Raw genomic sequence first — 121,896 nt, forward strand, 5'->3', positions numbered from 1 at the left:
GGATGAGCCGACGCTGGGTGATTGGACCTTTAAGGCCCCCCGGCAGAGGCAACACACCCCTTTGGCCCCGGCTTCACGTAGACGGCACCCCTGGGCTGACCCACCCAGGGGAACTGGGCAGTCGCCTTTTCCTATCTCTCTCTCCCTACATCTCCGTCTTTCTTACTTTTTCAGCGTTCCTGTCTACTTCTCTCTTCTGCTTACTTCCAATTTTCTCGGCGGCAAGGGTTAACCCTGTGCAAATAGCCTACCTTGGCCTAGGCGCATTGGGTTAAAGCAGGGTTGTACGGCTGACGTCTGCAAGCTTTCAGCATCCGCAAACTTGCAGCGTCCCCTCGTTGGGCTCCGTGGTGGGTGGCCGCCAACGCTGCTGAACAACTTACAATTAGCACGCAGAAAGCATTCCCTTTACTTAGTGATCGTGCCTCCTCAAAGCGGGTATGAACCGAAGATATCAATTTTTTCATCCTGCCAAGACAAATGTTTCCTCATTTCCACGTTATACACTGCGAAAAAACTAACAAGCAAGCCAGAACTGTATCCCCCTTCGTAGTGGCTAGATGCTTAACCGAAACTCTCGGGGCTGGTTACAAGGTTACCAAAATGGCCAGCGGAAATCTACTCCTTGAGTTACGTGACAAAGACCAATTCGATAAACTGAACACCCTCACAATGTATGGAGACACACCCATCAGTATTACGCCACACAGGTCCATGAACTCATCTCGCGGGGTCGTATCGGACGCAGATTTGCTTGACCTGACCGAAGCTGAACTTCTGGAAGGATGGAAGAGCCAGAACGTGACAAACGTACAGCGTATTAAGATAAGAAGAGATCAAAAGAAATATCAACCAAACGCTTAGTACTGACCTTTGCTTCGAGCGATTTGCCGGAAACCATTCAGACTGGGTATACAAAGACATCCGTGAGGCCATATATTCCCAACCCCCGCCGTTGCTTCCAATGTCAGAGATATGGCCACGGCTCGCAAAGCTGTCGTGGCCGGAAAACTTGTGCTCTGTGTGGAGTCGTGGGCCATGCCTCCGACAACTGCGAAGCACCTGCACACTGTGTGAACTGTGGTGGTAATCATGCCGCGTACTCGCGTTTCTGTTCTTTCTGGAAAAAAGAAAAAGAGATCATCACTTTAAAGATAAAAAAACATTACATTTAAAGAAGCAAGAAAAAGAGTCTCGCCATTTTATGGCCCCACATATGCTGATGCGGCGCGCCAGGGGGCAGTGTCGCACCAGCCCTCGCCACTCCTTCGGCCTGCGCAGAGCGAGCCATTGGCTGTGGCACCTGCCCCCAAGGCGGCAGTAGCTGAGTCTACTCCGCCTACTATTGAAGAGAGACCAGAGACTCCAGGGTCCTCGGGTCTCAAGGCCTCATCTCGTCAGGCGAGGCCCAAGCTTCGAAAAACCAGCTCGCATGAGCGGGCATCCAGTGCCTCCGAGGAGGCAATGGATACGGCGGCACCCCTTGTGCCAAAAGAATGGCGGGGCTCTCTGGAGCGCGCGAAGAGAACTAAAAAGCTCATAACAGGGCCTGATAATAGCCCTGTTATTTGAGCTCGACCTTTCAGCTTAAACAAGTCACTCCCTTAACGTACACTCATCACTACTTTACTTCCAATATGGAAACACAAATTATACATTGGAACGCAGAGGACTGCTTAAGAACCTCGACGACGTCCAAGAGCTTTTATACAGTCACCTCAAGTGCTGTGTGTACAGGAAACACACCTAAAATCCTCCAATACAAATTTTTTACGTGCTTACGTCATATACCGAAAGGACCGAGATGATGCTGTTGCGTCATCCGGTGGCGTAGCCATTATTATTACCAAGGAGTAGCTTGTACACATTTACCACTCCAGACATCCCTTGAGGCGGTGGCTGTTCGAGCGGTACTTTTAAACAAACTCGTCACCATCTGCTCTTTGTATGTACCTCCCCACCACCGTCTTGAAAGACGTGAATTTCAGTCTTTAATAGACGAACTGCCTGAACCCTATTTGCTGCTTGGAGACCTAAATGCACATAGTGTACTGTGGGGCGATTCTCGCTGTGATGCACGAGGTCGTCTCATTGAACAATTTCTCTTCTCTTCCGGTGCCTGTTTGTTGAATAGGAAAGAGCCAACCTACTATAACGTTGCCAACAAAACTTACTCGTCTATAGACCTCAGCATCGTATCACCTTCACTTCTACCCCTACTGAAATGGAAAATCATAAATAATTCATATGGAAGTGACCATTTTCCTGTAGTGTTGAGTTCACAAACAACATATGAATGCCCTCTACATGTTCCCAAATGGCTGATAAACAAAGCAGACTGGGAACAGTTCCACAACACTACACGTTTGAGTTGGACAGACATATGTAGGTTAAACATAGATGAAGCTGTGCAGTACTTCACAGCTTTTCTAACTGACGCAGCAGCCAGGTGCATACCGCAAACATCTGGAATGCCCAGCAAACAACACGTCCCATGGTGGAACACAGAGTGTCGTAATGCGCGAAAGGAACAGAACAGGGCATGGAGATTGCTTCGTAACTCACCAACAGCCAAAAATCTTGACACCTTCAAGAAAACAATGTCTCAAGGAAGGAGAACGCGTCGGCAGGCCAGAAGAGAAAGTTGGCACAAGTTTTTATCAGAGATAAATTCATATACACAAGAGGCCAAAGTCTGAAACATGGTTCGAAGGGTAGCAGGAAGAAAAGTACACTCACTCCCACTCGTAAACACTCAAGGTGATACCTTGGAAGACCAGGCAAACTTCCTCGGGGCACATTTTGAACGGGTATCCAGCTCGTCCCACTATACTGATACTTTCCAAAAAATACAGAACAAGAATAGAAAAACAGAAACTCGAACACAAATCCACTAGATACGAGGCATATAACCAAGCTTTCAGTCTAGCGGAGCTCCGAACATCTCTAAACTCCTGCAGCACTTCTGCGCCAGGTTCTGACCGGGTGGTGTATGAAATGTTAAAAAACCTACCAGCCGAAACACGAAAAACCTTACTTTGCTTGTACAATGCTATCTGGTTTTCTGGCACTATCCCTACCTCCTGGAAAGAGGCTATTATTATTCCCATTTTGAAAGAGGGCAAGGACCCTTCTTTAGCTTCGAGTTATAGGCCTATTGCACTTACAAGCTGCTTGTGCAAGGTCTTCGAAAAAATGATAAACTGCCGACTTGAACATTTCCTTGAAACAAACAATTTTCTCGACCCATTTCAGTGCGGGTTCCGAGAGAGTAGATCCACCACAGACCACCTTGTTCGTATTGAGGCACAGATCAGAGACGCCTTCGTTCATAAACAATATTTTCTCTCTGTGTTCCTCCATATTGAAAAGGCGTATGATACAACATGGTGTTTCGGAATTCTAAGAGACCTGTCCCCCCTTGGTGTGCGCGGAAGAATGTTTCATATAATCGAAAGTTACCTGTCAAACCGGACATTCCGTGTCCGTCTGGGCAGTGTGCTCTCCCAAACATTTGTCCAGGAAACCGACGTGCCACAAGGTGGTGTGCTTAGTTGCACACTTTTTATTATCAAAATGAATTCTTTGCACTTGTCCATTCCCAGCAATATGTTCTATTGTACATATGTCGACGACGTTCAGCTTGGCTTCAAGTCATGCAACTTGGCCATGTGTGAGCGGCAGGTTCAGCTGGGTTTAAATAAGGTCTCCAAGTGGGCAGATGAAAACGGATTTCGACTTAACTCACAAAAAAGCACGCGTGTCTTGTTCTCTCGAAAGAGAGGCATGCACTTGGAACCTGACATTCGACTGAACGGGCAACGTCTGTCCGTCAAAGCCGAGCATAAATTCTTAGGCTTAATCTTGGACAACAAGTTGACCTTCGTGCCGCACATTAAGTATTTAAAAACAAAATGTTTAAAAGCCATGAATGTTATAAAAGTGTTGTCACGTACTACGTGGGGTAGTGATAGGCAATGCCTCATGAACCTCTATAGAAGCCTCATTCGCACCCGCTTAGATTATGGGGCCGTTGTCTATCAGTCTGCTAATCAAAGTGCCTTGAAGATGCTGGATCTCGTGCGCCATTTGGGCATCCGCCTTTCTACGGGTGCTTTTCGCACCAGCCCCGTAGAAAGCCTTTATGTTGAGTCAAATGAGTGGTCGCTTCATCTGCAGAGAACTTACATGTCCTTTGTTTATTTCCTTAAGGTGAAAGCAGACAAGAAGCACCCCTCATACTCTACAATTAAGGATTTGTCGAGCTCAATTTTGTTTCAAAACAGGCCTTCGATGAGGCAGTCCTTCTCAGTTCGCCTGAAGTCTCTAGCTGAAGAAACTGAAGTGTCACTTGAACACAGTTTAATGGCTCCTGTAGCATATCCGCCACTGCGGCAGTGGCAGACTATAGACTGCGATGTGTCTTTCCTAGAAGTTACAAAACATGCACCCATTGCCCATATCCGAACATACTTTCTGTAACTTCAACACAAATACACACGTCCTGAGTTCTTCACAGATGCCTCCAAGACTAACTCCTCTGTGTCTTACACTGCTGTCGGCCCATCCTTTTCGGATGCTGGCCCTCTACATCCACGCACAAGTATGTTCACAGCGGAAGCTTACGCGACACTGGTGGCAGCTAAACACATCAAACAATTACAAATACAAAAAGCAGTAATTTATACAGACTCCCTCAGTGTGGTAACGGCTCAGCACAGTCTTAAAAAACACAAAAACCGAGTCCTTGTCCCACTTTACTCCAGTTTGTGCACACTACACACTCAAACAACATGTTGTAGTGTGCTGGGTGCCAGGGCACCGTGAGATCCAAGGCAACGTGAACCGGATAAGCTCGCTGCATCCGTCCATGAGAGCACCGCCATTACATCCATATCAATCCCAGCTCTTGATCTTAAGCCGTCTCTCAAACGAAACCTCATGGACCACTGGCAGAGCAAGTCGGATATACACACACAAAACAAACTACACGTTATCAAGCCACACCTTGGCCATTGGCCACCAGTATTAAAATCACATCTAACAGAGGTAACACTAACAAGACTCAGGATAGGACACATACACGACACACACACATCTTTTGTCCGGTGGTGATCCACCATTGTTCGATAAATGTGGTGAGGCATTAACAGTTCTTCACGTTTTAATTCAATGTAAACAGTTAGACACTCTAAGAAGACAACACTTTCCATTATCCTACCGACAACATATACCTCTACACCCTGCAATGTTCGTTGGCAGGGAACCGCTTTTTAGTAATAAATCATTGTTAGCGTTTTTAAAAGAAATTCATAATTTTCATTACATATACCCGGGCATTTCGTAGCACAACCTCTCCAGAGAGGTTTTGCTGCGGTGGCTACACTGAAAAGCACTTGCCTCACTGCTCTTGGACGCAAGGGTATGAACGTGTGAGGTACTTGTGCTAATGCCATACATGTCCACCATCGTTTTTCATTATCACCAACTTTTGTCACCTATTCACACCACACACACCTTTCATGACATGGTCATGATTTTATTACTTGTATGTTTTTACCCGCCTTGCTGCGAGGAATTTTATGGCCCTTATACAGCCGCTAATCACAATCATTGTCCACATTCCTTGTCCCTTGAACTGGCGCTCTTTGGCCATCAAATGGCCCTTGCGCCAAAAAACATCATATATCATCAACAACACAATTGTGGCAGGCACAATGACCGCAAGTTGACACGTTAGACAAATCGCGAGACACCTTTGAAGCAGGGAAGTGTGGAGGCACAGAATGCCATAATGTTATAATATATTCGCGCACTGTAGCACCAGTTCCTCCACACAAGTAATCGAGGTGCCGCGACGCCAACAGCCACTCTCATCGCTCACGAAAGAACACCATTGGGTGCGAGGTCATCTCTTAGTTATTTCGCACAAACCGAGTTGTAACGGACATATAAAACACTGAGACGTTCGTTACCACATCAAAAACATTGTCATTGAAGGGCTAGCGGTGTAGTGTATTCATGGCTAACGATCACACTTGTGGTAAGCACGCAAAATAGAATATAAGCAAACAATAACCCTGAACAACTAAACGGAATCGACTCGACGACAGAGTCCAAGTCTGGCCTGCAGGCAGCGCCCTCTCCAAGTAACAAGTGGAAGAATAAAAAAAGACGTGGCCTGCGAAATGGCAAGCGCGCGGCAAGCGTTTGCCTTCTCGGAGGCTTAAAGAAACAATATCTGTGGCAGTGATCAAGAGATGGCGCAGCCTTTGGAATGCCATTGGCATTTTTGCATGGCTTGGGGTCATCGTTTTCGCGAAATCCTCATAAGCTGTAGTAATTATTCTTTCATCATTGTGCAACTGTTGGAAAACTTCCGATTGTCTAAGAATCAGACACAATATATTTATGTGTGTGGAATGTTGTGGTACGGCCACGAAACATAAAAAAAGAGTAGACCAAGGCTTACTTGTCACTTTTTCCGCTATGGTCCGTCGAAATGCATTGCTATATAAGCTTGTGCGTTTTCGTTGGGGGATGTGAGTAAACGCGTCAAAATGTGTGCTTCTGTGGCAAAAATTTATTGTACTCTTGTTCATTCAGTTCTCTTTATGTATATGTCTGGCACTACGTGTCCTTATGTGAATGTGTAGCTATATGCATTGCATCAGCATATATTAGGCGTCCAGTGTCAGTGAGTAATCCATGAATGGTCTGACTCGCCAACTATTCGCTAGGGAGCCGTGCGGGTGTGTCAACGTACGTAGCCGCAGCAGGCAGCTTCTTTTGTTTTTAGTATTGTTCAGTTCCTCCAGATGGCGCCAGCTACCGCCTACCTCATGGCTGTGACGTTCTCACACATCGAGCTACTTATTTAACGTTGAACATCTATCTATCGAGACTGCAGTGTTGAGCCGGAATGCTTTCGCTGCCATCGAGTCTGTGGTTTGGAGGCACATGTCGTGGCCTGCGGCCCCGTAAAAGCGTGGATAACGTCGCCACACTATATGAATTAGGGATAAATGAATACAGCAAGCCTAGCATCCACTGTCCGGGTGAGAACTCCGCAGTATACGTGTCTTTCAAAGTGAACGTCGTCTCGCTAGCCGAACGAAACCTACTAGCTCCGCCGTTCTGTTTCGTAATGTTTTCATCACCGCAGGTTCGTCTGCTTGTTTTTATCAAAATTTTGTTCAATATCAATCTCAGCGAGACCGTTTTTTGTAATTTTCAGTGCCGTGTACTGCTTATCAGAAGCGAATCAATACATTGGCTTACCCGGGGTCAGCCATCTTTATTCTGAGGGAGAAACAGTTTCTCCGTGGCAAAAGGGAGCAGCGTTTCTCCATTTAAATATGAACATTGGCGACATCGCTGTTTCCTTCTAAATGGACAGAACGTCCCTCCATTTTTGAAGAGTTGAGTTCGGGATAGCGAACCGGGTGCCACATTTGTTGTTTACCTCCCTGCCATTCTCTCAATGTACTTTTGTCTCTACGCCTCTTATATTTCATTCAATATTAGTGAAAACATGTGCTTCTCGACGGCAGCCATCTGTCCGCCTTAGTTCAGAGAGTGGTCGTGATGCGACGCTACATGGTGGATGCACTGCTTGCGTCACACTTTTACCCGAGTCCCTATGCGAGTTCGTTCCAATCGAGGTTCTATAAACGTGTTTCGAACCCCAATATAATAAGTTTGCCAGATTTGTTTCAGCAGTGACATCACTACCTCAGAGCACTCGTAATGCACCAGAATCGCAGTGACACATCTCCATTGGATGCCCACATAGCATAACGAACGGAGTAGCGCTATCTGAAAACACCGTATCTTTTACATTGTATTCTACACACGAGGAATGCAAGACGCCAGCCCGCGATCTCTATACAACCGAAGAAAAAAATGACTTGATATGACTTCTGTTGTGAGGCACTGCATTATGAGTTCTCTCTCCCATGACCACGAAGCGCACGTGAAGGCTAGTCGATAGGCGATAGCAGGTAAGGGCTGAACAACTCAATCTGGCGCATCTAGCTTGGATTGATTAAATAGAGGAAGCTTTGTCGAAATATGTGCAGGAGTGCTGGCATATAAAACTGATGTCAGTATATATACTGGGTAAATCAATAAATAAGTTTGTTGACAATATTTGTTAAGTATTGTTGGTCATGATCGCGTAGAAATGTTTACATCAGCCACACAGGCTGATGACTGCTCAGACAGAAGAGGTCTTTAGAGGAAAATAATCCTTCTCACAATAAAAGACATTGTCCTCACAAATGCTGCTTCCTACTATTCATCGATACCACTGTGGTTTTTCCGCAATGGGAACCAACCAACCGAAAAAAATGTAGAGAGATTTCTTATTAAAGAAAAAAAGGATGCATTAGTCAATCATTGGTACAGTATAGTTATCGAAAAACTAGCTGTCTTTAAGGACAATAATTGAGGTGTTTTACGCTCTCCTTCATGTTACAGAATTCCGTTTGAAGCACTTGTAACATTCTTTTAAAACAACTTGCGGTTACCCTCAACCATGTATTGCTTCTTTTTTTTTGTGTATAAGCTGCACATGCCTCAATTTTATTGCACAACTGTGAGCAGGGTTCATCTCTTAAGTAAGAGTAGATATATTTTAATTCATGTTTCACGGATACTTGGACCGTCATATAGGTTAATGGTGCACAAAATGTTTATTTGATAAGCTTGTGTTCATTGTTCATTTGTTTCTGTGACATTCTGTAGCGCGTGTCATTTTTTTCTTGCCACCTTTATCTCCGTTGAAATTGCTCTACTTCACTGTACTTAGAAGCGTGGCGGTTAGGGATAGTGGGTATGACATGATGATTGCTACAGAGAGACATCAGATTGACGACAAAAGGAAATGAGAGCTTGTCATGTTCTTGTCGCTTTATAGTCATTCAGATCTCGCTTTTTAACATCTTCACTGTAAGGTATAATGATGAACTACTGCAGCTCCTGCAGAAGACATTGAGGAACCCACTCCTTTTTGTTCACGTTGTAGTGGTGTTCCTTTAAATGCTCGTCGACGCACCATACACTTTGGTTTACACATTTCTTGCGACGTGATAATGAAAGATTGTACACTAAGTAGGTCAAAATTTCGTTGGTGCCCAGAAGCTCGGGTCGTCCTGCATAGCTCCGAGGGTCAGGTGCATCTGATATTGAATACAGTTTAGGGGCAGAAAGCTATCGAAGAGCAGGTTCTGTTCATCGACTGAACAAAATTGAAGATGGTCTTCTGGGATCTTAAATGAACGCTTGCGGGTCAGTATTTCTCAATTCCATATGGTTTGAGACAACACATGTTTAAGCCATGCTTAACCGTTATCCACACATTCAATACGTGCAAACATTAACACTAACCCTTGATTCATTCTGCGATCGAGTCCGATATAGGTGAAAATTTTTTTCGCAGAGATAAAGAACTTTCTGCACCGCAACCAGGATTCAAGGATACAACCTCGAGCTCGAAGTCAAGGTTTGTATCGCAATGCAGTTTCGTAATGACCAATTAAAATATAAATAAAGAATAGTGTATTGTATTTTTTGTCTACAGTGGACAAAGAAGTGCAGTGGCTGCAGCTTCTCAACAAGAGAAGGCCTCAAATTTCAAATCAGGGTAAGTATAAGCACGTTTTCAGTGTACGTACAAATACAAAATTGCAATTTTGTGTTAGGTCTTTTTTTCTGATTCAAAACTGTTGTTTTATAAGCTAAACAATGACGAATTACGATAGATAGAACAACGCCGCAGGTTACACAACAGTCGGCTGCCTTGTAGCGGTGCGTGTATTGCCCTGTGAACTATGAATAGTACTTCCCAACTTAACTGAGTTGCGCAAAAAATTGAAATGCAAAACGAAGACACCTGGACACAGCGCACACTAACAACAGAAACTTTATTAGGAAAAAGCAGACATATATATGTGGTTACGAGAACACGTGCGGTGAAAAGAATTGATTAGATGAGCAGACAAATTGTATTAATTATGTGCTTCTAGAAACACTACCTCAGCGGCAAGTAACAAAACCGAAGATTGCGTGACACATGAATCACCAGCTTTGTTGATGAGATCCGCCTATTTAGTTTCTCATGCTACCTTGTCCCTGAATCTAGATCTAACTACCATATCATCAAACAAGGGCGCGTAGCTGCACCCTCTACAATGCTGTAATAGGTTAGAGCATGATTGTCTCTCTAGTGCAGCTTTGTGATTTATATTTTTTTTTAATAATAGAACGCTCGTCTGTACAAATATTATTTCCCACATGACAGTGAAGTGCCGTTCTCCACAGCGACGGCGCGATCGACCTTTTTGTCGACGGTGCAGTCGACTCTGTGGTTGACCTAACAAGTACACCCTTGCCATGCCACTCATCCTCGATGCTCCTCGCAACAGCCGCTCAAACGATGCCTAAACGGTTGTCGGCCAAAAAGACGTTGCAATGGTGCCTTGCTCGCACTTTCTTTAAACGGTGTGAGACACCATGTAGGTACGGGATGCTGGCAACCGGCAGTTCCTTCGAGCACCAACCATGCACTGAGCCTCTTGCCTGCACCTCAACACCCTGCAGAACCCTTTCAGTCAGCCTAGCCAAATGGTCCTCAGGAAACATAGACAGCCTGAGCTTGTCAATTTGCTTCCCAAGGCTTTCCCCCAACCTGTGCGGGCAAGACTTCTCGAGCGCCGCCTTCACAAAACTGTACAGAGTGCCTGGACCGAAAATCAGGGAGTGGTTTTTCACTTCTAGGAGCCTACATCCAACAGGTACGGCACCCATTGAAAAATACGTTCAAATCTGAAAATTGGAGGCACTTTTCCTGAAGAAGCTCAAAGGTGAACTGTAGCCCGGCTCCAACGTCCTTGAAAATCTTGGGCACATTAACGTGCGATCGCACTGTACAGAGTGCCTGGACCTAAAATCAGGGAGTGGTTTTTCACTTCTAGGAGCCGACATCCAACAGGTACGGCACCCATTCAAAAAAAAAAACGTTCAAATCTGAAAATTGGAGGCACTTTTCCTGAAGAAGCTCAAAGGTAAACTGTAGCCCGACTCCAACGACCTTGAAAATCTTGGGCACCTTAACGTGCGATCGCACACACCCATTGGAATTTACCAACACAAGATAGTAGTTATCTAAACATTTTAACAAATACTCCTTTCAGGGCGTTATTCAGGTCACGATCGACAGAGCTTAAGAACTTAAAAATTCAGCGGCAAGTCTGCCATTGTAAGTCGGATTGGCGTTGCTAGGAAGCAGGCTGCAAGCTTAAGAACCACGTGTTTTAGTTTTGCGGCAATGACCGAATCTGTTTCGTCTGAGAGTGAATGAGGCGAGTGTTTTTCTGGTGGTTTTGGTGGTGGTGGCATAAGCGCGCTGCATAAGCATTGGAGTCGAGAGTATGCACGAGGATTCCGCGAGCGTAGCTGCTGTGTGCATGCGATGCCTCCGCTGCTGCGCCGGATTAAACTAATCACGCCACTGTTCGGTCCGCGGAGCAGCAAGGTTTCGCTCTCGCAATGTAGTTTAAGGCTCACTCGATCAGATAAAATTTCACACGGAAGCGCCTCACCAGGTCTGTTTGCGTGTTTAGCGCTGAGTGCACTCACAAACGCAGGTTGCGAAAAAACGAAAAGTTTTGCATGTTGACTACGATGGTCTCGTTTTGTGTGTGAGTCTCTATGTGTGCGGCGATAGACTGTGATATTCTCTATCTAAATAGCGTTTTATGGTGGACGCATGAGCTCAGTACTTGTGGCTCACTGCAGCGCGTCCGTGTCTCAGGCTCTTTGCCCTCTGGTGTGAACCGCATTAAGTTGGTTTCAAAATGAACACGCGCTGCGATGCACGCAAAAGTCAGTGCCACCAGCTCGTGCTCAACTAATGCTTTGCGTCACTTGTCGAAGAACATCATGCAGCGCGATTTACATGAAACCCTTTCTTTAGGTAAATGTTGAAATTAGTGCGCGTAGAAATCCTAATTTGAAAGAGCAAGCCCCCTAGTTTCGGCGCCTAATATTATTAACGAAACCCTATAAAGTCCTAGCTTGTGTGAAAATACTGTTTCCTGCGCCCGGTGCATAAATAGATAATAATGCACTTTGAGCTGTATTATAGCTGCGTTGCCCGAGTACACTCTATTACGGTAGGCAATGAGCTCTGCAAAAAGATAATCACCAACTTGCGTATTACCGACAGTTTCTCCGTAAAAAGTGATGAAGATAACACTCACACATTTCATTTATTCAGGCGAATTACAGCAGGACAAAAATTACCATATCTCTCAAAAGAGAATTATGAGGGAACGCGAAGCATCATTGTGGCTGCACACCGAGTTTCTGTTTTCGTTCACTCAACGTTTCACTTGGTGTATGCTGTTCATCTCGAAAGCCTTGCTACCCTCGCCGCAGACTCGCATTTTCTCTCAGTAGCGGAAGGAATAGCTCGACGCCGAGGCTTGGCTTTGATGTCAGCCTTTATGACTTCGGTGTTTGCATATAGACGCTTGCCTTGCGCTTCGCCGGCCCGGAGTTCGGAATCACCTAGCTTGCGTAGGCGTTTGCTTTCTGCATCGCGAGCCCTGCGCTGCTGCTGCTCCGCGGCGATCTCTATGTAGGAAGAGGTTGTAGTGTTTCTGGAAATGGCACCGATATACAACTCATCTGAACGGGAGTGAAGTAATAATGATAGAATTCGACCTAACGCACGCGCTTTATCAATTTGTAGAGAGAGAGAAGGGAGTGGGTTTACAGACTTCTGCGTGGGCAGGCGAAAGAAAAGAAGGCGACAGCATTACTGCGTAAAAAAAGAGCGTGGAAGCGAAAGTAGGCGCATGTGCAATAGAGCGCGGCCGCCCCAAGATCAAGCTTGTTCATGAAATGCTTCGCATCTTAAACGCTCGAGTGGATTAAGGGGAAGTGCATCCCTGGGCAATGTGAAGAGCCTTTGACCATCTGGTGCCACACGAAAAATATGTCTGGCGAAAAATGCTCCACTGCCTTTTAAAAGGACGCTAAATACAACTACGAACTCAATGTTGATTGCTGCAATAGTGGTCCAGAAACTTGAAAGGGTTACTTTTATGCCAAGGAAAGGCCTATTTTGAGATAAAATCACGTTTTAGTGGTCCGCATCAGATTAACGCACTTCAAGTTACTCGCCTCAAGAAGTGGACCGAGCGGACCAACTCAAAACACTGTTGCCGGGCACAACGTTGCCCAGGTTTATTGTGCGTGTAGCAGTACACTAAAAGTAGTGGAAGCCACAGCAGCAACAGCGGCCATTAATAAATTTCTCAACATTGGCTCCAAAATTGCAGACGTGTTTTGATTCAGCTGCACGCTGCTAGATGGCACCACCTGTCCAGTGTAACTACGCAAAATTGAAAATTTTGAAGTATTTGCGCCATTACCCTTAGCAACGTCTGGCGGTTCTTTTTTTCATGAATCAAACAGAGACGAACAGGCAGCATTTTATTGCCTCTCTTGATACAAGGAAGGTTGTTTATTTAGTGCAGCTAGATCGATTACTAATTAATTGTACGTGCTTTGTCTGATATAATCGGGATCATTTTGAAAAGGCCCTACGGCGGCGCGTGTGTTCTCGTGCACTTACCTTAATTGCTCGGTAAGTAGGGCATTGTTGTTGATAATATTGTCGTTTTAGATGTTGTCGTGCATTGAGCTTTCACTCTGACGTAAATTGTTATTGGACTTTAGTGTCCTTTTGGGTGAGCGTAATGTGAGTGTGGTCGCTGGTGGCGCAAGAGATAGTTAAGTTTGCGCAGTAAGGCTCTGAGGGGTATAACAGCTCGTTTACGTTGGGTCAATTGATGCACCATTAGAGAAAAAGCCTCGCGCCAGGTGAAAAACAGGAAGAACTAAGATGGAAAGAACGCCAACTGAAAATCTCGTCTGCCATTTTGCAAATAAGTGGTAATCTCAAGTTAGATGCAGATTCCCTCTTCTGCTTCTTTCGCTAGTGTAGGTGAGCAAGCCCCACGGGTCCAGAAAGAAAGAACTTGAACTTGCGCATGAACGTGATCCTTCCCAGAGATAAACTCATGGGAGCCTGTTATTTGGGCCAATGGGTCAGGTGACCACTTTAGGCTGGATGAGCGGGCCTGCCTACGAATGTCTGTTTGAAAGCTCCCAAATGTCTAGTGTCCAAACCACATTCACTTGGCCTCTTTATAAAATAAAGTTGTACCCATTTATTCATCCTCACTACTAAGTTTATTTTCCTCGCACATTGGCAATATAAAGGCTCCTGTAGGACATGCACAACTGCATGAAAGAACAGACAGTGCATGAAAGGTAGGTGTGTGTTGTGTGTTGCTGTTCTTACCCTGTTTTTTTTCATTCTTTTCGTTTTTTGACCTTGAGACATGTCACATGTCTTTCAAGTACCAAAAAGGCGATGTTGCCGTAAAAAGTGCGCAAGTGGCGCCGTACACAACAATAAAAGCCAACAGATGACAGGATGTATTAGAGAACAGAGTTTGCAGACAATATAAGAAGGTTAGACAACCGGCAAAATTGATACGAGGGGTTGGGGTGAAAAAAAGAGCCTACAAGGATCAGTTTTATTTTTCGCTCCCTGTTGTTCTTGCGTTTTAATTGTTGATTCTAGAACAAACTAAAAGAATAAAAGCATAAAGCCTGTTATCAATTTTTCTGATGTCTTTATACGTTTGGTGACATGCATTTTGACGGGCTTTGTTAAATGCGCAGAATTTATATCACTTGCTGCCAAGCTTCGCTAGACCAACTTGAAAAAATTCAAACGTTTCACACTACTCAACAAAATTAATGGTAATTAGAACATCGACCATGGTCTATTTATAGCAAATGCAGTCACGCTTTATTTTTTTTTAAACTCAATGACCCACACATGCAACAGTCGCTAGGTATCTGCCAGCAGCCATATTCTTCAAAGGGTAAAAAAAAAATTAAATTTCCACCGACACGTTCCTCATCTATGGTCTCCATAAACACGGTACTGCCTACGAGAAAGCATACATGGGTAGCCTAATAATTCAACTAGATTTAATAAAAAAGAAGTTTAGGCCACAAGAACGTCCAAATTATAACTATTACAGTGTTCAATGGTTACCTTCACTAATGATATACTATTGTAAATTGCTACGATGATGCACCAGTATAATGCTGCACTTGCACGCTTCGCCTGTCGTCTTGTCTTTGACAGCAGTGCCCATAAATGGCAAATCTAAGTAGCCTCTCCGAACAAAGTCAGGGTTTCGCAAATAGTTACCGTAGGCAGAGCAAGAAAGAAACTAAAAAAGTCATCTTATACAGAGCACAGGGCGGCATAGGAGAGTAGGCAATGAGTCAATACAGAAAATTCTCGCACGAGAAATGAAGTTCCTTAAGGTCTTTGCCAGCTTACAGGTACAACAAATCATTAGAAATAAGAAACATCAAGAGCTCAGTAATCGAGCTTTTGTACAAACTTCACGACTACAGAAACGCTGAAAAACCAAGGTAAAACTGCACTCAAGAAGGCAAATTTAATAGGCGTTTGTACGAAAGGAACACCAATTATATTAAAAAAACAACCTTGTAGATCTTCTCCGTGTTTCAATATATAAAGCTAGTCAAAGTAGGTGCAGTGGGCCATCAGGTGACATGATGGCATGTTCAATCGTGGAAGTGTGGCTTTGTTGGACCCTGACACCTGGCTTGGGGTAGGAGAGACCTGTAGAAAACAATGCGCCACGTCCATAAAACTGTCATCTAAGCCTGAACCATGCCGACGCTGTAATCCGTAATCCTGGACTCGCAAACGAAAACTCGAGGCACAGGGGTAGTGGGAAGGCTTTATGTTAGTCCTAGGAGTAAGGCATACAGGTATCTCTCGCTGGTGCGATCAGCCGTATGAGAAAGACGCGACATTGCAAAAAATATTTTTACTGCTACTTCGTTTCACTGATTACGCATCTGGCTTACGTTATTGGTTGAAGTGATTCGTGAATTGAAGTGTCAGCACCTTCTGAAATCTGTCTGAATGTTCGAACCCAATTTCCGGTAGGCCCTGATTAGACGAGTGCTGCGTCAAATGCCAGAGAGCAACTGCAGTAATAATGTAATCTACCGCCATAAAGCCCACAATTGACGATCAACTAGAAGTTTAGTATCGTTATCAATAAAACCGCTAAGCGGAATGCGCTGTGAATTCATGTGTAACTATAAGGTTGGAGCGGGATTATGTTACTCTAGGGAGATGGTGTGTTCAAAAAACAGAGCTGCAGCACCGCCGCTAAAGATTGTACAGAAAGTGGCACTCTAGGTCCATATCGCCGGAGTGTGAAATGATTCCAGTTGACTCTCCTTCCAATACTGAAACGTAGCCCGGATGCACTCTTCACGCAGTGGGGACTCTGCCGCTGGTGAAAGTGATAGCGGTGCACAGGAAGCGTCGGCGCCTGCATCGGACGAAAGACCACGTCTTGTGCCTCCACTCGCTTCAGAGCCACCGATGTTTGCCGAACATGAACTTGTGGGGCAGGCTGCTCCAGATGCGCAGTAAGTCAGCCTTTCGTGCTACTCTCTAGGCACTTTATGAATTAAACGCCAGCGTTTACGTCTCGTTTGTACGAATTGATTCAAGTTTACCGAATAAGCATACGACCTACCTTGCACGTCATTGCACAAATATATCCGGAAAAGTGATCACAGAGACGCACTATCTTCGTTCACTGTTCCACGCATTGACAGAAGAAAAATAACATAAGAGATCTCTTACATGTTCAGGTAGACACAAAAGTCAACTGCTTGTTACAGCAATTTCTAGTGGAATTTCAGTCGAGCTTCACAAAGCGTATTACGAATGAGAACTGCCGCAGTTTTATGATCGCCTTGAACGAATAGAAGGTTCATGTGTGCCTAGACTTGCCATAAGCACACGTGCAAGTGATCCATGGATAACTTGCGATGTTAACACGTGCATTCAAAGGAAGGGCGTATTGAAAAGCGAGTCAGTCAAACAAACCAAAAGTCAGGAAAAATAAAAAAATGGAAACAAGCTGAAAACCTACCATTAAAACAAATTAAAATATCTATGTCAATTGCACTGTGCAGAGTTAGATGATGATGATGAGTGGTTTTTAATGGCGCCAGGGTTAATTGATGGCCAAAGAGCGCTATTTCAATAGACTAGAGATAAGAAACAATGATATGATGCGTGGCTGTTAAGGGGCCTCAAAATTCTTCGCACTAACGCGGGTTAAAACATGGAAGTAATTCATGACAGTGGCGAGAGATAAGTGCAGTGAAAGTGGATGGCGAAATGTCGTGATAATAAAACCATGATGGAGATGTCACCGCATCCACGACCACGGTACAGAGCTCGTGTTACGGATCACCTCGAAATATCGGTTTAAAGCTATGAACATCTTTTGAAAGCGTGAACAGGGATTGAACTTTAAAAAGCGGATCCCTGCCGATGAGCATCCTAAGGAGTAGTTGGAGCTGCTGTCAGTAGGGCAGTAAAAAGTACTTTTTTTCTTAGAGCATCTAGCTCATTGCACTAGAAGAGAATGTGGAGAACCGTAGGTGGTTCCCCACATCTCTCACCTAATGGTGGATTGCCGGTGGACAGAAGATAAGAATGTGTAGAGTGTGTATGTCCTGTTCTAATCTTTCTCAGTGTTACTTCTGTGTGTCGTGATTTTGATAGTGGTGGCCAATTACCTAGTTGCGGCTTGATAGCACGGAGTTTATTGTCTGTGTGCCTGTCCCACGTACTCTGCCAATAGGCCCCAAGCTTTTGTTTCAGAAATAGTTTCAAGTCAAGTGTAGGGATTGGTATTGATGCATTGAAAGTAGTGTCGTTGGCGGAAGTAGCCAGCTTGTCGGCCAAAACGTTTCCTTGTATCTCACAGTGTTCTGGCAGCCAGCAGACAACGACATGCTGTTTTTATGTTTACTATGTGCACAGAAGTGAGTAAAGGGACACCAGCACGGGGTTCTTATGTTTTTAGGCGTTTTCAGGGCTTTGACCACATTTAGGGAACCTGTGTATACTACCGCCTTTTGTACTTTTATCTGTTTGATGTGTTTTACGACCGCCAGTATTGCGTCAGCTGACGAACGCCGGCCTCTGAAAAGGATTGGCCTACCGTTGCATATGACACATAAGTGTTGGACTTTGAGGCATCGTTAAAGAACTCGGGGCATGCGTATTTATGTTGTAATTCTAGTATGTATGTATGTATGTGTGCAAGTGGTGCGTGCTTTGTGACTTCGGCAAAAGAGACACCGCACTTTATAAGCTGCCACTACCGCGGTGGAAGATATGCTGCAGGAGTTATGAAACTGTGTTCGAGAAGAGGCACAACTGTTTCTTCGGCCAGGCCCCTTACATGGAGCGAGTAGGGCTCCGTAAATGAAGGATGGTTCTCGAACAAGCCAGAACAAGGCAGATAATTAATTGTGAAATGAGAGGGGTGTTTCTTTTCTGCCTCCACCTTTAAAAAGATCAAAAAGGACAGGTAACATCTTTGTAGGTGGAGCGACCATTCATTCGAATCCACGTACAGGCTCTCCACAGGGCTTGTTCGGAAGGCACCCGTAGAGAGGCGAATGCCTAGATGGTGGACAGGGTCGAAAATCTTGAAGGCTGATAGTGTTGCCGACTTATAGATTATAGCAGCGTAATCTAGGCGTGTGCGTTCAAGGCTTTTATGTAAATTTATTAGACATTTCTTGTCACTGCACCACGTTGTGCGTGACAAGTTGCCACACTTTCAAAATATCCATTTTTTTAAGCACCTGTCTTCTAAATACTTGATGTGCGGGATGAAGGTTAGTTTCGTGTCTAATATTAGTCCAAGAAGCTTGTGCTCGGTCTTTAGTGGCGGAGGTTGACCATGCAGGTCTTTGTCGGGGTCAGGATGGATGCCCCTCTTTCTGCAGAAGAAGACGCATGTGCTCTTTCACACGTTCAGCATAAAACCATTCTCCTCTGCCCATCGTGATACCTTGTTCAACCCTTGTTGAACCTTACGTTGGCACATTGAGATGTTGCATGATTCGAAACCAATCTGTACATTATCTACATACATGCAGTAAAATATTTTGTGGGAGAGACAGTTGCAAGGAATTCATTTTAACTATGAAAAGTGTGCAGCTCAATACACCAGCTTGTGGCACTCCTGTTTCTTGGACAAATACTCCAGATAAGACAGTGCCAACTCGAATGTACGGTTGGACAGGTAGCTTTCGATGATTGTCAGCATTCTACCCCGCACACCTAAATGTGACAGGTTTCGTGATATGCCAAAGCGTCATGCAGTGTCATATGGCTTTTCCATATTGAGGAACACCGAAAGAAAAATTGCTTGTAAACAAAAGCGTCGCGAATTTGTGCCTCGATGCGGACAAATAGGTCAGTGATGGACCGAGCATATTGAAATCCACATTGGTATGGGTCAAGTAGGCCATTAATTTCAAGAAAGTGCATCAGGCGCCTGTTAATCATTTTTTTCAAAGACATTGCAAAGGCAGCTGGTTAACGCTATTGGCCTGTACCTGGAAACTAAGGCCGGGTCTTTGCCTTGTTTTAGAATCGGGATAACGATAGCTTCCGTCCCGGCTGAGGGTAGCTCGCCGGAAGAGCATGTCGCATTATACAGGGAGATGAGAGATTTGTCGGGTTCAGTGGGTAGGTGTTTTAACATTTAATATGCCACACGGTCCGGACCTGGGGTAAATTTATTGCAGCAGGTAAGTGAGGCTTGCCGTTCAGCCAAACAGAAAGGTTCATTGTATGCCTCATGTGTTGTGGGTTTGCGCTCCAATCTCTATTTTTCATTTCTTGGTTTGTATCGTTAGAAGGCTTCACTATAGTGTGATGAACTGGAGACCTGTTCGAAGTGCGCTGCGAGAGTGTCAGCCTGGTCTTGTGAACTCTTCCCTTGTGTGTTCACTAAAGGAAGTGAATGTGCTTTTCGTCCTGCCACCTTGCCAACCATGTTCCAGACTCTCGCCTCATCTGTGTAGGAATTAATGACTCATAAACATTTGTGCCAACTTTCCCTTCTCGCCTGTCGGCACGTCCTTCTTCCTTGCGACATGATGTTCATAAAGTTTACAATATTCTCGGCTGTAGGTGAGTCTCTAAACAACTTCCAAGGCTCATTTTGTTTTTTTCGCGCATCGTGGCACTCATTATTCCATTGTGGGACTCGTCGTTTGCCTGACAATTCACATGTTTGGGGAATATATTTCGTTGATGCATCAACCAAGAAAGCTGTAAAGTAGCGCACAGCATCCTCTATGCTTAACGCTGCCATATCAGTCCAAGTTAATGAAGTCATTTTTTAAAACTTTTCCCAATCGGCTTTGTGGGTGAGCCATTCGGGAACCTGTCCAAGACTTGTATTTGTAACTGATGTGCGTATAACGATAGGAGAATGGTCACTACCGAATGGAATAATAATGACTTACCATTTAAGTAGAGGCAGGAGTGATGGGGATGTTATGCTGAGGTCTATTGTTGAGTAGGTATTGTTAGCGATGTTGTAATATGTTGACTGTTTACGATTCAGGAGGCACGCACCGGAAGAAAAAAACGAACTGTTCAATCAATCGACCTCGCGCATCGCAGTGAGAATCACCCCAGAGGCTACTATGCCATTAAAATTCTCTAGGACAAGGTAGGGTTCTGGAAAATCGTCTGTGAGGGACTGGAAATCATGCTTTTCAAGAAGGTGTTGCGGAGGTATGTAGAAAGAGCAGATGGTGACAAGCTTAATCAAAAGAACTGCTCGAACAGCCACCAGCTCAAGGGACTTTTGTAGTGGTAGGTGTGTGCACGCAATCCCTTGATTGACTATAATGGCAGCACCACCGGATGGCACATGGCATCATTCCGGTCCTTCCAAAAAATAACATAACGACGTAAAAAGTTGATGTGTTTAGGTTTCGGGTGAGTCTCTTGTACGCACAGTACATTAGATGTATGTTTGTGTAAAAATTCCTGGATATCGTCGAGGTTTCTCAGCAGTCCTCTGACGTTCCATTGTAGTATTTGTGTCATAATGATGTTGTGTGGTGCTGTGTGTACAAAGGAGTTGCGTTAGGTTACAGAGCCTTTTCGGGGCCCTGTGATTCGAGGTTTTTTTTGGCTTGCTCCAAGGAGTTGCGCCTATCCTTCGGCGTCTGAGGTGCCGGAGGAGTGGGACTTGTAAGCATCACCTCTTGTGAGGTGGTGGACGGTGCCTGCTCGCCAAGCACGTTCACAGAACTTTCGGAACTAACTGCGCTTGCAGTGGTCCGAAGTTCAGCAGACACGGGGGTCTGCCGGCCCTGTTTGTCAGGTGGTGGAGCAGTACAGACTGTTCCAGCCGGGGGCACTGATGGCACGACCGTGGCCACACACTGTGTGACATTCGCGGGTGCAGAAACATGTGGCGTGGAGCCCCGGTGCGCAGCCCTGGCGCGTCACATCTGTGAAAGAGGGATAAGATGAGTTGTGTAGTGCGAAACGTTGGCGTGCTTCTTGGAATGAGAGATTGAATTTGACCTTAAGTTATACTATTTGTTTCTCTTTTTTCCATGCGGGGTATGATCGTGAATAGGCAGTGTGGTCTCCTTCACAGTTCGAACAATGAGTTGTTTCTGAGGTGCAGCTGTCGAATATGTGTTGAATCGATGCACATTTTGCGCAACTGGCACGCCCTCTGCAACTCTGTGATGCATGACCTGAACGTTGACACTTGAAACATCGACAAGGGTTGGGAATGTATAGTCTGACATGGAGCTTACAATAGCCGGTTTTGATTCATTCTGGTAGGTCAGTTGTTCCGAAGGTAATTAATACGTGTTTCGTAGGAGTCACTTTGTTGTTGCGCATTATTCTTATTCGTTGGACTTTGACTACGTTCTGGTCCGGCGAGCCTTCGAGCAGCTCACTTTCAGAAAGCTCAGTAAGATCATCATCGCAAATTACGCCACGGACAGAGTTGATGGGCCCGTGTGGGCCCCCCGAAACAGGGGTTTCCTCAAACGCTACAGTTTTAGACAGCTTCTCATACTGAGCTTTGTCACAAACCTCCAGAAGAATATTGCCAGTTCCCATCTTTGTCACTTTATAACCTGGGCCTATTGCTTCTGTGAGAGTTTCGGAAACGACGAAAGGTGAAATGGCTCGGACTGTCTTTTTTTCGTTTTGACTGTGGATAACATGGTACTTTGGGAATTTCGGTTTTGGAGTGTCAGGCAGGAAAGTGTACTCGGTGTGCCACCTATCCAGGGAGCAATCAAGAAGGGTGGTGTGGAAGCTTTTGCCATAAAATACGATAAAGTTCGGCGGCGATGGTGGCCACCTACCACCGAGCCCAACATGGAGACGCTACAAGGGTAAAAGCAAACACTTGGAAACACCAGCCATACATCGCCACTATAACCTGTTATAATTATCCTAGGTTGGATAGCTACACCAGGTTAACCCTCGCCGCCAGGAAATTCGGAAGTAAACGGAAGAGAGAAGATGACAGGACAGATAAAAAGTGAAAGATAAAGACGAAGTTTAGGGGGAGAGAGATGGGAAAAGGCGACTGCCGATTTCCCCTGGGCGAGTCAGCCCAGGGGTGCCGTCTACGTGAAGTTGGGGCCAAAGGGGTGTGTTGCCTCTGCCGGAAGGCCCTAAAGGTCCAGTCACCCAGCGTCAGCTCAACTCCCAGGATCCCATTTTCCCAGACACGGCAAAGCCACGCACGCCTGGGCGTGGGAAGAAGTCAACCCCCCCCCCTCCCCTCCCCGTTAGGTTGTGTCCGTTGTGTAACTACACACCAAACGCCTGCTTGCGCAAATGCCCCTGCGGGGTGTCAATTTTGCTAAAAACAGATCCCCTAAGGTTTTGAATTGTAGTAAATCAACATAAATTATTGCCACCTATGCTATAAGTGCCAATGGCAGCATGCTAACATTAGATGGGTGTACCGAGCCATTTATCAAGCACTTTGACGAAGTCTACACAGATGAAGACGCTATGAATGTTTTCTTATGTTCCCACAACAATTCTGTTTACCTTCCTATCGATCATCCTAACCACTGACGGTGTAATACGCGCTTTGACCACTTGCTATTCAAAACCAACCCAGGCTCAGATGGTATCAGCACAAAACATTTAGATTAACCAATCACTTCTCGACAGCTTAGCTTTCTTTATTATTCCAACATTCACTTGACTTTGAATGTGTACCGTAAGAGAGTGCAAAATAGCTCATGTCGTGCCCTACCTAAGACGGGTGATAACAATGGCTTCAATACGTATCGCCCTATATTACTAACCTCCATCAGTTGCAAACTGCTTAAACGCACATTCTACACACATAATGGCGCATCTAAATTGAAATAATTTGCTCATAAACAATTAGCATGGTTTTCGACCAAAATTTCCTCGCCAAACGCAGCTTTACGAGCTGTTAACAGACATTCACACCGCCCCGCAGCGGTGGTCTAGTGGCTAAGGTACTCGGCTGCTTATCCGCAGATCGCGGGATTGTATCCCGGCTGCGGCGGCTGCATTTCCGATGGAGGCGGAAATGTTGTGGGCCCGTGTGCTCAGATTCGGGTGCACGTCAAAGAACCCCAGGTGGTAGGAATTTCCGCAGCCCTCCACTACGGCGTCTCTCATAATCACATGGTTGTTTATGGACGTTAAACCCCACATATCAACAGACATTCACACCTCACTGTACTTGTTAGATTTTGCTGAACAAATGTTTCTTGATTTTTTGAAGGCATTTCCTCACTAACCTGACAAGAGACTAACAGTAACAATACTTATTCTTGAAGTTCACGGCAAAACAACAGGATGGCTAGAGAAATTTTTGAGGGATTGTTCTCAGACTGTTAAAGTAAATTACGTTCTAGTCAAACACTTTGAAGGTGTCCCTCAAGATCTGGTGTCCCTCGAGGTACAGTATTAGGTCCGCTTTTATTTTTGATACATATTAGTGACATAACCATAAATGTTAGTTAACCTTTCGCCTTTTCGCAGATGATTGCGGTTTATACAGAGAAATAGCTGGTACCAACAACTTCATAGCGCGACAATCTGACCTTCTGAACTAACAAAACGGTGCGATTCAAAATGATCTAGAAAAGACCAAAACACTTGACGTTCAATTCTATCTTTAAGTCGCGATCTCATAGCAGTCATGTTGATCTAGTGGCTAAGACACTGGGATGCTGACCAGCAGGCCGCGGGAACAAATCCCGGCCGCAGCGACCGCATTCTCGATGAAGGCGAAAATGCTTGAGGCCTATGCGCTTAGATTTAGGTGCACGTTAAAGAAGCACAAGTAGTCAAAGTTTCCGGAGCCCTCCACTACAGCATCGCTCAATATTTTACAGCGGGTTTGGGACGACAATCTATATAAATTATTATGAATATATTCAGTCACAGTATAATACTTATATGCAAATTTAAAACAAAAATAGTAGACTCAGTTACAACAGTTAAATACCTCAGCGTCCTTATCAACTCGAATCTAACACTGACGGACCACACAAAACATATTACTTGTAAAGTGCACATAAATTTTGTTTTGTGAAGCGATGCTTATATGTGGCTCCCAGGAACACCAGGCTTCGATCATACATTTTCTTCTGCATACTTCATTAAAATATCCATTATTATTTTGGCATTCCCACCAGGGCAGCATTACTAATTTACTGAAAGCCATTGAGAATAAAGCAGCACAATTCATCTTATCTTTTCACTCGTGATTTCAAAGTGCTTTGTCTTTGAAAGCAGAGCTGAATATGTCGCCGCCCAGTGCCATGCGCAGGCAACTTTACAGATTACATCTTGTATCCTTCTAACACGTCGGTTGCCCAGACGCATATTTTACTGCTATATCACATCTAGTTGCACCGATCATGGTTTCTAAGTTAACCCGATCTTCGCCCTTGCAGAAAATTAATAAAATCGCTTTTGAGAATATCAATAAAAGAATGAAATGAATTACCTTCCGAAATTGCTACAGTAACTGAGCCTTCTTTGGTTAGTTCAGAATAGCCCACGTATATAACAACTTTAGTTAGCATTATGCTTCATTACATGTTCACTCAAGTTGTATTCCTTGCCTTGTTGCTATGTTTTACGAACCTATCACTATAGGATTGTATTAGCCTGCAGTTATAATATTCACTCTCCGTTAAATATGTATATTGTTTATGTGCCCCCTTTATAAAACGTCCCAGTGAGTCCTTAGGGTACGTGAGCAAATAAACGAATAAAAATAAGCGGATATACAGGGTGTCTTTTATTCACTGCAGACTTTTTATAAAAAAAATTCTTGACAGCAACGGTCCTGTAAGTGGCGCACATGAACTCCGCGTCGAGGGGGAATTACTTTGTCACGACATAACATTGCAGTAAACAATATTGAAAATTCGCTAATTCTTTATCACACGGCAAGTGCTTATATCACAGAGTCATAGTGCCTCCAACTTTATGATCTATCTCTTTTTTAAAAAAACTGCTAAAGTTGCATGTATTCACCACCGAACTTCACGGGAGGCCCGTCGTGATGGTTTAGTGTTTTTCTCACTCGACCGCTAAGTCGAAAGCCCCGAGATTCAATTCCGGTTGTGGCGGCTGAACATTTGATGAAGGCAAAATTGTGTGAGTCCTATGCACTTAGATTTAGGTGCACGCGAATTACTTCCACGCAGTCGATACATTGGAGCCCTCAACTGCAGTGGGTATCGTAATCGTGACAAGGTCCTGGGACATTAGACCACTCATGGTATAAGTTACCATGACGGGCGAAATCAGAACTGATCGCGCCCGGCGCATGCCAAGAGCGGCAGACACATGAGGGGAAAGGGGCGAAATTTGGATGCGAGTCCACCAAAGAGGAATTACGTCACAATTATTGGCAAGCACTCTGAAATAAATGAGCAGACAGCCGAATGTTTGGTGCGAAAGGTGGTCCGTTTCAGTTTTTCTCTTAAACTGTAAAGAGGCGTGAAAAACTGTTTCGGCTGTCTGGAAGAGGAAGTGCCGGTGTGGCGATTGCTGAAAAATACATGTGCTTCAAATTTGCACGCACTACAACTGTGTAATATAGTTACTTGCCCGCAGTCAATTAATAAAATAGTTAAAACAAAGGCTGCTGGTAGACACTAGGTTGAACATGAAATTATTTAGTCGAAATTGTAGCAGGTGAAAAGAAAGTCAGATTACAGCAACACACTGGCACTGACAGTGGCGAAGAGAGTGTCGGTCGTCGATCAACCGACAAGCGGGGACGCGCGTCGCAATTCATACATGTGCTGTCGAATGTTACAGCGTGGTCGCTAGCCGTCACGTAAGTTTCAGAAGTATCTGTGTAGTTCCCGTTGTGCGCATAATCTTGGCTAAGTGATCTACTACAATGATGAAGCCTTTGATCACTGAGCCGCGGTTTTTGCTGACAGTTTATAGGAGCAAACGGAATACAGCAAGAACGAAAATAAGCACACGTGGTATTCATATCGTAAGACAGTAGCAGCGTTGGAGTCTTAACGGCGTTTATTAGGCCGAATCGCCTGATCAACTCCTCGAACAAAGACTACGCTTTTTCGTGATGATGATTATATACAGATGAAGAAGATGAATGTCAAACGTTGTCAATATTGTGCTTACACTAATTTCCCCCTGCGCGGAAGCGGCCAATCAGGCCGCTGTTTATGACGGTGGTGTACGGCACACGAATGGTTTTAAGCGTGAAACGTGAACAACCTCCGTACCACGAAAAGGGCCGTCGGAAGGCATGACAACAGGGGTTACTCGATAGTTAACAGGGGACGTCTGCTCGACTATCCTGAAGGAAGTGCAGCTGTTTCGGCGTACCTTGTTAAGTGGTCAACTGCTGTGACAATCCAGCGCTTGCCGCTAGCTGATATTGGTAGCGGTCCGTAGAGGTCAATGCCAAAGACATCGAAGGGAGAGTCAGGACACGGAAGAGGTTGTAGAAGACCGGCCGGGGAGGAAGTGGGTCGCTTGCGGCGTTGGCATAGCGAGCATGATGCAACATATCACGCTACGCAGTTGGAAAGGCCAGGCCAGGCAAAACGACTGCGGATGCGTTCATAGGTTTTTTGAAAACCGAGATGACCAGCCTTGGGGTCATCGTTAAACGCCTCCAAAATCTGCGTCCCTAGGGAACGAGGAGCAACAGGAACCCAGCGCTGTCCTTCGGGGTGGAACACAAAGCGGTAAAGGATTGAGTTTTCAGTCTTGAAGTTCCGCAGCTGTTGATGGGCGCGAGAGTTGAGAGGACGAGAGGAGCCATGAAGGCGCTGCATTATAGAGCGACAGTAAATGTCGCTGCGTTGGTGGGATGCAAACGTATCGTTGTTGAAGGTAGAAAGAAAATCGACAGCGGCGAGTGAATGAACTGACGGAGACACCTTGATGGGTTCACTCACAGTTGGTGACCAGGCCAGGAGTGCCTGATGAGGAATTTAAAGGACAGCGGCTAAGGGCATCGGAATCGTTGTGTTTTTTGCCGGATTTGTAGATAACGTCAAACTCATATTCTTGGAGACGAAGTATCCAGCGACCGAGACGTCCAGAGAAATTCTTCAACGTCGACAGCCAGCCCAAAGCGTGGTGGTCAGTGACGACGGTAAAGTGGTGGCCGTGAAGATATGGTCGAAACTTCTGGGTGGCCCAGACAACGGCGAGACACTCCTGCTCGGTGATGGTGTAGTTTTTCTCTGCTGATGTAAGGGTGCGGCTTGCGTACGCGATCACATGTTCGTCATAACGCTCTGTTCGTTGCAGAAGTACAGCTCTGAGTCTGTGTCCGCTGGCATCAGTATAGAGGAGAGTGCGTGCGGCGTTATCGAAATGACAAAGCACTGGCTCAAACGTAAAGGCACGTTTCAAGGTGTCAAAAGCCATTTGGCATTCGTCCGACCATACGTATGACGCTCCCGAAGAAAGGAGTTGGTGAAGTGGCGCAGCAATGGTGGCGAAGTCTTGTATAAAGCGCCGGAAGTACGACGCAAGGCCAAGAAAGCTTTGGAGCTCTTTGACGCCTTGAGGCACCGGGAAGTGAAGAACGGCGGTAATCTTGTCGGGATCAGGCCGGATTCCATCTTTGGTGGCGAGATGTTCGAGTACTTTAATACTTTTCCTAGCAAAGTGGCACTTCTTGGTGTTGAGCTGAAGACCAGCAGCTGCGAGACACGTCAGAACTTCATCCAGGCTCTGCAAGTGCTGTTAGAATGTTGAAGAAAATATGACGATGTCGTCAATGTAACATAAGCATGTTTTCCACTTAAGGCCCCGCAATACAGTGTCTATCAGCCGTTCAAACGTTGCTGGCGCATTGCAGAGGCCGAAAGGCATGACGTTAAATTCGTGAAGCCCATCGGGTGTGGCAAAGGCAGTTTTTTCCTTGTCATCCTCGTGCATTGGAATTTTCCAATAACCGGAGCTCAGGTCAAGGCTCAAAAAATATTCTCCTCCTTGTAAGGAATCTAAGGCATCATCAATGCGAGGCAAGGCATATACGTCTTTTCTGGTTACTTTGTTTAATGCGCGGTAGTCAACGCAGAATCGCACCGAACCGTCTTTTTTTCTTACGAGAACGACAGGTGACGACCAAGGGCTTGAGGAGGGGCGGATGATGTTTTGCCTGAGCATATCAGCAACGTGCTTGTCGATGATCTCGCGTTCGCTGGAAGAAACACGGTATGGTCGACGACGGACAATAGAAGTTCAGTCGGTGCGTATGCGATGAGCCACCGCAGAAGTCTGGCTTAGATCAGTGGAATGTACGTCGAAAGAAAATTTATGCTCAGACAACAATGCCAGTAGTTCGTCTGCTTGCGGGGGAGTGAGATCCGTGCTGATAGTATTGACGAGAGCCGTAGTGGGTGTAGCATCTGTTGGTATTGAACGTGATTCCACCAGACTGGTATCCGAAGCCACTACAGAGATAGGTTGCGTGTCCACGCTGGAAACTACAACTGTGCCCTTGGTCAGCAGAATCGGCTCATTGGCTCATTCAGTACTGCGGCTCATTCAGTACTGCGAGAAATGCGGTGCCGTTGGAGAAGCGGACAAGACTCGATGAAAGTGCAATCCTTCTGGATAGACAACGGGCTGATGGACTGACTAAGACGTCACCGTGGTCAATGTAGTCAGACATAACCGTGATAACGTGCTCGTGGTTAGGTGGCACAAGGAAGTCATTGGCTGTTCATAGCCGGTCACGTGATAATTTCGGGGAATATCATCCGTCTTTCGCATATGTATGAGTCGTTGTCGACAAGAGATGGAAGCAGCAGCATCAGAAAGTCCCATCCTAAAATAGGCATAAAAGCACAAGACTCCAGCACGGCAAACAGAATATGAAGCCGGATTCCATCAATGAAAACTCTAACGGTGCACTGTGCTGATGGCCGTATCTGCGAGTCATTTGCGCTACGTAAGAGAGTGCCAGTATAAGGTGTGGTAACCTTACGTAGACGAGTACACAAATCCGCATGAACAACAGAGATAGCGGCCCCCGTTTCCACCAATGCCTGAACTGGTACCCCTCCCGCGTACACTAATAACAAGTTGGCTGGGCCCTCTGGAGGTCTTGGTGTTTGTTCGAGCGATGCAGCTTTCCCTCCAAAAACTGCACCAGCTTGGTTTCCGAGGGGTAGTCAGAAGTAGGTACAGCCGGTCTCAGAGGAGATGTTGAGCATCGTAGAGGTGAAGGGGACCAGCGGCGTCCGGGATAGCAGGGGCGATGTGCGGCGAGTGGAGAAGTCGGAGAGAAGGAACGTGTTGTAGGGCGTCGCTGGTACTGGCTCGGGGATGGCTCCGAATCCCTTTCGTAAACAATGTAGCCACGGCGTTCGTCCTGTTGGCGCTTGCAGCAAAATCGTGAAATATGGCCCCGAATGCCACAATAGTAACATATTGGGCGAGGCGAGTGCCAGGGGGCGTAGTGTGCTGGAGCTGTCACAGGCGCTGGTACTGGCGCTGGGACAGGCGAGTGTGGCGCAAGTGCTGCTACGTTGGACGGCGCAGGAACAGGATGCGCATGCTGAACCAAGGCAGGTGGCATGGCAGCGACTTGCGCAAACGTCATGGGTGGTGTTGGTGGCGTTGTAGTGTTCGATGGGAGAGCGCCAGCCATGGGTGAGAGCTCCTCTTTGATGATGTCGCACAGACCAGCAGATTGAGAGTGAGGCCGAGGGGCGGGTGCACATGACAACCCTTGCGCTTGAAGTTCCTCGCGAATCAGAGTTCGAATTAGCGCGCGCAAATACTCATCCGTGGAAGGCCGGCTGTCACTGGCGTCTGTGTAGTCTGGGTGCAATCTAATGGCTTGGAGTTCATCAAGATGCAGACATGTCGTGATGACGTCCTCAACGGTGGTGGGGTTTTTAACATCCAGAGCGTTAAACGCGACATGGCCTATCCCTTTGATGATGTGGTGAACACGATCAGCCTCTGTGATCGCCGAGTTCACGCGGTGGCAAAGGGCAAGGACGTCTTCAATGTACGAAGTGTACGTCTCCCCGGGAAGTTGGGCACGCCCATAGAGCTTTCGTTTCGACACTTGGGAATGGATGTTCAGTTTTCCAAAAATCCTACGGACTTGTTGAGCAAAAGTACGCCAATCCGGAAAGGTGCTCTCGTAATTAAAAAACCACGTTTTCGCGACATCAGACAGGTAGAAGGTGACGTGACGAAGTTTTTGAGGCTCATCCCATTGGTTATAAACACTGGTCATGTCGTATATTTTTAGCCATACCTCGACGTCGTCGCGTGGAAGACCACAGAAGATGGGTGGGTCGCGCTGCCGGGCGTTGAGGATACCCGCAGGAATGGTTTGTTGGACAGGGATGCTGGATGTTCCGGGCAGCGGTTCTTGAGCCATGACAGCGGACGGGGGAAGCAAGCGGCGACCCGAACGAAGCTCCAGGGGAATGTGACGTCGGAGAGGACTTGGGGATCAAAGCACTTCCACCACTCTGTAAGACAGTAGCAGCGTTGGAGTCTCGACGGCGTTTATTAGGCCGAATCGCCTGATCAACCCTTCGAACGAAGACGACGTTTTTTCGTGATGATGATTATATACAGATGAAGAAGATGAAGGTCAAACGTTGTCAATATTGTGTTTACAATATATTTTCACTGAAAAGCGAGATGACCTGTAACGGCTGCGGAGAGCCCTTCACATATTGCGGTAATATGATCTTTGGTTGAACAAAAAAATGCACGTTCCGGCTAGGCAAGCTCACGTTTATCGGCCATCGTACCGACGCTGAGAGATTTTAACAAAAAAAAAACGAGAGCATCGAGGCCATCTTTAAAGCACTGGAGCCTTCGATATGCTGGATGTAACTCCAAAAATAACCATATGATCTCGAGAGACGCCGTACTGGAGGGGTCGGGAAATTTCGACCACCTGGAGTTCTTTAACGTGCCCTCATATCTCAGCCCACGCGCTGACAGCGTTCTCGCCTCCATCGAAAATCGACCAGGTGCAACCGGAATTCGATTCCACGACCTGCGGGTCAGCAGCCTGGTACCTTAGCCACTAGACCACCCCAGTAAAGCCACTGGAGTCTTCTTCGGTGAGTGAGTTAAAATCATTCATTGCTGTTGTGAATTATATTAAACTACTGCTTAACCTGGCGACTGTGCTTGCTCCGCTATACGCCCTCCTCACTGAACGTGCCCATTGACAGTGCAACCAAGAACACAAAGAATATTTTAGGAAACTTAAGGCTTGTTTACACTGAAGGTAGGGTAGAAAAAGTGGGAACACGAGCTTTTCAAAAGAGTGAGGAGGCGAGTGCGTGCACTTGTCAAGGGCACACGCCTTGTTTTGCTCGCCGCGCGGCCGAGGAAGTGCATGTGTCGCTATCACGTGACATAGCTTTTCCCAATCTTCCAGCAGCGCCACATTCCTGTCACTGGTGTGCCAACGCTGCGTCGCGGTATGACTCGCCGCGGTAAAGCGGCGAGCATCTGCGGGCGGCCGAACAAATTGCTTTGAAAGCAACGGCACTTCGGGTGCGTTCACACTTGGCCTCAAAGAGAGCGAAAATGGCGAAACTCTGCGGCGACTGGCTCGTTTCGCCGCCCAAGCAGCCGGAAAATGATGCTGAGCGGCCGGCGGGCATAAACCGGTCCAAGACAAATTTTTTCGCTACGCGAAACCGAATCCGGTTTTCGCTTCACAGCCTTGGCTGCACTAGATCAAATCACGTGACCCAACCAGCCAGCCGCAGATTCAACATGGCAGCAATGGCGCTGGCGGTGGCTTTTATCGGCTGAAATGGCAAGGCTACCCGTGCAGCATGACCAAGCTTGACGGCCGCAACGAGGACACGCTTATTGAGAGCATGGTTTCGATTACGAACGCCGTGAGCTCTGCAATCAGACGGTGCAGCAACAGCGAGCCGGCATGCCTCAACGTGTCTCGCATTTTTGAACAGCCAGCTGAATCTGCCGCCGTTGCTGTCGGTGCTTTCGCCCGTCTTGTTTTTGCTGACTTATCTTCCAAAACACGTTTGAAAAAATGCGACCTCTTTCTTTTCACTACTTTGCGTGAATAACTAAAATTCAGTGCAAACTCTAGTTCTCAGAAAACAGGCAAGGTTGAATAAATTGTCAGGGTATCGACGGCAGTGCGGCGGCATAGGGTAAAGCGAATGTAAACATCTTCGACGCACGCAGTCATGGTTTTCCGGCTGCTCTGCCGTTTTGTTTTCATTGCGCAGCATTTCCTATCGAACTTCGGCGACTTTGAGCGTATCTATCTATCTATCTATCTATCTATCTATCTATCTATCTATCTATCTATCTATCTATCTATCTATCTATCTATCTATCTATCTATCTATCTATCTATCTATCTATCTATCTATCTATCTATCTATCTATCTATCTATCTATCTATCTATCTATCTATCTATCTATCTATCTATCTATCTATCTATCTATCTATCTATCTATCTATCTATCTATCTATCTATCTATCTATCTATCTATCTATCTATCTATCTATCTATATGTCACGAATGTCATGATATACATTTCATGATCCTGCAGCTCTTGCGGTGATTTCGTTCACATGGCATGTTGTAAACTGGTATGGTAGAGCATGATTGCATGGCAAACACAAGTGACAGACCCTAACATGAAAATCACGACATGCGCGTCATGTGACAACATGACTACATGCCACGCTCATGATGCACTGGTGACCGTTTAGCTAGCGTTACATATACCAAATTTGGTGTTACAACACGTGAATGGATAACGAAAGTATGTGAGTGGTACAAACATGATAATCATGAGATGCATGTCATGTAATGGTATCAATATCAAACTTGGTATGACATAGCATGACTGTATGAAGAACACAATCGACTAGTCATAACATAAAAATCATGGTATGTATGACATGAATGTTATGCTTTACATTTTACGATCCTGCACCTCTAGCGGTGGTTTCGTTCACATGGCATGTTGAAAAACTGTTATGGTATGACATGACTGCTTGTCCAACACAAGCGACCAACCCTAACACGAAAATAATGGCATGCGTGTCATGTAACAACATGACTACATGCCACGATCATGATGCGCTCGCGGCCATTTCGCTAGTGTCAATTATACCAAATTTGGTAATACGGTACGTGAATTCATGACGAAGGTATGATACTGGTGCAAACGTATTAAACATGAGATGCGTCTCATGTAACAACATGATTACATGCTGTGCTCATAATGCGCTCGCGGCCGTTTCACTAGCTTCACAGGTACCAAACTTTGTATTATGTGACGCGAACGAACGACATAGGTAAATGACACATTCAAACATGATAACCATGACAAACGTGTCTTGTGATAACGTGACTGCATGCCATGCTCATGATGCGCTCGCGGCCGTTTCGCTAGCTTCACATATGCCAAATTTTGTATTACGAGACGTGAATGAATGACAAAGGTATGTTACTGGTGCATACATGATAATCATGAGATGTGTGTCATGTGAGAACAAGACTACATACCACAATCAAGAAGCCAATACATTTCGACGTGACACGGTGAGCGTGCTCGGCGGCGTTCATTTTGTCGCGTCACGCCTGCGTTGCCACGCCAGTCGCCGGTTTTGCCATATACTCGCAGGTGCGCGCCGCGCTGCGCCGCTTTGACGCATGCACGTTTCATTGCGTTTGGCGGCGTCCCTTCGTCACGAAAAGAGAGAGACGCAGTGTTGTCTGGGTATTGCATCGGCGCGAAATGCAGCATGTCACATTTCGCGCTGGTTGCCGTCAGGCCGCGCCGACGGACGCTGGTCGCGCCGGTCGCACCTGGCATCAGACTATAGAGTGCTCACGTTTTGCTAACATAGCGTCACTGTGCACAGCCTGCACGTGCGTCAACGCTACATTTGAGTATGTGTGGCCCTTCATGATGTGATCGCGGCCTTTCTGCTAACTCCACGTATACCAAACTTGGTGTTACGTGACGTCAATGAATGACGAAAGTACATGACTGGTGCAAACATGATAATACTAAGAAGCGTGTCATTGAAGAAAATGACAACCTACCACGATCATAGCGTGCTCGCGGACGTTTCGCTAGCTCCACATATACTAAATTTACATCAAGTGTCGCGAATAGCTGAGGAAGGTGAACGACACAATAAAACATGATAATAATGACACGTGAGCCATGTATGGCATCATTTACCTCAACCTCCTGAGTTTGTACTGATTTTAGAGTGACCCCTCAACCTTCCTCACTTTTACTTCGCATATCATGGATTTCCACTGTACGTAGGATCAGCCATTTTTTTGCGAGTGAATAACGGGACGTTTTCGAAACGCCGGCATTGCCACCTGCCTCACCAGTTGCTATAGCAATGACGCGTGAAGTTGTTTTTCTAATTTTAAGTTGCGCTGGCTTGCCGTTAGGTGCGCTGCCAGCAGCGGTCCAACGGACGCGCCTCTCTGTTACTTCATCTGGTCTATCACGTCCCATTAGAAAGCCGAGAAGTGTCCCCACCTAAAGTGTTTGTATCTTACACCGGGCTATAAACGCAGCTTTCAAGTATTTTTTGCGAGCGAAACACAAACAAATGAAGGTTTGCTTGGCGACCGGGATGACACAAAGATGACAATAGAATTGGCGTCTTCGAAACAACGTCACGACTCGGACGACGGCGCTCAAGTAGACGAAGCCGAAGTGAAATTGGAAGTGCACTGGAAGGTGGTTCGTGTAGTCAAGAAACGAAACGTTGCCCGACAACGGACGTTGTCTCTCAAACGCGACGATGGCTGAGCAAACTAAAAGGGCACAACATGGATCCACCCTTGACGACGAGACACAGATAGACAGGCAGATAAAAAGTTTTATTAGCAAGTGTGTTTGGACTATCTCGGCTCCCTGCACCACCAGAAGATCCCGCACCACGTCTATTTTATCATGCTTTTCGCCGCAATGACATCGACTACCCTAGTCACTGCAGCAAGCTGCAATGCTCGGTCCCCAGACGAGAGCAGGTCTTCCCAGTCCTCCCAGCTTAAGATGGCAGGCTGTCCTTCTGGTTGATAATCAGCAGGGCAGCTGAATAGGATATGGGAAAGGGTGGGTTGAGGTTCGCCGCAGAGGGAACATACTGGGAAAGTGCCACAGTAGTGGGACAGCAGCTGAAGGGAAGAAAGAGTGCAATTCTGGAGACGTCTCCATAAGATTTGTTGGGAGTGTGTAAGAGAGGGACTCGGAGGAGGGTATATCCGACGGTTCTAACGGTGTACTTGTGTGAGCACTGCGAAAGTGTGCGGCCGCTCCTTCGGGAAGCCCGAATCGAGTCTGTACTGAGCCGGGCAAGTCAACTCTCGGGCCAATTTATGGACAGCCTCATTTCCGCGGTTACCTGAATGAGCCAGTACACACTGGAGCTCTACCATTCACGTAAATATTGTGTGGAGGTGTTCAACAACTGCCAGGCAGAGGCGTGTATGCTGCCCCTGGCATAGTTGTACAGAGCAGTTTTTGAATCGGTGAAGACGTACTGTGCATCGGATTGTGCAAGGGCTAAGGGGATGGCGGTCTCCTCTGCCTCCTCACCTGTAGAGCCTGAGAGTAGGTGGTGAAGCAGAAGATGTGGTAGCGTACGGTTGTAGCCAAGTAACACAGCTTCGTGTGCTGTACAAGCGGCGTCTACCCGAATGGCATCCTCAGCTTGTACGTAACTCTTGTGAAGGGCTTTTGCGCGAGCTACGCGGCGAGTGATGTGATGCTGAGGGTGATTATTGCGAGGCAAGGGATTGACTATATTAGAAGCATGAATGTGTCTTGGAATGACCAGGCAGGTTGGCTTATTAGCAGGTATGTTTATGTGAAGGGAGACGATAAAATGGCGGCTAGTGGCGCTAGCGAAAAGTCCTAAATACTGTGCCTCAAAATGTGGCTCAACTAGCTCACAAAGGATGTTGTACATGCGAAGTTCAAAAGCTTCGCTGTGCTTGTGCTACGAGGAAGGTTCAGGGCTGCCTTAAATGCAAGGCGGATCATGGAATGCACGCATTCATTTTCTGTGTGGTTCAGCTCAAGATATGGGGTGGCGTATAGAATGCGGATAAGTGTGAAAGCATGTACAACTTTCATGTTGTCCGCATAGTCTAAACCCTTGGGCATAGAAGATACACGGCGTAGAAGCTGCAATACCAATTGCGTAGAAGCCTTGAGTGTTTTGAGCGTATGGTCATTCCGTCAGGAATCCTGCAAGAAAATGCCAAAGATTCACAGTGTTGGTGTGAGGGGGATAGCGGTTCCTTGTAATGTGATTACGATGGGCGAGTTAGCGGCTGATTTTGGTCTCATAAGAAAGAGCGCAGATTTAGAGAAGGAGCATTCGAGTGAGTTCAATAGATGATGCATGAGCTGAAATGGTGTCGGCTGTTAATTGAATTTTTTCAAACTGCCCGTCAGAGGCATACGTAGTTGATGTCATTATATGATTCGCGTAGAATGTATGCTTTAGGTGTGGGATGAGATTTTCTTTTTGGGCTAGGAGAATGAGAGCAATAATAAAGAGGAAGGGGGAGAGGATCACGCCTTAAAAAGTTGTGACCTCTCCGAGCGCTTAAGAGGCCGTGCTCAGGTTATCAATGTGCTAAGAGGCGTGCGGCCAGAGAGAAAGGCACGAACATAATTGTAAATTCTGGGGCCTAATTGTAGTGCCTGCAGTTGCCTTAAGATGGCATCGTGTCGAATTATATCGAATGCCTTAGTGGGTCTACCGCCAGAATTGCTTTAGTAAGGTAAGTTATAGTATCATTCAGCACGTCGTAAGTTTTTTGGATCAGGTACCCTGCGCAGAAAGATGCACACAAAATCCTAACTTACTGTAGAGAAAAAGTGGATTTTCTTCCATATACTACATTGTCAGCCTAGTAAGGATTATGTGTTCTAAGACTTTTGTAAGAGAGGATGTTATTGAAAAGGGACAAAATATTATCGATGGTGATGGGTTTGTGAGCAGATAATAATGATTCTCACATGTTTCCAGGAGGCAGGGAGGATACCGGTTTCTCAACACTCTATAAAGTAGTTCACTAGATCAGATATGGAAGCATCGTCAAGAATTCGGATGGCAGCGTCAGGAATTTTATTTTAAACGGGTGTTGTGTCGCGCAATTTTAGTAAGGCTGCGCGAAATTCTGATTTTGTAATAAGGGCTTCAAGCTGTAGTTGAGATGTGCCAGTGTACTCGGGGTGTTTGGTAGGACGCCCAGGTGGAGTATAGCCCCGCCGCGGTGGTCTAGTGGCTAAGGTACTCGGCTGCTGACCCGCAGGTCGCGGGCTTGAATCCCGGCTGTGGCGGCTGCATTTCCGATGGAGGCGGAAATGTTGTAGGCCCGTGTACTCAGATTTGAGTGCACGTTAAAGAACCCCAGGTGGTCGAAATTTCCGGAGCCCTCCACTACAGCGTCTCTCATAATCATCTGTGGTTTTGGGACGTAAAACCCCACACATTAATCAATCAAATCAGCTGGAGTATAGGTGCATTTAACCTGTGTAAGGAAGTCATCAGTATCCTGCCGATGTTATGAGTGAGGCGGCGAATGCTAAGACACGTAAGGTTTTTACATTTCGTGGGGTCTAGCATGTGGCACAACAGATGCCATGCGTAGTTTGTGGAGAAATTTCCGCGGAGTTTCACAGAAAGCTGAGCCCAGTTAGCTTTGCAAAGGGCTTTGATGTAGTGTTCTATTGCGCTTCAAGCTGCGCGAGTTTGATTTTTACTTTTCAGTTGTGCTTTTGAGTTTTCCACGTTTGCATAATGTTATTATGAGCTTCCAGGAGATGGGCGAGCTGTCGATGACGGAAATTTTCTGGGTTGTATCTAGCGTTTCAGTATTCTGGCTAATGTCCTCCTGTAACTGCATAACCCAGGAGCCAAAGTCGAAGGGGGCCTGTGTTGGCCGCGATTGCCTGAATTTGCGGAGCTGGTCCCACTTAACTCGTCTAACGGTAAATTTACACTGAGGTTGCTGATAATTCCCTGCAATGTGAATTAGGTGGTGGTCACTGCCTAATGTGATTTGCGTTCTTTCCGAATGCAAGTCGGTGATATTTCTGCAAGCCTGGGGTCTGAACTAGCATCAGCTGTCACACTATTATCAATTCTAGTAGGCAGGCTGAAATTATCAAAAGTGGTCAGATGGAGCATCAACGTTTCATTTTATAGGACTGTACCCTTGCGGTTAGTGCTCCCATTGCTCCAGTCCACGTGAGCGCAATTAAAGTAACCCATGATGAGTAGGGGCTTCATTGCTGCCAATTGTGCGGTGTACTTGAAAAGACGAAGAAGTAAATGAACGGACTGTCGTGAAAAAAGATAGCAGTTAAGAACAAAAAAGGGGGACCGTGCAGGGTTGGATGGGTAAAATTTCAATGAAGGTGTGAGCCATAGGCGAAGTGACGTCATGCTACACGTATACGATAAGGAGTTACCGACGTATCTTATCACGCGAGGAACAACTGTTGAGTCTGATGAAATAACAATATAGCCTGGCAGTTGCCTGCAAATATTCGCATCTTGAACTACAATAATATCTGGTAGTAAGAAAGAATTGATGATGATTAGCTGAAGAGGGTCTCGCTTTCGCCGAAAGCCCCTGCAGTTCTATTGGATGATTTCTAACAATTTTACTTTCGTTTTTTATTCACGTCAGCTAATACCAAATTAAGTATGTGTGAAGCTAGCGAAACGGCTGCGAGCGCACCACAAGCGCGGTATCTTGTGATTTTCTTACATAAACACATGTCATGAGTATCATTTTTGCACCAATCATATACCTTCTTCATCCAACGACGTAACGTAACACCAAAATCAGTATATGTCTAGCTAGCAAAACGACCGCGAGCACACTATGACAGTAGAACGTACTCATGTTATAAATGAGATACTTGTTATAATTATCAAGCTTGCACATGTCTTTTGCCTTCGTCGTGCATTCTCTTCACGTAATACGAAATTTCGTATACGTGAAGCTAGCGAAATGGCCGGGAGCGCATCATGAGCATGGCATGTGGCCATGTTGTTGCATCGCACGCATCTCATAATTATCATGTTTCGCACCAGTCACATACCTTCATCATGCACTCACATCCCGTAATACCAAATTTAGTAAATGTGAAGCTAGCGAAACGGCTGCAAGCGCATCATGAGTGTGGCATGTAGTCATGTTCTTAAATGGCATGAACGTCATGATTATTATGTTTGCACCAGTCATATACCTTCTTCTTTCATTGACGTCAAGTAACACAAAGACTGGTATATGTAAAGCTAGGGAAATGACCGTGAGCGTACAATGAGCGTAGCATGTAGTCACATTTTACATGACATACATGTCTAGATTATCATGTTTGGACGGGTCATTTACTGTTGTTATTCATTCACGCCCCATAATACCAAATTTGGTATACGTGAAGCTTTCGAAACGGCCACAAGCGCATCCGGGGGGTGTCATGTAGTCACGTTGTTACTTGGCACGCATATCATGAATTCCATAGTAGGGTTTGTCGCTTGCGTTCGCCATGCACCCATGTCGCAGCATACTAGTTTTGCAACGTTTGTTGTGAACAAAAACACCGCAAGAGCAGAAAGACCATAAAATGTAAATAATGAAAACCATGATATGAATGTCATAATTTTAATGTTATGACTACTGAATTATGTTTGTCATACAGTCCTGTATGTCTTACCAATTTCAGTATCGATACCATTATTGAAACAGCCAGGAAAGTTAAAGTCGTAGGCGGCTAGATAGACAGATAAATACATAGGTTCAATGTCGCCGAAGTTCGCTAAGAAATGCTTCGCATTTAATAAACTCCGGTCAGTTCGTATGAACGTTGCCCCACCGTGGTGGTCTAGTGGCTATGGTACTCGGCCGCTGACCGGCAGGTCGCAGGATCAAATCCCGTCTGTGGCGGGTACATTTTCGGAGGAGGTGGAATTGCTGTGGGCCTGTGTGCTCAGATTTGGGTGCACGCTAAAGAACCCCAGGTGAAATTTCCGGAGCCGTCTCTCTCACGTCTCTTAAATCATATGTTGGTTTTGGGACGTTCAACCAACCACATAAATCAGTCAGCCATATATATTTGCAAAGGGCTTCTTGAATTAATTCGGTATGGCCCACACACAAAGCAAACAAGTGCCACTTAAAAGCCCTGCATCTATAAACTGCAAACCTTTCATTCTTAACCTCTGACAACCAGTTTAACAACTGGATTTCCGTGACACGAGTGCGTTGTACCTCCCCTCTGTTTCCTTTTTTTTATTTACGGAGCACTAGCTGCGTCTTCACTCATACCATCGTCACAGCAATCCCTCCCCCGCCCTCACACACTCGAGTATCGAATGTTACTCCAGCCCTTTTTTGTAAGATGAAGGAAAACTTGCGGGGCATAGACCCTCTAGCGGTAAATAAATCGGTTCTGTTTTACCCTTGAGGAAGTCGGCTCGACACAAACCCTGTTTATGGATTTTTTCATAGTACAGTGTGACGGTTTTGAACATTTGCTTGACGTTAGTTAAATATAGTTGGATGGTGGGTTGTTGTTTTCCTTTTATGTCATGCCAATGTTTGTGATTTTCATTTTCTCTTGTTTTTGTCAACATTTAGTGATGAATTTTCTTTTTATTACTGCTGACAGTTGGCATTATTTGAGTGATTTTATATAGCAGTTGTCACTTTTATGTATTCCCTTCCTGTAACGATTCACACTTGTCGGTTAACAGTATGCAGAAATATTTAAATGAAGAAGTGTCCCCTGTCTACATGTTTCACTGAAAATGTCGCTTAAATACAATAGTATTCCATCTGTAGAGACTAAATATCAAAACAAATTGGTGCTTTGTGCGAGAAAATTAGTTATTGAGATTCTGGACCCACTGCGTCAGACATGAGCGTCATCTGACAGTAATTTTAAAAAACGAAAGAATAACCTACAATACAGCAAGTGTGCAGCGTGGGCGTGCCATCACGGAGGTCTTAATGTGTAGAGTGCTAGGCCATGGGTAAGTAGCAGCACCGTATCGTCTTAGCGAAGCGTAGGAAACACCCGCCTTCTCGTGTACAGCGTGGAACTGTCAGCACTGTCTAATAAACGACACGGGCCTTGAAATTAGTTACGTATGCCTTCCCGAGTATAAAACAACCCATCACATAATATTGGCGTGATCATATTGTGCCTCAGACATGCGAAACATTTGGTTTCAATCAGCAATCCGCACAACTATGAACACAGTACGCAGATCGAAATTGGTGGGCGTTAAGAAAGTGGTCAAGGAAGGCATCGTTTTGATTGACAGACAGAGACGTCGAACAAAAGACAGACGGACCGAAATTTTCGGCTTGAAATAACCCAAGAAAGACTATCGCCTTTACTAAATATTTCGCCATTGGGGTTTTTTGCATTCTTGACGAGGATAAGAAGCAGCCCTTGAAGTGCAGGAGCATAATGTTGACCTGGTCCTGTTTGTGCTTCAGAAGGCTCGAGAGTTGACGTCGAAACGTAGCTCTTAAGCTAGATTCGTCGAAGCCCGTTCGGAGGCAATGGAGAAGGCGAAAGACTTGCTGGCGTCAACGAACTTTTTGGCAGGCGACAGTCGCACCAATGTTGAGGTGCCTGTAATAATGGGTGAAGTTTTTCACCATTAAAATTGCTTCCCCCTTGCTCAGCTCGGCGATGCCTCTCGGAAAGCGAATCTGACGGCCGAATAACAGTATCTGGTTGCCCTCGATGAGGCCTCCAGGGTACGTCCGTGTTTCAGTTCTGATGGAAATAATGAAGCTTGAGCAAGGCGGAATGCTGATTTGTTCTTTCATCACAATCAATGAGTGGTTTCTTGGAATTGTAGGAGACGGCAGCAAGTTTTCTGAAGTTCGTGTTATTGACTCACACCTCAGGTCGATGACAACGTCATGTTGACTTGGGAAGTCCACGCTACGCATCACATCTCTGGAGCATTGTTGTAGGAGAACAATGCTCGTAAAATAAGTCTGGTTATTGATATATAGTGACTCTCGCTGTGGAGATTCCAGTTGGCGTTGTTATATGACCACCAGCAGTCCAAATTTTGGGGCCTTCGCAAGGTGTATTCACATTCTTCAACTATGTGGCGAATGACCCACTGATGGCAAAATAGTCGTGAGTCAAAAATTCGTGTGTCGACGAGAGTGGTGACATTATGGCGGTCTAATAGTACGTCGAAGTCACTAGTTCGTCGTCTGAGAGTGTGGCAGTGTGTAAAGTTGCCCTTACAAGCGGCTAAAGCAAATCGTTTAGGTTTTTTGGAAGTAAACTAATTTACTATGAACATGAAGCACAAAAGTTTTTAGACACTAGCAGACATTTTATTGAAATAAAACGCGTTTGAGCATCTTTTAGGCAGATATTTTTGTGTGTAAGCATTCTCTTCAGGAATATGTGGGTCTATACAACAAGTTCGTGAATAAGTTGTAGTATCTTGAGATACCATTGGCAAGTATCCTATGAAGTACAATTATTGCGGTAGTATCTTGTATCTGTACCTCCAGTACTTGTTGCCTTAGTATCTTGCATAGTGTCGCGATGCCACTTCAAAGTATCTTTGTGCAGCCCTGCTATGATTACAGGAACGGTATTAATCATTGCAGGTATGACCCGACACGAAATTATGGCCGTGGTCCGGTGTATTCGGAGTACCAGACTGATTCTCGTCTGGATTACCTACAGTGGCAAGTTCACTGTGTCCAGCTCATCCTCGTTGGCCTTGTCGCATTCGTCATCGTGACCATCGTGCTCTGCGCACTCAACGTGTTTGGTACGATTTTTATCGTCTTGTATACTTTCCAGGTTTTTCTAGTGTCCCTTTCGTTTATTTTGTGCCTGTTGTCGTGTGCTGCTTCATACACAATCTTTTACTAGTGTAGCAATAGCAGCGTAGACCGAAATAAGAGTACCACACATGACATGTCCGGTATGGTTTACTTTTGCGTCTGTGTTTCTTGTGCTACGCTACGCTCACAATGAACCCTCAACATCTGGCCGAATTTGCAGTTGTGTTTACTAGAAATAACTCATTGTTATTTATGTGAGCTAAGCTAATGATTAAATCAAACACGGCGCTTGAAAAAGCATGGATCTCTACAGAGAATGCATGCATTGACTGTCATAATTTATTTCTTGGGTTTTGTATCAACCAAGTTTTCAGAAAACACGCACTAGAGGTGCTGCCAGTCGACTTGTGTGGATCTGAACACGGACCGAGGTCCGTGCTAAGATCATGACTTTTGCTTATGTATGCTTGTAATGTAGCTAAGGTATGCTTTTAACCCGCGTTCCCATGTAAAACGGCCACACAAGAGTCGTAATTGCCGAACGTTCAGTATTTTACTAAACGACATCGTAAGTACCCTGTGCACATGAATGATATCATCAATCGCGATATATAGTCTATAGCTGTGTGGCGAGTCTATAGCCTTACAGCGATAAAGGAGGTGTTTAAAAGGCAAAATGCAGCTTTTATGCAACAAAAAAGAAGGGATTCAATAGCCTCTCGACATTTCGAAACAAGCGTTTGGCGCAATACCGTCTGCTCCAGAAGAGGCTAGGAAGATAGGGTAATTTTTTATGACCACGGCCACTTGATCTCTGCCTTTTTTTCGCTTTCACTTTCACTTTATTTTCAATTCCAAAATGATAGATCAAAAAACTGTTTGGACCCATAGCAAAATGCTAGAATAAGGTCCAATAATGCAATACAAAATGGCGGAGGATCTCGTGCGGCGTAGCACGAGATCCTCCTCTTTCTTTCACTCGCACGGCATTTCAACATTGCATTGAATTGTTATTGCGAATAAATCCAACCTGTTAGATTAATCTGTATGTTAATCTGTATTTTATTTATAGAAATTTACGAGCGTTTTTATTTGTCCTCCTTGACTCATATATTTCTGCGCTATTCATATAAATGTAACGAGAATCGGACGGTTATCAGTAATGATTCTTCATAGATATTGTCGCATAAAAGTAGATATTTATTGAAATTCGGCAAGATTTAACAAATGGAAGGCTTCGCGGGAAAGTGGTTTCCGGAAACGGCAGAGCTATATTTAGAGAGAGCTACGAAGAACTCTACATGGTTGATGAGGAAGAGACTGAGAAGACTTTTAAACCTGAAAGTAATCTGGAAGAACAAAATGGCATCGCATGATGACGGCACGATAGAAGGTGACGGCTGTCGAAAAACAGGGAGGACGAGCGGGGTTGCAACTCCTCGCGACGCGGTGCAAACAGGTGCTAGGACAATTACCCAGTCAATGGACAGCGCCCTCACACCCCGTCATAGCCTGTCAGTTAACTCTTCCAGGCAGTAAGGGCTTGAGACGTATGCTACGAGAATGTGGCATTATTGATGTCGTAACGAGTGAGTCGTATCTGTGAAACCTTCCTTTCCTCCCATTCCAATTTTGGTTGTCCCCAAGTTAGAATCGGCGATCACGAGAGCATCTAGATGTGAATAGTTAATTAATGAGATCAATACGTAGACAGACGCTCAAAATGTCTGCAGTGCGCAAAAAAGTGGTTCGCATTCAGAAGCAACGTTGCGTTACCGCATGCATTTTGTTGGACAATTTGGAGAATAATGAAAACTGCAGCAATATATCTCCCTCATACTCGGTCGTGTACTTGAAACGAGGTAAATACAGCATATGCTCTATTCCTCACGATTGCATTTAAAACCTAGAACACTTATTTCACGTAGAAATAAATTAATTAGTTACACTTTAAAATTGACGTACGTGTCACCGGTTCTTTGAACGAAAACAAAACACTGGTTTCTTTTTCACCGTGTTTAAATCAAGTGCTCAACGGAATGGATGCGATGACAGGAGAGTATGCTAGCTTGATACATACTGACTTTGCTTCAAAAGAACGTGCATTTACTTTCTTGCCCTGCTCAGTTACTGCGCGACAGACCACCTGTTCCTCGACGATGTTAAGGCACCCCCCCCCCTCCATACTGCAGCTAAGAACTGAGCAGTGTCTCCGCCCTTGCTCCATGCAGGCATGTGAAATTTACTCGTAAAAACCTGGTAGATATTTTTACGTCTGGTGCCTTGTACCTATGCATTATCTGTATGTAATACAATTCTCTACACAACTGAAAGAAAATGAGGTAAATGTAACTGATCGCATGACAGCGCAATTATCAACCAATCACTAATTGTTCATTCACTGAAATGTCTGTGAGCCTAGCTACTGGTCCTACTTATTACATGAGTGTTTACTACATGTCGCGATAACAGCTGCAATAATGATTGTGCATGTTTATACAAATACAAATGGAGGGCAGCTTCAAAGGTACAGTATAACCAAATAAACGGTCATGCCAATTCACAATAGCTGCAATATTGCAAGTAGACAATGGTAAAACAACACTAAAGGCATAGTGTTTCAAGATACAGAAGATATGTTATTTGAAAAAGAATGCGCAGAAATATGCACAAGAGTGCGCTCAGAAGTGGACACATCAAAGTAAATAAAGAAACTCATGTCCGTTTCTTCACGACTCATTTGGCACATCCTAGATGTGTCGTCAAAAAGGGACGTGAGCCTAACGAACATAATCTTGAAAGATTTGCAAAAGGCAATTCGCAAGTGACAAAAAATGTTGCATGCAGTTGAATTTGAAGTAGAATGGGGTTCTATATTGCAGCATAACTGAACTCGTGAAATCGTTTGCGAATTTTAGTTTTCAAAAAAAGAAATTACACCATCTGCCACTAAAGGAAACCATGTGCGAAGTGAAGCAGCAGTCACCAACGCTCTCACTGGCGGCGGCGTTGAAGCTTGCGCTCATCGTGGCGTTGCGCACGAGAGAAACCCAGAGAATTGTCATCCATTGAATTGGTCAACGCCATATCGCCTTGCGCAACCGCCAAATTTTGGCCCACACCACACTTCGTGTGAGTGTGCGCGTGGCGCATGTGGCCTTATTGCCCGTCTGATTCAGCGCGAGTCCCTTTTAATTACTAGATGATGCGTGTCACAGGCGCCAACCATTCTTAGATTACATGAAAGAGGTTTTCCCCCATGTGATCTTAAAAGAAGGGTTTTGTTCACAGTGCGAATAAAGAGTGACACGTTGCAGCGGCCTTACGTGTACACAGCGTGACTACTGTAAGCTTTTTGCTTTTTCAAATCAACTTTCCTTGGCTACGTCGTGTCCTTTGGGAACGATTGCTAAACGGCATGTAATTTACTAGTCACACAGCCACAGATAATACTATTATAAATTATGCGCATGGTTTTCACTTCGTGTTGATTCTCGCACTTGTTGCACATTAAGGTATGAGGCGAAGCGACGGAAAACTTTGTTTCAAAAGCAATAATCGCTTGAAAATTTAGTCTGCAATATAAAGCACATCATTTTTGGCACATGTGAGCGTTATAAAGTAGGTAATATTTTATGGCATTTTTTATAATTGAAGATTTCAAGTATGCCTTGCGCGAACCCTCCTAACTTAATTTTTCTTGTTAAAACACAATTTTTTGTTGGCATATCTAAAGGTTTTTTGCCTTTGCAATGAACAAAAACAAAGAAGATCTCAAGAATAACCAGAACAGTTTTTGAATAACCAAGAAAGTATGCACTGTAATGAAGAGAAATGCCAACTACTGCAGCGACATCGACACGTTGGCGCGAGGCGCGAGCTAAGGCTGCCTGGTCACTGCTGCGACGCTGCCCGTATACCCGGCCAGCTCTTGCTGCTTCTGTTCCGACGCTGCTACCGCTTTTGACCTTGCATTTACATTATATTTTGGTGGAGAGGGATGCGCTTTTCTCCGGCCGTGGAACTGCGCAGCCGAAAGCTGCCGTACCTCATGCCCGATGACGCTGTCTTCACAGCCCCACCAGCTTCACCACGCAGGGGCGGTCCGGGTGCCCAGCTCTTGCGAGAACCCGACATCTTTAGCGGCACCGACAAAAAAGACGTTGAGGATTGGCTGGAATCCTATGAACGAGCCAGCGCTACCAACAAATGAGACGGTATGATGACGCTTGGTACCGTGATGTTCTCTTTATTGAATATCACCTAGCTGCAGTACAGAAAACACGAGGCGGATATCCCCACTTGATCGACATTGAAAACCTGAATCGCAGCTGTTTTTAGGCGCCCTGGGGAGCGCAAACGTCGCGCAGAACAACGCCTACAAAACCGGTTCTAACAAACTGCTGAGACATACACCAGCTACATCGAGAACATCCTCGACCTCTTCAGGCGCGTCGTTCCGATGATGGCAGACACTGACAACGTACCACACATCATGAAAGGAATTTCCGACAACGCCTGTAAAATGCTGCTCTCGAAGAACCCTGCCACTGTCTCTGAGCTCATCGAGCTGTGTGAGAGCTTCAACGAGCTCTCATGACAGTGTCTTCTCACGCAACGCCCTAACGTCCCGCATGAGGCCCTCTCAAGCCTGACTACCACCTCTGACCTTGAATCGCTGCTATAACAGATAAAGGAGTTTGTTCGTGCTGAGGTCTCTCGTCAGCTATCGCTGCTATCAACAGCCGGCCAACCACCGTCGCCTCTGCCAGCAAACATTTAACAGGTCATTCAGGAGCAAGCTTGCGCGACTCTGCCATCTGCCCACGACACTTCGCCGTTGCCGACCCCTGTTGCCTCTGCCGAGGTGAATGAACTTCTAAGTTATTCTGAAGCTGCCACTCGGCCACCTTCTTAAGACTTTTACATCAGTACCATCAGCCGTTCCGCTGCGACCCACTCCTCGGTTCGCTCAGCCAAGGTCCGTCCAGCGTAGTGGACAATGGCGTACACTCGACAATCGGCCAAATGCTTTGCCTGTGACCTACCTGGCTACATAGGATGATACTGCCGTTGGCACGTCTCTGTTTATCACCAGAGCTACACCCGAACTTCGAACCTGCCACTTATGTGCCACCACGCCCTTCGTTTTACGCAGGCTTTCAGCAACCCTAACAGATGTCATCGTACGCCGACCACCGCCCTCCTATTAACCACCGCTCGCCATCGCCTCGACGCCGCTCGCGATCGCCGATGCGTGATCGTGCTTCATCGCCGGGGCGGAAAAACTGATTGACACAGTTCCAGAGGCAGGAATTGCATCACTCGCGAAAAGACCAAGGCCTCTCTCTTCACAACCAAATTTCTTGACGTATATGTAGATGGCGTCGCTTCACTCGGTCTTGTCGACACTGGTGCCGCAATTTCAGTGATCAGTGTCAGACTCTGCCACTTGCTAAAAATATATGACGTTATCGCAAGTATAGCGCTTCGTACAGCCAGCGCAGAGCACATCACGCCAGCAGCTGCCTGCCCTGCTCGCATTGTGATTGATGCCTCATCTATGTCGTCGAATCGCCAGTGTTGCATTCCTGCTCCCATGACCTCATTTCGGGTTGGGACTTTCTCTACACTCATAAGTCCGTCATTGACTGCTTACGCGCTAAGGTGGCATTTGAAGTGCTTGACCACGCTCCCTTATATGACGCTCTCGAAACCATTGACAAACTATTTGTTGCTGAAGACGTTACCGTACCTCCGCACTATTTTGCCCCTGCCTTGCAATCCGCTCTACGAGTCGAGTGCCCTTTTCACGCCATCTGCCTTTTTCGTTCGTCGCAAGTGTTCGGCGCTACCTTATGCCCTTTTGAAACTTCATGATGGCGTTAGGAAACTGCTCATCTCGAACTTGTTCTCATGTCCCGTAACACTGCTTCGGGTGAGCGCGTCGGGCGTGTTCTGCAATTATCGACATGCCAACTGGTCCATCCTCCGAACACGATGTCGCAGGAGGGACCTGTGCCTCTTCGCCGCAGACTACTAAGCCTGGAGTACTGAGCAGCTCCGTCGCCGACACGTTAACCCTTTCCCAACGTGCTGAGATTCTACGACTCCTGGACAAATTATGTTCTTTTTTTGACTGCCAGCATACTCCTCTCGGTTGCACGTCAGCTCAGTGTTACCGCATCAACACGGTTACCAATGCGCCACTGCATCAAAGACCCTACGGAGTGTCCGCAGCCGAGCGTCAGGTTACCGATGACCAAGTAGCTGACATGCTCAAGCGTGGTGTCATCCAGCCTTTGAATAGCCCCCGGGCATCTGCAGTCGTTCTCGTTAAGAAGGACACCTCAATTCCCTTCCTTATTGACTACCGTCGTCTTAACAAAATAACTTGAAAGAACGTTTCACCCTTACCGAGAATCGACCATGCCCATGACTGCCTCCATGGTGCGGAGTTCTTCTCTTTTATTTACTTGCGAAGTGGCTACTAGCAAGTCCCTCTGGCACTTGAAGATCAGCCTAAGACGGTCGTTGTCATACCTGATGGCCTTTACGAATTCTGTATCATGTAGTTTGGTCTTCGCAACGCGCCCACAATATTCGAGCAGATGATGGACAATATTTTGCGTGGTCTGAAGAAGAAAACATGCCTGTTCTGCTTGGATGCCGTGGTTATATTTTCATCAGGTTTTCCAATTCATCACTGCAGGCTAGGTGAAGCACTGCATTACCTAACTGCCGCTGGCCTTCAGCTCAGCCTGAAGAAATGCGCCTTCAGTGCAAGTCAGCTCATCATCCTCGGCCATGTTGTCTCTAAAGACGGTATTCTTCCTGACGTCACGAAGCTTCGGTCAATTGCAGAGTACCCTAAGCCTGCGTCCGAAGGAACTGCGCAGCTTTCTTGGCCTCTGCTCGTGTTTCCGCCGCTTTATTTGAAATTTCGCAATGATCACTGCCCCCTTGACTAAACTATTACGGAGTGACTCGAAAAGTTACGCTTCGTCACCTGCCTGTGATGATACCTTCGAAAAGTTGCACCGCCTGTTAACCTCACCGCCAATCTTGCGTCACTTCGACCCGACTTCTCCAACAGAGGTACACACCAGTGCTAGTGGTGTTGGACTTGGTGCCATGCTCGCGCAGCGCAAGTAGGTGCTCCAGGAGTACACATACGCAAACCGTACCCTCACCAAAGCAAAGAAGAACTAGTCTGTGACAGAGAATGAATGCCTGGCAATGATTTGGTCTCTAGATAAGTTTAGAATGTACCTATATGGTCACCCGTTGGACGTAGTCACCGATGACCATGTACTTTGTTGTTTATCCACATTGAAAGACCCATCCAGACATTTAGCTCATTGGGCTTTGCGGTTGCAACAGTTCGACATGCGTGTTGTCTACAGATCTGGCCGACGTCACACTGATGTCGACGTCCTATCGCGTTCACCAGTCTCATCCGAAAGCTCTGCATGTCTATCTGCCGTGGACGAAACGGTTGCGTTGTTGGGAAACTGCGACATGGCGTCTGAGCAACGTACGGATGACTGAATCAGCACTCTTCTGCGATTCCTTTCAGACCCGTTGACTTCTCCATCTTCTGGAACATTGCGCTGTCAAGCGGCTCACTTTGGGATCCGCGATGACCACCTTTATCGCAGGAGTTGCAAGTCTGACGGCCGAAAGTGGTTACTGGTTATACTTCACCATCTTCGTGCTGCAATACGTTCAGTTTTTCACGCGGACCCTCACTGCGCACACACGGGCGTCTTCAAAACGTACGCTCAGCTTTCCTCCCGGTTTTGTTGGAGAGGCATGTGCACCTTTGTGCGCGAGTACATTCAGTCGTGCCCGCAGTGCCAATGACGCATTGCTCTCCATCATCACTTCTCTGGTCCGATTCAGCCAATTCTTTGCCCAGCCAAGCCTTTCGACCGCGTCGGAATTGATCTGTTTGGGCCATCCACGGTTTCCGGAAACCATTGGATCATTGTCGTGGTCGACTACTTGATGCGATACGCAGAAACAGCCGCTTGCCTGCTGCCACAGCACGTGACAAATGATCTTTTTCCAAGCAAAACTTCGTTCTCCGTCACAGCGCACCACGTGAACTTCCCAGCCACAGAGGACCTGTGTTCCTCTCTGAAGTCGTCAGCGCACTCCTTGCCGAATGCGGTATTATTCACCGGACTACCACCGCTTACCATCCGCAAACCAATGGCTTGACGGAAAGACCCTAGGCGACATGGTATCTAAGTATGTTTCCTCAAACCACTCCGATTGGGACCTGATTCTGCCTTTTGTGGCGAGCTCATATAACACTGCTCCGCAGGTAACGACAGCCGTTTCACCATTTTTTCCTCGCATATGCCCGAGACCCTTCCACCACAATAAATGCCATTCTGCCCCACCATCCCGATTCCTCCGAGTCTATGCTCATCTCTGAAGCTGCCCGCCGCGCCGAGGAATGCCGTAAGTTTGCCCAGTTGTTCACAACTATCCACCAATGAAGACGAAAATCTCGGCGTGACCATAACCACTCACACACTAACTTCATTCCGAACACTCTTGTGTGGCTTTCGGTTCTCTCAACACCCCCTTATTCTCCACCCATGTCTGTAGTCTTTCCTTTACTATCTGCATCACCAGCTTGTAAACTACTGATGTCACAGTTATAGGACGGTAGTCGTTCATATCGACATTGTCCCCCTTTCCTTTGTAGATCATGGTCATCCTGCCTAATTTGCACCTATTGGGAGCTTCACCATTCATTATTGCTTTGCTCGCTACCTCTATTATTGTTTGGTCAGAGTTTGGTCCTAGTTTTTTTATTATCATAATTGAGATGCCGTCAGGGTCTGTCGATGTGCTATTAGGAACCATTTGCTCTGCCCTTTTCCACTCTCGTTGTCCCAGTGGAGCCACTGAACTAATTTTTCCATCCTAATTAGGTACGGTGCATGCAGCGCTTTCTTTGAGTTTAAATTTTAGTCATCATTGTTTTTATATATTCCATTGCCTCATTCCCTACTAGACTGACTACGTTGAACTGTAGTTATAAACATCTATTTTATGCTTGTCTTATTACTAAGAGAATTGAGATGTTTCCAAAACTTTGCAGCTGCCTTTCTATTCTCTTTGTCGACTTCTGCCATCCATTGAGCCCCCTTTCTTCTAATCTTTTCACTGATCAAATAGGACGCTTCTCTTCTGCAGCTGAAAGAGTTATCCCATTTTCATTTAACATTACCTTCCGGGTCACCCCTCTGTTCACCATACATTTGTTCCCCCGGAGGCTTCCTGACATCTTACTATGGTTTTCTAAGCTTCCTCACCCCACCAGCTCTTGGGTTTGCGTCTGCTTTTCCCGTTTGATTTGACTTGTACCTTAGGAAGCTCTAACTCAAACAATCGAGTTAGATTTGTGTACGTTTCCTGTTTTAGTATCCTCTGTGATTATTTTCTTAATATATTTAGTTTCTATGCCTGTTTGTCTTTCTGAATAAATATTACCATGTGGTTGCCCGTAATGCCACCCTTCCAATTTTGTTTCTCTTTCAAAACTCAGCTTGATACGCTTTTGATCACTAGCTAAGCGTCTGGACCTATATTCATCTATGTTCATCACCCTTAGCCGGTCATATATCCTATGTGTCATCATTGCGCAATCTATCGTCGACTGCAGCCTTCCCACCTCCCATGTTATCTACCCTATGTGTTTCTCAGCGCTTTTGCAAATGATTAAATCATACCTTTCATACATACCCATCAGCATTCTGCCTGTTGGGTCACCATATCCATTCATTTCTTCTGTGTGCGCATTCATATCTCATAATATATTTACATCGCACTCGCCTCCTAGTTCGTCAATGTCATTTTCTATGCAGTTTTTTATACGAAACACAAGAGCGTCATTTGCCTTGCCCCTTTCCCTTTTAGCCATGAAATGTTCTTTGCACTCCTGCTTGACCCTTTGCCAGTCTGCAATTTTACGAATGAATGCCCCAATACCCCCTTCCTTCTGCGGCCTTCTATTGCATTGCAATGTTCCCATGCGTAGTCCGGATTGTTTGGTGGTTGTTCCGTGTCCTTTAGATGTGTTTCTACAATTCCATATACCACCAGCCTCTTCTCCCTGAGCTGTTCTTCTGTCTCTTCCCACTTCAGCCTATTCCTGCCTTCATACATGCTGAAATACCTTACGTCTGAATTGGCTCTGCCTTCTTGGCTACGCCGATTTCTTCCCCGAACTCTACGTGTCTTAGATATTGGTACCACTGTGGCATCGTATCTATCTATACACCTGTCAAAGAGACCCCTGGTCGTTTTTCTTGTAAGTAGCTATCCTTGATCCGGATGGGCCCGCGTGCTCCCCCGAAAAAGCTACTGCGCGTCCTGCAAGTCGCCAATTCACCTCATGAGCTGGCTTCCCAACGAAGTGAATTCTGCCTCGTTAAAAACCACTTCACGTATGCACCTTCCTGTTTATTTCCACCACCTCAAAGCATTTCTCTCGACTCATCCGCTATATCTTTTGGTTTGCGTTGAAAACCCCTTTTTGCAGGTTGCCGTCCCGCAACGGTACCTCCGGGGAGGTATTTGTACCTCCCCGGAGGTAACTTGTACGTGGGAAGAAATGGCGTGCATGTAATCGACCCCAAGAGTGGTCACTAGTCCTACCTTATCTTCATTCATTACATTGTTTAACCCACTTACTATTATCATGAGGTTTCGTTCTTCAGCTGTATTTTTGAGTTTGGCGCTCGCTTGCTTCATGACTGCTTCTAGCTTGCGTCCTGGCAACTTTCCTACTGCAACCCCCTTGTCACCTCTTACCCTCTCTTTGAATGCTTCTGCACATTAATTCAAATTGGAATCCCCGGCGGTTACCACGTGCTGTGACTTTTCAGCTGGAGCGTCCAGCACCTGGGGGTTACTTGAATCTGTGATGCCGGCTGCTTTGTCCCCTCCCAACTCCACCACTACTTCGCTGAAGCTGGGTCTTGCGACCATTAAACCGACCGAACCTGTTTTTTTCCGACCTTGCTTGCTCCTTCTTGTCCACCGTTTTGGTTGCCGTTGCCCTACCGTTCTCTCTATCGGCCGCTCCTGTTTCACCTTCACTACTGCTTCCTCGGCGGACCTGAGCCTCTATCCCATAGTCCTTCTCTTTTCACCAATCTGGAGAGTGCCAAATCCCATAGTCCTCCTTTTTTCACCGATCTGGAGAGTGCCAACGCCCTCTCCAGATCGGTGATTCTCACCAGCAGTTCTGTCTGGGCAACCATCTTTTTCCCCATTTTTCCTCGATCACACCTTGTCTACCTTTGGCGTTAGCTTTTTCTGCATTCGCGTCTGCACATGCGTTCATTTTCAAGCCCACCCCGCATGCTGAACATCTTACATTTTTATTTATGTCTTTTTGGCACCCATTGTCCTTATGAATTATCCCACTCGATAATTACAAAACATGGCGTACGACGAACCCTCTCCCCCAAAAAGTCTAAGCTCTTTTTCAAAAGTTTCTGTATTCGGTGTACGTGCACTTTCTCTATAGGTTGGTAGGAGAAATAAAAATGCAATAACCACACACACTCAAACAAATAAATACCCGGTGACTGACCCCCGAAAAAGGCGCACAATGTAATAAGTGCTATAAAGTTCTAAAGTGCTGCCTTATTAGTTTTAAAAGCAAGCTCGGAATATGCAAAATACTTATCTGCGCAGTCGATAGGAGTGCTAAAAAATTGCATCCATCCACCGTGAAAGTCCAAACTGAACGCGTCACCTGAGCGGTGGCGTGCCGTCTAGTGAGCACTCTTTAAACAAAGAGCCCATGCTGTGCCTTTAGCGGGAGCGATGAGCACCAGCATACACACCGGCGCAACGACGAAAAACAAGTCCCTCCCCCCCCCTCCTAGCAACAGGAGCAAGCTCCTGAAAAACTGTCATGTGCGTGCTAACCAATGGCATTTTTCATGAGTCCACGAAATGTTTAAATATACGCGCTTTTTATTTTGAAATATTACCTTAAAACTTACATGTACCATCTATTTGCCATGTTCAATTCATATTAGGTGCATCAATGCGCTGCTTTTCGTTTCGGCAGTCGCAGGATTGATATATATCCGAATATACGAATAACGCAACCTAAAAGTAGTTACACGTAGCTACTTTTATTTGATTGATTGATATGTGAGGTTTAACGTCCCAAATCTACCATATGATTATGAGAGACGCCTTAGTGGAGGGCTCCGGAAATTTCGACCACTTGGGGTTCTTTAACGTGCACCCAAATCTGAGCACACGGGCCTACATTTCCTCCTCTATCGCAAATGCAGCCACCGCAACCGGGATTCGATCCCTGCGACCTCTGGGTCAGCAGCCGAGTACCTTAGCCACTAGACCACCGCGGCAGGGCTGTAGCTGCTTTTAAGTTGCGCTGTTTGTGTATTGGGTTATTTCCTACCAACTCTCCCAAGTTTTCACGGCTCATAAGATATATTTCCATTGCTGTTTTCTGTTACATAGTGTTTTTCATCTATACCTTCTCTGAATACAGATAACCTGTCGTGTCTAGAAAAAATTCCATCATATCTGCGAAGTGAACGACAATGAGTGGGTTAAGTTCCGGAGCTAAATCTGGTAAACCATGATTACTCAGTAATTTTTACAACCTAATGACAACATACATAGCAAGTCAACACGTACACAATCTAATGCTTTATTCATCATTGTATATGGTAGCGAGGTGCGGCTTCCCTTGACCCTTCATAATCGGTTTGGGGTCAGTGAAATTATGTGATAGGGGTTGTTGGATCGAATGTAGCATATATAATATAAAGTTTGCAGATGAGATTGATGCGCGTTCCTCGGATAGTCTTTGCTTGTAGATGATTGCATGATATGCATCTGAGCATATACAGTTGCCATGTGCTGTATAAACGAGGTGCATCTATAATGTTTACGTTAAAGTTTCCCGCCAGCATGAATAGTTCATTCTTGTATGTGGTTTCATAACCTCGTTATCTGGCGCCAATCTGCTTCATAATGTTTCCGTCAGATAGACTTAGTGAAAAAGAGAGTGTCATCAGGACAACTCCGTCGGAGCGCTTAACACTGGCATGCTAAACGTTGTGCGTCTCGTTGTTAAGTGGTAAGTAGAGTTCCACCGCTGTATCAGGCCGCTGGATGGATGGACGCTATGAGCCCCCCTTTATAACGGGGCGGTGACATCAAGCTCACGAAAAATGAAAAGAAAGCGTTCTTTTTATGCTGGCCTAATGTCTTATCTACCTAGATTTTGTCAATGCTATGTTAACAATATTAATTTATGTTTTATTCCTGCCTTTTCAGGCAGAGGGATCTCATTGTTTCACTATTTCTATTTATCTCTACTTATCTCCCACCAGTACTTTAACCGTTTCTTTCTTGTTGCTATCGCCGACGTTATCAGCTTTCCATATTTGTCCCTAAAGCAAAAAGCCTCGTGTAGCCTTGCGTTCACACGTATACCTGAGTGGATATCGCCGCAATATACAGAGCAAGCTCCATCATTTCCACAGCTCTCCCACGGCGTGCACATTGTTCGTCCTCTTCGTAGAATCTCGCTTTTGACTACGTGTTCTAAGGCAACCTGACCTCACTTAGAACAGTAATGAACTTCCCCTTGAATTATCATAAAACCTGTCGCGCCCTATTCTGTTCTTGCCCTTTCGGTAGTCACTGAGGGCTGGTTTTTTTTTACATCGCTGTCATCGAACAAATCCTCTCCACCTCTCTGATTTCTTGCTTAATGCTCCTTTTTTGCATAACGCCCACACTGCCAGACGTGTATTAAATGCGAAGCACTTGTTAGTGCACTTCAGAGACTTTGAATCTATCTATCTATCTATCTATCTATCTATCTATCTATCTATCTATCTATCTATCTATCTATCTATCTATCTATCTATCTATCTATCTATCTATCTATCTATCTATCTATCTATCTATCTATCTATCTATCTATCTATCTATCTATCTATCTGTCTGTCTGTCTGTCTGTCTGTCTGTCTGCCTGCCTGCCTGCCTGCCTGCCTGTCTGTCTGTCTGTCTGTCTGTCTGTCAATCAATCAATCAATCAATCAATCAATCAATCAATCAATCAATCAATCAATCAATCAATCAATCAATCAATCAATCAATATATCAATCAATCAATCAATCGATCTATCTATCTATCTATCTATCAATCTATCTATAAATCTATCTATCTATAAATCTATCTATCTATCTATCTATCTATCTATCTATCTATCTATCTATCTGTCTATCTGTCTATCTATCTAGCGTGTTGTGTTTGGGTGTTCTCGCGATCACCCCCTTAACTTGGCGGCAACAAAAATTAGCATGGTCGGTAAGATGGCTTGACGAATAAAAAGCGCTGGTCAAGGCACGAATAATGTCACAATCCCGTCGTCAAACACTTACCGCCAGACAGTGGCATATGCCCACGGGCGAGTATGGCCATTGATATGCGTGTATGTACCACATGTGATGTACAATTAGTATCTACCGAGTATAGACGAGAACAAACATAGGCAACTTAAATGCGCGAGCGTTAACAACTACCCGAAATCGGTAGCGTCGACACAGCAAAGGCATAGAATAAATGTCAGGGTTCTAGCTGGAATAGAACCCAATCATTCTGCGTTGCATTGATGCACTCTTCTACAGAACTACTCCAGGTATCGGTACTACTCTGCAAATAGACGCTAATCTGCGTGAAACGATAATAGTGGTTGCAGTGCTGCCTATACAATTTTTTAAACTTTACATATGTACTCGTTTATGCAGCCGTCACGTCGGGTTAACGTGAATTGTGGTTAGTTGCCACGCGATAAAGTTATGTAGCACTGTGCAGGGCCAGCATCCTCGTGAGCATCAGCGTTTCATATCATCTTCTGGTGTTGCCAATAGGCATGTTCATGTTGGCATCGTCGCGCAAGTGCAAACAACTGGTTATATAAACACCTGCTACATATCACCATATCTCCGCCATATATCTGTGACAGTTTTACATAGATTGCGTCGTTTCATTACGTATCAATCAATAAAAAATATGACACGCTTACCTTCGCTCCGTATGCTTCGCATAACGTCGATTCCCAAAGCTCGTGGGATCTGCCAAATTTTTGCTGGTGAGCCTTATATTTCTTTTTCTCCACTTTGTGTCCACGCTCTTCCTGTACAATTACCTGAACGCTTTCTTGGTCCATCTACCCCCTTCAATTTCCTGAACCTCCCTGCTAATCTCATTTTACTCTGAGCTTCCCTTACTTCAAATCCTATTCATCCCATATCCTCTTTTCCGAAAACCTCATTGTCGTCTTTTCGTGAGTGCACAACAAGAGACGTCCCACAGTTTTTTCACTTACATGCATTCCTGATTGCACCTCTCACTTCATGCACACCACTGAGTTCCCTAATGTCAGCCCTAGAACAATCACGCCTTTCCACAGACCTCGAAGGACTTCGTATCCATCGTATCCACATAAAGGTGTGTAATTCATTATGGCAGCTATCATCTTTCCCTTTGCTGCCGAAGTTTGTCCCCGTTCCTCTATATATCTATCTCGCTCATTTATCCGTACTCCGAGGTACATGTACTCGTTTACCCTTGGTATTCCTGAGCCCTGTATTGAGACGCCTGTTATGCGCGATCATTGAATGCCGTCAATCCCACATTTTGTTGCACTAAATCCTCGTCCTAGAGCCTCTCCTTCCCTTCAACATATAATGGCCTGACTGCGTCAGGCCATCATAAAAACAGAATTTCGATCGTTTAAAGAAGTTATGGAAAGAAACATGCACACAGAGGAACGCAAAGTTCACGGGGAGCTGGAGGAAATGAAGAAAAGCATGGAATTCCTCAGTAAGAGCTTCGAGGAATCCAACCGTCTGGTTTCAACCACTGTAAATGAAAACAAAGCTTTAAAAAACAGAACGAGGAAATTCACCAGAGAGTAAACCTGCTTGAGAATAATCGTGGTGAATGCCAAGCAAACCTCGTCAGAGCCGAATAATATTCAAGAAACAGGAATTTGGAAATCAAGGGCGTGTTGCAAAGTCCCAATGAAGGCATTCCAGATGTCCTGAAGAAGTTAGGTGATGCTGTTGATGAAGCTATCATAAGTGCTGATATAGAAATGTGCCACAGAGTAAACACCAGAGACAAAAAGAACACTAACATCATCGTACAATTTCAAAGGCGAAGCAAGCGCGACCAAGTGCTAGAAAAACCACGAAAGAAACGATTAACAAATAATCATCTTGGTCTGACTTATTTCAAATGCTCCCTTTCTAGAACACACCGCCCCTCTTTCCAAACAGCATCAAATTGTGAAAATATCATATCTATATAGTTACAAACTGCTGTGTTGCTACAAAAAGGCAGCACTCGGGAAATCAGACACACTTCATAACTCGCGAACCTAACACAAAACGCAATTTCTTATCATGTCCGATATCTACCGCCTTGGCACGTTTCATTCTCACGCACACACTATGGAACACAACGCACCCAACATATCGTCCCAACAACATTAAACTATTTCGAAACGCAAAGAACAGATGTTTTATTTCACACACACAAAAAAAAATTAGAAGTATGTTCACATAACAAACTTGCCTTTTCCAATATTGGAGTATACACGTGTTTCGCAAGTTATTTGTGTTTCCCTTTTACCTTCATTATTCACACACACACACACACACATATATATATATATATATATATATATATATATATATATATATATATATATATATATATATATATATATATATATATATATATATATATATATATATATATATATATACATATATATATATATATATATATATATATATATATATATATATATACATATATATATATATATATATATATGTGTATATATATATATATATATATATATATGTGTGTGTGTATATATATATATATATATACATACATATATATATATATATATATATATATATATATATATATATATATATATATATATATATATATATATATATATATATATATATATTGCCACCTGGTGTTCTGCGCCAGAAAACAGTGGGTCAGTTCTGTGCCGGTGAACGAGGAAGACGAAGACCAGCAACCCGTGCCAGCGGAGACATCCTTCTTTGTCTCCGAGATTTGGACAGTCGCGTCCTTTTATACGTTCCTTCGAGCTCTTAGCGCGTGACAACTGGTGGAGGTGCTGGGTACCCTATGCACCGAACCCCTCCCAGTACAAGAAGCTCCTGCCCATACCGGTGGTTACGCTTGTTCACCGTGCTAGCCGCATGATCCGTGGACTGGATCCTGAGTTCGGACTTCTCTCAGAGGAGATGACGGCCCCAACTATTCCAGGCAGCGCCGTCCCAAGCGGCTCCAACCCAGCCGGTATGGAAGGCGCAACGCCATTGCAATATACACTGTTCAAACCAAAAACGCCGAATTCCTTTCATGGTGCTGTCCATGAGGATGTTGAAGATTGGCTAGTACACTATGACTTCGTCGCCGCTCATAACATGTGGGATGACACAGACAAGCTCCGACATGTCTACTTCAGTTTGAATGACGGGGCACGTGTTTGGTACGAAAACCAGGAAAGTGTGTTTACGTCATGGGTGGACTTCAAACGCCAGCTTCTTGAAACGTATGCAAGTCCCGATCGCTGAGAGCGAGCTGAACGTGAACTCCAGTGCCGTATGCAACTGCCAAATGAAGGGGTAGCAATCTATGTTGAGGACATGACGCGTCTTTTTCGACGAGCCGACCCTCACATGCCGGAAGAGAAGGTGCGATACCTGATGCGTGGAGTGAAGGAGCAGTTGTTTGGTGGTCTTGTACGCAGCCCCCCCCCCCCAAGACTACGTCAGAGTTTCATGCTGAAGCCGTCCTGATTGAAAGCACGCTTCGGCAACGGACCCAGACGTACGAGCGACAAGTGAACTTTGCTTCTGCTACGGACTACATGGGTGGTCTTGGGGCCCACGTCGACTTCTTCCGAGAGCTGATACGCTCTGTAATTTGCGAAGAACTGCAGAAGTTATCTGTACCCTCAGCGCCCACTGTCAGTTCTTTGTCCGGCATCGTCCGAGATAAAGTTCAGCAGGCACTACGAGAACCGTCCTGTCAGACAGAGCCGCGGCCCCTAAATGACTTCCCTTGCATGTCGTATGCGCAAACTCTGCTCCAGCCAGCACCACCTTTGACTCCGCTTCCCACCACGGCTCCTGCCATGCTTCCGGCAGACCAAACTCTGCGCCAACCTGCACCACATTTCACTCCGCCTTATACCACAGCCCCAGCCATGCTTCAGGCAGTCCAAGCGGGCCCGTACCTCAGTGACCGCTGACCGATTCCGGGAAAATCAGATGTGTGGCGGGCCCCCGACCGACGTCCCCTTTGCTATCACTGTGGTGAACCTGGGCACATCTACTGACAGTCCACTTATCGACAGCTGGGACTTCGTGGTTTTTCGGCCAACTCCCCACCTCCTAGGTTCGGCCAGTGGCCTCCGAAAATCGCTGACTACGTTGCTCAGCAGCGCGGATCGGCATCTACGCACCACTCACTCTCTCCATCACCGCGGCGGTTCTCGCCGAATCATCGCACCTATGCGGGCGTGGCGCAGGGCCGGTCACCTAGCCCGCGTCGGGAAAACTAGCCTCAGCGACCTTCAGGGGGCAAGGCCGCTCAGACTGGTCATGCTCAAGGCCCCCTATTGACGCGGACTGAAACTACCAACGATACATCGACAACGACACCACCGGCTGATTGCGGAAGAGTTTCCTTAGATATTCCTGTTCTGCTAGATGGTCGCGAAGTCAGCGCTTTAGTAGACATTGGTGCAGACTATTCCATAATTAGCGAAAAGCTGGCCGCCCTTTTTAAGAAAGTAAGGACGCCTTGGAACCGAACGCCAATTCGTACAGCTGGCGCGCATATCGTCACGCCACTCGGTATGTGCACGGCAAGACTGCAAGTCCGTGGTTGTAAATTTGTTGCTAGTTTGAGCGTTCTCCGGCAGTGTTCTCGAGACCTGATCATTGGCATGGATTATCTTAGGGAGCATGGTGCTATAATTGACATTCGACGACGATTAGTCACTTTCGCGACCACAAACGCCACAACAGCTTACGCCAAACCCAGCCACTGCCGAGTGTCTCTTCGCGACGTCGACGACGCTTTCACGTTACCACCCTGTGCAACTGTTGTGGTTCAGGTGGCGTGGGACAGAGTGATGCACGGTGAAGCAGTCGTAGAAAGCAATCACTTGCTTTTGCTGCCTCAGGGTGTCTGCGTAGCGAGAAGCCTTGTTGACCTTCGTGATGATCACTGCAACGTTTTTGTCACGAACTTCAGCTACGAGCAACGGCACCTTTTTCCTGGAAGTGTCATCGCCTACGTCAACCCAGTCGCCATTGTCACCAAGTGTTCTGCTTCCGAGGCCATCGGCACTGCTGAAACGTCTTTCCGCAGCGTCGACGTCAATCCAACGCTTTCTGAAGCGAACAAGCAGCGTTTGAGCGAGCTGTTGCTGGAGTTCCACACACGCTTTGCACGTTCTTCAAAGATACGTCAAACACCGATAACGAAACACCGTATTATTACCTACCACAACGCGCATCCCATACGGCAGCAGCCTTATCGTGTTTCGCCAACCGAATGGCACGCGATTCAAACGCAGGTTAAGGAAATGCTTCAGGATGGCGTGACACAGCCTTCAAGCAGCCCTTGGTTATCACCAGTCGTTCTTGTGAAAAAGAAAGATGGTACGCTTTGCTTTTGTGTCGACTACAAAAAGTTGAACAATGTCACAAAGAAAGAGGTGTACCCGTTGCTCAGAGTCGATGAATCTCTGGACAAGCTGCGACGCGCGAAGTATTTTTCGTCCGTCGACTTGAAGAGCGGTTATTGGCAAATGGAGGTCGATGAACGTGACCGAGAAAAGACCGCTTTTGTAATGCCGGATGGCCTTTATGAACTTAAAGTGCTCCCTTTCGGCCTCTGTTCCGCTCCTGCCACATTCCAGCGAATGATGGACAACGTCCTCGCAGACCTCAAGTGGAAAAGCTGTCTCGTCTACCTCGATGAGGTCGTTGTGTTTTCAGAAACGTTTGACGAGCATCTTCGTCGCCTTCGGAATGTGCTCGAAGCCATTAGATCGGCCGATCTCACACTCAAGCCTGAGAAATGTCATTTCGGCTACAAAGAATCAAAGTTTCTTGGTCACGTCGTGAGCGCCGTTGGTGCTCGGCCTGATCCTGACAAAACTGCTGCTGTCACTGCTTTTCCACCTCCAACTGACAAGAAAAGTCTTCGACGGTTTCTGGGTCTGAGCGCGTTTTACCGGCGCTTTATTAAAAATTTCTCTAACATTGCGGCGCCACTATTATGCCTCACGCGTGAGGACACACCATTTGTCTGGGATGACGAACAGCAGACTGCCTATGCAGAACTACAGCACCGGCTCTCTTTCTCACCCGTGCTCGGCCACTTCGATGAAGATGCTGACACTGAAGTACGCACTGATGCCAGCAATATTGGTCTTGGAGCTATTTTGATACAAAGACAAGATGACATTGAATGGGTAACAGCCTACGCAAGTGGCACACTGTCTCGCGCGGAATCTAACTATTGAATGTCTCGCGGTCATTTGGGCAATTACAAAGTTTCGGCCATATCGCTATGGAATACCGCTTAAAGTGGTGACTGACCATCATGCCTTGTGCTGGTTGACCAACCTACGAGACCCTTCAGGACGATTAGCACGATGGAGTCTGTGCCTACAGGAATTTGATGTCACTATCGTGTACAAGTCAGGCAAAAAGCACGAAGACGCCTACACGCTATCACGAGCACCTCTTCAATCCGCCAGTACTAGCGCAGAAGGGGACGGCGCCTTCGTGGCAACTGTCAGCAGACCGGATCTGATGTCTCATCAACGAAATGATGCCGAACTAAGAATGATTATAGATCATTTAGAAGGCGGCACCGGGCCCATTCCTCGTCCGATGTCGCGAACGTTGCCATCATTTTGCCTACGATATAGCGTCTTATACAATAGGAACGCCGGTGCTGGTGACAGATCTCATCTTCTCGTCGTGCCTGAAGCCCTCCGCGATGACGTCTTATTAGCTCGCCACGACGAGCCCACATCTGGCCATCTGGGCTACTCGAGAACTATGGATCGGGTGCGACAACTCTACTACTGACCTAAAACGTCTGCCTGTGTCAAACGCTACGTGAAAGGATGCCGTGAATTCCAGCGTTGCAAGACACCACATTTAAAGCCTGCAGGTCATCTACAAACGATAGATCCACCACGTACACCGTTTGAACAAGTGGGAATGGACCTCCTAGGCCCGTTTTCTTTGTCTTCTTCTGGCAACAAATGGATTATTGTCGCAACCGATTATTTAACGCGTTACGCTGAGACGAAGGCGTTGCCACGAGGGACCGCATCTGAAGTTGCCAGTTTTTTATGCATCAAATTGTGCTACGGCATGGTGCCCCGTCATATGTCATCACTGATCAAGGGACATCATTCACAGCGAAACTCTTGGATGATATTTTCAGGTTGAGTTACACAACCCATAGAAAGACCCCTGCGTATCACCCTCAGAGTAATGGTTTAACAGAAAGGCTAAACAAAACGCTAGCCGACATGATCTCTATGTACGTGGATGTGCAGCACAAACTGTGGGACGAAGTCCTGCCGTACGTAACATTTGCATATAACACTGCAATGCAGGAAACTACACGCTTCACGCCATTCCGACTCGTTTATGGTCGAGATGTTACAACTATGCTGGACGCCAGGATTCCACATGAGGACATCGACAAGCTCGATCAATTAGCCCCCGACATCAATGAGTACATTCAGTGAGCTGAGGAAGCACGTCGACTGGTCCGTGTGCGCATACGAACTGAACAGTGCGCAGATGCACGGCGGTACAACATCCACCATCGAGAAGTTAATTATGAACCTGGTGACCAAGTTTTGGTTTGGACACCCATTAGGCGGCGAACTCTCAGTGACAAACTTTTGAGGAACTACTTTGGACCTTACAAAGTAGTCAGACATGTGAGCGACGTGAACTACGAAGTGGTTCCAGACGGAGGCTCACCATCATCCCAGCGCAGGTTACCACGCCCAGAGACTGTACACGCCCTATCAGAAAAAAACGAATGGTGGGCATAGTGTAAACCACCACCCACCATTATAGTGGATTAATGTAGTGGGTGAATGGCGGGAAACGCCCACCATGGCGCATGGTGGGATATGGTGGGTGCTGCAGTGCCGGCAACGCTTGAGCGCGAAATGACGTCAGAATCACCGTGACGAGCTGCCACAAAAAATAAAAAAGGATTCTATGAAAACTATATAAAAAACACCCGTCCCGTGAAAAAAAAAACAAAGCCCAACGGAGGATCGAACGTGCAATCTGCGGAATCCCACTTAAAGACGCTAACCACTGCGCCACACCAACATGACGTTGATTGTGTGTTAAATACTTAGTTCGCATACACACTTACGGTTCAACTTAAGTTATGTTTGTCGTGTACACAACGTAGACAAGATCTACACCTGCTACTAAAAATTGCACATTTATTAAACACAAGCAACTGCGGCCTTTAACGATTGCCACTATGTTAATGGCACTAGTGCTATTTTTTTTTACAATTCACAACTTCAAGAAAAAAACCAAGTGGACTGGGGAGCAGCAATTGTTTACCGGCGGGGTCTGCCAAGTTTAATATCCGTTTCGCGCTCGTTCTAAAGGGTGACATCTGCTCACGCTTTATGACGCTTCTAGGCTCATTCCCTGTATACGCCCGCCTAATTTATTTGATTGAGTATTGGGATGCTTTTCGCGCAATGTAGAGAGCGGTCGCGCCAGCGTAATGCTGTAGCTCTTTCCCTAAAGCAACAACTACATAACGGCTTGGCCAAAACGAATGCAGTGTGCCGGAAACATTACGCTATCATATTGGTTCACCAAGCATATGAATTGCCACGTCTGAGTTCTCGTACAAAAGCTAGAGAAGTGCCGGCGAGTGTGACCGGCGGCTGTCGGTGAGAAGACACTTACGTTCTCTGGGAGTGCTTTAATCGCGTCGCATCAATGTTTGTTGCTTCTTGAGCGGACACCATACACAATGAACAATGCTTCATTTAGGGTAATTGATGCCATGGCTGCACTGTATTGTCATACTTAATCGTCGAAATCATGTATTCTGAAACCCGGAAGCACGGATAACACAATTGTACGGGCTCGGTCGGTAGGCCTAACCTTTGGTGGAAATCATGGTGGTAGAACGTGTAGTGTACAGATCCCAGCTTGGCACACTATATAAAATGCCTGCCATTATAAGTCCACCCATCATCTGCTTACTGGTTCCCAGCATTATCGCGATGGTGGGCAGAGCTTCTAAGCTTGGTACACCATGTGGCCCACCATAACAAGCAGCACCCATCATCTGCTTAGTGCTTCCCATCATTATCGCAATGGTGGGAAGAGTTTCTCAGCTTGGTACACCATGTAGCCCACCATAATAAGCACCACCCACCTTATGCTTAGGGCTTCCCAGCATTATCGCAATGGTGGGCAGAGTGTCCCATTATTGCCCACTATCTAGCCTCTTCTTTCCACCATCATTTCCACTTTACCCATCATCTGTACACCATACCACCCAGTATGTCCCGGCATAACCACCATATTTTCCACTACGTCCCACTATAGCCATCATAATTTCCACCATGCCCACTATTATTTCCACGACGCCCACCATGTTTTCCAGTATCCACCATGGCAATTTTATCCGATAGGGCGTAGTCCGCCTAAAACTATACTTTACGCGGTGATGCGAATTTTCTTCTTGTGCCAGTGAACTCTTCATGTGAACAGTGAATGCCGTTTATTTCCGATTGCCGGGCCCAGGACGCATTTTCTTTCGTGCACTAATTTTTTAATGTTTCTTTATGTTACCTCCTTCGACCCACTGCTATGCACACTTTTGTTTGAGCATCGGGTCGATGCTCTCTTGGGAGGAGGAGTAATGCCACCTGGTGTTCTGTGCCAGTGAACAGTGGGTCAGTTCTGTGCCGGCGAACGAGGAAGACAAAGACGAGCAACCCGTGCCAGCGGAGACGTCCTTCTTTGCCTCTGAGATTTTGACAGTCGCATCCCTTTATACGTTCCTTCGAGTTCTTAGCGCGTGACAATATATATATATATATATATATATATATATATATATATATATATATATATATATATATATATATATATATATATTCCATTGCATTCCATTTACATTCCATTGGGTGTAATAACTTCCTCTGTACATTCCTTGGCATTACTGTCTGTTATATCTCATTAATATTGTATTAAAACACGGAAAAACAAGCCCTTAGGTATACACTTCTTTCCCTTATATATATATATATATATATATATATATATATATATATATATATATATATATATATATATATATATATATATATATATATATATATATATATATATATATATATATATATATATATATATATATATATATATATATATATATATGAATTATATGCGCATGCATATCAGTACATAACTGCGCATTATACATTTTAATGTACTTAAAGTGCCTAATATATTTTTCTCCATTTTTTTTCTTCTTCACTGGCTTTGTTTTACTTTTTGTTTTGTTTTTGTCCTTGTTTTTATTTTCGTTTTTTTCCTCGCTATTTATCTTCAGCAAGTGTATAATTAGACACATTTGACCTTGTAGTGCACCTGCGCCTGTATTAAATGCACTCTAATATGAATTTGTAACTGTTTAGCGACTATTAATATGCATTTTCCCCCACTTTTATCAGGTGCGGTACCCTGTCGTTTCGCCGCCGATGGGTGGCTTGGGCTTTGTCAAGCTGTCATTGGACAGCTTTTTTCCCGGCCACCTTTTTCACCGTAATTATTTTTGTTTTTGTTGAAAATAAAGTTCTTTGATTGATTGATTGATTGATTCATATTCCTGCTTTGCCTAAAGGGGCTCTGAAACACTTTTTCTAACAACCATGAAATGAATTAACGCTGCTAAAATTTTTAAAATTCCTTCATTGCGAGTGGAGTTACAAAGGTTTGCCACATGCTGCGATTGCATTCTCTCTTCTCTCGTCCCGACGAAAGCACTGGAAGCTAAGCAGAAAGAAATGGCAGGGCCACAGAAAGACGTCACGCGTACTTGTAGCCTTTAGAACTTTATTTAATTTTTTCTTTGAATGCGCGGCTTTTTTAGCGTGATCACGCGCGCATGAAAGGTAAGTGGCCTCCCACGGCAATCTTTGTAACGAGTGATCGTGTCATGTTCAAATCAGCGATTGGCTTATAGATGGGCTTACTACATGTCGGAGGAAAAACTTCTACAATATCGACAAGATGCAGCTTCACAGAAGAAGGCTCTGAAAACACTACTGCATTTTTTGCCATCGACTGGCCTTTTTGAGCGGTTGTAGCTAGAAGGCCCTTCCTGTGCTTGTTTTCTCACGAGTGCACGTGCGTTTCACTCTCCACCCCTCTTTCTTGCCCCTACTATCCCACCTTCAGTGTTGGGTAGCAAATGAGATGCCAATATCTGGTTAACCTCTCGGCCTTCCTTTTTGTCTCTATCTCTCTCTTGGGCATATTGCGTGATTTGTCGAGAGAAGAGAAAGCAATTTTTTGCTGAATTCGATAATTTATTGTGTATTCCAGGCCACGTGCTGTGCTATAATATTTGGCTCGCTGAATTTGATAATTTATTGTGAATTCCAGGCCACGTGCTGTGCTATAATATTTGGCTCGCATGTTGTCGGGAGCCTCTACTACTGATCCGCAGCGTTTTCTGACTATGCTCAAAAAGTGTTACGGGGCCCTTTTAAGATATACCTTTTCAAGCAATATCGTCGACATAACTGAGTTGTGCAGATTTTTTTTCACAGTTATAGCGCTCACAAACACTTTCTAAGTGTGCTTATAGACGAGTTGTTTTGAATCCTATGTGCGAAAAATATCAAAACGTTGTATCACAGCAACATTTTGTTCCACTCTCTAGGTTGCCGGAATCCGCCATCGTTTCCGGACATATATATTATCAACGAGACAACGAGCTGCATCTCAGATGGCTGTAAAGATTTTGGTAAGTGTTGGAAACACCTAAATTCTCCAAATTAGAAAGTAACCGTGGAAGCTCTACTAAGTTGATAAACGATAAATGTATCGAGGTTTTCTACTCATATATATAGTCCTTATACATCATATCTTGGTGCTGAATCTCCTTCAAGCCTGTCTCACTTGGCCAGAGGCGTAAGCCAATCTTTTTCTGAAGGGGGTGGCACCACCACCACCAAGGTTTACAAAACCGTAAATATCAATCAATTTACCTAAATAATTCTCAACATCTGCGCACTGGCACTTCACCTTAATTTTTAACAAGTTGTGGCTGAACCAACTTTAACAACTTTGACAGGCGCTAATCTACTCGCCCTCGTCTTATATCTTATTGCGTACTATTTCTGGTAAATACTTGGCGGTTCTGCTTCACTTATTCTTTAAATCACCTGTTGAAGAGGGACAAGCGTGCGTTTGAAAAAGCCATACTTATCAATGAATCAAATTGGTGGTACTCGTATCGCACAAAAATATTTTCATGCAAGGTTCACGACAAAGAAGAAAGTAGGAGTAATAATGGGTGATGTTTAAAAAAAAAACACCAGCCGACCTTGCCATACGAGAGCCCTTCACTCATATGGGTAAAATGTGAAGATTTGGCGCCAGAAAACCAACAACGTAGAAGCAGCGATACCTATGTTGAAAATTACTAAAGTTTGGACGCCCGCTGAGTTCTGTTCCAACGCTGTGTACCAAAATATGGTAGCTGCAGGGGGCCCCTCACAAAAAAAGAATTAGGAGCAGTTATGCAACGATTCTTCGTAAGCATACTTGTTATAAAATTACAGCACAGTTTCGCCACTGCCTTTTAAGATCAACGCAATGAATGCGATAGCAACAAATTGAACTGTTATGCAAAGTAAGGCTAGGAGATTCAGGAAATCTATGAAATGTAGTGAGCACGGTCGAAGGTGCACTGGGCTGTACCTTTCTCGCATGTACAACAGCGAATTCTTCCTGTGTCTGTGCGCGTATGCGATCCCGCCTTACTTCAGCGCGACTAGCAGTCCGTTGGAGCTGGTCCGTAGGTGTTCTACAACACGCGGAGGCTTCACAAAAGCAGAAATACATAAAGTTATTTTGCCGGTGCTTCTCCTGCATTTCTTTTTTTAGTGTCAGTCGACGCCGACAATAACGGTCATGGTAGCGAAAAGTGCAGTTTCAATACACTTCACCAAAACTTCCGCCTCAAATTTTGCCAAGCAATGCCGATGGAATGGACGCCGGAAGCAGCCGCACTGTGGCAGAAGCTTGGTTGCTTGCTTGTTTTTTCATATATGGCTTCCACCTATCACGGGAGATCACCTATGAAAACAGCGGTCAATATAAAATTATAATATTGAAAGGTTTGATCAAGCTGTCTTATTTTAGGGGCAAAGCTCCTTATAGCGGCACCCGTTCATCCCTCGTAGCCGTTGTACTGTGCAACACGTATAACATTTTGACCTCCAAGGTGGTGCCGGTGTGAGATTTTTCTCTGCGTTGTTGAACAATAAAAAATAGTGCTCAATGTACATGCCAGTGACTGTTAGTGGGGAATGAGAGACAGGAGCAATTGGCTTTCAGTTTACGCGCACGCTGCAATCCCCATTAGCAGCCATTGGCATGTACATTGATCACTATCTGACAAGAAAGGGTAGCTATATTATACTCGCTGTGTGTAACATCCGTAGTTTTAGGAAGGTTTAGCGAGCGTTGAGCCGCAGTGCCATGAATACAATGAACTAGTATATATCATGAATGAACGCGAGGCGGTTAAAGGTAAGAAGTAGATACGAAGCGCACGCCATAAGAAAGTAAAAGCCGGATTCTCTTGTCTCTCATTTCCCATTAGCAGCCATTGGCATGTACATCGAGCACTATCTGACAGGAAAAGGTTGCTATGGTATACTCACTGGACGTAACCTTCATGGTTTTCGAAAGGTTTAGCAAGCGTTGGGCCGCAGTGCCTTGAACACAGTGAACTAGTATATACCATGAACTTGAGGTCATTAAAGGTGGGAAGTAGAGCCGAGGCGCAAGGCGTAAAAAAAGTGTGTTTATGCCACCTCTCATTTAGTCCTTGGTATGTCCGCTGGATGGCGGTGCTTCTATATGGGAAATATATGATGAAAAGATGCGAGTTGGTGGTGCTTGGAGTGTTGAATAAATGGACGAACGGACACACAGACAGATGCATGGATGGACGCATGAACGGACACAGGGGCGGATACATGGACGAACGCAGGGACGGACGCGCAAACAGACGCACGCAGGGACGGGCGGATGGACGCATGGACGGTCCCCCAGAGGGACGCATGGACGAACGGAAGCAAAAACGAATGGACGAACGAATGCTTCGCCTCACTCTCCATCGTTCTCTCTATGGATATAATGCCAATTTTTTCTTCAGCTGTGTAACTAGCAGCGAGACATGCGAGCCTTGTTCAAGAAAGTTAATTTTTTTCTTTTAAGTCCATTCACCAATATATATTATTAATATTGAGGTTTACCATCCCAAAATTACCATATGATCACGAGAGACGCCGTAGTGGAGTGCTCCGGAAATTTCGACCACCTGGGGTTCTTTAACGTGCACCCAAATCTGAGCGCACTGGCCTACAAAATTTCCACCACCTCCATCGGAAATGTAAGCACCGCAGCCGGGATTCGATCCCGCGACCTGCCAGTGAGCAGCTGAGTACCTTAGCCGCTAGACCACCGCAGGTCGATTGACAGTAAATCAGTGATATATATATATATATATATATACATATATATATATATATATATATATATATATATATATATATATATATATATATATATATATATATATATATATATATATATATATATATATATATATATTATTTGTTCGAGTATTATTTGTTCGAGTATATATTATTGTACGAGTGAGATACAGAGCTTGAGTGAGCAGTGCGCTGAGGTGTGAGGTGTAGCTAGTTCGAATCTCTAGCGGGTGCCTTGAAATATACTTCTAATTTATTTGTTTTGTGCCTTTGATATGGATCTCTATATACATAAAAATATCTAGAGCATGATGGTGACGGCAACGGCGACGAGATAAATAGGTCGAGAGTACCAGCATAATCGTTCTCACAATGAAAGAAATATCGCATAGATAAACCATGAGCGGGCTGTTAGCGAGATATTGGCGGGCTGCGTGTTTGGGACGCCCAAGCTACGTAGTACAAGAAGATTTGAGAAAACTAAGGAAGCATTTTGTAACAAATTGATTATCAGCGTTACTTCTAAAATGCAAAAAAAAGTTTTGGAATGCTATATATATTTTGTTTTAACACGAAAGTGCTTTCAGCAGGGGTCCACCAAGAAAGAAGACGTAGTCCACCGAACCCAGTTACTAATACTCTCCTACAATGCATCATACCAGCCTGAGAATCAATGCTTAAAAGTGCGTTATGATGGATTCCAGGACACAAAAACGTAGCTGGCAATGGGGCAGTGGACTGACGTGCGAAGTCGTCTGCTTTCCGCTCGTCAGAAGACGTAGACATCAACTGAGGCCGCTCATCGCAACCCGAATGCGTAGGCAAAGGCAAGAGAAATAGAACGTGACAAATAAAAACAAATTGCACAGAGTAAAGCCAACATCAGGAAGATAGATATGCGACTGTGAAAAAAATTGGCAGATCCCACGTACAGTGGCAATCGATCATATGCGAAGCATGAATGAAAAATGTTGATATGTCACTTTAAAATCAGCACAACGTTACGAGGGGGAGGTAAATGATGCGGTACATGACTTTCGTGTCATGGTTACTATGTTCGGATACGTCGTTTGCTTTTGTGATCTATTCACGCCACGTGATACCAAATTTAGTACATGTGGAGCGAGCGAAACGGCCGCGAGCACGCAATCAGCGGGGTATGTTGTCATGTTCTTACATGATGCGTATGTCAGGATTATCATGTTTGTACCAGTAACATATTTGGTCATCCATTGACGTCCCGTAACACCAAATTCGGTATATCTGGATCTGGCAAGACGGTCGCGAGCGCATCATTAAGGGCCCAATTTACTCCAAAGTAGCGTATACGCGCGCGCACGCTAGGCACAGCGACGCTACGTTAGCAAAACGCGAGCATTCTACAGTCTGACGCCAGGGGCGACCAGCGTTCGTCGGCGCGGCCCGACGGCAACCGGCGCGAAATGCGACATGCTGCATTTAGCGCCGATGCGTTATCCAGACAACATTGCGTCTCCCGCCACGGAGGAAGGGAAAAGGTAGGGAGAGGGCATGCCCAGCCGGCGCAGGGCGTAAAAAGTGTGGCGAAAATGACATCATGGCGGCCATATTCACTAGGCACAATGGCGGCGTTGCTATGGTTAGGTGTTGCACAGTGAAGCTGGTCTAGCAGTGAGCGGCCGCAGCTGCAGCGGAATGTGTGCCTCCCCAGGTCTCGTGCTGAGCCGTGGCGGACAATATCTGTGCTCTGCGCCGCGTTATTGGTTACGCAGTGTTCTTCTGGCTGTTACATTACTCTTGGCAACGTTTACAAACTCTTTGTCCATCACGGGGTTTCAACAGTGCGTAGAACAAGTGCATATCCATGTGTCGTGCGGCGGATGACGCGGATGAAGCAGTTAGTGTTCAGCGAAATGGCGTTGGGCACCATGACGAAACTGAATGACGACGAACGCCTTGCAGGTCAGTGACGGTTGAGCAGTGCTCCTGCTTGTGACAACGGACGCCACTGTTGAGCCCAGCAAGACGCCGTGAGGACCATGTGCACATACCTAGTTTCGTGTTGTGTGTGTACAGTAACAACTTGCATGTGCGTATTAAAACACATTTTCTGTTCCGCTTGGTACACTCTCCACCAGCATTGCATGTAATCTCAATGTAACAGCAACCACGTTCAACTGTCACTAGCACCGTGCTCAAAGTCACCACGGTCGCAGAATGCTGACGCAGGTGAGTTTCACGCGGAACACGGACACAGTGGCAGGACGCTGCGTCAGTCACGTGGCGGAATGCAACCGTAGAAGGCGCACGACCGATCGTGTTGTCTGTACAGTTGCTGAAATAATGACGTGAAAGCACTCGCCGTTGTCAGTGCATCTAGCGCGCGTTCTCTCGTAGTTGCTTCGTTGTCGGCCAGCTGTTACTCCCTGTTATTACTCGGACGAAGCGATTTCGCTGAAGGTGTCCTGCTGGCTCAGAGTGATGAGCCCCGTTCTATTAGTTTCGGATCGTCACGACACACGCGCTGCGCAGCCCACGTGCTTTCCGAGCCGGAGAGGGAGTCACGCCTTCTGCTTCGCATTCATATGTAAAAAAGAGAGGAGAATTTGCCTACTCAATATGGCCGACTTCCCGCTTCATAGCGGCTTCACAACGAGTGACGTCAGGGCCTCTCCTGACCTTTTCCTTCCTCCGTGGTCTCCCGCTTTTCGTGACGGAAGGATGCTGCACGCGGGGAAACGCGCATGCGTCAAAGCAACGAAGCGCGGCACGCATCTGCGAGTATATGGCAGTACTGGCGCGTGGCGTGGCAACGCAGGCGTGACGCGACGAAATGAACGCCGGCGAGCACGTGCACCGTGTCACGTCGAAATGTATTAGCGCCTTGACTGTGACGTGTATTCGTGTTCTCACATGACACGCATCTCAGGATTATCATGTTTGCACCAGTCACATACCTTCTTCATCCACTGGCGTCACGTAATACCAAATTTAGCATATGTGAATCTAGCGAAACGGCGGCAAGCGCATCGTAAGTGTGGCATGCAGTCATGTCGTTATAAGACACGCATGTCGTGATTATCAAGGTTGGATGTGTCATTTACCTATGTCACTCGTTCGCGTCGCGAAATCCCGAGTTTGGTACATGTGCAGCTAGCGAAATGGCCGCGAGCACATCATGAGCGCAGCGTGTAACCATGCTGTTACATGACAGGCATTTCATTTTTATCTTGTTTGCACCAGTATTATACCTTCGTGATCCATTCACGTCCCGTAATACCAAATTTGGTATGAATGAACCTAGCGAAACGGCCTCCAGCGCATCATGAGCATGGCATGTAGTCATGTTGTTACATGACACGCATCTCGTGATTATTATGTTTTCAGCAGCCACATACCTTCATCATACTTTCGTCATTCATTCACGTACTGTAATACGAAATTTTACATATGCGACGCCTAAATAAAATGACAGTGAGCGCATAATGAGCGGGGCATGTATACACGATGTTACATGACACGGTTTGTTGCTTGTATTCGCCGTGCAATCATGCCGTACCATAGAACTTATGCAACATGCCATGTGAACAAAACCACTGCTAGACCTGCAGAACCAAGAAATATAAATCATGACATACATGTCCTAATTGTCATGGTATTTCTAGTCAAGTATGTTGTTCATACTGTCATGTTATGCCATAATAAGTTTGGTAATGATACCAATATCGAAACGGCCAGGCGAGCTAAAAGTCGTAGGCGGCTAGGCTATCTATCTATCTATCTATCTATCTATCTATCTATCTATCTATCTATCTATCTATCTATCTATCTATCTATCTATCTATCTATCTATCTATCTATCTATCTATCTATCTATCTATCTATCTATCTATCTATCTATCTGTCTATCTATCTATCTATCTATCTATCTATCTATCTATCTATCTATCTATCTATCTATCTATCTATCTATCTATCTATCTATCTATCTATCTATCTATCTATCTATCTATCTATCTATCTATTTATCTATCTATCTATCTATCTATCTATCTATCTATCTATCTATCTATCTATCTATCTATCTATCTATCTATCTATCTATCTATCTATCTATCTATCTATCTATCTATCTATCTGTCTGTCTATCTATCCGCCTATGACTTTTAGCTCTCCCGGCCGTTTTGATAATGGTACCAAACGAAAATTGGTATGGCATGATATGACTGTATGACGAGCCTAACCGATTATTCATAAGAATAATATCATGAAGTGTAGGCAATGAATGTCATCATTTACAATACATGGTCTTGTTGCTCTTGCGGCGTTTCGTTTACATGATTTGTTGCAAAACTAGTAACGTGTAACATGACTGCATAGCGAACACAAGCGGCAGACCCTAGGACGAAAATCAGGACATGCGTGTCATGTAACAACATGACTACATGTAACACTCATCATGCGCTCGCGGCCGTCTGCAAGCTTTGTATATGCGAAATTTCGTATTACGTCACGCGAGTAGTCTTCGAGCGTCTGTGACTGGTGCAAACATGATCATCAAGAGATGCTGTCACGTAAGAACATGACTACATGCCACACTCAAGGCACCAATACACTTCGACATGACCCAGCGCGCGTGCGCGCCTGCGTTTGTATCGCGCATCACGCCGACGATGCCGTGCTAAGCGCCGATCTGCCTGCCTGATGCCCGCAGGTGCGCGCCGCACAGCGTTGCTTTGATCCATGCGCGTTTGAGAGCGCCTTGCGTCCCTCCGTCACGGAGAGAGGCAGGCGCGGTGCTGTCGGAGTAATGTCGTGGGCACGAAATGTAGTACGTCAAATTTCGCGCCGGTTGCCGCCGGGCAGGGCGACGGACGCTGGTCACGCCGGAAACGCCGGTCGCGCCTGGCGTCAGACTTAAGAGCGTTTGCGTTCCGCTAGCGTAGTGTCGCTGCGCCCAGCGTGCGCACGCGTCAACGTTACGTCGGAGTATATTGGGCTTTTCAAGATGCGCTCTCCCTCATTTCGCTAGCTTCACATAGACCAATTTTTGTGTTACATGACTTCAATAGATGCCAAACGTATATGACTGTTGCAAACATGATAATCATCACGCGCGTGTCATGCAAGAACGTGACAACATACCCCGCTCATGATCCGCTCGCAGCCGGTTCGCTAGCTTCCCATACACCAAATTTGGTATCACACGACATGAGTAGACGGTGAAGGTAAATGACATGGGCAAACATGATATTCATGATTTGAGTGTGACGTAAAAAAAGATTACACACTATGCTAATAGCGTGCTCGCAACCGTTTCACTACTTCAACACATGCAAAATTTGGTAATATGTGTCATGAATCGCCGACGAATGTAAATGACATGGCCAAACATGATAATCATGACATGCGTGTCATGTAGAATATTAATACATGCTACGCTCATAGTGCGCTCGTGGCCGTTTCGCTAGCTCCACGTATACCAAATTTGGTATTTAAAGACGTGAATAGATGACCAAGGTAAATGACACGTCCAAACATGGAAATCATGACATGGAAGCCATGTAGGGCGTAATGTACCTTGACCTGGTAATGTTGCGCTGATTTTAAAGTGACATATCAACCTTCCTCAATCGTTTGGGACGTTAAACCCCACAAATCAATCAAATCAACCTTCCTCAATCGTGCATCGCATATCGTCGATTCCCACTGTACGTGTGATCATCCATTTTTTTATGGTTATTCTGTACAACGACCCTGTGTTTGGCCTGAGTTGCCCTTTCGCCATTAAAATCTATCATTATCATCATCAGCAAAATACTGTCAATGTCCCATGGCCAAGAACGCTCGGTGAGCCATGGACGAACTTCACGCTCAAAACAGACAAACGTCTACGTAACAGACGCCATTCATCCTCATCATCGTTAGCCTGACTACGTCCATTGCAGAAGAAAAGGCACTCCCATTTTGCGCCAGTCTATTCAGCCTTGTGCTTGCTACTGGCACTTTATTCCCACAAACTTCCTAATCTCATCTGCCCACCTAATTTTCTGTCTGCCCCTAACCCGCTTGCCTTCTCTGGGGATCCAGTCAGTTACCCTTAATGGCCAGTGGTTATCGTGCCTGCGCGTCCACCCGGCCCATGTCCATTTGCTCTTTTGATTTCAACTATGATACCCTTCAACCCAGTTTGTTTTGTGAACAACTCCGCTCTCTTCTTGTCTCTTTAGGTTATTTTTCATCGCTCGCTGCGTGATCCTCAACTTTAGCTGAACCCTCCTTGCAATTCTCATTGTTCCTGCTCCATAGCTAAGCGGCAATGGCAATCTACCAGTCATGATATGAGTGTGCTTGCCAAATGTGCTGAACTCCGTTCTTATTCTTCTAGTTACTTCAATCTCATGGTTCGGCTCCACAGTTATCACCTGTCCTAAGTAGACGTAGTCTTTTACAACTTCAAGCGCACTAATACCTATTTTGAAGTGCTGTTTTTTTCCCAAGGTTGTTGTGAATTACTTTCGTTTTCTGCAGATTAATTTAAGACATACCTTTCTGCCCTCCTTGTCAAGCCCCGTAATCATGAGTTGTGATTCGTCTCCTGAGGTACTCAACAATGCAATGTCATCGGCCAAGTGCAGCTTACTAATGTACTCGCCTATATCTTATTCCTAACTCTTCCCATTCTAGACCCCTGAAAACCTCCTGTAAGCACGCGATAAATAACATTGGCAAGATTGTATCCCCCTGCCGTACACCCTTCTTGATTAGTGTGTTGTTGCTTCCCTTATGGATCACTATGATGGCAGTTCCTGTATATTTCTTCCAGGATGTTTATATATGCTTCGTCGACGCTCTAATTAGCAGTGTCTGAATGACTGCTGATATTTTTACTTAATGAAACGCCTTCTCGTAGTCTATGAAGGCTACTTAGAGCGGCTGGTTGTATTCTGAGCATTTTTATAATAACTGATTGATAGTACGAATGCGGTCGATTGGTGAGTAGCCTGTACGAAATCAAGCTCGTTTCTTTGGTTCATTGAAATCTAGGGTTGCCTTAACTCTGTTTGCAATTACCCTTGTAAATAGCTTCTATACGATGGAGAGCAAGCTGATCGGCCTGTATTATTCTAGTTCTTGTCACCTCCTTTCTTATGTATTAAGATGATGTTAGCATTCTTCAAAGTTCCTGGTACTCTTTCCGTGAGGAGAGACTTCGTAAACAGGGTGGCTAGTTTTTCTAGCACAATCTGTCCTCCGTCTTTCAGCAGATCTGATGTTAGCTGGTCCACGCCAGCTGCTTTGCCTGTTTGCATTACTTCCAAGGCTTTTTTCACTTGTTTTATCATTACTGGTACAATGCTATCTGGGATACTGCTAGTTCTTATACTAAGGTCGTGGTTGTCCCGGCTACTGTACAGATCTCTGTGAACCTCCTCCGCTATTCTAACTATCCCATTCACATTTGTAGTTACCTGTAGAGCACTGCACGGGCCTGCGCTGGGCTCAGGCCCATGAGCTTCGGGATCGGGTCGCGCCTGGACCTGAGTCAGACCCGCATTAGGCCCGGGTCTCATATACGTGTTTCAAGAAATGGGTCCAATATTTGTTTAAAGCTACAAAAAGGGGGCATCTGCATTCTACGTGCGGTGTTTCCTTTACTTCTGCATAAGGCATTGAGATGTGTACAAACAATACGGCAGCAATTAGAGAAAATAAACTATTCGCTCTTCATAAAATTTAAAACAATTAACTTTTTTAAGGTGTTTTCGAAGTGAATGGCATATGCGCTCTTTGGTGCGTCGGTTTCAGTTGCGCCAGCTAAATTAGCCAGATTTCATCGCTCAGCGGTGATTACCACTTACCACCTATCCAAAGATTTCAATGAAATCGCTGTAGGCTACTCGTAGGAAGAACAATATTTCGCCCATTTGACTCGACCAGCGATCTCGACTGACTAAAAGGTACTTGTTTTAATTCCTCCATTTACTGTCGGAATTATTGTTTTTACACATCTGAAGATGCATTCTGCCGAAGTAAAGGGAGTACCGCAGGTAGAACGCACATGCGTCCTTTCTTCAATTGAAAAATGGTATTGAACCTGTTTCTTGAAACACTTAGTATGCCAATATAATGGCGGGTCTACGCTGCTTGGCTTAGTTGTTTTGGGGGTTTAACATCCCGAAGCGATACAGGTTACGTGAGATGAGATAGCTAAGGGCTTCGGCTTATTTAGACCAGCTGTAGTGCATTATCAAGCACTGAAATTGTAAAATACACGACGTCTGGCATTAGGCTCCGTCGGTATGCTACACGTTTTTTCAGGAAATACGTAATATATGTTTTCGCTGTTATTTGCATACCATAAGGAAAGATTTGCTAGGTAGTACTGCTGCAACAGCAACGGTACACGGCTAATGGTATAATAGTGTATATAATATGTGGGAGCTGCTTAATATAGGGGGAAATTTCGAGCATGCAGAGACATACGCATGCTCGCCAAACCTTTTTACGCATGTGCACTAGGTGAGTCGTGAGTAATGAATAGCTCAGGAGCTGTTGTTGGTGCAATTTAGTTGCAAGATGCGAAGTTACTTTAATGACAGGTGCGCCAATCGATGAAAATGTTCTCATTTTTTTGTGCTAGCAAGGCAATTGCAAATATTTAGCCCTTGGCAATCACCCAAAAATGTCGAGGATTTAACTGAAATGTTCATCTTGATTGATGAACATTTGATTGGCTTGATTTACGGACACCGTGCTTTCCGTAATTCGACAGTAATTCATACGCGTTCTCAAATGTCACAGCGCAAGTGTACTAATGGCGCTCAAAAACGTGTAAGCCTCCAGCGGAGGAAGTAAGATTTTCATATAAGCAATTCCATGATTATGATTTCCTGCTCTTCTCTTTGAAGCAGGGGGCGCGGGTGTATAGGCACGGGTGCATTGGCATCTTTTACCGGATAAACGAGCGATGGCCCCTGTGGCAACCAGAGTTCAAGAATTTCGCATCCCTTTTGATTTCTTCCCCCAATTTCTGCTGTTTTTCGGATATTAACGGATAAGTAAGACGCATCGAAACTGGAAACACAAGCGCTTACTCCTGTAAAAAATAATATATACAGGTTGCACGTGCTTAGTTTATCTTTCCTAGGTGTCTGCAGAGTACGAACATGCTTGCGTCCCACAGTTTCGCAAGCTGCACAGTTGCAAAGAAACTATGCACACCGTCATAACAAACGTGAATTTAGCCAAACATGACGTTTCGTACTCGTGATTGTTGATACGTAGTTTTCTCATTGGTTCAGGTATTCGGGGTTCAACGTTTGCTCATTATGTCCGTATGCTGCTTTTATAGTTAGACACTTTCACACTAAGTATGTCTGTTTTAAAGATGATAGTCTTTCTTGCGGACCTTCAACGCGAAACTTTTGGTCTGTCTGTCTGCACATTTGTCTGTTTGCCCACTCTTAACGGCATCGGGTACTTGAAACGGCCGACCCCAGCCGCAGCGACGGCCAATGTTGTTCAAGGTTGAGCGTTCATGCTTGTGCAATTGTCAATTAAAAGTCACTTTTTGTGCAAGTCTGGGACACCATAACAACACACATATATTCTTCATAGGCATCTCTTACTAGAAAACGCATACATAAGTAATTTTAAGGACCGTAGCGCTTATCACGCTGTGCTTACCATGTAACGCTTGCACGGAACGGGAAGTGTTTCCAACGCTTCGCTAAGGCGAGATGGTGGTGGCACTTACCCGTCGCCTCTTGTTCTACACCTTATCACTTCTGCGACGGGCGCGCACGGCCACGCGCTTTGTTTTCCAAAAGAAACTGCCTGATGTCGCTCATGGCTCACGTGTGACCTGACTTGATGCGCTCGTGAGCCACCGCTGCCCGCTCGAGGCACTCTAACGCAGCGCCTCCGGAATACCATTCACCGATTTTCTTGCTCAAAACATCAAATAAATGTTTTGTTCACTCTCTCCACACGCACGACTGTCGTCGTTTTTTTACAAACATGCAATAAAAAGTTAGTTTTATTTGTGCCGAACGAATTTCATCTTACTGAGGAATCCTTAGCTTAACTTCAGCCTCTTCAGAAAACACGAACAAAGTTTAAAACAAGATTAAAACTTTATGGCCACATTGGACAAGCAGCGAGCGGACCAGTGCATTGCGCATGCATCTGCAGGGGGAAAGTAGGGCTTCTGCGGCAGTCCTACTCCTCTCAATATTTCGCCCTTTCCCTCTATTCGGGGACCTCACCAGTGACGTGATAAAAGAAATTTCCTACTCGTGATTTATTTCTATTAGGCTGCCCGGCAACCGCCAGTGGTAATAGCGGCTGTGCCACTGCCGAGAGTGAATACTTGGGAGGTATAGGGAGTTTCCGCCTCCTGGGAGTCCTCTCCGAATGATCTAATGTAGTTTTCTTAATTGCATGGCGTAATAAATGACGTTTACAGGGGACTTGTTACATTTACTCGACAAACCCAGCTTGCAGGCAAATTATGTAGACTCAAACTATAAATGTCTGCCGCTTTTTCTTTTTTCCAATTTATGGCTGTAGTACATTTCGTAGCCATTCTCTGAAATGAAAAAACAAACAAACAAACAAGATTATGTTGTTGGAACTAGGTACATGATACAGGTTAAGTATAGTTTAGTTGTCCTGCGATAGTTTCCCGCAAGTTTTACGGGCGTACGTACCTGAAAGTACACAGAATATACCAGTTAAATTCATGACACTCAAAGAAGTTCTCTAGACAGACTAGAAAATATCTTGTTTGCGCCGAGTATCCTCCCAGTTACTGAATATTGGACAGTGCCTAGCTTATGTTCTAGGCATAATCCACTGACATGGGCTGGGCCGAGTCACGCCCGGAACAAACCTTCCGGGCCCGGTCCGGGTACGGGCCGTATTTAAAAACACCGGGCCGGGCTCGGACAGGCCGGAGCATGAGGTTTCGGGCCGGGTCGGCTTGGGGCGGTAAAATTGGCCCGGGCAGTGCTCTAATTACTTTGCCTTCCTTGTCTCTTCTGCATTTCCGATGGAGGCGGAAATGTTGTAGGCCCGTGTGCTCAGATTTGGGTGCACGTTAAAGAACCCCAGGTGGTCGAAATTTCCGGAGTCCTCCACTACGGCGTCTCTCATAATCATAGCGTGGTTTTGGGACGTTAAACCCCACAAATCAATCAATTCTTGTCCCTTAGTGCATACATGTGGCTTTTGCCTATCCCAAGTTACTCTTCACTGCTTTGACGCTTCCTCCGTTCTTCAGAGCATGTTCAATTCTCTCCACGCTACCTTCTTACATCAGATACTTTACGCCTAATATTCAACTTCGTAAGCTCTGCCGATTCTCTTTTGTCTATTTAGTTGTTTCGGCTTCTGTACATCTCTCTGTAAAACTCCTACACCACCTACCTTATCTTACCCATATTTTTTATGTCATTGCCTTCCTTGTACGATAATGCATATTTCCAATTTTCGCCTGCTCAATTGTCTCCATGTTATGCCTTCTGATGTCGGCTACCTTGCGCCTATTGATTAACGAAAGTTCCGCTAGCTCTATACCGTTGGTTGTCTTTGAAGCTTGCATGGATTGCCCTCTCTTAATAAATTTTTTCGTCACCATAGATAGTTTTCCAGTTTCCCTCTAGTGTCAACGCTATCGTAAGTTACCTCACTTAAAGCCTCGAATCGATTCTGAAGCAAAACTGTGAATTCCTGTACTTGTCCTTCCACCGCTAGCTCTTTAATTGGCTACTTGTGTATAAACATATGCCTTATCTGTATCTGTTCAAGCCACACGAACACACACGGAGCCGGAAGTACAAAGATTAGACAAATCCGTGTAATATCCACCATTCCCATGCTCGTAGAAGCCCCTTGTGTTGGAGCTCCCATAGACACTAGCGCCAAAGTTCCCTGTAGCGTATATTTAGGAAACTCTATGCCCTCCCCTTCCCTTGCTTTGCAAGGCCGACGTAGGCAGCGTCTGCTTGTAAAAACCAACTGCCCGATCTGCACAACTGTTCGCGGGCCACCTCGTATATGTGGTAGTGGTAATGGTTAAAAGAGGGCGCCTAATTTTTTCAGCCCCGTTGGGAGCAGGGCGCAACGCCTCGTATATGTAGGCACTGCCGCACCTTAGCGTTCCAACACTCGTTGAAGGCAACGATTCTCTTTCATTTGATAAATTAGAACAATAAAAACGAAATAAGAATTAGGCATTCCCAAACCATACCAAATTACGCAACGTTCACGCGATATTTTAAGCACTCTGCGACGCATCTACTCGAGTTCTTCCAGTGGGAAGATGCAGGCGGAATTTTTTATTGCTAGGCAAATACGTCCTCTTACCATTCTATGGTCACTGCATCAGATCTTTCTAACTACATCTGCATCCTGAACAATGCCTGCGTGAGCACAGAGAGTGAGGTCTATGTAATTCTCAGTTTCGCCAATAGGACTTCACCACGTTCACTTGCGGTTAGCCTGTCTTCTGAAGTAGGTATTCGAGATTCGTAAATAATTACGTTCTGTGAACCCTGCTATTAACTGCTCACTGGCAATTCTAGGGCCGACGCCATAATTTCCTTCTGAATGGTCTCTGGCCCGTTTCTTCCCCACTTTAGCATTGAATTGGCCCATCAGATTTGCATATTATTTGTTTCCTTTATTATTTGCCGACTCTACGTCTTCATGTAAGCGTTCAACTGAATGATCATGTAGGTTCGGTGGCCTGTACAACCTTCATCTTGTACCTTTTATTACCCTAATTATGATACTTGCCACCCTCTCATTTATGTTGTACCTTTATATTGTCAGCGATATGGTGCAATATATACTACATATATTATATGGTATATATTAGACGAAGTTGAGGTGAAATTGAGCGAAATAGACATAAGACATTACTTGTTTTCATATACTAGAATAAAGTCCTATGCTTCGTTACTTCGCGTATATAGTAAAACGGCACGCTGAGTAAATGAAAATGTTCACTTCATGTGGAACATGAAGGCAGCGTCTAAAATCTTCCTACACTAAAAGCGCATCAGCGTAAAAATTTTTATGGTAAGCGAATGGAGTACGCTATACAGTACAATTTCTGCAAATGTCCAACAAAGTGGACACAGAACCATCCGCATCTGTGACACCTTTGTCAGTGCAAGGCTACCAGCGCGTGAGTGAATTCTGCAATTCATTCGACAACTATCATTTCAATTTGGCTTATAAATGGTGCAACGTACCTAACACTAACTTGATAATGCCCTGTCTTCGTACATCATTGAACACACTTAGCACTAACGTAATAATGCCCTGCCTTCGTACATTATCTTTCTTTTGGGCTTAAAGAAAATCACTACAAATTTGCTTGCGCCGACCAATCATTTCAGGATTGAACAGCTGCATATGCAATACTAAAGCACCATTTTGCTTTTTTTTTTTACTAAACTTGTGCCTTGTTGTGTAGCTCATCTGTACCTATCGCAGTGTCTCGATTCTCGGACACTGTTTTGCCTATGGTGGACCCTTGCGAAGATTTCTACGAGCATGTCTGTGGCGGATGGCTGCTGAGGACTCATGTTCCACTGGATGCTTTCGCCGTCAATGTCTTCTCTGAGAGTCAAGCCAAGTTCAACGATGATATTATGGGTAACTATGCCAGCTTACGGTTGACACAATTTCATGTCGCAAAGCTATCATGGCATTGTAAGGGGTGATTCTCTTCTGAAGGCCAAATCACGATCAAAGCACGTGAAGTGTTTTATTTTGTGTGGCTTATAAACGTTGGACTCGTCAGCTGTAAAACTTTTTATCGACAGGACAAGCTATCTTGGTTTCAGTAATGGTAGCATTGGCTATTTTTCAAAGGAGTCAACGTCATGTCATTTGGGGTGACGACAAATGTTGTTTCCTTTTCATAGACTGAAAGCAACGAGTAGCATGCAATGTTTATAATGTGGTAGCTAGGCCCTACGAGTGAATGCTAAAAATAATACACTCTATTTATATTTTCTCAGAAGGAGACATCTGTTTCTAAATTTTGTATTTTTGAAGCAAGAAGCACAACTTTGATATTTAGAGTCAGTGATCGTGGCTATAGCAACGTATGCTGTGTTTTTAGTGGGCCAAAGATGCAACTTTCTGTGAACCACGATGTTGCTGTAGAATGCGTCTTGCATGCAAAGGGAGAAGTGTCCTCGCCTAAAGCGTATGCATCGAACGGCGCGAGCGCCTCCTACCCGACGCACATGACTTTTGTATTCATTTAAAGACGATAGTCTTTCTTGGGGACCTTCGACGCAAAAAGTTTGGTCTGTCTGTCGGTCGCTATGCACGTTTGTCTGTTTGTGCACTCTTACGCGCACCGGGTACTTGAAATGCCCGACCCCACCCGCAGCGCCCGCCAATGTTGCTCAAGGTTTAGCATTCATGCTTGCGCATTTGTCAATTAAAAAGCAAATATTGCACATGTCTGGGGCACCAAAACAACACGTATATATTCTGCCTGTGCGTCTTTTACTACAAAAGACATACATAAGTAATTTTAAGAACCGTTGCGCTTATAACGCTGCGCTGACCATGCAACGCTTGCACGAAAACGCGAGCATTTTCAACGCTTTGCTAAGACGAGACGGTGGTGGCACCTACTCGTCACCTTGCGTTCTACATCTTATCCCCTCTGAGACGTGCGCGGACGCCCGTCTCCGAGCCACGAGTTTTATTTTCAGGAAAAAACTGCCAGATGGCGCTCATGTCTCACTTGTGACGTAACTTGATGCGCTCATTCGCTTTCTCTGCACGCTCGAGGCACTCTAACGCAGCGCCTTCAGAATTACATTGACCGACTTTTTTGCGCAGAACATCAAATAAAGGTTTTGTTCACTCTCTCCCCACGCAAGACTATCGTCTTTCAACGACATCTGCACATTAGCATGCAGATACGGAGCCAATTTCGTTTTCAGTCGGCAGGCCTACTAAACTGTTTTACATGTTTGTGGAAGGCACAAAACAAATGAAAACAATTAGGTGCGTGTTTTCAGCATCTTAACCCATTGCAAATTAATATCGGCTAGCCCAAAAATGCGCTACCTTAAAGTGGTAACGCGGTGGCATAAACGGTAGTTTTCCGAGTGCATCAACTCCAGCTGCTATATTATCGCTCTAAAAATAAAGACTAGAGAATAAAATCTATGTTTAGCACGCGGCCGAGGCTGAAACTTTGTATTCATGTGATGCTGTTTAGGTGGCACACGTTTTGACAAACAAACCCAGCATGCAGCCCCGCAACACCCGTTGGCTGCCCATAGGGGCCAAAGGGGGCTCGCGGAAAAAGGCATCATAATGACGGACGCTGTAGCAGACGACCATGGAGGAAGGGAACAGCTAAAGAGAGGCCCTTACGTCACCCGTTGTGGAGGCGTGGTGAAGGTGGAAGTCGGCCACATTGACTGAGCAGATTCTCCTCTCTAGTTTACACCTGAATGAGAAGCAAAGAGCGTGACTCTCTTTCCAGCTCAGAAAGCACGTGGGCTGGGTGGCGCACGTGTCGTGAACGATCTCAAAATAACGGAACGGGCCTCAACACTGTTTCAGAGCGTTACCGTCGGTGACTTCGACGAAATCATTTTGTCTGTGTATTAAGCAGCGAGTAGCAGCTCACCGACAAAAAAGCAAGCACAAGAGAATGCGTTCTAGATGCACTGATTACGGTGAGTGCGGAGTCAATGTTTTCATACTTATATTCACGCACTCCACAGACAAAACGATCGCCTGTGCGCAGCCTTCTGTGGTTGCGTTCCGTCGCTCACGCGGCCGATGTGGCGCGCTGTCACTGTGCCCGTGTTGCACGTAAAAGGTAACCGCCTTGAGCAATGTGAAACCGCTGTGACATCGTGCATGGTAAAGGGACACTCGAACTCGTTGCTATAATGCCCGATGTCGAGCATAGCAAGGGGAGAAGAAAGGGTGTTTTAATACGCACATGCAAGCTGTTACTGTGTGGATATTGAACATAAAAATGCATATGCGCATGTGAAGTTCTCAGCTCAAATGTTTCGTCCATCGTCTAACACTGCACAACTTTAACTTACCTGCAAGGCGTTCTTTGTGGTTCCGTTTTGTCATTGTGTCCGAACAAAATTACGCTGAGCACTTCAAGTACTTTTTCAGCCAAACGGCACATCAATAGTTCTCTACAATATTGAGGCTGACAACAGGTTTTGTAAAGGTTGATAGGAGTACAATAACCACCGTGAGAGCACTGTGTAGCTAACAACGAGGCAAAAAAGCATCGATATTATCCACCTTTCTTCAACACAAGCCATACGAAGGCTCACATGCCGTCACATGCCGCCGCCGCTCACTGCGAGACCAGCTACTACAGCTATAATGCACAGCACGTAACCATAGCAATGCTGCCAAAATGACCAGTGAATATTGCCGCCATGACGTCATTTTCTTCACACTTTTTTCCCGTTGTGCGCCGACTAAGCATTCCCTCTCCTCTCATTCGTTATACTCCGTGCAGACGACACTGTTGTCTCCACCCCGCAAGGAGGTGGAAGGATCTTATTGGGTGGATGGATGCTAAGAGCGTCCCTTTGATAACGGTGGGGTTAAATGTGTGCCATCAGGCTCGCAAGAAAAAAAAACAAGAACTTCCTTTTGACGTTGGCCTAATGCCCTTTTACTTAGAATAAACAGATCTTATTACAGAAAAGAAAAATGTAAATTGATGGTCTAACTCTCTACCTCTTTAGGCAAAATGACGCCGTTTTCCCTCGATTTCTGCGCTTTGTATCCACTTCTCTGCAACCAATACTCTAACCGTCTCTTACATGCTTCTCTCGCAGACGCGTTCAGCTTTTCATGGTTGTTCCCAAAACCAAAGCCTCATGTAGGCTTTTACCCACACGTATACCTGGATGGACATCTGCACATTCAATCGGAACATGTTCCATCATTTGATCAGCTCCCCCGCAATATGTACAGAGCCGTCCTTGAACACCGCACCTTGAACACCACACCGTGTGACCGGCGCTACGCTGAGTGCCTCTCCCGGACGCTTTGGAAATTAGCGCGCGGGCGCAATGATAGCTGTAGGCGGGGCCTTCGCCACGTAGTCATGCTAGAATGTGATGGCTCGATTGAACAGCGTTTGCTTTGTGGTGAAGCTCGCAAATTGAGAAGTCGGCGCCGTTTTCTAGAAACGAAGCGACTGTATCTTTTCTGCAAGCGATCGTACTAGTAGTAAACATCGCCCCGTACGTGAGCGAAACTTTCAATCCATGTTGTCACTGCCACAACTATGCGATACAGCGGAACAGAAAGTATTTCCGCAGCTCATACGACTTTTTTTGATCAATTGATAGTTAGGCGCCGTATAATGGGTAACGAATATATCATGTAAGGCTGGACATCTTGCGATGTTCGAAAGTTTTGATTGGTTATTGACCTGCAAAGAAAAGAAGGTGGCGAGTCGGGTAATCTTAGAGAACCGATATTATAACATTTATGTGTTACCAATAGCGCTGCTTTCATGGGCCACAGAAATTACCTCGCTATTATTCCACCCTTATGCTCTTCTCAGTTGTAACTGTGCTTCTTGGTGTTTTTCCTGCAGATAAATTAAGAAACGTTCTATCAATTTTTCTACTGCAACCATACGGGAGAATCAGAGCACCAAGTTAGCGCCTATGACAATTCTTTACTTCTCTGAGCAGGTGCTGAATAAAACGTCACTTCCTTGTTGTCTCTTGGTGACACAATGCCCGCTTATCACTTTATATCTTTTTTGGCTCCAAACGTTAGCCCACTGCGCCAAATTTCTTCTGAAATTTTAATTCCTAGCGCAGTCCATTTTCCGGCTTTTTTTTCTCTGCGTGATAAATGGACTGCATATGTTCGGTAGTACTTTATTCCAGTATAGCCTTCCGACAGAAGGATCGTACCGAAAGAGCCGGGAGACGAAGGACGACACATCGTACATTTAAGCCTGAGAGAAAATACGCAACGTGCTATACCTGCGATAAAAAACCGTCCTCTTTAAACTGGGAACCGAATTGTGTATGGGGCGAGGTTTATTACTTGTACGATCGCTTGTACAAAAAGCATGGTCGCTTCGCTTCTCAAGAACCGCACCGGCTTCACCGCAAAGCAGGCGCAATCCGGTCGAGCCACTGCGGTCGAGACAAAGTTTGCGCAGCGCCGATCACCGCCCTAGCGGAGAGAGGGCTAAGCTCCGGTCGCTGGAACGAGCCACATCTGCTTAGTTTTCCCATTGCACACACGGAAAACGTGTTCCTTGGGGCTTTTCTTTCGCATTTTGCACGGTATGGGTGCCAATAGTTCGTCATCCTGGAAAGCAGGCACACACTCCTGATGTATTTTGTGTAGCCACAGAAGTTCAAAATGACGAAGGGCTGGAAACTGCCCGTAAAGTTCTAAAGCTTGATTGATTGATATGTGGGGTTTAACGTCCCAAAACAAAGTTCTAAAGCTTCAAAAGTCAGCAGTGCGAGGAGGAATGGCGTCAAAGTAGAATATGGCAGTTTGTCAATACGTCCGTGGTCTTGTCACTTTGAAGATTTTTTTTGTCGAGCACAATATTATGAACTTTTACAGAGAGAAACGTGACATCCGGAATCATTAGAAAAAAAAGTGCGTTTGTTAACTCAAGTGACAGGAAATAGACAACCGCTGTATATATCGCTATTGGGCACCGGCTTTTCGAAACAATCATTTGTAATCTGAAAGCGGCGGAACTTGCTAGCTTAACACACCACTGTTAAAATACCGCATCGTGAGTACGGACCCCTTGAAAATGTTGTTGTCACCAGGTGACTGTAGACTTCTTGGCACCACTCAGTGTCAACAGATTTATGCTGCATGTTTGCTCTTAGCGTTTATACGTACATGTATTGTAAGCAAAACCCACTGACAAGTTAACAGGCTTAGGTATTGCGATGCAAAGATCGAAGTCGTGAGTTTTAATTCCCGCATACACCAGCTGTGTTTTCATGGAAGCGAAATGCAGTTCACTGTGCTTAAATTTAGGTGCATCACGTTTTCTGTATACGGCGCATGTGTGCACTGCTGCTGTTACCATGTTTCGGTTCTCTAACCTCCTCAAGCTGTATGCTTACAGCTTTCTTGCTAGGGTGGCCTTCAACATTGTACTCCAAGGATGTCGTGAATAAACCTTGACTTGTCTTGACTTGAATGGCAGACGGGGCGTATTGGTTATCATATATCAAGCGTGCGGTTGGATGACACTCAACCTAAATAGAAGTGGTGCTCGGTGCGTGTGCAACCTCTGTCCGTTGTTGTCGTCACAACGTACCCTTCCAATAAATTTAGGTGCGCCTAAAAAGACTCAATAGCCGGAATTAATTTAGAGTCTCACACCACGGCGTGCTTCTTAATGATAATATGGTTTTGGCACACAAAACAATATAACTTTGCATGCGCCTGAGCCACGGGCGATATACCCGTGGCTCAGGCTGCCGCTGTGAACATGGGCTGAGCAAAGGACTGAGGCGGCAATACAATTTTTGATGGTGTCATGAAATTACTCACGGTTATAAGGAGCAAATATTGGCGTATATAACATGAAGATGACCCAGCGAGCTGCCAATACAACCAAAGTATCATTCGAAACGGTGAACACGCTGCGTGGTCAATGGAATGCATATTACTCGAAATGAAACATGCGCTGCGGGAAACACGTATGGTCAAAGTGGGCATAAACACTTCATCAATCTGCGTTCAAAGAAACAACAAAAAATCCAAGGTGGCACAAAACTTACGATACGATGTTGTTCACAACGGATTTTGAAAACTTTGGCAAACGTGAAACTCTTACAAAACTGAACACTGCGCATTGCAAGGGTGCCAGGGAGTCAACAGGGCAGGCGTGGGTTTAGGCTCTTAACACTAACTTAATAAATTTAAAACTACGCGACCAAGTTGGCATCCAAGCAGTTGAAATCGGAACGCTGTTACAAACGAACGCTAGAGCGTGGTGGTGGTTTGTTGACAGCTCCGAGAAGGCACGACTGCCGCAGCAAATGCATGTTCTACCGGCAACATACAGATATAATTCGTCTCAGATTTATTGCCTTAGAAAGGCGGCTGTTCAGCATCAACATGCAGGTATCACTCGATAAAAGAAATTGAGCTTGGTCCCGCAAAGGTTTTTTATGAATCGTTCTCGGTTCGGGTGAGATTCATACCATGAAAACGGTTTTACAATCTTTTTAAGCCTTCGGAGCAAGATCATGTGATGCTGCACGTGCAAAGCGACCAGGCAACAGGACGTGCAGAGCGCGTGAACGTTCTGAGAGAGCGCAGGTAAAAGGCGTAGAGTCCCTACAATATACTGGCTAGTCTGCCGTCTCCGCTTTCCGCCGCCGCCGCCGCCGCCACTCGGTAATGCATGCAAGGGTGGCGCTGTACGCTATAGGAAAGCAGCTGGCACTACAAGCGCAAGTAACATCCAAGTGTGAGACAATCTAGCAGAAAAGTCGGAGCGCGTAATAGTCACTGGAGACTAGAATTTAAATCGATGCGCAGAAGCTAAGAAAGAGAGAGATAGAGGCGGCAAGAGGGTTACAGTAAGGAGGTTCCCCGGACATAAACTGCAAGCAGTCATGAGGTAAGCGAGCGCAAAACTGAGAACTAAACCTAATGGACGAGGCGTCGCAATATTTGCGGGTGGTCTAACCAATGTTTTAAATGAATATTCGGCAGGACTAGCGACCACACTGGCAAAAGGAGTCGATGACAACCGTGCCATTTCCACTCAGGTACAGGTAGTTATATGCACGATACCGGAGGTACCGGTGCGGGACGGCAACCTGCAAAGAGCGGTTGTCGACACAAACAACGAGATATGACCGATGAGTCAAGAGAAAGGCTTCAAGGCAATGGAAATAAACAGAGAAGTGCATAGGTGGGGTGGTTTTCAACGAGACAGAATTCACTTTGATAGGAGGCTAGGTCATGAGGTGGGTTGGTGATTTGCAAGACGCGCAGTAGCTTTCTTGGGGGGCACGCGGGTCCATTGTGGTACAGGATATTTAGTTGCGCCGAAAACAACCAGGGAACTCTTTGACAGCGGTATAGGCAGATACGATTCCAAAGTGGCAACAATATCTAATACACGCAGAGTCCAGGAGAAAAATTGACGTAGGCACAAGGGCCAAGCAAATTCAGATGTAAAGGACAATAATTACCATACAGGGTGGCAGGAATAGGTTGAAGTGGGGCGAGATAGATTAACATCTAAGAGAGGAGAAGCTGATGCCATTCGGGTTTGTAGAAACACATCTTAGGGACGAGGAACAGCTACCTAGCAATATAATACTACGCATGGAAATATTGTAATAAAACAGAAGGCAACAGAAAGGGGGTGGTATTGAGGCATTCATTCATAAAAATACAGACTTTCAAAGGGTCAAGCATGAGTGCAGGGAACATTTAGGGCTAAAAGATAAAGTGGCAGGGCAGATGATGCCCCTGAGCATTGTATACTTGTGCACAGGGGCAAGAGCCAGAGAGGAAACCCAAGAAATGATGCAGTGCATAGAAAATGACATTGAAGAACTAGAAGAAGAGTTGGAGGTATATATATTAGTAGATATGAATGCACACATTGAAGATATGGAAATATATACTGACGCAACAGGCAGAGTTCTAATGGATCTGTGTGAAAGGCATGATTCAATTATTTGCAATAGTACCGAGAAGGGCAAAGGGCAGATAACATAGGAGCTGGGAAGGCTGCAGTCGACGATAGATTAGCAATAATGTCCCATAGGATGTATGATCGGCTAAGGGTGATGAACATGGATGGATATGGGACCAGTGTTTAGTGTATTATTTTTTTGCATTCAGAAGGCACTGAAAGAAATAGAGGAGACGCTGGTAAAATTTCAGCGATTACACGTAATCAATTTTCATTGTAGCACTTTTGTACAATTCTGGTTACATAACAAACAGCAGTGATTGCACAGTTGAATTGTCTTTGTGCTTGATAAAGAAAGCTCGAAGTAAAGTAAGGAAGGTGAATAAAAGAGTCACAACTTTGCCGCCAAGGTGAAGCAATGAACGCGGTAGCAACAAATGGGAAGGCCACGCGCAGAATAGCAAGCAGATTGAAACGTGCCCCGCGTCTCTCATGCACAAATGACGCACAAAACGTACTCACAGGTACAGATGAACTTGAATAAGCGTCTCAGTTGTTACTTCTCTGTGTCTCAAATGCGCACCCTTTTCGCAAACGGAGGCTGTGCAACGATCACAGTGACCTTCATGCGCCCCCTAACTGCAACAAAATTGTTCCAGTGCAAGCCCGACGCCAGCCAAGACGTATGATTCTCCCCAACGGAAAATAAGGGCACTCGACAGGTCGTCCACTCCTCTTTCTTTTCGCGGGGCAAAGTACGCAAGAGAGATGAAAGCTGCCAGGCGCTCGGTGCCTCATATTGCTGATAATGCTGAAAACACGATAGTTCCCCCCGAGATGTCCGCCAACAGCGGTAAGTGGTAGATATAAATAGCTTGCCGTTTGAGAGCGGCAGGTGGTATTCCTCAGTGGCTCAGTGATTAACGCCTCGCATTCACAACGCGGAGGTCCCACATTCGCTTCCGCACACCGGATTCTTTTTCTACACTTTCTTCTTTCCTGCGTTTTCATATAATATACGTATGCACATACGGTGCATGACATCGAGGCCGACGGCTACGTCAATTCCCATGCCGAAGCTAGTGGCGAAATAATACAGCCGAGAGTGTCCATAGAATTGCTATCACAATAAAAAATTGCCAGAGAAGTACTACATGCACTCTACATACATAGTGTCACGTTCGTAGGCGTCGTTGGCAACCACAAATTTGAAATACAAGATCAGAAATGACAGTGGCGCAAAGAATTTACCCGTTTTCTTAGCTGCCTTTAAGCTACCGTCAAATATTAGGGTAGGTACATGCCTACACTTGGGCCCCTAGGACAGAACTTGCATCGTGCTGCCTGTTTTCGGAGAAGTTCACCTCAGTCCTATCTGGGTCTTCTGCTACTGCCGAATGAAAAATAACTTTGTCGTTATTACAATATTCGTAGCACCAATATGAGATCTTGTAATTTCTTCGAACTGCTTAACATTTTATGTTTTCATAATACAATAAACCACCCGGCTTAACATGATATTCACTTAGTGTATTATTTTTTTTTCAGACAAGCTGAACCATTCGATTGTATCTTACCGAGGCCAGAACGCCCTGCAAAAGGCTGCAGCTTTTTACCTGGGCTGCATCAATGTGGGTAAGAACTTAAACATAGCTTCAACCACATTACACGGTTCTTTTAAACCGTTTAAGTTATTGTTAGAGAAGAAATATTGATTGACAAAATTTTACTCCAGAACTTTCTCGAACCTAACTGTTCAACTAGAATCGGACTGAAGGCTGTCCTGCTGAATCATGCGCAGTCTACACTAATGACGCAGCAAAAAGCTTGTCGATTAGTATTCGCATTTAGGAGTCATGAAATAGTCTTTAATGAACCGCAATATACACGGTGTGTCAAAAAATGTGTCCAATATTCTTTAAAAATCTGTAGAGGGCGCTATTTGCTCGTTGTCTTCAGAGCTATTTTTTCTGTAGCGGCAGACGTCTTAAGAAGGTTGAAGACATCATTTCGAATAGTAACTAGAAAGTTATTGAAGAAAAAAATACATTGCGGTAAAGCATCAGAACATGCGATTATGATGACTTCAGGCTGTTTACACCTGTGAATTAGCCAGAAACTTTTACAATGATCATTGCCCAAGGGCCATATAATAGAACAGTTTGTCTCAGAAACGCCTAGGTGTGGTTTAAAGAAGACCTGCCTTGGAATAAACCTATAGCGAAAGTAATAACGGAATTGAGTAAAGGTATTGGATATCTATACAAGTTACATTCTTTCATACAACTGCAGTTGAGAAATATTTTTTACTCTCTTTTCTACTTACGACTCTTTTATCGCACACTCGTGTGAGGGACCACAACACGAACGAACTATTATAAACTGCTTGAAAAAACTATTTTCGAAATACGTTATGCTCAAAGACAACAAGGTTTATCATTTCTAATTATATCAACGTATAGAACGCAATAGACTGTTTAGTTCGCAAAATCTTCGGGGCACACTGCACAATTTTCGTACTTATACTGGAGGGACTCCAAGGATTCGAGCGATTTATATACGGTCAAACACATCCTTTTAGATTCCCACCTTTCCTAACAAAATCGACCGCCTTCTAGATATAGATAGTAAAATCTCCAAGGAAATGATCAAGAAGGCACTAATACAAAACCCCCGCAGGGGCGCCTGCGCAAGTAGGCGTTTGGTGTGTAGCGACACCACGGACCCGAGCTAACGGGGGAGTCTCGGCTCCCTCCCACGCCTAGCCGTGCGTGGCTTTGCCGTGTCCGGGGAAAAGGGGATCCTGGGGGTTGAGCCAATGCTGGGTGATTGGACCTTTAAGGCCCCCCGGCCGAGGCAACACACCCCTTTGGCCCTGGCTTCACGTAGACGGCACCTCTGGGCTGACCCACCCAGGGGAAATCGGCAGTCGCCTTTTCTTATCTCTCTCTCCCTATATCTTCGTCTTTTGTTCTCACTTTACATCTTTCCTGTCTTCTTCTCACTTCATTTTACTTCCAATTTTTCCTGGCGGCAAGGGTTAACCTTGTGTGGCTATCCAAACTAGGGTAAACCATATTGGGTTATAGTAACTGCGTACTGCTGGCGTTGCGCAGGCATGCCCACATGCTCTGCCACGTCCCCTTGTTGGACTCCGTGGTGGGTGGTAGGCGCCGTTACCGAAAAACACACATTTTCCCATGGGATCCTCGACCCCCTCTCTAACTGATCGTGCCTCGAAAAGGGTACGCACCGATGCAACTTCACTACTTTGGTCAAAAAACAGAGAAACTTTCCCAAAATACGATTTCCTCCACTGCGAACAATCATCTACAAAAGCTAGAGCAATCTCACCATTCCTTGTGGCCAAGTGCTTGAGAGAAACCATTGGAACCGGTTATAAGGCCACGAAGATGGCAAGTGGAGATCTGCTTCTCGAATTAAAAGACAAGGAACAGTACAATAAACTCTCGCACCTCGTAGCCTTTGGTAACACCCCCGTCTCTGTGAGTGCACACCGTACAATGAATACAGTGAAGGGTGTGGTATCGGATGAAGATTTAATGACACTGAGTGAAGAAGAGCTTCTTGATGGATGGTAGGACCAAGGTGTAATACATGTCCAGCGCATCATAATCAGACGAAACAACAACGAAATAGCAACAAAGCACTTAATACTCACCTTCAACTCAACCACTTTACCTGAGACTCTCGAAACTGGCTATATAAAACTCCATGTCCGACCCTTCATTCCGAACCCGAGACGTTGCTTCAAATGCCAGCGATTTGGTCATGCATCCCAGAGCTGCCGAGGGCAGCTGATCTGTGCTAAGTGTGGCACAACCGGCCACAGTGCTGATGAATGTAGTCATGATGAGATCCTCTGTGCTAACTGTGAAGGTAGTCACCCCGCATACTTCAGAGCGTGCCCAGCCTAAAAAAAAGAAAAAGAAATAATAACTATAAAGTAAAGGAAAATATCACATTCAAGGAAGCAAGACAACGGGTCTCACTAACATTGGCACTAAAACACCTTTTGCCGAAGTGGTGCAACGAGGGGCGGCACCACAAAGGCCCTTGGCATTTTCCCGGACCTCGCCTAGCGTGCCGAGGCCAATGCCACAAGCCCCTACGGCGAAGCAGCTAGCGCTGCCCTGCCCACGTTCAGCCAGTCCACACCAGCGACCTCGACAAGCTCTAACGGCAGCCAGGGCAATCACGAGGCCAAGGGGGCTTTATCGACCCCCAGCTCGGTGGGGACAAAGACTTCGTCGATCGAGGCGAAGTCTAAGCGACGCACAGATCGCTCTGTAGAGCGGGCGTCCAGTGCCTCGCAAGAGGCTATGGACACCAGTTCATGCCATACGGCGCAGGGAGCGCCGAAGGAGCGGCGAGCTTCTCTCGACCACCCCAAAAAAGACAAAACGCCGATTACAGGGCCTGACAAAGGCCCTGTAAAATGAGCTAATCTCCGTCTTTTCTGCACACAGCACCTTTTCCCTTTTTTTTCTACTATGGAACGTAAGAGGAATACTTAGAAATTTAGATGACGTCCAAGAACTTCTGAGTAAGTTTAACGCGAAAGTGCTATGTGTGCAAGAAACGCACTTAACTCCTAAGCACAAGGACTGCCTACGGCAATATATTATTTTCCGAAAAGACCGGGAGGATGCTGTCGTACCATCTGGCGGTGTAGCCATTATAGCTGATCGTAGTATAGCATGCCAGCATTTGAAGCTCCAAACAGCCCTTGAGACAGTGGCCATTCGAGCTGTACTTTTTAACAAACTCATTACCATATGTTCTGTGTACATACCACCGCATCAACAGCTACACAGACGGGATCTAGAATCATTATTAGATGAACTCCCAGAGCCGTTTCTGGTTCTAGGTGATTTTAATGCACACAATGTCCTGTGGGGCGATGCTCACTGTGATGCGCGAAGACGTCTCATTGAGCAGCTCCTTTTCTCTTCTAGTTTATGGCTTTTAAGTATAAAGGAGCCTACGTATTTTAGCTTTGCAAACAACACGTACTCCTCCATAGATCTTAGCATTTCATCACCGTCTCTTTTACCTGTTTTTAAGTGGAAAGTTATTAAAAACGCTTATGGTAGTGACCACTTCCCAATCATCCTGAGTGCGCCGAACAAAGAACAACTACCCCCGCAGGTTCCTCGATGGAAGATTGACTCAGCTGATTGGGAAGGGTATAGAACTCTTACACACATGACATGGACTGAGCTGTCTGCCCTGACTATAGATGACGCTGTCACGTATTTTACAGCTTTTATACTTGATGCCGCATCTAAATGTATTGCCAAAACGAGCGGCATGTCTTCTAAACGGCGAGTCCCATGGTGGAACGACGCATGCAGGAAAGCACGGGCCACTCAGAACAAAGCTTGGGCGTTGCTTCGCGATTCCTCTACAGCAGAAAACCTGGAAAATTTCAAGCGGGTCAAATCGCAGGCAAGGAGAACGCGTCGACAAGCTAGACGAGAGAGCTGGACAAACTTTATATCGAGTATCAACTCGTACACAGATGAGGGAAAAGTGTGGAATAAGGTCAAGAAAATTAAGGGTCAACAAACGTATTGCCTTCCACTAGTAAATAGCCTCGGGGAAAGCTTGGAGGATCAAGCCAACTTTCTTGGCACACATTTCGAACACATATCGAGCTCCTCACACTACTCCGAATCCTTTCAGAATTACAAGGCACGAATAGAAAAACAAAAGTTAGAAAGAAAATCCACAAGAAATGAGGCGTACAATCAACCATTCTGCTTAGCAGAACTGCGAACAGCACTCAGCTGCTGTAATACATCTACCCCAGGTTCTGACAATGTAATGTGCGCGATGCTGAAGGAACTACCCTCCGAAACTAAAGAAACCCTCCTCTGTCTTTATAATCGCATATGGTTTTCAGGTGTGATCCCCTCCGCCTGGAAGGCGGCTGTTATAATTCCAATTTTGAAGCAGGGAAAGGATCCCTCTACTGTATCAAGTTATAGACCCATAGCGTTAACAAGCTGCCTCTGCAAACTATTTGAAAAAATGATTAATTGCCGCTTACTTCACTACTTAGAAACAAACAAATTGCTCGACCCATACCAGTGCGGGTTTAGAGAGGGCCGATCTACCACCGACCATCTTATACGTATCGAGGCACACATACGTGAGGTTTTTGTTCATAATCAGTTTTTCTTATCTGTGTTCCTCGACATGGAGAAGGCCTACGATACCACGTGGAGGCTTGGAATATTGAGAGACCTCTCACACTTAGGTATACATGGTAATATGTTCAGTGTCATTGAAAGCTATCTGTCTGATCGTACCTTCCGCGTTAGAGTGAGCAATGTTCTGTCCCGAACATTTGTACAGGAAACCGGAGTGCCACAGGGTGGGGTGCTCAGCTGTACGCTCTTTATAATAAAAATGAATTCTCTCCGTCTGTACATTCCACGTAATATTTTTTATTCAACATATGTCGACGATGTGCAGATAGGTTTTCAATCGTGTTCTCTTGGGATCTGTGAGCGACAGGTTCAGCTCGCCCTTAGCAAGATATCCAAATGGGCTGATGAAAACGGGTTCAAAATGAACCCACAGAAAAGCACCTGTGTCCTTTTTTCTCGAAAAAGAGGCTTGCACCCTGAGCCTGAACTGGTCGTTAAGGGTGAGCGTCTACCCGTAAACACAGAACATAAGTTCCTAGGTATAATTTTAGATGCGAAGTTAACCTTTGTACCGCACATAAAACATCTTAAAAATAACTGCTTGAAAACAATGAATATCCTGAAGGTGCGGTCACGAACAACGTGGGGCAGCGACAGAAAGTGCCTTATGAATCTGTATAGAAGCCTTATACGCTGACGTCTTGAGTATGGGGCAATAGTCTATCACTCTGCCACGCCAAGCGCTCTGAAAATGTTGGACCCTGTTCATCATCAAGGCATTCGCCTGTCCACAGGCGCCTTTAGAACAAGCCCAGTTGAAAGCCTTTATGTAGAATCGGACGAGTGGTCACTCCATCTGCAGAGAACTTATTCTTCCTTCATGTATTTCCTTAAAGTAAATGCGAACAGTGAGCAACCTGCATATTCCACCATCAACGACCTGTCCAGCTCTCAACTTTTTTACAATCGACCTGCAATGGCACGCCCTTTCTCGCTGCGTGTCAGAGACCTAGCTGAAGAAACAGATGTCCCACTGCTTGAATACCACCTCAGCCCCCCCGCTCTGCGGCTCCCGCCATGGCAGTGGCAGCTTATAGACTGTGACACATCTTTCGTAGCTGTCACAAAGCATGCCTCCCCCATACACATTCGGATGTATTTTTTAGAGCTGCAACATAAATATGACTGTCCAGAATATTATACTGATGCATCCAAGTCCCATACTGGCGTGTCTTATGTGGCGGTCGGCCCATCCTTCTCGGATGCCGGCGTTCTGTCCACCAGCACAAGCATTTTTACAGCCGAGGCTTACGCGTTATTCGTAGCCGTTAAAAAATAAAAAAACTGAACACGCCAAGGGTAGTTATATACACAGACTCCCTGAGTGTCGTAAAAGCGTTGAAAAATCTTAAAAAACACAGAAACCCTATCATTATATCCCTCTATTCGGTACTCTGCATGGCCTATACTTCCAAGCAACATATCGTCGTGTGCTGGGTGCCAGGACATCGCGAGATCGAAGGAAATGTGTTGGCCGACCAGCTCGCCACGTCAATTAACGGAAGCTCCGCCAACTCTTCAGTTGCTGTCCCTATAATGGACCTAAAACCAAACATACGAAAAAAGCTCAGGGCTTACTGGCAGAAGTTATGGGATCAACAAACTCATAACAAGTTACACTTGATTAAACCATACCTCGGTAACTGGCCACCCATGTCGAAAACACGCCACACAGAGGTCAGTCTCTGTCGACTTAGAATAGGACACACACACAGCACGCACACACACCTTTTGTCTGGTGGTGACCCACCCAGCTGTCACAGATGTGGCCGTCCACTTACCGTACTTCACATACTCCTTGAATGCTCTGAGCTAGAGGCTTACAGGAAAAAACATTTTACACTAGCGTACAAGGAACACATACCCCTTCACCCTGCTATGTTTATTGGTCGCGAACCTCTTTTTAAGTATAATGCATTGAATGCATTCTTAAAGGAAGTAAATACTTTCCATGTTATTTACTCAAGTGATCGGTAGCACGGCCTCCGAAAGGAGGCTGCTGCTGCGGATGCTACATCCAAAAGAGCACCTGTCTCCCGGCCCTTGGGACCAAGGGTGCTGGCGAGAAATCGGTGCTAATTATAACGCTCTTATTTTATGATGTCATGACAATTAAAGACCCATTCTCACCAGGCATGCTTCACTTCACTTTCATGATTTTAATAAATATATGTCTTACGCATCTTTAGAGCGCAGAACTTTAGGCCCTTTTACAGCCATTTATCATAACCATTGCTCTCATCCCATATCATCTCCTGGCGCTCTTTGGCCATCAATGGCCCTTGCGCCATTAAACAACATATATCATCATCACTAATACAAAACAGCATTGCATTCACTTAGGTGTTAGTTTCTCTTTGCTTGCCTAAGATGTATTTTATCTTTTTATTGGTGCAAGTATTACAACACGCGACTATTTGTTTAAACGTATCTACATGGTAAACATATCTAGCGGTAAACATATCTAGTAAACATATAAACATATCTAACAATAAATACAGCTAATGTTGTTCTAGTACGATAAATTCTTGCGAAATATGTGATCACGAGTAACTATTGCTTTATTGTTGCTGTATGCGTTATAAGAATTTGCACGTGAGCATTTTTATCTGCCTTGTCGTTCCTATAGTTTATATTCTAATAAGCGCTTGTAATGGCCTGCTTGCCTCACTGCATTTGAAGGAAAGGCCCCCTGTCAGGCTCCCAGCTTTTGCCTTCGCTCCATCATCTGTACATTAAGAAAAAAAACACACGAAAAGAATGGAAGAAAGAAAGTCACAACTACACCATGTATACGCGTTATCCCCTTAAGCCACGTAGTGGAGGCGTAGCAAGGTCGAAAAAGTTTCACGGGAACCGATTCTCGTGGTTTAAAGTAGGTTACCCCTACCTAGAATGCAGCCGTGTGCAAAAGGTTCACTGACACAGCCATATTCAACACAGTACGCTCAAGGGACAGGATACAGTTTTCGAATTCAACTCTGAAAAGAGAAGCTTAAGGATCCAGCAATTTCATGCATGTACCTTATGCGGAAAATATTTGACTGGAACCCAGCTTATCGTTAGCCGTGTCGTGTTTTTGTAGATTCATGAACTGTGCCAATGTTCAGAAAATTCAAATTGCCTCCACAATTACTGTCGTTCTGGTGCCTGCACCTGGTGTATGATGTGGACGAGTATTTTATGTTTAGCTTCTTCGATGTAATGGTGCTCAGTCCTACCACACAAACGGTATATGCACGAAATCTATGCTGAATATCACCTCGTCGCGCAATGAGACGCGTGCACATGTGTTTCTACGATAGGGTCTGCTGATGTGGCAATGCGCTCCAAGATAAAGCGTTAGGTATAGTTGCTAGTCAACGGTAAAGGCGTTTGAAGCTGACCATGCGAGACGAAGTCTTTCACTACAATAGTACAAGACAAAGAGCTTTTTCTCAGTGTCTTCTACCATCTGCCCTATTCCGCGATGTTTCAACACATTGACACACAACAGCCGCCACTGCCTTGCTGCATGAATGTGGAAGATCACGTCGATTGCTGGTTGTTGATGAACTGTCGCCATCTTGTTCGCCGAGCACAGTCCATCGTATATAGTTTAATAAATAAGTTACTCGTAACATTATTGGTGGAAGTGGACGACTCCCGTATCTGGATGGAGACGCACAGTGGTCGCGACACCGGGGACTCTTCGGCTACTTCGATTGCCAGTTCCTCATCACCACTGGCCTCTCCAGCCGAGTCGACAACCTACGTCACCCTGCCACCCCTGCGGGATCATGGAACTTTCTCCGCTGACGATACTTCGACGTTGACTCCTGACTGCACCGGTACCAGCGTGTCAGCGCTACCCACCGCTGGGATCGCATGCTCATGCTCGCCAGTGTTGTGTTCTACTTCGACGGTGCGCTGCGGACATGGCACGAAAGCAATGAAGCCGAAATCACAAGCTGGGATCTCTTTGAAACGAAGATCTGTGATCTTTTCGGCGATTCATCTGGTCGTCAGCTCGCTGCCAAAAAGACTCTCGCCACTCGCGCCCAGGCGTCTACTGAATCGTACGTCTCGTATATTCTTGACGTCTTGGCGCTTTGTAGCGAGGTCGACCAGCGCATGTCTGAAGACGGGAAAGTTAATCACGTCCTCAGAGGGATTGCTGACGATGCCTTCAACCTGCTGTTTTTAATAATGTCACGACATCGACACGATCCTGACAGAATGCCACCGCCTAGAACAGGCTAAAGCCCACCGCGTCACCCACGGCATCACGCGCCGGCCGAACACAGCTGCTACTTCCTCTTGCGATGAGGCCGTCAGCCAAGTTCCCGATGTGACAACCTCACCCGCATCAATCGTTGCGAGGTCGAGGCAGCTCAACCAGTAGTCATTACAGTCCTAACGCGTGATCCTTCATTGACCACGATCTCACTGATACAAGCCGTCGTTCGTCAAGGATTTTCGTTGTCGGCCTACACCCCATTCAACTAGTCTACTCTGCCGAGGCTTTTTATCGTCGCCCCGCCGCTCCTCGCTTTAGTTCTAATCACGCTCGACAGCGCAATTTGTCCAAATGACGTACACTGGACGACAAGCCTATACGCTTCAAGTGCCGACGCGTTGGTCATATTGCTCGCCACTGCCGCAATCACTGGGCTCCGCCGGCACACTATCGGCCTCCTACCCAGGCCACTCCTGTCCATCAGTCGTCCTTAGCATTTGATTTTGATTCCCCTATGCCGACCACAACCTCTGATTTTGCCGCGCCGCTAACGAGACCTCGCTACACCCGCTCACCATCGCCTGCTCGCCATCGATCTCGTTCGCCCCCACAACGCCGTCCTGCCTCTCCGACCTATTCGCAGCACCCCCGACCATAATACTAGGCAGTGCAGCTTCTGGAGGTGGAGCTGCATTGACGACGACCTCTGCAAGAAATCCTCGTATAACATAACCGACCACCCAGAATCTGTTGAACCTTACTTTGGACAATGTACCTCTGCGCGCGTTGATCGATACCGGCGCGTATGTTTTCATAATGAGTGATGCTCTTCGTCGCTGCATAAAGAAAATTGTCCCACCCGCCTTGAACTGAGCCGTTCGAGTCACTGATGGGGCAACAGCCGGCATTATTGGCATGTGCTTTGCCCGTGTGACTATTGCCGATAGAAGCACCGCTGTTCTTTTCACCAGTATAAAAAATTGCCCTCATGATCTTATTCTAGGTATGGATTTTCAAACCGCTCACTCGCCCTTTATGGATTGTTTAGCCGGCTGTCTTGACCTTGAGGTGCCCCTACTTTGTGTTCCGGCCAACCCACCCCAAAGCCGTCTTTGCTGCATTGATTTCACACGCCTTCCGCTTGATTGTGTTACACACATCGACAGCTTCGCTACGCCACCTGTACCTGACAGCGAATACATGGTGGCACCAATTCATTCTGTGATGCTTACGCATGGCGCCACGGTTCCGCACACAAATTTGACAATTGTTGAAAACCGCACATACTTTCCTATAGTCAATTTCGTCCTCACTGCCCAAATTCTTCCCAAGGTATTTCCCTGGCCGGAATTACTGCCCTACAAGACCACACTGCTGAGCCGCTCAGAGTAGATGATTGCTGCACCTCAGACCATGACCCAACTCTATCAAGTTCATCGGGCGTCGACGTTGACCGCATGGTACCATCAGACCTCGCTCCTGATCAAGCGGCAGCCCTCCGTCACGTCCTGCAGTGTTAGAGGCACATTTTCAATTTGGCCAGCACGGCCTTAAGGCGAACGTGTGTTGCTACTCATCGCATCAATAATGGTGACGCGAGTCCCATTCACCGACGTCAATACCGTGTTTCTGGGTCCGAGCGTACAGTCATACAACAGGAAGTCGGAGAGATGCTTGCAAAAGACATAATCAAGCCCTCGTGCAGCCACTGGGCTTCTCGTGTCGTCCTGATCAGAAAGAAGAATGAAACATGGCGCTTTTGTGTAAATTATTGTTATCTCAACAAAATTAGGAAGAAAGATGTTTACCCGTTGCATAGAATTGAGGATGCCTTAGACTGCCTTTACGGTGCCACACATTTTTTTACTATCGACCTTTGATCTGGCTACTGGCAGATCGCTGTAGACGAGATGGACCGTGAGAAAGTGTATTCGTCACTCCTGACTCTTTTTATCACTTCAAAGTTATGCCCTTCAGTCTCTGTAATGCACCGGCCACTATCTAAAGAAATATGGTCTCATTGCTCCAGGGGTTTAAATGGTCAACCTGCTTATGTTGTTTAGACGACGTTATCGTTTTCTCATCCACATTCGACACCCGTCTCGATCGTTTATCGGCGACTCTTGAAGTTTTTCGTCGAGCCAGACTTCAATTGAACTGTTTGAAATGTCACTTAATAATAACCGTTAAGTAACCGTATTTGGCCACCTCGTCAATGCCGCTGCAGTCCGCCCGCATCCCGAGAAAATTCGCGCCGTCACGGACTTTCCTTTACCGAAGTCAACAAAGGACATTCGCAGTTTTGTGGGCTTGTGCTCCTATTTTCGACGTTTTGTTAAAGACTTCGCGATCATTGCACGCCCACTCACAAACCTCCTGACGAACGACACCCCATTTTCTGAAGCGCTGATGAAGCCTCATATTTTTCCCAGCGCACGACCCTCCTTACAACACCGCCGATTTTGGCTAATTTCGATTCATCAGCTTCAACCGAGGTTCGCACTGACGCTAGCGGGCACGGCATAGGAGCAATCCTATTACAACACCAACACGGGCATGACCGTGTTATAGCATGTGCAAGTCGACCCCTATCTACCGCTGAGCGCAACTATTCAATCAAAGAGCGTCAGTGTCTCGCTCTTGTGTGGGCAGCCGCCAAGGTTCGCCCACACTTATACGGGCGTCCATTCGGAGTAGTCACTGATCACCACGCACTCTGCTGGCTGGCCTCACTCAGGGATCCCAGAGGACGCCTCGCTCGTTGGTCCCTACATTTACAAGAATACACGTTTGCCGTACGTACAAAACAGGGCGCTTGCATCAAGATGCGGATTGTTCGTCAGGCTACCCTGTAGAAGAAGCTGCTCATACTGACACCTTTCCAGACCTTCTGTCTGTGACGCAGCTACTCGACCCCTGCCACGAACAACGCCTGGATGCTTCCATGGGAACCATCATTGACAAGCTTGAGACACTGCCTCACGACGCATCTCTACGAATGTTTCTGGTCAAAGATAGGATCCTGTATCGCCATAACCTCGATCCATATGGCCATGACTTATATTCCCCGTCATACCAGCACATCTTCGTGCGGCTGTCCTCAAACAATTTCCTGACGCTCCTTTGGCGGGCCACTTGGGCGTCTCTCGCACATACAACCACGTACGTCGTCATTTATTTTGGCCTGGTCTCACCGGTTTTGTTCGATGCTACGCCGTCGCTTGTGAGCCCTGCAAGCACCACAAAAACGCCATCCTCCCTACCAGCTAGATTCCTTCAGCCGATCGACGTTTCCACTGAACCTTTTTTTTCGGGTTGGCCTCGACCTGCTTGACCTATTCCCGATCTCCAGCTAAGGCAACAAATGAATTGCTGTCGCCACTGACTATGCGACACGGCACGCTATCACACGAGCACTTCCAACGAGTTGTGCTACCGATGTGGTGGACTTTCTGGTATATGATATTATTTTAGTACACGGAGCTCCACGCCAACTTCTCACTGACCGGGGCCGGACCTTCCTATCAGCTGTCGTTGATGAAATCCTGCGCTCTTGCTCTGCACAACACAAGTTTGCCACTTCGTACAATCCGCAAACGAATGGTCTTACGAAGCGCCTCAACCGCACCATTACCGACATGCTTTCCAAATACGTCGCGGCCGACCACCAGGACTTGGACGTTTATTTGCCGTTTGTGAAGTTCGCATATAATTCGTCACGTCACGACACTGCTGGCTATTCGCCATTCGATCTTCTATACGACCGAGAACACGCCCTACTCTTTGACACCTTGGTGCCCTCATTCACTGAGTATGCCGGCGAAGCCATTGCGCGATCCGATCACGCACGCCAACTCGCCCGCAGCCGTCTGCAGGTCTCACAGGAGCACCAAAGACAGCTCTGCAATTCCTATCATCGAAGCGTGCACTTTTCACTGGGTTCCCTTGTCCTTCTCTGGTCCTCCACTCGGAATGTAGGTCTTAAAAAGTGCTGTCACACTACACTGGACCATACCGCGTCGTACGCCAGGTGACTGATGTTACGTACGAGAGCGTTCCAGCTGATCCAACCTCATCATCGTCACCTTCGAGTGACATCGTGCACATAGCTCGACTCAAGCCTTATCACCCTCCTTCTACCGCATGCGAGTATCTCAAGCACCCAGACGAAGCTTATACCGCCGGGGGGTATGATATACAACAGCCGGCACAGCCTTGCTGCATGATAGAGGAAGACGACGTCGATTGCTGGTTGTTGATAAACTGTTGCCATCATGTTCGCCAAGCACGGTCCATCGTGTATAATAAGTTACTCGTAATAATACATAAATTATTGTAAAAAAAAGCACGAAAAACGACGGCATCCTTTCAGGACCAACTTATTCCAGCAGTTCCTCCTCAATCCTTGTTACGCTCAAGGAAAAAAAAAAGCTAAGCGCGTCCTTGAACAAAAACAGAAACAAAAACATGCCAAGCTTGCATAAAGCTACGCAATGCTTGAAACAGCGTTAGGTAACAATGTTGAGTAGTCTGTTAGCTTCTAGATTGTCTTGTTTTCTCAGCTACCCGCCTCCCTTTCGCTTAAAGGAAAAACAAAATTCTACCCTTTCTTTAAGCAGAAAAACAAAATTTTTTGTGTTACTTATTATGCACTCACATAGTGAAATATCAGTTGCAAATTGTTATCGCTGGATGATCTTTCCTGAAGCTACCTCTACCAAATGGCCAGGACTTGGCAGTTGGTTGTGCAAAAAAAAAAACTAAGTTAATTCATGCTTTGGATTTATTTTATAATACCGTGATATCAAGTAATGTGTATCAAAGCACCCCCCTTTTAGAAATTGTGCCGTGCGCACACCGATATATATATATATATATATATATATATATATATATATATATATATATATATATATTATTATTTAAGGATACTGCGGACAAAAGTCCAAGCAGGGTGAGCATACATGAAACACACTAAATAACAGAATGAAACAAGGTTGCAAAGCGTTTTTTACACAATTTCTTTCCTATAAGACAGAGGGGTTATGACTTTAAAAAAAAGTAACAGTTGAACAACAAGGTTATAATACGATTCAAGGAAGTCATGGACGAAGAGTATTTATACAAATGGTCAAAGGCGTTGAGCAAATGCTTCGGTTAGTTTGTTCCAATCATCTATTGTTTGTGGGAAAAGGAGTACCGAAAAGTATCAGTCCATGCGAAGAATGGCATTAGGGAATGAGGATAGTGGTATCGAGTGGGTCTGCTTAACAAGGGGGATACGTATGCTGCGGTGTCTGAGGGTAGCCTGTGTTTCACAATGTCTGAAAGAAACTGTAGCTGACTTTTTGTTCTTCGAATTTGTAATAGTTCTATACCATTTGCCGTTAGTAATGCAGTCGGGGAGTCGGTTGACATAAATTTACTACATATGAATCGTACTGCTTTTCTTTGAATTCTTTTTAGGTTTTGAGCGTTAATTTTTGTGTGGGGATCCCAAACTATGGAGGTGTGCTCAAGTTTAGGCCTAATTAAGGAAAGGTAGGAGAGGAGTTTAACACTAGGCGGAGCAGTCTTGAGCTTGTGGCGGAGAAGGCATAATTTACGGAAAGCGGCAGAGCACATGTTATTTATGTGCAAATTCCAGGCTAAGGTACTTGTTAACGTTAAGCCTAAGTATTTATAGGAGGCTACTTTAAGTCAAGGTGCTTCAGCTAAATTGTATGTGTAGTCTAATGGGACTTTTTTGCGCGTATATATATATATATATATATATATATATATATATATATATTTATATATACATATATGTTTTATTTTTTGTTGATTTGCAATATGTGTTTTGATTGGCAGAGATGCGCAACACGAAGGGGGTCAAGCCACTGTTGGACGTTCTGCAGAAGCACAACATCCCTCGCTGGCCTATCGTGCAAGGCCGTGTGGCCGACAATGTAATGACCATACTTGGTCATTTTATACGAGAGGTCGGGCTCAACGCAATTGTGTCCGTACGTGTGGGCATTGACCAGATGGACAATCAGAAGCACATTATTTACGTAAGTAATGGCAACGCCTTTGTTCTATTCCCATGAGAAGTCTACTCCCATTGTTTACCAAGACAACTAAATGATTTGTGCTATGAAGGCTAACTTGTGCATTCAGAACCTAATAAACAAGGAGTGTACAGCAGCATGTCGTGGCAAGTTTGACAAAGAAGCAGTTGTATTTGTCTGCTCTCGTAATCGTTGTTTTTCCTTTGGGCTTAACCGGTAAGCACCTCTAGTATGTGCCTGCGTTCTTAATTATGATTATCTGCATTCTCCTGGAGTACTAACGCCATATACGGTTATGTGTAATATATTGTGTTTGAAGAAACTTAGAGTTCCAAAGATTGCATTGTATTTTGGAAACGATAAGGAGCAAATGTGCGAAAGCACAAGCTCTCATGACACTTTGTCATCTGTTTTTATGTTTTGAGCGAATAGCAATATTTCCCCTCTACCTATCGCATTTTACACATCAGAGCCATCTTGTTATAGGGCTTCTAATGCTAGAGTGGTGACTCGAAGGTAGCGGGATTGAGTCCCGACCACCACCACCACCGTATTTTGATGGCGGCGAAAAGCTAGAAACCCACATACTTCAAATTCACGAGTGTGTTAAAGAACACCACCTTGTAGCAGTTTTCTTAGCACTCTACCACGGCATTCTTCCCATTCATATGACTATTTTGGGACGTTGAATGCCCACAATTAGTGTAACATCATCCCTTTAAAATATAAAACGTAGGTAGTTTTGCACATTCTGTTGCGAAAACTGGTGAACTGTTTTCTTCTCATGCATTAAGGAAGCATCACATTTCTTTTCTATTATTGTAAAGTTTGTCATCACTAAAAGCAGGGAGGCTCTCTGTGTGTACAATCAATTACATCCCAGTACGGCTCTTCGCATTTGTGTCAAGACGTGCCAAAGTGAAGAAGCGGTGAAATGGGGTATATTTGATAAGGATACTCATTGTAAACGTTCAAGACACAGCGCAGAGACAGGACGAAGAGAGCTGACAACGAGGTTTCCAGGATCAAACGGAAAAAGACAACAAAGAAACCAGGAAAACTTGCCCGAAAGTACCTAATTTGTACCAGGGGCTGTAAAACTAGCCAGATGCGGAAACGTATCAGAAAAAAAAAAGCTGGGACGTCGTTATAAAGGGAACTAAATTCAAGACCTTTGTAATGAAAACGAAAATCAGTATAGCGAAATGCCCCATAATTTAAGGTCTGATATTAAAGCAAAAACTGTGAAGTTTAGATAGGATTTCATGCAGGATGAGCACGTTTGTCGCACTGTTTTGGAACTAAGAGTGTATTCACGCGTCTCACGTAGCTTTTCTCAAAAGATAGATTGGCGAGAATAAAACTGAGCACTTTATGAGTGTGCTCAAAGTGAGTTTCTGTAGTTGAAGCATACACTAGAGTCACTTACGCAGTCATTTCTGGCGTAATTAGGAAGACCGAGAATTATTATGAATGAGTCGCAGTCCGTGATTCAGTTTCCACTTCGTCAACTAGCTTCAACGCTAGTTGACGAACCTCCAATTCCTTTCCTTCAAAGGAAAGGAATTGGAGGTTCGGGAAGGGCACCCCTCCCTGACTCGAGTACTCGGTGGCAGCGCGAAGGAAAAGTTATTGTTTTGATAAAGGGACGCTATATTCTCAACTTTCACAATCTATAGGTGGTACGACTGTACAACCGTACATTCAACATAGCTTTCGTTGAGATGGTCGTCCAGAAGGAGATAGTACTGGAGGGTACATGTTTGGCGAAGAGTGCAAGTTTTTACGGTTCGATAGCCCTTTTATAAACGTTTTTGAAAAAGCTGGAGAGCACTAACTCAAATAAGGTATATTACCTAATAATATGTCGGGTTACACAAAGCGTTGATAATTATGTGAAAAAATGAGGCACACACGCTCTTCACATAAGTGACTGTGCATATTCGCGCGCAGTGCCTGCTGACATGTTCGAAAAGTATTATAACAGAGCCTCACTACAAAAGTTTAGTAATATCAGAGACATTTTGGGAAACGAGCTTTATCTTAGTTTTGCTTGCATTGAATTCTGAAGCGAAGGTTCCTCAGCTCAGCTAAAGCAACTAAGTAGAATAAGCAGAGAGAAAAAACTTGTGGCTTTTTCATAACGAAGGACAAGCACCCTCTGAGGCATGTCCTGTTTTATTTTATGGCAGTTTCTCCATTAAAAACAGTAGAATATTAAAAGAAAGAAGTCAGCAAGCAGCGAGCGAAATCAGTGAAAGTATGCAATAGTCATGCTTAAGAGCTGATGTTTCCGTCACAGAGTTTCCTAAAATTAACTAGAGGGGACTCTGGCGCTGCGGTCATCAAGCGACTATGGGAATGATGGATAGTACATGAATTTGCCTAGTCTTTCTCTGTACTTGCGGGCGGCGAATCGTACTTGCGGCTTCGTTTCTTGCTTTTCAGTTTTGTTTTGACAGAAAGAGCAAATCATTTTGCAATTCGTGGCCTGATTCGAAATGGCGCGCCTTAAAGAATAAGGTGGTTTAGTGCAACCGCTGTTGCTTTGCACGAGGCAAAATGGTGCTAACATAAGTTATACCAGTATAATGAAGGCTAGGCATTGTTTAACATTGGCTGATTTTTGTTTCGTGCGAAAACAGCTTTGAGCCACAAGAACACACGAGGAGCCAGAAGCAGCCCAGAAGTATGAAGATCAGACAAATACGTATACTACTAATTATTCCCACGCTCGATGAAGCGCGGTGCATTGCAGCTCCTATAGACACCAGCACCAGAGTTCTGTAGTGTATATGTGTAAACTCTATGGCTCCCGTTACTATGCTATATTTCGGTGCTTAAGAAGTAGAAGAGATAGCATGGTGTGGGGCAGAAACGAGAAAAAAAAGCGCCATCAATAAATAGCACCCAAAAGTGGTTGCAGCAGATGTGAAGGTAATGTAGGCTCTTCGCAGACGCTTCAGATGTGGTGTGGTGCGATGAATACTTTCAGATGTGGTGTGGTGCGACGTGGTGCAATGAATACTGTTATTTTAGAGGCGGAACGCATTCCTATATAGTTATGGTGCGGTAATGCCCACAGCGAGCGTGTATAGCGCACTTACTATGAGCGAAACCCCAAACCGGGAAGTTGCTGTACTCGTTCATAAAATGAATACTCCATATGTTCACATGCTTTGGGGATATGCTGGCTAAATTTAACCTTCTCAACCACTCATGACTTTTTAAGGCACTAATGTGAAGGAGGGACTTAGCTTGCCTCCCGGTGTGTGGCTGTGAGTATCGAGGCTGGTGGCGAAAGCAGTAGGCTTTTTTTTCTACTTTCCCATTAACATGACGCTATTCGCTACGCTGCAAAACGTCCACCAATGCGAGGAAACAAGCAGCAACACGTGCTGTTTGAACAGGGTCCAAAACTTCAATAATCCCAACACAGCTACCGGCCACCACCGCCCAACGGCGCCACGGTACATGGAAGTTGCGAAATGCAGCTCTCAGGTGTCTGCCCCGGCCCAAGCCCGATCATTCGCTATCTAATTCCCATTCAAACATCCTTGTTTACAACCTTGGTAGACAAAGAGTTTCCGAACAAACAAATCCTACATGTGGGCTCACGTCACCATAACCAACCGAAGGAACTTTTTCATAACAGACACCTTATTGGTAAAAGCACATTATCACATTTGACACGCTAGGAAGAGGCTCTCTGCGCAACACTTGGCGCCATACTCTCCCCTATGTTAGCCCGTTTATTGGTTGACGTCCGTCCATTTTAAGGGTACCAAACCTCCCGCGGAGGCCTCCCTGTACAGTCAGCAATGAACTGTGAAAGCAAGATGGCCACGACCAGTGCAGTGCGATTCTTGCAGCCACTACGGGTGTGTCCAGGCCTCCTGTACGTTAGATCAGCGTTGTATTCGTTGTGGTGCAGGCTACGGACAATCAAAATACCCGGTACCGGCTGTAATTTGCCTTTTTTGCGCCGGCAAGCACGTCGCCGCAGAACCACGCTGCCCTCGCTGGCAAAACGAGCGGTAGCTTGCAGAGGCTCACTCAGCCAGCAGGCACGGATGCATGGCTCTGCGAAGATTTCCTCCAAAAAGGTCCGTGTCTCCCAGCCAGATAGGCAGGTGCTGCTGTACTCTGTCATAGCTGGCGGCAACTCAAACAACAACCTGCCCGCGTCCACTCCCGCCGAACCCTCTGCAATACCTCGGCGTGATTCGGCGATTGCCGTGCTCACAGCTGCAGGAAAAACAGCGCTGGAATTTCCGCCACCGAACTCTCCTCCCGCTCACTGTGCGCCGCTGCTCTCACCACGTAGCGAGCCTTAAAGGGCCACTCACCAGGTCCGATACCATATTTTAGTTAGACCATGGAAGTTGTTGGCTGTCCGATGAGGAACATTTGCCACAAAAACTTTTTGAATCGGGTCATTACGGGCTGAGAAATCTGCTTTTTTGAAGCAGCGCGAAACGAGGATGAGAGGAGGCGAGCTCCAAATTCTTGCCGCTCCTCCGCGTAGCCTTCGCAAGCCAAATCTCTTCTCTACCCTATCTGGCATGTGGCCAAAAGGTCACGTGTGCATGACGTGGCCGAACAAGCCCAACCCCCGTGCACGCGAGTGGTGTTTTTTTACTATCGTTGTTTTAAGATTTACTGCGTGTTTCTGTGGGATGGTTTGGAAACACTGGCTTAGACGCGGTAGAATAGATGAGCACAATGAGTGCGCGAACACGTAGAAGCGCTCCACGGCTGTCGTCTGCTCGATGTGCTGACCGCGGGGACTCGAACGCATACGAGACGCCGGCACAGTAGCCCCGCATCTCGTTGCAATTCACGCGGAAAAATAAAAAAAAGAACGCTCACGTTTTCTTTCTGCACCACATTATTTCTCTATAGTTTTGATAATCTCTTTATGCAACAAATACGTAAACTATGCGTGTCGTGTTAAATTATTTTCGCTATGTCACGTGCCATTCTTGGCAATGTCAGAGCCCAGTCGTCTACGTAGAGGGCCAACGTCACTTCAGTGCCATGTACGTAGGGCTATTCATACGTGCACGTGATGCCCTGATTGTCTGGGCGCGCGCCCGCAAAAGTAAGGGGGAACAGCGATCGTCTTGAAATTCGACCCATTTTCGCGGCGCCTGGTGAGTGGCCCTTTAAGGCGCGTTCACACTTGGCCTCGAAGAGAGCGAAACCGACGAAACTCTCCAGAAAATGGCTCGTTGCGCCGCCCAAGCTGCCGCAAAACCACGCCACGAGGCCTGCGCACAAGAATCGCTCCGAGACCGATTTTCCCGCCACGCGAAACCAGATACGGTTTCCGCATTCCAGCCTTGACTGCGCTAGATTGAACCACGTCACGTAACCAGCCGGAAGGAGATTCAACATGGCGGCACAGGTGTTGGCGGTGGCTCGCATCGGCTCAAATCGCAAACTACTCGTGCCGCACGATGAAGCTTGATGGCATCATTGAGGACGCGCTTATCGAGAGCCTGACTTGTATTACCATCGCCAAGAACTCTGAAAGTAGACGGTGCAGCTGCAGCGAGTCGGAATGTCCCAACGTGTCTAGCGTTTGTGTACAGCAAGCTGAATGTGCCGCCGCCGCTTCCGATGCATTCACTCATGTCGTTTCTACTGGCTTATCTTCTGAAACAATGTTTGAAAAAGTGCCAGATGTTTCTTTTCACTACTTCGCGTGAATAACTGAAATTCGGTACGAACGTTAGTTCTCAGAAAGCCAACAAAATCGAAATAATTTCAAGGTATTGACGGCAGCGGCAGCGGGATGGGGCAGAACGAATGTGAACATCTTCGATGTGTGCGGCTGCGGTTTTCCGGCCGCTCTAGCGTTTTCGTTTCTCTTCACTTCTGAAGTGTGAATGCGCCATTAAAGCAATATGGCTAGGGACAACTAAAACCGTCCTAGACTATAGATCCTGTATTAGAACTGTCATTCGCTGCGCCGCTGACACGGCGAACTCGTGGAACAGGAAGCTTTACTCGAGTTTGACATTTTAGCACTGCAGAAGACGCATGCACTTGCCGAGGACCTGATGCTTCACTGATTCAACGGACACAGTTGACAGACGATGTGCGTGTTGAGAAACTGTTCTAAAGCGCCTAGTACCAATTCTAGGCATCCCCATAGCTCGCCCCTAACTGCCCTGGAGTAATTCTATGTGATCCCTACGAAAGCAGAGCAGAGCACAGACCCACGATCTTGCCTGGTTAGCAACCATAGTTACGTGGCTAAGCCACACTCTGATTTTGCAGGTGACTTGCTTAAGCCTGTCGCTGATCGACGAAGAGTATCTCCGATCTCCAATCGACGCACTTGGTGGGTCAAAGATTGGCGAAGAAAGAAGCACCTGCTTTCAAAACTGTGGCACGGGAGTTCGAAAGCATTTTTTCTTCTGCCTGGTAACGCAAAGCGCAAAGGCGTAGCGGGGTGCCGAATAACTTGCACCACCGCTGCCGCATGGTCAAGTCGCGCCAGCTATGAAAATAAAGGCAACCTCTCAAAAACACAAAATATAGGTCCTCCGATATTCAACAAAAGCCCCACTAACATACAGCATTGATTATATCAGTATGTTTTTAAAAAATGGTGCTATATCCAAGCAAATAATTTGCGGTTGAAGCTTAAGAACATGAACGTAAAGCAAATAAAAACACCACTTCTTAGCTAACAAGCTAAAGAGCGCACGACAGTCGCTTGATAGATTTGAAGTGGACGGCAACTGAGTTCGGCGGTGCGTGCTGTGCACCATCATCTCCGCAGTGCATGGTTGGTTGAGGCCGCTGGAAAACAAGTGCACTACTCTGCTACCTAAAAGTAGCATACACAATGACTCTGAACTGCTTTATATGTGCGCGCCGCTCTCGCGCACACCTGCACTCCCTGCGAACGTTTCCGCGCTGACGCCTTTGAGTGCCTCCCAAAGAACGTGCACATGGTGGCGCGGAAACCCTAATTGCGTGTGTCTACGTACGCCTGACGTTTCATTGTTATTACGCATTTTTCCCATCTCTCCACGGTGCTGGCAGCTGACTGCGTCTGCATTGTGTGTGGGGACTTGGACGCCCATCACAACAGCTGTAGTTGCAGGCTCACTGCCCTTCGTTGACGGTGTCTGTTCAATGCAACTGTCACTGCAGGTCTCTACAATCACAACACTGGTGAGCTGATATTTGTGCACTGCAACACAAGCCCCTCCACGATCGATCTGGGACTGGTGTCTCAGGGCTGCTCGTACACGTGGACACGAGCCCCGGTGAGTGCCGGAGTGGACCACTACCCCTTCATCCTCTCGCCCAGCCACCCGACGTTAGTTATAGCGCGAAAACAAAACAACGACACAGAGACAAGAAGGGCACAAAGGACACGTTCTTCTTGTCTCTGTGTCGTCGTTTTGTTCTCGCGCTATAACTATCGTCATGCCATACCAACTAGCCCAAGCTGCTACACTGTTGAGCCATCCAAGTCATTGAGCGAAGCGCGTGCAGAGTGTCTTGAACTGGCGTGTTTTTCGGGAACTGTGCGCGAAACCATCGCTCCCCAAAAGTTTTTTCACACACATAGCTAAGTGCGCGCGCTCGGCCACCATGCGCTATGTTGTGCCTGTCGGCTATTCGTGCCCTGACATGAAACTGCTGAGTCTGCGTGCCACCTGTCGACGTGCGCAGAGCATCACTACCCGCACGGACCATGTCGAACACTACACAGTGCACAATTGTATAGACGCGGTCTGCAGACGACAGGCTCATCGACTCAGGCGCAACTGCTGGTACGGCGTCTGCTGGTCTTTCAGCGATCCCCGTCGTCGCAACTGCGCCTGGACCATCATGAGTGAACTTCTAAATCTAAGGACCTCTCGCCATCCTGTGCTCGGGATTTCGGTAGCATGGTATCACAGAGCTGAAGTTTTCAGTGATATTTGCAGGTGCTTTGCGCTAGTACACCCTGCACCTCATAGCTTTAGTGCAGCCACTCTTGGATGCCACCGTCCGGTCCTACCACTCCATGCACCAGCTGACACGGCCGTCTCGCAACACCTTGCGTTCCTGCGCGACGCGGAGTTTATTTAGTACGAACTTGCTCGTGTCCTCAACTGCAGACGTCACTTCAGCGCAGCAGGACAAGGACGGCATAACACGCATCAAGCTGCAGAACCTCGCTGGTGCCTCAGCGCAGCACGACATGGACGGCGTAACACGCATCATGCTGCAGAACCTCGCTGGTGACGAGTGCCATCTCGTGCTCGCCGCCTTCAACGAGTGGCTCCCTCCCGGATACCTGGCGCACAGCGATGGGCGTGCTAGTGTTGAAGCGCGTAAGACCACCGCGCCGCCTCACCTCATACCGGCCAATACTCCTTACGTCGGTACCGAAAAACCCCACGAAGGCATTGGTGCTTCCTTGCCTCTAGGGGATAGCCACAACGAGCGGCACTTTTCCACCACAACAATGTGGCTTTCAAGCACTTCATGCCACGGCTGGCTCGATTGATGCGGTTGTTGGCACTTTGTAGCAAGCACTACACGACTGGGAGACAAGCCCTGCTACTTGTTCTCGACGTGCAGTAAGCATTTCACTGTCTCCACCACACTACAATCATCCTGATGGTCTGTGCTCTTGGTGTGCACGCAAAACGGATGTGCAACATCAAAGCCTTCCTTGATTACCACTCACTCACTGTCCGTGTGAGAAATTCGAACCATACGCCCCGATGAGGAAGCGTACTGAGCCCACTTCTCACCAACTTAGCTCTAGCACCACTCAACGAGTGCCTTCCACCAAAGAAGAATCCACTGTCTGCGCGATCATCTACGCGGAAGAAATTGCGCTGTATGCGTGCACGCCCACCCGTTGGATCGCCAGAGTGTGTGATTGCCACCAGAACGCCCTAGAGGCCGTTGTGGGCTTGCTTAATGGCATAGAACTGCGCATTTCGGTCGCCAAAACAGAGGCGCTCCTCATCCACCCACCTTCCAGAAAATGGCGCAGCAAGCGCCCCTACACACTCCACGGTGTTCCCATCCAATGTAAGACTCACGTTCGCTACCTCGGTCTCACAACAAACCACCGATTTAAAGGCAACTTAGCAGTCAGCAGTTTCCATCATCAGACCCACCAGGTCGAGGGTGCCGTGCGGCGAATCCTCACCACAGAAACCGCATGCCTCGTCTCGTTCGCGATAAGCATCTACAAGACCATAGTGGTGACCAAGGTGCCTTACGTGCCAAGCACTGTGTAGCCTTCGCCCTTATACAGTGGCAAGCCATCAATACTGACCATTGCCGAACGTTACGCTTGCGCCACAGACTCCCACGTGGCTTCATAGTCACTGACACAATTGCAGACACAGGCGCCTGGCTGGCGTCATATTCCATATTCCATATTCATGTTCCCTATTCGACATGTTCGACTCCATATTGGTGGACAGTGCAGACGAGATTCTCCAGAGGCCGCTACCGCACAAAAAGTGCTGCTCTCTTTGCTTTCAAGCTCCCAGAAGTATCCACGAAGTGCTTCATCACAACTAATCCCGTCGCTCAGGAAGCCATCACCAGAATGGGCCAGAATCTAGCTGATAGGACGCAGTTTTTCACTGATGCCTCCATCCTACAAGACCACTTTGCGGCCACTGCCTGCACAGCACCACCGCTGGTATCGAAGCGCCAATACCGGCTCGTCAACCACGCCTCGTCCACCGCGGCTGAGCTGGTAGGTATCCGCCTCGCTACAGACCTGATCAGCGCATATGCGCAGGTATCACGCATGGCTATTATTAAAGACTCGAAATCACCCATCGCCAGCTCGCCAGGGAAGACTGCGCACGCCCACTCGCCTTGTGTATCGCGTGGTTGCTGCACAGCCTGTGCGATCGCAGTGGTGACGTGGTCCATCAATAGATCTTGTCCTACGTTAGCATCGCAGGGAACGAGGCCGCCGATGATCTGCCGAAGACATCACGAAACTCTGTAGTTCTACTGTCTATGCGGGTGGACTGCGCGACTCAGCGAGCCGAAACCTTTGGCGCGAGCTCATTCGAAATCATCCCTACCAACGTACGGCCGCCGGTAAAGCCCTTGAATAACATGAGGCTTGAGGCGCCGTAATGTCCCTGAGTAAAAGATGCTTTGTATAACACTTCATCTCGGGACCTTAGCTGCTGGTTCTTCACCACGCCATCTACTGGAGGGTACGCTCACCAGAAAAAAAAACACTCCCTTCTTGTCGTATTCCGGAGTGGTTCGGTCTCACCTACTAATCGCTGACAGCGCCTCTGCGGTGCACCTTCGCTGTCCTGCGGCGAGTGTGGTGAAAGAGAAAACTTGGCGCACCTCCTCCTGTCTTACCCAGCCCTCCTCGGGCAACGTGAAAGGCTAGCGCACTCCTACGAGCAGCTGGCAATGTCGTATGTTACAGTGCATGACCTGCTCCAACTGGTAGGATCAGCCTATCATGTGCGCTCTGCCATGCGCGCTGTACTCAACTTCATCGTAATTGTGCAACCGACCGACCGCCCCTAGACCACGCCGACACAGCCCGGAGCTGAAGGCATTAAACTTTATTTGTGTGGGTGTCTGTGTGTGCGCGCTGCCGTTCCTCAGTTATACTACCCCAAGCCCCAACCCCAATGCCTTTCGTCATCATCATCAGCCTGACTACGCCCACTGCAGGGCAAAGGCACCTTCCATGATCTGCTATTCAACCCGGCCTTGTGCTTTCTATTCTCACGTTACACCCGCGAACGTATTGATCTCATCGGGCCACCTAACTTACTGCCCCCCCTTCGTGTGTTTCCCTTCTTGGAAATCCAGTCAATAGCCCTTAATGACCAGTGGTTATCCTGCCTACGTGCCCGGTCTATGTACATTTGTTCTTCTTGATTTCAACTATGATATCTTTAACCCTGGTTCGTTCCCTGACCCACTATGCTTTCTTCTTCTCTCTTAACGTTACACCTATTATTTTCCTTTTCATCGCTCTCTGCGTCGTCCTCAATTTAAGCTGAACATTCTTTGTAAGCCTCTCTGTTTTTTCTCCGTAAGAACTGGCAAGATGCAGCTGTTATATACCTTTCTTATGAGGGTTAGTGGCCGATTACGAATGATGATTTGAGAACGCTTGCCAAATGTGATCTACCGCATCTTTATTTCGATAGTTATTTCACTCTCATAGTTCGCGTCCGTGGTTTCTACCTGTGCTAAGAAGACATATTCTTTAACAGCTTTTCTCCACTTATCGCTAAGTGCTGTT

General features: G+C 45.9%; 1 protein-coding gene across 1 annotated transcript; it reads left to right on the plus strand.

The window, feature by feature from the left end:
• The first annotated feature begins 33,138 nt into the window (after positions 1–33,138).
• On the plus strand, positions 33,139–111,386 carry LOC119159839 (endothelin-converting enzyme 2-like). Its single transcript, XM_075890898.1, has 5 exons — positions 33,139–43,406; positions 69,569–69,652; positions 85,905–86,066; positions 95,653–95,739; positions 110,416–111,386. Exons 1-5 carry the CDS (start codon positions 43,175–43,177, stop codon positions 110,652–110,654), a joined length of 804 nt encoding a protein of 267 aa, XP_075747013.1. The 5' UTR covers positions 33,139–43,174; the 3' UTR covers positions 110,655–111,386.
• Positions 111,387–121,896: the final 10,510 nt, after the last annotated feature.

Source organism: Rhipicephalus microplus, chromosome 3 (assembly GCF_043290135.1).
Source record: "Rhipicephalus microplus isolate Deutch F79 chromosome 3, USDA_Rmic, whole genome shotgun sequence".
In the NCBI taxonomy this organism is placed as follows: Eukaryota; Metazoa; Arthropoda; class Arachnida; order Ixodida; family Ixodidae; genus Rhipicephalus; species Rhipicephalus microplus.

Excerpts from the sequence above, each read along its gene's own strand:
- LOC119159839 (XM_075890898.1), top strand. The coding sequence starts at position 43,175 with ATGCCACTTCAAAGTATCTTTGTGCAGCCCTGCTATGATTACAGGAAC. Across the intron at positions 43,407-69,568 it reads CTGCGCACTCAACGTGTTTG|GTTGCCGGAATCCGCCATCG; the intron begins GTACGATTTTTA and ends TCCACTCTCTAG. Across the intron at positions 95,740-110,415 it reads CCTGGGCTGCATCAATGTGG|AGATGCGCAACACGAAGGGG; the intron begins GTAAGAACTTAA and ends TTTGATTGGCAG.